Raw genomic sequence first — 109,598 nt, forward strand, 5'->3', positions numbered from 1 at the left:
GAAGCTTACAAAAGAGGTCGAAGAAAGGTCACTTCCCTCAAAAGCACGAGGACGTGGGAAAACACACACACACACAAACCCGTGCGAGTATGGTACAAAAGGAGTTTTACAGACCAGGAAACTGACACCCTGGAAGGGGAAATGACCACCCAGCAGGTTCACAGTGGAGCCAGGACGCTTACCCAGCATGCCTTTCTACCACCCTGGCTCATTTTCCCCGGAGCCCACGCTGCACCCTCTGCACTCCCTGCACTCCTGCCGACACCTTCACCAGCAGCACCTGCCTCCCAGCAAAGCTCACCGGGGGCCAGCCATCGCAGGACGTATTTGTTGAATGAATGAATGTAGCCAGCCCGGCACCTGCCCACCGGCTGGTACTAAGAACCAATGGCTCAAATAACCTCGAAAATGAATCCCTGTGAGTGGGATTAGCTCATTTTTCCCACAGAGTCAGGAGCCTCTGGGCCTTTCTTCTTCTGGACCCCTTGCTTTACCTCATAACAACCATATAATGAATCCCCGTTCTACCTCCTGTGTAATTATGTAACTGTGAGTTCACTTGAGCTGCACTTGACTAGTGGAAAGTTACGTAGATATTTAATTCTGTATTTGTAAACACCGATGTGTCAGATTTTATATGTTGGGGCCAATCCGTTTATTTTTAGGTCCTCAAAGATTTCCCGCCATCTATGAGAATGTTCATTGGCCTTGGACTGTATCCTAATGTCTCATAGACCATAGGTGAGCTCAAAATATAAAGCAGGGCTTTCGTGCCTGGGGACAGGGGACAGGCTGGGAGACACAGTCCTCTGGTTGCTTTCAAGGGACCAGTTTAACTTTTTTTTTTTTTTTTTTTTTTGGTGAAAACTTTATTGCGATCCATATACTACACACTTCACCCACTTAAAGTATACAATCCAGGGGTGCCTGGATGGCTCAGTCGGTTAAGCATCCAACCGTCTCAGGTCATGATCTCATGGTTCGTGAGTTCGAGCCCCGCATTAGGTTCTGTGTTGACAGCTCAGAGCCTGGAGGCTGCTTCTGATTCTGTGTCTTTCTCTCTCTCTCTCTCTCTGCCCTTCCCCTGCACACACTCTGTCTCTCTCTCAAACATTAAAAAGATTAAAAAAAAATAAAGTGTGCCATCCAGCGGGCTCTGGTATATTCATAGTTGGGCAGCCATCCCCGCATCAGTTTCAGTATTTTAATCACCCCCAAAAGAATCTAGTGCCTTTGATCAATCATGCTCCCCTTGCCCCCCAAACCCTCTCCCAATTCCAGACAACCACTGATCTACTTTCTGTCTCTATACATTTGCCTGTTCTGGACATTACCTACCAGTAGAATCGTACAACCTGGGGTCTCGTGTCTGGCTTCTTTCGAGGTGCATCCGTGTTGTGGTATGTATCGGTACCTCATTCCTCTTGATCGCCAAGTAATACTGCATTGTGTGGACATATATCGCATTTTATTTACCCATCCAACAGACGATGGACATGTGGGCTGTTTCCACTTTGGCGCTGTTGTGCAGAATGCTCTGTGAAGGTTCGTGCACAGGTTTGTGTGGAGGCATGCCTTTATTTCTCCCGGCTGTGTAGCTACCAGTAGAATTTCTGGATCATCTGGTAAGTCTACGTTTAACATTTTGAGCAACTGGCGGGCCGTTTTTGAAAGCAATGACCCCATCTTACATTTCTCCAAGCAATGTATGAGGCGTCTAATTTCTTCACTTCCTTGCCAGCCCTTGTTATTGCCTGTCGTTTCGATCACAGCCTTCCTATTAAGTTTCAAATGGGATCACATCGTAGGTTTGATTTGCATTTCCTTGATGGCTAATGACGTTGAGCGTGTCTTCGTGCACTTACGGGCCACTTATGTATCTTCTTTGGAGAAATGTCTATTCAGATTCTCTGTCAAATTTTGAATCGAGTTATAGCAAACCCTCGGTTTGCGAGCATAACTTGTTCCGGAAGCATGCTTGCATTCCAAAGCACTTGTATATCAAAGCAAATTTCCCTGGAAGAAATAAGGGACACTCAGATGATTCATTCCACAACCCAAAAATATTCATATAAAAATGATTACGATACTGTAATATAAAACAAAATAACAAAGAAAATACAAAATGTAAAGAAAAATAAACAAATTAACCCGTACTTACCTTTGAAAACCTTCCTGGCTGGTGTGCGGGAGACAAGAGAGAGGAGGGTTATTGTGTAGGACGACTGTCACTATCACTAATGGAACCACTGCTGTCTGTTGGCTCAACGGAATCTTCTGCACGGGGGCCATCGTAGACACTCGCACGGATGTTGACCACAGTCATATACTGTATGTAACGTAACTGGCAATAAGGCAGCAGAGGAAAGGGTTTCTATCCGCAGGCAGCCTGACCTCGGATGAAGCAAAGCATTCCTAAGCTTACTCTTGTATGGGAAAGCAAAGGACTGTCCCTAGATGCTTTGAAGTGACAAAAAATACAGTAGTGCCTGTTGTGGGCACCTTCCAACGTTCTGAAAAATCACTGATTTCTGCCAAGCACTGAGGCGTTAAGACCAAGCATCTGAGCATGAGAGACAATCACCCAGAATCCCGCGGGGAGGGAGGGAGAGGGAGAGAAGAACCATTGGCTCAGTTGTGATCATGTGACTTTTGGCATCAGGTACTACTTGTATTGCAAGACATCGATTGTTTAATCAAGTTAAAATTTATTAGAAATGTTGGCCCATCTGGAAGAACACTCGTAGAACGAGTTACTCGCAGACCAAGGTTTTTACTGTTTGCCTTTTTATTATTGAGTTGTAACAGCTCCTTACATATTCTAGATACAAGACCTTATCAGATGTATGATTTGCAAATCTTTCCTCCCATCTGGTGAGCTATTGTATTAGTTTGCTAGGGCTGCTGTGACAAAATGCCACATTCTGGGTGGCTTAAACAACAGAAGTTTCTTTCTCACAGCTCTGGATGCTAGAGGTCCAAGATCAAGGTGTTTGCAGATTTGGTTTCTCCCAAGGTTTCTCTCCTTGGCTTGTAGATAGCCATCCGTTCCCTGTCTATGTCTTCACAAGGTCTCCCCTCTGTGTGTGCATCCCGGATGTCCTTTTCTCCATTTATAAGGACACTAGTCATACTGGATTCAGGCCCTATCCTAAGGGCTTCAGTTTGACTTAATCACCTCTTTAAAGGCTTGTTTCCAAATACAGTTAATTCTGAGGTACTGGGGGTTGGGACTTAGACATGTGAATTTTGCGGGGACACAATTCAGCCCATAACAGTTACTTTCTCTTCACTTTCTTGATGGTGTCCCAAATTAAAAAAAATTTTTTATGTTTTTATTTATGTTTGAGAGAGAGAGAGAGAGAGAGAGAGAGAGAGAGACAGAGCGTGAGCAGGGGAGGGGCAGAGAGAGAGAGGGAAACACAGAATCTGAAGCAGACTCCAGGCTCTGAGCTTTCAGCACAGAGCCCGACGTGGGGCTCGAACTCATGAGTTGTGAGATCGTGACCTGAGCCGAGCTGGACGCTCAACGAACTGAGCCACCCAGGTAGGTACCCTGATGATGTCCCAACTTTTGAAGCACAAACTTTTTTTTTGATAGGACCTGACTTCTCTGTTTTTTTTCTTTGTTGCTTGTGCTTTAGGTGCCACATCTAAGAAGCCATTACTTAATCGATGGTCACAGTTTATGCCTACATTTTCTTTTTTTTTTTTTTTAATTTTTTTTTTCAACGTTTTTTATTTATTTTTGGGACAGAGAGAGACAGAGCATGAACGGGGGAGGGGCAGAGAGAGAGGGAGACACAGAATCGGAAACAGGCTCCAGGCTCCGAGCCATCAGCCCAGAGCCCGACGCGGGGCTCGAAGTCACGGACCGCGAGATCGTGACCTGGCTGAAGTCGGACGCTTAACCGACTACGCCACCCAGGCGCCCCAATGCCTACATTTTCTGATGAGTGTTTTGCACCTTTAGCTCTTACGTGTCAGTCTGGTCTGTTTTGAGTTAATTTCTGTACACGGTGTGGGGTAGGGGTCCAGCCTCATTCTTCTGCACAAGGAAATCCATTTGTCCCAGCGTGACATCCAGTTGTGCACGAAAAGATTTGTTGAAAAGATTATCGGTTCCTCATTAAATTGCGTTGTCACTCTTGTTGAAAATTAATTGGTCGTAGGTGGAAGGGTTTATATTTGGACTCTCAGTTTTATCCCATTGTCTGCATATCTATCCTCATACCCATACTTCACTGCCTCGATTACTGTAGCTGTGTTTTGAAATCAGGAAGTGTGAGTCCTCTACCTTATTCCAAGTGCACCGGAACTTTTGGCATCAGATACGGTGAAAGGTGTGAATGAACAATACAACATGGGGATTTGGGCCCATCCTCAGGGCTTCATGTCAGGAACATAGGCTCCAAGTTCAATACCTGCCTTAGATGGATTCCCGCCCTCTGAGCCCACAGCTCTTTGCGATAAATCAACGGAAACATTCTGTGGAGAACAATGATCCCCTTGGGTTATTTTAAACATCGCTTTATGTCTTCTCCCCCACCTGCTCTGCTCTCTAATTGCTCCTACTGAAACAGTGTCATTCACCACTGGATTATTAATGAACTAAGAGGGAGCCGGGGTGGGGGGGGGGTTGGGGGGGTTGGGGTGGTGAATGAGGGAGGGGGCTTTCAGAGGACTTGAGGGGCCCCAGGGCCTGGAACAAGCCCAGCCCTGAGTTTTTCACCTTCCCCAAGGAAGGTTACTGAGTTGCCTTAGCAAACAGGAAATCCCTAAACTCGGGTTCTACCGGCCACCGCAAAAGGACATTGCTAGTGTGATGGCCAAGAGGAATTCTTCCTTCAAACTGGATTGCTGGGGCGTGAAAAACTGTGCATCACCCAAAAACTCCCCAAACTGAAACCTTGTCTGCACCATCACTGACTGGCCCTGGGCTGCCTGGGGCTCTAAGCTGAGGCGGAGAAAGCTCAGGAAACAAGGCCCTTTGTGGACAAGAGAATTCTATTGTTCTAAAGCCAGTGTTCAGGGAGTGTGGATTCCAGAGAATGTTTTGGTATGGGTTTTTTCCCTTTGTTAACTTTCTCTTCTCTTCCTGGGGGGTGGGGTGGGGGAGTAGGGCCCTCTCAACAGCGACGCAAAAATAGTTAGATCCTGTAAAAAAAAAAAAAAAAAAAAAAAAGATGGTGTTCAGAGTGCTGAGGCCTTCAGCGCCGGAAAGAGGCTCGAATTCGATGATCGAAACCACCTCGGTGTGTTTTGCTTTTCGTTTTTTCATTTTTACCACTAGATCTCCAGAGGTGAGCCCCTTTCTGGATGCTGCACACCTCAGACAGTGACAGACGTCAGCGAAGGTGCGACCACTTCCTTCCTCCTTCCTTAGCCTCCTTTCTTTACAGAAAGAGGAAATGATGACAGTCCATGTCGCAGGCCACAACCCCCAAGCTCCCACCGATCTCTCCTCACCCCCCACCCCCGCCCCGTCTGGGGAACCTGCCCCCACAAACCTGTCCCCAGGGCAAGGCCTAGTTGGGCTTCTTGAGGTCCCGGAAAGGCTTCAGACTCAGGCTGCGCAGGCCTTCGAGGTAGGAGACCTGGGTTTCTGGCACTGGTACTGATTCTGTATGACCTCGGGCAGGTTACTGCTCCCCTCTGGGCTTCATGATGCCCTTCCACGAAATGGGAGCAGGAATGCAGTCCTGGGCTTCCCCCTTTCCGCGTTTGGTGATGGTGAGGAGAGGGCGTGGAAAGGGGGGAAGACTGTAAGGACGACTGTTCCGAAGCCTGGCAACGTCCATGGCCCTCGATTTCCGCTGCTCAGTGGAGGGGCCCGCACCCCCAGGGTGCCGGGACCCTTCTGCGAGCTCCCAGGACGGCGGGAGGAGCGGGGTGAGCGTGCCCACCCACTTCCCGGGAGCTCAGGCCCCGCCTAGGGGGAGGAGCCTAGGGGCGGCGCGGAGGCTGGCGGCCGGGCTCAGCCAGCTTCTGTCGCCGCACCGGCAGCTGCGGCTCGGGGACCGACTGACAGAGCCAGGGCCGGAGCCGCTCGGGGCCGGGCTAGGGAGAGCGGGTGAGTTCCCCGGCGACGCCGCCCCTCCCTGGCTGGAGCCGGCGGGGATGAGGATCGCGGCGGGGTGGTGGTCCCAGCCGCGGAAGGTCTGGTTGGGGGTGTGTGGGGCGCGTGGGCCAAGGGCCGGCGGCTGGAGGTAATTGGGGGAGGGGGCGCTGGAACGGCGGGTGCGGGGAGCGCAGGCCGGGGCGTCGGGCTGGGGTGGGGGCGTTCTCCGGGTCTGGCGCGCCTACGACGAGGCTGGGGTAGGGGGCGCATCGGCAGGCTGTTGGCCGGGGCCACCGGGGCCCGCTCTTGGGGCAGCCTGTGGGATTTCGGCTGCTTCTGCCGGGGGTCGCAGTGCCGCGAAGCGGGAGCCACAACCAGCATCAAACGGCCGGGGCGCCCAGCCTCGGGGCCCGCCGTGGGGGCGCCGCCCCCTCGCGTGGCGGCGCCAGATCCCCGCAGGGAGCGCTTCTGCCCGGGCGGGAAAGGTCCCCAGGGCGGGCGCCCCCGCGTGCGGACCCGCCCCGCCGCTGGCTCCAGTGACAGCGCCCGCCGGCCCCGGGAGACCCCGCGCGCTTCTTCCCCGCGGGAGGTGCTCCCGGCCTCTCCAAAGGGCCGCCGTGCGCGGGCTGCCGGGTCCCCGCGCCAGGAGCGCGCCTCTCCTCCCGAGTCCCGCGCCCCGACTCCGGCCCGAGGAGCGCCCCCGAGAGCCTGGGATGGGCAGAACCCGTGCAACCCGCCCCAAAGAGGTCGCGCGGAGGGGTCTGCCCAAGGTCACCCGGAGCGCCCAGGCTGAGCTGCCCAGACCGCCCGAGTGGAACGCAGGGAGGGGGAGGCGCCCGCTGCCAGCCTCCTTTCCCTGATGCAGACTCCCTCCCTCCCTCCTCCTCCCCCAGTCTGGAGCCGGCTCCTCCGGAGCCACTGCTGATGCAGCTCCCAGCCCCGAGCGGATGATTGAGCCGAGGCGAGCTTTGAATCCGGTGTTCCCGGGAGGGCCGCGCTCAAAGCCTGGGACCCGGGACTCCCGGGCACTCGGGAGCGGGGAGAGAGGTGGCTGCATAAGCGCTTCTCAGAACCGAAAGCCGAGCTGCTTGCGCGCCCATGTGATTGGATTCCACATAATGGGCCCCTGTTCTCGCTGTCAGAAGCGCTCACCAGCTCCCCGCGGTCGCGGGCACCAGGTGCCGCCTCTGAATCGCCCTCTGTGGAGGACCCAGGGCCCCGAGGTACCAGGCTCCCTTTCCCGCAGGGCTGTCTCTGGAAGGGGCCTGTCATTAGCCGCCTGAGCCCACGGGGTACTTTCCTGAGTGCCCTGCCATTTCCTGCGGCTGGTGAACCAGCGAGGGGAAAAACCCTCCATCTGGGAGGCTTCCCCCTAGGTTGGTAATAAAGCTTCTTAGCTCAGCCAGTGACTGGCGCTGGGCTGGAAGGCAAGGCACTTGGCCTCCAGGAGCCTCAGTTGCCTCTAAAACAATGGGGCTAATACTCAGGCCGTGGGCAGGGGTGGCGAGGGGACCCACGTGAAGTGCTTGGTGCAGTGGAGGGGGACGGGAGGAATGCTCTTAGGTAAATACTGGCGCCCTTCCTAGTGGTTTTGAGTGGGGTGTGTCTCCTTTAGGCAGGAGCAGCCCGTGGAGTCCTGGAGGGTGGTTCTGCGGGGGTCGGGGGAGTTTCCACATCTTCCCCCAGCTTGGTCACAAAGCTCCAGCCTGCAGGCGGCTGTGGGCCCTGGTGAGCGAGTCCTTTCAGCTCGCCGCCTGCTCACAGAGCCATCCCACACAGATTTCCCCGGCCCCTTCTCTCCCCCCTGCCAGCAAGATGCTGGAGACAAGATGTCACCCAGGCCACTCTGGACGTTCGACTTTGAACCCTCTGGTCAACTGGAGCATACCCAACAGTGTCGCCCACCCTGAAACCTTCCTGACCCGTTTCCTGGTCCCAGCCTCTGCAGTGGCTCCTTCAGGAAGACCAGTTGACCCTCCCTGTCCCTCTGTCAACCTCCTCCCACTGGGACATTCACCTGCACATTCTCTGGTTAGCGTGCGGAGGCTCCTTGCTTCCTGGAAGGACACGCGGGCAAGGCCAACGTATGCTCAGACTTCATTCCGGTCACTGGTGCTGGAGAGAAGGTTAAATCCTAATCTAGCTGCTAAAGTCTGTTTGGGAGCCTGAGGGACAGGGGGAAGGGGATGCTGACTCAGGAAGGTGGGATTTTCCCCAGGGCCAGAACCTTTCCGCCGAGCCCATTTGGACTGTTGGAAACTAGGGCCTCAGTTTCTTTTCAAAACCAGCCCCATCCCCAGAGGGACCTTTCTCTGGCCAACAGAGGTTGCAGCTAGCCTGGTTTTGCAGATGGCGGAAGGCACCTTCCTGGATTCCTGTGCCGTACTTGGACCCTCAAGAACCCCACCCAACCTTGCTGCCTTCCCCCAACTAGCTGCCCCAGCCTGTACCCTGCCTGCACCTCGGACTTGAACCATTTGGCGTACAGTGGGTCCCACAGGGCATTCTGCCAGCAGAGATCAGGACAAACCTTCTTTAGCCCGAGCACATCTTAGAGGCTGGGCTCAGGGAGGGCTTGGACCAGCCTGCCTCCTGCAGAAAGCTACAAAGTTTGCAGACCACGAGCACCAGGCAGGTTTAGTTCAAATGATAGCTCGATACTTAAAAGCTGTGTGATGACAGGTAAATTACTGCTCTCTCTGAGTCCTGGTTTTCTCATCTGTAACATGGGAGCAAATAGCACTGCCTACTTCCTGGGGTTGTGAGGATTCTGTGAGATGATAATGCACAGAAAGTGTTTAGTGCAGCACCTGGTGTGGGCAGGAATGCAGGAAATGATTATCGTCACCATCACCACCATTTCCTCCTCTGCCTTGGGCTGTCAAAGGTCCCACCGCCTCCAGTCTGGGGGAGTCAGACCACTTCTGCCTCTAGCTCTCAGGACAGGGAAAGCCTCTTGGCTGGGGAGGCCTGACTCCTGGGAACTGGAGTCCAGCCTGGGCCTGTCCCCAGGAAGTCTGTGAGTTAGCCTCTCACATCTGGCTGCCATTTTCCAGGATTTGTGGGTTCATTCGATAGATGTTTACTCCATTGTAGACCTTGTGCTTAGCGAGGGATTTCAAGATGAATCAAGCAGCAATCAGGGCTCCCCTCTGCGGGGGAGAGGCAGGCCTGGAAACAGATATCAAGGACACCGTGGGATAACAGCTTCACTGGTGAGAAGGGGAGGGGAGAGCCGAGCGGCGAGTGGACAGGTGGCCGGGGCTAACCAACCCAGGTTTCCCTCCTGAAGCTGCCACCTTGCTGCTGGCTGGTGATGGGCAGATGCCTGGGTAAGAAACTCAGCGCAGGGCCTTTTAGATATTAATCAGAGCTTTGCACATGTTAGTTGCTATTATTACTAGTCTGTGATGACCGATGACAGGTGGGCAAGCTGCTGTGGGAGCGCGTCGCGGGCCTTCAGAGACAGTTTTCCAGGTGGCGGGTACTAGAGGGGCGGGCAGGCTGAGCAGAGGGAGCGGCTTGCGCAACAGCACAGGGGCTTGAAAGCGCTTGGTGTCTCTGAGAGCAGTGGGCAGAGGCCGCGGCTGGAGTGCCATCACCATAGGGCGTGACGGACGCTGGGGCGGCAGGCGAGGCCAGGGAGGTGGGCAGAGGCCATCCTTCCGAAGGGTCCCAAATGATTAAACACTCGCTGACCCGAAGCAGGCACCCTGCGGCCTGTGGAGGGCTGTCCGGTTGCACACCCAAGAAAGTCTAGGATTAACTTCTGCACGGGAGGGAGGGCTGGCCCCGGGCTCATCTGCCAGTATGTTGGCTGTCCCTTCCTCTTCCTTCTACTAGGAAAGCACGGAGATCCCCTCCTTCTTCCCGAGATGCTTCTCCTACTTCATCTGTTTCTCTCTTCCTGGGACTCAGTAGCTCATTTGAAGGAAGGGGATGTACGTGGAGGAAGTGCCGTGATCTGGCTCCTTATTGATTATAACATCGTACCAGGTGCCGGTACACTTTCTGGAGGCTGGTCACTGTCCAAGGTCTTTGCTTGCATTGCCATGGAATGCTCATACCGACTGACTTGAAGTGGATGCATTTATCCCTGTTGTACAGAAGGGGACACTGAGGCACCAAGGGTGAGGCGATTCGCTAAGGGGCCTGGAGCTCCTAAGTGGCGGGAACTCATGTCGGGGGTCTCCAAAGCTTCCACGTGCTGTCCCGTACCACTTCACTCATGCTCCTTGTAAATCGCTAAATGTTTCACTCATGCAGAACGTCTGGTTTCTTCCACTGTGCACCCTTGGATGCTGGGCAGTAGGCACCTTGGAGATGGGTCACGGTGGGGAGTTCTCTGGCTGCCTGGACACTGCTCCATTCTCTCCCTGCCCTGATTTTTGGGGAGGCCCCGTGGGCAGGCATTTGGCAAAGGGGAGGAGGTGTTCTTGGATGTCTCGGAATTCAGGGCCGCATCCCTTGGCCCGTAGGGTCCCACAAATGTGCCTTGAGGCAGGCAGTTTGTAACCTCATTGATGTGGCAGGTGGTGGTTGAGTTCTACCGGGACCCCCTAGGAAGGAATGAGTCTTTTAGGACGGCCGGTCAGTGCATCGCGCGCGCGCGTGTGTCACGTGACCTTACCTGTTTTCAGAAGGCAAAGGCTCAAATTACCTTTTCCATAGGAGGCGGAGTTTAGGGCTGGGGTTCAAATCCAGGTTCTGCCTTCCACTGGCTTTGGGGCCTTGGGCAATTTCTTCGCTTCCTTGAGCCTCAATTTCTCCACCTGGAAATACAGATCATATATACTATATACATAATATGTATAATTCAGAGTTGTAATAAAGACTTGTAATCATACAGAGAAAACCTGGCTTCCACGTCGTAGGTGACATCGATATAATATCCACAACATTGACCTCTGTGGTACTTATCGTAGTTGTGATCATATGGTTATTTGTGGTCATTACTTTTTGAGTCTGTCTTACTCGCTAGACCAGTGGTTCTCAGCTGGTAACAGTTCGGCCCCCAGGAGTCCTTTGGGAATGTCTGGAGACATTTTTGGCTGTCACAACTGGGGAGGTGTGGGGTGGGGGGGGGTGCTACTGGCATCTAGCGGGTACAGGCCAGGGATGCTGCTGAATTTCTTGCATCACACAGGACAGCCTTTCATAGCAAAGAGTTACCCAAATGTCAATAGTGCCGAGGCTGAGGAAAGTTGCACTGGGCTATGAGCCTCATAAGGTCAGTGACTGTGTCTAATTCATTCAGCTCTGTGTCCCCGGTTGCCCAGCATGGAGCCCCGGTACATGGGAGACAATCAATATGCATTAAAAGGATGAATGAGGACTTGGAAGGCCTTGTGTCCCCTGGAGTCCCAGAGGTTTGGCTTGTAGGACATTTTGAATGGGCAGGAGAGATTTAGATGAAACTGAATGATAAATGGCCAGTTGGTGATGCAGGCCAAGGAAATTCAGACCAAGCTATTTTCCTTCGCCAGCAGGTGCTGGGGGGCCCAACTGATCTGAACCATTGCTGCAGTCACCAGTGCATTTTGGTCACGTGCCTGTAGGACTCACCTTTATCTGGACGAGCCGGCCGGGGCAGGCGAACTAGGTGCCGACAAGGAACGCCCTGTCAGCGGGGCCCTTGGGATTTGCCAAGCTGGGCCACAGCTGCTGTTGCCTTCCTGTTTTTCCCTTTCTGGTGGAATGAAGGAAACCCACTGAATGGCTATTTTTCCACTGACATTTACAGCAATGTGATTGGCTTTGGATTAATGAGGTCAAGCTCCAGTGTGAAATCTGCCTGATAACTTGAAGCTGGGCCAACAGGAAGACACGGCTTGTTTTCTTTGGGCTATTTGATGTCTTTGGATGGCTTTGGCCAGGGAAGCAGGGGTCACAACTCCGTACAAAAGAAGGGAATGTTTTTACGCCCCAGAATTCTAGAGGCTGGAGTTGTTGTCTCTTTTTCAATTCATTGGGAAGGCTTATTTTAAATTTTTAAAAATGTTTTTATTTATTTTTGAGACAGAGAGAGACAGAGCATGAGCAGGGGAGGGGCAGAGAGAGAGGGAGACACAGAATCCGAAGCAGGCTCCAGGCTCTGAGCTGTCAGCACAGAGCCTGATGCCGGGCCCGAACTCACGGACCATGAGATCATGACCCAAGCTGAAGTCGGATGCTTAACCGACTGAGCCACCCAGGCGCCCCGGGAAGGCTTATTTTATTTTTTTTTCAACGTTGTTTTCTTTTTTTTTTTTTTTATTTATTTTTGGGACAGAGAGAGACAGAGCATGAACGGGGGAGGGGCAGAGAGAGAGGGAGACACAGAATCGGAAACAGGCTCCAGGCTCCGAGCCATCAGCCCAGAGCCTGACGCGGGGCTCGAACTCACGGACCGCGAGATCGTGACCTGGCTGAAGTCGGACGCTTAACCGACTGCGCCACCCAGGCGCCCCGGAAGGCTTATTTTAATGCCGACTTAGAAATAAGTAACTCATTTAAGCAGAGGTTCACTGTGAGCCCTAGGCTGGCTGCCGAGCATGGATCTGGGCTATGCAAAGCTGTTTTTCTGGGGCTGTCTGGGAGTCCAAAGGAAAAGATCGGCCCCAGAGGGTGCTTGGACAGGTTAGAGGTGCGCACGAGTTAGAACTTATTCTGATGGGGGACGCCTTCTTGGACAATGTGCCTCAAACTTGCTCATGAGTCATCTGGGGGTTCCTGTAAAACGCACAACCTAATTTAGTAGGTCTGGGTCCTGAGTGTCTGCATTTCTAACAGGTTCCCAAGGGGGAGCCATTCTGCTGGTTTGTGAGCTGTACTTTGAGTGGCAAGGGTCTGGGGAAGCCCACGTCTCCAGGGGAAGGGTGTCTGGTGTCACTCACGCAAACACAACAGCACTCAGCTCTTCACTCCTGTTGGCCCAGCCATCTGCTCTGCCGGCTGGCTTGCAGGGGCACATGTTTCTTGCTCCCCCTCTCCGTGTGTCCAGACCTGGGACCAAACATGAAAACGAGGCCGCTTGCTCCCAAGGGCAGGAACAGGTGGGGACGTCTGGTGCTTCCAGAGATGTGTGTCCAGGGACATGCCGTTCCCACGTCACTGATCACCTGGGGCTTGTTGAACATACAGATCCTCAGGCCCTGCTTAGCCCAACCCGCCTGTATCAGAACTGGCCAGGCCCTGGGAATCTGTGTTTGTAAAAAGTGGGCCAGGAGCTTCTGATCCACAGCCAGGCTGGCAGAGGGGAAGCCGGGAGGAAAGAATGGCTACGTGTGGAAGTGAATCGCTCAGCAGGCGTGATATGTGAGGTTGTGGACTTGTGCACTGCCCGATGGCACAGGGAGGGGGCAGAAACCTCGTCTGCCCCACTTGCTAAGCTCTGCACCCTGCAGGGTTGCATCTGCCTGGAAGGAAGGACACCTTTTTCTTAATCGTAATAATAATCGTCAACATCTGGTACGTATCACGAGGCAAGCACTGTTTATTTAACCCCTTTAGTCTCATCCTCGCAAACTGTAGAGGGGGCATTACGGCGACCTTGATTTTACTGCTGAGGAAAGCGAGGCACAGAGAGGTCCAATGACTTACGTCAGGTCACATGGCCATTAAGTGCGGGAGTCAGGATTTGAATACAGGACGTCTGGCTTCAGTGTGCTGGCACTTAAATCATTATGTTCTCTGGCTTTTCTCTGGGCAAAAACGCCGTTGCGCTTCGGGGCTGTCCCGACTCTGAGGAAGTTCCTTTTTCTATTTCTTTCCCAGATAGGGGAAAGGCTAGCAGTGGCCTTGGCCGTCCCTGGAGTCAGACCTGGGTTTGATCCCCGCCTCTAGCACTTACTGTAATCTTGAGCAAATTACTTGCTTAACTCCGCTGAGCCTCAATTCCCCGCGTGTAAAATAGGGACAATAATAGAATAGGCTGGCATGATTAACCATTTTGCTCCATGCAGAGGATGTACTCAATAGTATCAGCAATTTTGATTACATCAGCATCCGTCACGTCTGCCCTGGGAGCATCCCTTCAGAACAGAGGGGATAGGTGTGCAGAGTCCTGGGTCATTTACGTCCCTGGGGCCTGAGCTCACCCAGATTACTTATTTACGTCTATTACTTACTTAGGCATCCCTAGCCTTTACTTCTTGGCACTGGTCAGAGGCCCCATGTACATTCCAGCTTGGTGAGTTCTCAGAATTTCTTGGCTCCCAGACTGATTCAGAGTCTCAATCAGAACTGGCTTTATTTTCTGTCATCCAAGAGCAACTAAAGGCACCCATTCCCATATTTATTTCCTTCAGGGCTCTTGGCCCTTCTCGGTGTCTGTCCCTGTCTCCAGGTTCCTTTCTGGAACTCTGTAGACATCATTGGCGCCCCATGAACTGGACAGAGAGCCAATGTTGCTTTATAGACATTGCCTATTGCCTTACAAAGAAATAGGGAAGATTTTCTCCAAAATTTCATTAGTTATCTTCTTTTTTTTTTTTTTTAATGTTTTTATTTATTTTTGAGACAGAGGGAGACAGAGCATGAGCAGGGGAGGGGCAGAGAGAGAGGAAGACACAGAATCTGAAGCAGGCTCCAGGCTCCGAGCTGTCAGCACAGAGCCCGACGCGGGGCTCGAACTCACAGACCGCGAGATCATGACCTGAGCCAAAGTCGGACGCTTAACCGACTGAGCCACCCAGGCGCCCCAGTTATCTTCTTTTTTTTTTTTTTAATTTTTTTTTTTAACGTTTTTATTTTATTTTTGAGACAGAGAGAGACAGAGCATGAACGAGGGAGGGGCAGAGAGAGAGGGAGACACAGAATCGGAAAGCAGGCTCCAGGCTCCCAGCCATCAGCCCAGAGCCCGACGTGGGGCTCGAACTCACGGACCGTGAGATCGTGACCTGAGCTGAAGTCGGAGGCTTAACCAACTGAGCCACCCAGGCGCCCCCCCAGTTATCTTCTTTTACATATAAAACCAAGCTTTTGTTTTCTTATTGCGGCATTTTATCCTGTTTAGTTATAAAAAGAATACAAAATCATTGTTAACATCTGAATAGTACAGAAATATGGAAAACAGAAAGTGAAATGTCCCCAACCATCATCTCCAGCCACTCATTTCTTTTCCCCAGAAGAAATCCCTGGATGTTTTTGAAACTTTCCATAAATGTCTTATATACATACATACAAACCCCTATTCATTTATGTGTCTGTCCTTTTTTCTTAACACACCTCTGCAGCATGCTTCTGAAACTCCCCCTTTCAGCTCATTTATCTTAGCACATGTCAACATACCTCTGTCTCTAGGGCTATGTGGTACTCCAGGAACAAGCATTTATCGTAATGGATTTTCTAGTTCCTTGTGACAGTGAAGGTTGTTTCCAGTTTTTCTCCTACTAGAGCTGTGAAGTCACAGCATCCTTGCCGGTGCAGCATATCTCTTTGTACCCTGGCGCGATGTGATCCCTGTGGAAATTTCCCCGCAGTTTGAACTATGATGGGCATCATCAAACTCTCCTCCCAAGAGGCCAGACCACTTTCTATCCCCTCAGCAGTGTGTGCAGATGCCTCTTCCCCACCCTCTTCCCGCAACTATGGTTTTGCCAGTCCAATAGGAATAAACTGGAAAGAATGTTTCAGGGGCCACGTTAATTCTGGTTTTATAACCTTTTAGACTCTGCCTACATAAGCGTTGTTAAATATTCAAGAACTACATTTTACCTGGCCTTAAGCTTGGGATTAGAGATCTAAAATTAAACGAAGCCAGTTTCTGCCCTCAGGTTGATCCCTGTCTTCTGGAGGAAGCAGACACGTGGAAAGATAAAAACCAAGCAGTGTGGTCCAAGCGTGCCAGAGGAATGCGTAAACGAAGCTAACTTTTGCTCGATAAACTCTATCTGCATGAACATCACAGATGAACTTGTAAAATACAGAATACACCCTGTCCTGAGGGAAAAAGGGGTACTTGAAATCCTCAGAAGAAAACGACTTGATTAGAAGCAGAAAAATCCTGCAGCTTACCCCTAGTGGGGGCAGCAGAAGAGGCAGGCAGCTAGGAACGTGGGGAGATAGGAAATTTTCAGAGAGTCGTTTTGGTGGTTTCCGGGTTTGCTCATGGAAACCCATCAGTCCGAAGGAGGTGGTGCAGAATCCCCACTGAGTCTGTAGCACTCATTACCGATCACTCACGCCCGGGCAAACGTGCACATTAGTCCAGAAAGAGTGAGAGCAAAGGAGCAGAAAGCTGGATCCGAATACCCACGACCCTGGCCCTCGCAGAGGCTGGCCGTGGGTGGCAGGAATGGGCGGTTTCCCCAGGGGTTAGGAGGAGACGAACTCCGGACGGTACCCACCGTGGGGCAGATGCACAGAAAGGGTATTCAGTGAATGGGAGGACATCAGAGATGCCTCTGTTTTGTAAGCGGGCCTCCTACTTGAAAAGAACAGAACCATTTAGAAAGGGGTATGATCACCTAGTCTGCCCATCTGTGGGGAGCCAGGCCATAGCTGTACATTTGCTTGGGGCCATGGTCCCAATGTCTCTTCATTCACTTGGGATGATTTAAGTATGACACAAGGTGGGGAGCAGTTGAGAATATCTGAAACCACGCTGTGGGGATGAACATAAGCATCACTTTACAGCAAATCACCTAAGCGGGGGCACACAGAGCCCATGAAGCTAGGGGCAATCTTATCCCACCCTTCTGTGGCAGGGGCCCCGGGAGGGGTGTCCTGAGTCGACTCCTCAGTGTTTCCCCATTCCCCCCATCAGCCAGATCTATTTTGTCTGGTTTGAGTCTCCAGCGCTGGTTCCAAACCAGGATAACTCCTTGTGACGCATGGATGGAATAATCTCTGAATTTTCAGTCTCTCGGTCTCCTGATTTCCTGTCCACTGTCGTCCCAATGGAACACCTACTGCCTGCTGGGGTGGCTGTGTGGTGGGACATAAAGGGGAATGATATGTATCCCTTGTCTTTGGAGGGCATCTCGTCCAAGGGAAGAGGCAGATCTGAAACTAACAATTACTACAGAGGGTTGAGCGCCACAGGGGAGATGTGGTCACGTGCCTTGGAACTGGAGAGGAGGAGAATGAAACCCATTTGGCACAGGGCAGATAAAGAACAATCCAGAGGGAAGAAAAGGAGCATTGAGACAATACTGTGTAAAGGAGACAAAGCGGGTGTTGAGCTTGGTGCCTGGAAAGCACTTCAGGGATGATGGATATGATCCCAGTGCTTGTAGCCGCTCTCAGAGAATGGGGAGTCTGCCAGGTGGAGGGACAGAAGGGTGATGCCACCCTGTGGAACAGAATGAAGGAAGGTGAGGAGGGGGGTGTGGTGTAGTGAAAATTGTGCGGGCCGTGGAGCGGAGAAACCCGAGTCTGTGTTCAGATCCTAGTTCTGCCCCTTTCGAAGTGTGGCTCGGGGCATTCAAGAGTAGCCTCCATTTCCCAATTTGTCCATTGGGGACAATCATGTCTGTCTTTCAAGGCTGGCTGTGTGGATTGCAGTGAATCCGTGTGTGGCAGAGTCTCGAGACAGCAGAGTCTCGGCCCCTGGGGGCTACCATTGCTGAGGTGTGAGGCCGGTCGGTCTGGTTCTGTGTAGCTGGAAAATTAAGCGTTAGCAGGTTGGAGCTGGGGAGGGAGGTTGGGCTGGCCAGAGATAAAGCTAAAATGCCCAGGCCAGACACCAGATGGGCTGTGAGACTGAGGCGTCTACCCATGACTCTGGAGGCCATGGGGAGCCATGAAATGCTTCCTTACAAGGGAAGCGCTGTGGCATCAGACTTAGTTTCAGAATGACCACTCTGCCAGTGGTGTCTGTGGTGGGCCGGAGGTAAGGGAACCACTTTGGGAGATGCTGCCTTCCCCGATCCTGTCTCGGCAACCCACAGCTCACATTAGCCTGGTGAAAGTTCTGGTGAGTTCTACAGTCAGGCGCTTCCTGGAGAGACAGTCTAGAGTAGCGGTTCAGAGCATGGGCTTTGGTGTCAAGGCCAATGTGGATGTGGATCCTAGCCCTGTTGCTTTCCTGGCTGTGTAAACTTGGCAATCTCTTAACCCCCCTGAGCTGTGCTCAACCCTTCTATAAAAGGAGGGCTCACAGTACCTTCCTCATTGGCTTGTTGTGATGATTACTTTTTTTTTTAAGTAGGCTCCATGCCCAGCGTGGGGCTTGAACTCACTACCCTGATATCAAGACCTGAGCTGAGACCAAGAGCCGGAAGCTCAACCGACGGAACCACCTGGGCACCCCTTGTTGTGCTAATTGAACGAGACAGTGGGGTCGAAGCAAGAGAGCTAGCTCTAGGAGTTCACTAAGTGCCCAATAAAAGCTGATCATCAGAATTTTTAAAATCACATCTTTGACCATGAAACCCCATTCCCCACGTGACACCTATTAACCATCTCTGGAGCTGCTGGTGTTACGACAGAAAACATCTTGCTTTAGACTTTTCTGGAGAAGCAGCAGCACTGTTTGCTCCGAGAAGTAGTAAGGAGGGTTGCCAAGTTCTAACACAGTGGTTCTTGGATGTACATTAGCCCAACTGGGGAGCTTTTCGAAATGTCAATGCCTGGCTGCACCCGAGACCAATTAAACCAGAATCTCTCGAGGTGGGCCCCACACACATCAGTTTTGTTTTTTTTTTTTTTTAGTTTTAATGATTTATTAAGGTAAAACAAATATAGGAAAGTACACAACCCTGAAGTGAATGAATCGTTCACTGGCTGCAGATGCCCAGATCCTGCTCAAAAACCAGAATCTTACCAGTATTCCTGCAGCCCCTTTTAGGTCCCTTTCCAGAAGCTCCTCCACCCCAAAACCACTATGCCGATCAATTGCCTGCTGCTGAATTTCACCTAAATGGAATCGTATAGCATGCACCGTTGTGTGTGTTTGGCTTATTTTGGTTAACGCCGTGAGAATCTTCCGTACTGACGGGTGTAATTGCGGAGGTTACACTAGGTGTAAGTCCTAGTGTGACTGAGCCATTCTTCTTTAGACTACCGAGGGTGGGCATTTTGGATAGTTTACATACCTTAGGACAATCACAAGCCGCGCTATTGACATTCTTCTACGTGCCTTTTGGGGAACGTATGTAGAAATTTCTGTTTGGGTATACTTCTAGGAATGAAACTGCTGGATTAAAACTGCCGAGCGGTTTTTAAAAGTGGTGGTACCAATTTATATTCCCAGTGTATAAGAAGTCTTGCCAAGAGCTGCTATTTTCTGTCTTAAAAATTTTTTTGGCCGTGCTCGTGGATGTATAGTAGTCTTGCTCTGCGGTCTTAGTGTAAGTTCCTAGCATCTCCAGGTGATTCCAATGTGGAGCCGAGTTTGAGAACTTCTTTCTTCACAGGTTTGGAAAAAGCAGGGAGCGCCTGGGAGGCTCAGTTGGTTACACGTCTGACTCTTGGTTTCAGCTCAGGTGATCATGATCTCACGGTTCGTGAGTTTGGGCCCCACATTGGGCTCCACAATGACAGTGCAGAGCCTGCTTGGGATCCTTTCCCTCCCTCTCTCTCTCTCTCTCTGCCCTTTGCCCGCTCACATGCTCTCTCTCTGTCTCTCTGTCTCTCAAAATAAACAGAGAAAAAGGAAAACACCTCTTAATACGACAGGATGAAGAAGGGCCTCCCCGTCGACTCCCTCTGATGTCTGTACGCAGAGTTTTTTACAGACCCACTGAGTGTAATCAGCCACTGGACCATGCTTTTGCTGTGGAAGGAGACTGCGGAGGTCTGACAGCCTGCCCCTCATTCCTGTGTGTGCTTTTTGTCGGGCACATGGTGCCGTCAGGAATGATCTGGAAGCTGGAAAGAGGCCACAGTGGGACTTTACTCTCTTTTCCTACTTGAAGACCTGAAAGAGAAGGAAAGGAGCTGAGAAGGGGCTAGTGGTCTCAACAGATGTTGTCAGATGACCGATCTGGTCTCTGGGACCAGGGTTTAAGATTCTGTGTTGTGTTTTTGCCCCTCAAAGCTTGCCCAATACCTGGCACTTGGAAGGTACTCAAAAAAGGGTCACTGAACTCAGTATGAGAGAGAACTTCGTGACTGTCCTTAGTGGAAAGCACGAGGCAGGATGCCGAGGAAGGCGTTGGTGGGGGTTTAGCTGATCTCATGAAGAGTTTGGGTCTTCTTCTTTGCTGTGTCGATAGTTTCTGTTTGCTCATTTGTGTTCTTTTACACCCTCGAGCAAAGTTACAGGTAGCTGCTTTAAATCCTTATCTGTTGACTTCCAACATCTGGGGCATCTTGGGGTAGATCTCTGTTGATTGCCTTTCCTCTTGACTTTGGGCCACGTTTTCCTGTTTGTTTTTAATTTTTTTTTTTCTAGTAATTTTGGATGACATTCTGAACCATTGTGAGCGAGACTTGAAGAGACCGTTGATTTTATTATGTTTCCCAGAACGGTAATGATTTCCTTCGTTTGTTTTATCAGGCAGTTAACTTGACCAAACTCAAACTCTGAACTCAGTTTCCCCTGTGTGGACAACAGCTGGAATCTTTTGTTCTGTTCCTTTGGTCTTAGCTGAGCTGCTTGGAACCTCCCCCCATACATGCGTCATTCAGAGAAACTTGGGTGGAATTTATACTCAGAATTCGGGGCTACTGTCCTGTGGCTATTTTCTGAGACCTGTCTCCTCACTTTCCAGGTGTAGTCACTTGAATTCTGCCCTCTAATTGCTCAGACAATAAGAGCAAAGGTCTCCATCCACGTTGTAGCCACCATGAACGTTAACTGGGTTCTGTCCTTGGGGAAAACCCTATAAAAACACGGAAGTCACCATTTCCTTCTTACAGGTGTTGATTCCCCTCTATTTTCTGTATGCTTGTAATTGAACAAACCGAGTGCCTTCTGATAGATGTGTGTGTGTGTGTGTGTGTGTGTGTGTGTGTGTGTGCGCGTGCGTGTGTGGTTTATAATAATTATATGTGAGAGGCTACTCTGCCATTACCTAAAGCAGAACCTTTCTGATCAATAGTTTGGTTCATTCAGGGACTCTCAGAGCCCCCTTATTTTACTGCCTAGCACATAGTAGATGGCAATAAATACTTATTGATTTATTGAGTAAATGCATGAGGTCTTAAGTTAAAAAACAAAAAATGAAAGTGAATCAGGGGAGAAAAACTGCCAGAAGAAAATCCTGAAACCAGCTCCCCCCGGGTGACACCAGGTATAAGATAGGGAGGGTTTTCGGTAATTTGCTGGGGGAAATGTTGAGTGCAGGGTTGTGATTAGGGCCCCAGACATCTGAGGATAGACCGAAGTGGCTCACGAAGTGAACCTGTGTTTTCATTGCGAGGAGACAAATTCAGCTGTGACAGTAACATCACTTTCAGGGCATCGCGTCTGTGGCTTACTGAGAACTGACCGTGTTCGGTGGAAATACAGCTGGTCAGAGGGGAAGCAGAGGTCTGCCTGGAGTGCTGCACGCTCCAGAGGAGCCAAGGGGAGAGAATCAGAAGGGAGGCTGGCTGGCGATCAAAGAGTGGAGGAAGGAAAGTAATGAAAGGCAGTCCAATGCGGCTTGTTCCTCGCCGCGTGCTGACCTGGGAGGTCACAGACCCAGGACAGAGGGACTTCAAAGGCTACCTAATGCACAGAAGTGTCATTTAGCGAAACCCCGGGCATCTGGAAACTTCCTGGCTAACTCTACTGAATTTCATCTGGTGGAGAGGAGAGGAGAGGGGAGGAGAGGGGAGGAGAGGAGACAGGACAGTTGCTGGTGGGAATTTGGCTCAGGAGCTGTTGGGGGAAGTAAAAATGAGAAAGTGCTCACCAAGAAAGGGAAGGCTGGGCCCACAGGGGTTTAGGAAGGCAGGTTTTTTTTTTTTTTTTTTTTTTTTTTTAATTTTTTTATTTTTGGGACAGAGAGAGGCAGAGCATGAACGGGAGAGGGGCAGAGAGAGAGGGAGACACAGAATCGGAAACAGGCTCCAGGCTCCGAGCCATCAGCCCAGAGCCTGACGCGGGGCTCGAACTCACGGACCGCGAGATCGTGACCTGGCTGAAGTCGGACGCTCAACCGACTGCGCCACCCAGGCGCCCCGTGGAAGGCAGGTTTTATGAAACTTAGGGTGAGTTTACAGTTGACCCTCGAACAGCACAGGTTTGAACTGCATGGGTCTACATATCCGTGGATTTTTTTTCGATACAGTACAGTCCCAGAAGTGTATTTTCTCTTATGAATTTCTTTCTTTTTTTTTTTAACCTTTATTCATTTTTGAGAGAGAGAGAAAGAGAGAGAGAGAGAGAGAGAGAGAGAGCATGAGCAGGGGAGGGGCAGAGAGAGAGGGAGACACAGAATCTGAAGCAGGCTCCAGGCTCTGAGCTGTCAGCACAGAGCCCGACGTGGGGCTTGAACTCACAAACCGAGGGACCATGACCTGAGCCAAAGTCGGATGCCTAACCAACTGAGCCATTCAGGTGCCCCTCTTATGAGTTTCTTAATAACATTTTCTTCTCTCTAGCTTACTTTATTGCAAGGATACGGAATATAGTACATATAACATACAAAGATGCGTTAATCCATTGTTTTTGTTATATTATGTTAGCAGTAAGGCTTCTGGTCAACAGTGGGCTATTATTTTTTCTTTTCAAGCAGGGAAGATATTAAAATTACCTAACCATCATGGCACAGGCATAGACCAGTCAGAAGAGAGGCTAGCCACCAACCACCAGAATATCAGCCCTCCTTCCAAGTTCCTTACCTCTGAGTCTCAGTCTTCCGGTCTTTGAAATGGGAACAATACCTCCACTGCAGGGTTGGTGCAATGGTTCCGAGGGCCATTACATGGAGAGAGCCTGATACGTGGGAAGTGCACCGTGGACAGACGCTGTCCTTGTCACTTTGCACTGTTTATCCCTGGGTTAATTTCTTCTACACATCTTATAGCTTCTCTGATGCAATGCCTTAGTTTCATTAAGTCATTACATTTTACTTTCTACTGACTTCACTAAGTATTTGTTTTAGTACAAATTCAGCTGTTCGTTTTCTTAGTCGAAGTGTCCTCCTGCCTCCCTGATCACCAACACTGTGGATTCTCTGAAATTTTGCATTTCATGAGGAAGGTCTTTTAAAGTTTATTTATTTATTTTTGAGAGGGGGGGGGGAGAAGGGAGAGAGAGAGAGAGTGCGTGGGTGGGACAGAGAGAGAGGGAGACACAGAATCCCAAGCAGGCCTCATATTGTCAGTGCAGAGCTCGATGCAGGGCTCGAACTTTCGAACTGTGAGATCATGGCCTGAACTGAAATCAAGAGTCAGAAGCTTAACCAAGTGAGCCACCCAGGGGCCCCATGAGGAAGGACTTTTAAAGCAGTTCAGGTTCTTGTAGGGTTTTCCCTAGTTCCTTCCTCCTCTTCTTCCTCTCCTTCTCCTCCTCTTCTTCTTCTCCCTTTATGTACCTAGACTTTGGAATTAAGCAGACCTGGGTTCACATCCCAGCTCGACCACTTATTGGTTGCATGGTCAAGGTGTCCACTCTCTGCCTTGACCTTCCCTCCTCTTTCTTCCTTCCTCCATTGTGGGACTTTCTCTCTCTCTCTCTTTTTTTTTTTTTTTTTTTGCTGTCCTCACTTCCTTGGAATCTTCTCTAAACCTCAGTGAACAAACAATATGAAAAACTCCTTAAAATTTCCATCTCTGCTACTTCCAATTGGCCAAGAACACCCCCCTGGCCCAAAGGGGAGGAGAGAGCTTGTTAGTTTCTGAAGTGGAAAGAGAGGTCTTGTTAGGAAGCAGACCACAGTCCCCTTCTTCCTTTATGTTGGCAGTGGTGTTGGACCCGCGATGTTTGGAATGGATGAGAAAGTGATCCCGGGCTTGTAGTAGTGACTCTGCCCCTCCCCCTTCAAGAATGGACCCCATCCGGTCACCAGAATGTGTATCTCCTACTCTCCAAGGGCAGAGCCGAGAGAGGTGGCGGTCAGCTCGCAAGCTGCCCTCCTTTGCTTGAGCTGGCTCAGCATACACTTCCTAGAATCCAGATCCAGTCAATTTAAGGGGTTGGTTCTTCATTCTACCCCCTTGAAGTTATTAGAGAATAGGGTGAATTATTAGAGATATTCCTACTAGAACCTATACTGCGATTTGAAGGGCCCTTCCACTCAATCTGATAACTCTCTAGATGTTTGTGTTTAAGGATTTTGAACAACGGGGCAAAGGCAAGTGTTGAAATCCAAGGTTAGGCAAGCATGCTCTGAGATGTGTGCTCAGTAAGCATGCAAGCCACTCCTCACTGCTTTATCCGTGGCAGACATTACTAATCGATCCCACCACTCATTCCTCCTGTTGTCACACATGGCCCCATAAACCCTGCCTTCACAGCGCTCCAAGTCGCCATCACTAACCTGAGAGTTGGTGCAACAGAGAAAAGCTTAGCCTGGGCTGTCAAAAAAGAAAGCTTTACCGGGCAGAAAGAGGCAGGCAGAGAAGACAGAGGCCACTCTAGGCTTAACCAGTGTGAATGGCCATCCCCTGTTCAATAAATGTGTAACCCAGGAGGGCATTTTGTGGCCACAGGTGGCCTCCTTTGGAAAAGGATCCTTCCAGCTGCAAAGGGAGCTTTTTTCTCTCCCTGCAAAGAGAGGGGGTGGACCACACTCCCTGAAGCCTGGAGAAGCAGTATGTGTAATTTGACTCCTGTTTCCCCGTGCTTAGCTCTTACATAAGCTTCTTTAGAAGCCTGGCTGTTTGGTGCAGCACTGTCACTGTGACTGACTAATGTTCGTAGACATCATGTCAGCTTTGTGTGTGCCCCATCCTTGGCACCTTCCCTCTGGCCCCTGCAGCCTCCCCCACACTTGACATTCTTATCCAAAAGTACGTGGGCCTCTCTGTGGGTTCAGGTTCGCGGGGAGAAACTCAGCATGAAAGACTGATGTGTGCATGGGTTTTCCTTCACCTGTTCGAGCTGTGGTTTCCTTTGAAGCTTTCTTGGAGCTGAGCCTGTGTAAGCTGCCTCACCATCACGGGCAGGATGAATCCAAAACATCGTCAATCAGTGTCTACTTGGACTAGTCCTTACAGACTATCTAGCCTGGTGGTTACCAAGTTCTGGGCTGCAAATGTGCATGATGGAATACTTGCTCCTAACACAGATGATCTGCCTGCCGGGCCAGGATGGGGGCTCCCTGGGATCGTCCCACCCTACCAGCCCACATGGGTGGTGGGACCTTCTCTCTCAGCAGCCTCGTGAGTGGCCTTGGAGTCCCCGATGGTGGGGACCCCAGCATTGTGCCATGGCTGGGCTTAGTTCAGTTGTCAATGTGAGACGATTTTTCCTCATGCCAGGCTGATCCTGCTTCTTCATTTTGCTCGTCCATGATCCCAACCCTGTCCTCTAGAGACCTGGAAAATAGCTCATGGCTTTTGTTAAGGCCTGGTCTTTTCCTGCCAATATGGCCCAGCCAGTTCAGTTAGAGGTCCACTGGGCTATTATTATCCCCGGTGCTGGGTAAGACTCTTTTCCCAAGAAAGTTCAAGTTGTGCAAGTTACTTGATCCCTCCTTGTTCTTGCTGAACTTGTGGGCTTTTGAATCCTGCCACCCTCCCTCGCCCTGGTTCCCCTCAAAGTCTTGCCAAATCGGGTCATGGTAAACGGGCTTCAAGAGACAGTGACAAGTCAGGGCCGAGCCCACGGCCGTCACTCAGAGGTCCGAATGAAGGAGCCCAGCTGGGAGAGGCAGACTTGAGGAGCAGGCCGTTGGGGACCCAAGTCCCCAGATTTAAAACCAGAATGTTTGTCTAGGATGACTGTGCTTGAAGTCTAGAAGGTACCTCCCAGCAGGGATAGGAGAGTGAGTCCATCACATCCCATGAGGATGGGGTTGAGGGTGACCAGGCTCATTTCTAACTCAGGTAGTTGGAGCACCAAGGGTGCCAGAAGTCTCTTTGCTCACGAGTAAGGCATTTTTATACCGGGGCAGGGGAGCGGGGTGGGGGTGGGGTGGGGGGGTGGGGTGGCGATGCTGTTATTCAAAGATGCGTGTTGCGGAAGGGTGGGGGCGTGCATCCTTTAGGAGAGAAAGTGGGTCCCAAGTGAGATCCAAGGAGGAGGGCAAGCCAGTGCTGTTTGTTTTGTTTCCCCCTTTCCCTCGTGCTCGACAGCACAGGAAGCGCGAGGAGAAAGCACGCACGGTCTTCCTCTAGGATCCTGCCAATATTGTGTGGAGGAGAATAGCCGAAGAACAAGGGAAAAAAAAAAAATCTTCACATTTTAACGGCGTGAACTTTGAGACACCGTCTGACTCATGTTTTGAAGGCTCTTCAATTTGAATTCACCTGCCTCCGTGTTGTTTTTCTCAAGTGCTACTAGGCTCGGGTCCAAAGAGGGGTCAGCCAGGTTCTCCCCTGGGATTGAGGAGTCCCAAGGCCCGGGCCCCCTGCTCCCATCTTGGGGTGGGGGGCGGGGGGTGGGGCTGCTGATAGAACCTGACAGAACGTGGCTTTGGCCCTCCTCCTCTTCCTCGAGGCTGGCCTTCGGCGTGGGGCCCCAAGTTTAGGCCGCTGTATCGGGCAATGTGCCCCAGCAAGAGGCCACTCATCTTGCTTCAGACAACAGTGCCTTCTGGAAGTCCAGAAGCCCCTAAGTTAAAGGACCCTCGTTTCCCTCTTCCTACTCCCAAGTATTGGTTCCTTCCAAAGGCTGGTTTCCGGCTGCAACTGGGGTTCATGTTTCCACTTCAGGGGCAAGAGGGAAACAGAGCTCCTGACTGGGGCAGTTTAGGTCACGTGCCTACCCCCAGCCAATCACACATGGCTGGGCTTTGGCCCTCGCTGACAGGTTCTGGCCAATCAGGGCCCAGCACAGAGTAACCCTGGGGAAACTACGAGGACCCCCAGCAAGCACACTGTGTCTTTCAAGGGACCCATGCCTTTCTTCCTTTTCTGGTTTCCCCAGAGACCCATCATTCCCCAAACGACACTCCTGTAACGGCCGTCTTATTTTCAAGGAGGAAGGGGTTCTGTAGGGTGTCCTCCCCTTTTCCCCTCGAGGCTCAGCTTTCTGGAGTGCAGCCCCTGCTCCCACAGGTGTATACCGACTCAGTTTCCCCCTCAGCAGACAGCAAGGGTTAGTAGAGGCACCAAGAGAAATCAAGTTCAGATTTTGTCAGACAGAAACCAGAGGCGGAATCGAGGCTCACCCCGGATGCCTGTCCTGCCCCGCTGAGGTCCAGCGGCTTGGCCTCAGACTTCCGGCTGCCCACCAGCAGCCTCTTTTGTTTCATCCACCCAGACCTCATAGAATTAAGTACCTGCCCTATTTCCCCCTGCTTCTCATTTCTCTCCTTATATCACACATGCTTCCTGGGTGATCTCACCCCAACCTGGCCTCTGCAGACCGCTTCCACACCTGCCTCGCCAGCCTGGCCACGCCGCTGACCACGCCACTGACTTTCGGCCACATGTGCCCAGCTCTCTGCAGGATGGCCCTTGTGGACGTTCCCACAAAACACCGGGCTTCATATATCTCCGTGGGGCTGGTGTTCCTACAAATGAGGGCCTCCTTGGGGATCCCCTTTAAGTGCTGATGATGCCGTTGGTCTCCCAGGTCCTGACGGTTTGGGCTGCGTCCCCATCACCATCCAGGGCTTCCTCTGAGAGTGCGGACAGGCGCGCCCAGGTCTCGGAGGGGCCCGGTCCACAGCCCAGAGGAGCCGGGACTTCTGTGGGCTGCCCCAGCACCCAGGCAAGGGCCCTGCCTTGGGGGCCGCCCAGCTGCTGTGTTAGCAGCACGATGGCAATTCTTTAATTAGACCAAGCAGGGTTTTCTCGGACGGGGGTGGGAGGAGGTGTGTGGGTCTATTGGGGGAAACTGGGTCACCTGAAAACCAGCAGTCAAGAGGGAGCTGTCCTGGAGCTCCAGCTCCAGGGAACCTAGAGGGGTGAGGCAGGAGGGGCTGGCAGGGAGAGCAAAGTCAGAGGAAAATGTGCTCTGGCCCCTTTTATTGGCCCTTGGGAGGCACTGTCCTCACCTTGCTGCAGGGGGCTGGGCAGTTGCCCTTAATTCTGTCCTCCCGAGCGCACTGCCCTAGCCAGGGAGGACACTGCAGTGACTGCCTTCTGTCTGCCTGGGGCCTGATGCCATCTATCCAGTGGCTAAGGACTGTGCCTGTCTTTGGCCCTGCTGTACCCCTAGCCATCAGCACAGTCCTGGCATGGGATAGATACCGATACCCAGGAAATATTTGTCAGATGAAATCATGAGTGCCCATGAGTGCTTCCCTTATAAAATTGTCATTGGCCATCAATAGCCCGCTGGATATCCCAAACGCCAATCACTTACAATTTTTGCCAGCATTGAGTGCCATCATTATTTCATATTTTTGGCAGCCACCTTGCTAGTTTTCCACGGAAGTGGATTCATTTCAAAAGGAAATCTTACTTATTTTTTTTATCACCACCATAAATAAACAGTAACTGCGAAAACAAATCCACAGAAAACAAAACGATGTTTTCGCCTTCTATCCCCAACGCTGTGAGCCTGAGGCCCGCCTTCTCTTTGTTTACAAGGGAGATTGACAGGGTTATAATGATGTTTAAGGTCTATGAGCACCCTAGGAGACACGGACACTGTCTCCTGGAGAAAATCTGATGGATTAGAAAAGAGGCGAAGAAGAGAAGTTGCTCTTTCTCTGAGTTCCCGTGATGTTAAATCTTGTCCCATACTTTTGAAAATTTTCTTGGAGTGGATTCTCTTTCCACACTTAGGGAAACACTTGGCTAAGAAGATGGCTGGGAGTCCTTAGAAAAGGATTAAGTGCTTTAATTAACAGGATAAGTGATTGGTATGCTTCTTATCTTTAGTCTTGGCAGGCTTTTGGTACCTCTCACTTAGTGGGTGATCAGTAAACACTCAATATTGCAAAAAGGAGTAAGTGTGTACAGAATGTGAGGGCCAAAAGCAATCTTGTGGAATACTCGGGCCGATCTGACCAAAGGGGAAACGGCGTTCTCCAGTGAGTGATGGAGAATCTGCCGCCTCCTGAGACCACAAGCCCCTCGCTGAATTGTTTGTTGGGCTGCTCTGAGGACAGGTGCACAGCACTGCGCCCCTGCACCCTGTCCTGTTCTTCCCTGGGGAGATACGTAGAGTCTCTTTTCTTTCTGGGTATTTGGAGACTGCTGTCTCATTCTGCCTAAGACGGGGCTTGCGAACTCAGATGACCACAGGAGCCGGCAAAGTGATGCCAATTAGTGAAGGAGGTCAGGTGGGGTAATGGGTGGGAGGGTTGTGTCCCTACCTGCATGGGACAGTCCTCCTCCGCATCTGCGGGTTGTTGCCGCGTGAGCCCCGTGTGGCCGGTGCTGAGATGGTCTAAGGAAACCTGAAGATCTGATTTTGGATGTTAAAGGTTCAAGTTGTAAACATTAGCAATACATTACAGCGTGATAAAACATGGTGTGGTCCAACACCCAAGCAGCGGCCAGCCAAATGCGATGTGGACCAGGGGGCTTCCCAGTGAAGTCTGGCCTCTCGCCACAAATTGCCCTCCCCCCCCGCCCCGCCCCGCCCCTTCTTCTTTTTGGGCTGAGCAGCCCATTCTCCTCAAGCCATGACTGTGGGTGTTGGTCCCTAGAATTCCCTCCATGGTGGTCAGCCCCTCTGCATGCCTTTAAACACCACCCAGCTTCCTCTCTGCCTGTGTCTGTCCTTTTCATCTGGCAAACTACTCTTCCTCATCATTCCTTTTTTTAAAAATTTTAATGTTTATTTATTCTTGAGAGAGAGAGAGAGAATGTGTGTGAAAGGGAGAGGGGCAGAGAGAGAGAGACACACAGAGTCCGAAGCAAGCTCCAGGCTCCAAGCTGGTGGCACACAGACCGACGCGGGGCTCAAACTCATGAACCCCAAGATCACGACCTGAGCCAAAGTCGGATGCTTAACCGACTGAGCCACCCAGGTGCCCCTCCTCCTTCTCCTCCTTCTCCTCCTTCTTAATGGTTGTCCCCTGCTCTGGAGAGCCTTCCTCATAACCCCAGGCGGACTGGCTCTTCCATTTTCTAGCTGGGATGTGACGCTAGGTAAATTACTTAATCTCTCTGTGCCTCAATTTCCCTCTCTGTGAAACGGGGATGATGATAGTACCTACCTCATTAGATTGCCAGGCGGATTAAAAGATTTTGTAGATACACTGGTAGACAGACAGACAGACTGGGGTTTCCTAGAAGGTAGAGCTAGTCCGTGTTCCATCTCTGAAGCAGGGCTTGTCACAGAGCAGGTATGCGTTCAGCGTTTGATCACTTGAGGAAGTGGGGAGAAGTGACTATGTGGTCCGCCAGCTCTGGCCATCATGATGCGATGATGTGGTTGTGAATACAGCGCTTCCGAACGCCCCACTTTTGAAAAAGGCAACCAAAATATCTATCTAAATGGCTAAAATACGACACAGCGACAGCACCAAATGCTGGTGGAGGAACCGGAATGCTCGTACATTGCTGGCGGGAATGAACGATGGTACCGTCACTCTGGGAAACAGTTTGACAGTTTTGTTTTGCTTTCACATAGAACTAATCACGTCATTACCGCATGGGCCAGCAGTTGTACTCTTGGGCATTCGCTCCAAAGAAGTGCAAACTTGTATTCGCACAAAGCTTGCACATGAATGTGATAGCCCCAAGCTGGAAAGAGCCCAGACATTCTTCGGTGAGTAAAGGGTTAACACACCGTGGTACATCCGCACAGTGGAACCCTACTCATTTTCGAAGTGACAGAATTCTGGAGATGGGGACCAGGTTAGTGACTGCCAAGGGCAAGGACGGGAGTGCTTTGAGAGAAGGGAGGTTAGGGATCCTCGGGTGATGGAGCTGTTCGTACCTCGACCGTGGTGGTGGACACACAAACCTACATGTCGGATGACGTTGTGTAAAACTAAACACACACACACAAACGAGTTCATGTAAAACCAGGGATTTTTAAAAAAAATTTTTTTTTTAACCTTTATTTATTTTTGAGACAGAGGGAGACAGAGCATGAACAGGAAAGGGTCAGAGAGAGGGAGACACAGAATCTGAAACAGGCTCCGGGCTCTGAGCTGTCAGCACAGAGCCCGACGCGGGGCTCCAACCCACGGACCGCGAGATCATGACCTGAGCCGAAGTCGGACGCTTAACCGACTGAGCCACCCAGGTGCCCCCAGGGATTTTTTTAAGTTTATTTATTTATTTTGAGAGAGACAGAAAGAGCACAAACGGGGGAGGGGCAGAGAGAGTGGGAGAGAGAGAATCCCAAGCAGGCTCTGTGCTGTCAGCGTGCAGAACCTGACCCGGGGCTTGAACTCATGAAACCGTGAGCTCATGACCTGAGCAGATATCAAGAGTAGGATGGTTAACCGACTGAGGCACCCAGGCGCCCCAAACCTACTCTGAATGGATTGCCAGGTTGTGTCAATGTCAGGGTCCCTGGTTGTGATCTTGTCCTACAGTTTGGCAGGATGCTATCATAGGGATAAACTAGGTAAACGTTGCATATTATTTGCCACAACTGCATGTGCACCTACAACATCTCAAAATAAAAATTTTAATAAATTACTTTAAAAAGCATTGCATGGGCGCCGCCTGGGGGGCTCAGCCGTTAAGCATCTGACTTCCGCTCAGGTCGCGATCTCGCAGTTGGTGAGTTCGAGCCCCACATCAGGTGAGCACGAGTCCCGCGTGGGGTGGGCTCGCGCCTCCCTTCTGGTGAGCTCCAGCCCCGGTTCAGGTAAAAACACAAGCCCTAGGTGAGCCCCACTTCTCTCTCTCCACCCCCCACCCCCGCTCCCCTCCCCTCATTCACTTGCATCTCTCTCTCTCTCTCTCTCTCTCTCAATAAAGAAATAAAGAAATAAAGCATTGCATGGTATTCAAAGCAAAACGAAACAAAAAGCAACCAAAGGCTGTAGGCCTGCTGTTTGTTTGTGTTTTTTGTTTTGTTTTGTTTTGTTTTTTTGCCAAGTCTTACCTTCAGCTTCTGTTTACATTTGAATCAAGTTTACTCGGACCCTTAGGGCTTTTGCCCTCCAGCCTGGCCAAGCCAGCCCCTTCCCCATTTGCTTGTCTGCCCTCCAGACTGGGAGCTGGGAGGGACGGGAAGAACAGCCTGGCCCAACCTGAGCTCCCAAGGGTCCAGGCTAAGGCTGAAGCCTGGTCTTTAGCGTCTGGAGGATGGACAGTCTGGGAGCAGAGCAGGGAACCCAGAAGACCAGTGATCACTTCCTGAAGCCCAAGGCTATCCTGACTCCTTGGGACCAGCAGGCATTAAGGCATTATGCAAATGCAGACCTGCGCCAGTCTCCAGTCTAATTACCCAACAGCCCACAATTATCCACCAGCCTTGCTGTGACTTCCCGGATGGGCTGCATTTACATGTCCCTGATCTTCCTCCAAGCTGTTTCTGCTGTTAGTTGTATAACGCTTTTTGGTCAGCTCTCTTTATTCCTATCAGTTCTGGGAGGTGGCTACAACATTATAAAGGCGGGAAAACAGGCTTAAAGAGGTGCGAGTGATTGTGCCAAGACCCTTTCCCTGTGTGTGAGAACCCATAGGGTCTGTGCTGAATGAGGGACAGGGACCCGCTGGAATGAGATTGAAATTTTGTCGACTTCGTGGTGTTCAGGAATCTAGGAGATCAAGAGGTGTGATTTGTTTATTTATTCTTTAAAAAATTTTTTCTTTAACGCTTATTTATTATTGAGAGACAGAGAGACAGAGCACGAGCAGGGGAGGGGCAGAGAGAGGAGGAGACACAGACTCCGAAGCAGGCTCCCAGCTGTCAGCGCAGAGCCCTACGCGGGGCTCGAACTCACAAACCGCAAGATCATGACCTGAGCCGAAGTCGGATGCTCAACCGACTGAGCCACCCAGGCGCCCCTATTGTTTATTTATTCTGAGAGAGAGAAAGAGAGAGAGAGAGAGAGCACAAGTGGGAGAAGGGCAGAGAGTGAGGGAGAGAGAGAATCTCAAGCAGGCTCCTAGCTGTTAGCATGGAGCCCAATGTGGGGCTCAAACTCACAAACTGTGAAATCGTGACCTGAGCTGAAACCAGGAGTCGAGGCATAACCGACTGGGCCACCTAGGCGACCCACAAAAGGCATGATTTAAAAGAAAAATTTAAGGTCATCCAAAGAAGAAAACTTGAACTAAGATGTTCTAGACTCCGGTAGGTAGGCAATTATCAAACTTGCCCAAAGGGGTCTTAGGACCCCTTTATGCTCTTAAAATTAAGGATCTCCAAGAGATTTTGTTTTTGTGGATTATATCTGTCAGTATTTACCATATTATAAATTAATACCGAGATATGTAAAATATGGTATTAATTCCTTTAAAAATGACCAAAACCCTTTATGTGTTATAGCAGTATAACAAGCTCCTTATATGTTGTAACACTATAACAACCTTCTGTGAAATAACAATGCAACCCCCAAAAAGCAGTAATTATGCGGCGCGACGGAGTAATCACGCAGCTAAGGCTGCAAGGGTCACCATATTGCCAATAGATAGGTGTATCAAATCAACGCTTTGCGCCCTAGACTTCCGCAACGTTATAGGCCAGTTATATCTCAATTTAAAAAAAGGAGTAAAATAGAAAAAGCAAGTGCTCTCAACACGGGGCGAGCGACACCCTCTGATCGGAGTTTTGAGCCTGACCGGCGTGTCCATCTGTGTCTCTCTCCCCGCACAGGCCCCACCATGAGGCCCCAGTCCCGCAGGAGCCCCAGCGCTCCGCTGGCACCCGGCGCACCGCGCTAGCGCCCCGCCGGGGAGTGGGGAGGCGCCAAGGCCATGGCCAGCCACGTGGACCTGTTGACGGAGCTGCAGCTGTTGGAGAAGGTGCCCACGCTGGAGCGGCTGCGCGCCGCCCAGAAGCGCCGGGCCCAGCAGCTGAAGAAGTGGGCGCAGTACGAGCAGGACTTGCAGCACCGCAAGCGCAAGCACGAGCGGAAGCGCAGCACGGGCGGCCGGCGGAAGAAGGTGTCCTTCGAGGCCAGCGTGGCCCTGCTGGAGGCCTCCCTGAGGAACGACGCCGAGGAAGGTAGGCCGCTCCGCCCTCGGCCCCGGGCGCCCCCCGGGGCTGGCCTCCAGGGGCTGCGCGGCGGAGGGGTGCCGGCGGGGTCTGGCCCCCTCCCAGGTTTGGGCAGCCCCGCAGGTGCTAGCAAGGGCGCTTACTTCGCGGGGCCTGAATTATCGGAGGCTTTTTTTTTTTTTCTAGCCTTTGGCTGATGAATTCCATGCTGATTTCCCTTCCCTCCGTGAATGTTTAGGACCCACCCCCCCTTGCGCATTTCTATTCCAAGTGTGGTGAACAAATTGGATCTGGTCTTGCCCCTCCAAGAGCGCCATACTAGAGGATCTTGCATTTAAGGCCCTGTTGGGCGCCCCGCCACCGCCCAGGGCGCTTCGTGTGCGGTTGAGTTTTGTCTGGCCCTGGCTGCAGAGCCGGGCGGGTGTAGAGGTTAATAGCACAGGCCGGAAGTTAGACTGCCCTCACTTCTGAAGCTGGCTTTGTCTTTTAGACCCGGGGTGACTCTGGCAAGTAGGCGGCTCACTTCGGTTCTCTGTACCTTAGTTTGCCCCTCTGTAAAGTGGGGATAAATGCTAGTATCCGCTGCAAGGCCTTGCTGTGAGCATGAAATGAGGGAATACCCCCGAGTTCTTGGGCATGGATAGTCTCTCATTCTGTGTGAGGAGTTATTAGTATGTTTTATTTTATTATGTTATGACTATAGTTTATTTCATTATATTTATATAATGAATATATGTATATATATAATGTTTGTCTAATATACTATTTATATGTGTAATTATGTTTATACATAGGGTGTTCATAAAGTCTGGAAACGGACAAATATATACAATGTTGTCTAGGACATTTTCACTCTATAAAGCGAACAAATAAATGAGCACGAACACACATAGAACAAACAAATGAACACAAACACATATAGATACACTCATAGAATCTGTTTCCAGATTTTATGGATACCCTGTACTTGTTACATTTTACTTAATTATGGTATTACCTGTCCTCCATCCAGATATCACGATACCCTAAAGACACATGTAATGGGCACCCATGTTACAGATAGGGAAACTGAGACCCAGAGAGGTTCAGAGCCTTGACCGAGGTGGCAAAGCTGGGACCAGAAAGCTCAGGATGCCAGCTGTTGTCGCTGGTCTCATGGCCTCGTGGGTTTGTTTCCTGTTATATGAATGACTGGAGGATCCATGATTTGACCAAAGCTCTCTTCTCTGAACGTGCCCGGTCCTTGTGCAGCTGAGGTTTGCGTATGTGTCCTGTGCCCCCTCCAGTCCCCTCCTTCTGTACAGGAGTCCTTTCTGGCTGTCCCTGGAGAGGCCTAGCCATGCTTCCTGGGTCCCTCCGGCCTCCTGCCTCTGCACACCCTTAGACACGTGGTGCTAAAATAGTTGTTGAAAGAGGGACGGCACTTTCTGCACTAGAGGGTGTTGGGTTTTTCGCACATTGCTCCTCAGGTTCTAGCACCTTCTGAGAAGCACAGTTCTACTGCCCCGGCTATGGTGTTCTGGGAACTGAGCAGAAGCATTCCCGGAACCACTCAGCTGGAAACCTCTCAGCTGAGAGCCTGGGGTGAGCAGCCTGGGGGGGGGGGGGGAGGTGGGGAGAGAGAGAGAGAGAGAGAGGGAGAGGCTTGAAATGTCAGGCTCAGGGGACCGGCCCTGCGAGGCTCCTTCCCACACGAGATTTGCTGGGTGACGCAGCAGACCCATCCCACTCAGTGGGCGACACATCAATGATGTCTGATTTTTGTCGTGGGTGGCGGTTCATCATCTCTTCTTTTGCCGCTCGTCTTTTCCTCCCTCTTTCCCTGACAAAGCCCCACTCCCCTCCCTGAAGGGGCTCTGTGAGCTGGCTGACAGCTCAGAACAGGGGCGCCTGCCCGGCCCCAGCGTGGGCCCCACACCCTCATAGGCGCCCACGTGCCGCTGAGAAGGAGCCCTGGGCTCGGGGCCAGGACCTCGAGCCCCCTTGGCCTTGCATGTGATCTTGAGCGGCTAGTTTCACCTCTCTGGGCCAGTTTCTGGGTCTGTAAAATGGAGTTTTGAACCTTGTCCTCAAGGGGGGGTGTGGCAAGAATTAGACAAGATGCTGAATGTGACAGCTGTCGGAAAAGTGACGCTGAACGCAGCCCCAGGGTGGTGGGCATTTTAACCCGCTTTTCCCCTCTGTGTGTGTGTGTGTGTGTGTGTGTGTGTGTTAACACACTTTTTAAAGAACCCAAATATCCATAAACACATTCTTCTTCTAAAACTCAACACAGAGGCATACACAGGGTCCCTCCCTCCACCCCTTCTTTCTTTCTGTTACTTTGATGTGCTTCCTTCCAGGCGTTTTTCTTATTTACCTGTGTGTTTGTAGACTTGGAGAACTCGAGAGGCTAGTTGGGGTTTTTTTGTTTGTTTTTTTTAATGTTCCTATATTTTTGAGAGAAAGAGACAGAGCGTGAGTGGGGGAGGGGCAGGGAAAGAGGGAGACACAGAATCCAAAACAGGCTCCAGGCTCCAAGCCGTCAGCCCAGAGCCCGACGCGGGGCTTGAACTCATGAACCGTGTGATCGTGACCTGAGCTGAAGTCAGACGCATTACCAACTGAGCCACCCAGGCACCCCTGTTTTTGTTTTGTTTTTACCCAAGTGATGATACACTGGATATGTTACTCTGCAATTTGTTTTTCCACCCACGTTTTTCCAACGTGTCTTGGAGGTGTTTTCATGACGGTACCCTGGGATAATAGATCTGTATTATTCTTTTTAACTGCTGTGTAGTATTCCGTGGTTTGGATTCACCAGAATTAAAAAAAAGTTTTTTTTTTAATGTTTATTTTTGAGAGAGAGAGAGAGAGTGGGGTTAGGGGCAGAGTGAGAGGGAGACACAGAATCCAAAGCAGGCTCCAGGCTCCGAGCCGTCAGCCCAGAGCCCAATGCGGGGCTCGAACTCCCGACCCGCGAGATCATGACTTGAGCCGAAGTCAGATGCTCAACCAACTGAGCCACTCAGGCGCCCCATCAGCAGAATTTTTGAACTGGTTCCTCATTGATAGGCATGGAGGCTTCCTCAGTAGTTTTGCTTTGGCCCAAGTGAACGTTCTGTGCACACAGGCAGCTGTGTCTCGAGGACGGATGTGGGAAAATGGAAGAGCTGGAGGCAAGGACATGTGTATTCAATTTGAATGAGCAAAGTGCTGGCCCCTGGGGCCAGCCGAGCGAGGGTGGATGGCCAGCGTACTGGGCGCTGTGGTGGGCCGTGGGGTGGGGTGAGCGGTCCCCCCGGGGTCCTCAGGTGGCTGGGTTTGGGCAGGGGCGTGAAGCTTCCATCAGGCAGCCGGCAGTCTGGCCGGGCTACGCTCAGCTCCCTGGCAGCATGACAGAGCCCGCTGCTCCCAGCTGGCTGCGATGGTTTCTATGTGCCGGTGGAGCTGGTGTTGGGGAGGCTGCAGGGGCGTCAGCTCGCGGCGGGATGGGAATGGGGGTGGCAGCTCCCCCGCTCCCTTCAGCTCACAGCAGTGGCTGAGTCAACCTTCTCCACCTGCCAGGGCAATGTGAGTCGACCCAGAGAAAGGCAGCGTTGGGGAGGGACTCTCTGTATTTCCTTCTCTGGCTCTGCATTGCCTTCAGGCTAACGTCCGGGCACCAGGGACCCTCCTTGGCCTTGGACCTGCCTGAATCCCACCCTCAGGCGCCCTCTGCCCAGCATCGCCCCATCCTCCAGCCATCTCCCATTCTTCCCATACGCCCTGCGTTCTCTTACCTCCCCGCCTTTGTATATGCAGACCCCTCTGTCTGGAACACTCTTTCCCCTGACTCCTGTAACCCTAGGGGTTGGGTCTTGAGTCTTGGGGAGCTGTCTGTGAGCCTTCTCTGCACCCCACTGCACTGCCAGTGAGAGCAGTAACTGAACAGACAAGCTGGCGTTTACTGAGAGGCTGTGCAGTGTCGTGGCCAGGAGCAGGCACTCCAGAGCCATTTCTCCAGGATTCAGATCCCACCTCTGCTGTGTCCCAGCTGTGCAACCGTGGGAAGGTTACTAAACTTCTTGGGGCCTCAGTTTCCCCGTCTGTGAAAATGAAGATGATATAATACACCTGCCTCAGAAAATTGTCCTGGCGCTGGGGAGCCGGGGTGGCTCAGTTGGTTAAGCGTCCGACTTCGGCTCAGGCCATGATCTTACGGTTCGTGGATTTGAGCCCCGCGTCGGGCTCTGTGCTGGCCGCTCAGAGCCTGGAGCCTGCTTCGGATTCTGTGTCTCCCTCTCTCTTTGCCTCTCTCCTGCTTGCCCTCTGTCTCTCAAAAATAAATAAAAACGTTAAAAAAAAAGAAAGAAAAAGTTGTCCTGGGGTTAAATCGACTTTACAGATGTTGGAGTGGCATGCTAAGGAGTAGATGAGTGCTATAAATTGTTGCAATTCTGCATTATGCGTGGTCTCCACTTACATAATCCGTTTCTAGTATATACACCGATTGTCATCATTACTATTATTTATCGAGTGCTTTACTTTGTATCAGACGTCATCTCAGTTCATCCTCACAACAACCCTCTGAGGTAGAGAGTCAAATCCCATTTTTTAAAAACAGCTCTATTGAGTTTTAATTTACATATCACAGAATGTGCCCATTTTAAGGGTGAGATTCGATGATTTTCAGGACATTTACAGAGTTGTGCGCCCATCGCCACAACCCGAGTTTTGAACATTCCGTCACCCCAAAAAGACACTTTGTGCCCACTTGTAGTCACTCCTGTCCCCAGCCCTAGGCAACCACTAGTCTGTTTTCTGCCTCTGTATCTTTGCCTTTTCTGGAATGTTCCACGTACATGGACTCAGCTAATATGTGATCTTTTGCGATTGGCTTGTTTCATTTAGAGTAATGTTTTCAGGGTGCGTTCAGGTTGTGGCATGTATCAGGACTTTCTTCCTTTTATCGCCTTTTAGTATTCCATCGTATGGATATGCCGCATTTTGTTTCTCCGTTCACCGGTTGAGGAACATTTGGATTGCTTCCACCTTGAGTTATGATGAATAATGCTGCTAAGAACAGTTGTGTGCAAGTCTTTGTGTGGATGTATGTTTTTATTTCTCTTGGGTGGTTACCTGGGAATGGAATTGCTGGGTCACATGGCAAATTTCTTTTTTTTTTTTTTTTTTAATTTTTTTTTTTTTAACGTTTATTTATTTTTGAGACAGAGAGAGACAGAGCATGAACGGGGGAGGGGCAGAGAGAGAGGGAGATACAGAATCGGAAGTAGGCTCCAGGCTCTGAGCCGTCAGCCCAGAGCCCGACGCGGGGCTCGAACTCGCGGACCACGAGATCGTGACCTGAGCTGAAGTCGGACGCTTAACCGACTGAGCCACCCAGGCGCCCCCACATGGCAAATTTCTGTTTAGGAAACCGCTAACCTGTTTTCCAAAATGGCTGTACCATTTTGCATTCTCCAACTTCAGTTTGGCTATGTCACTTGCCAAAGATCTCTTAAGTTTTTAGTGTCAGACCTGGAACTTGAACCCAGATCTGGTATCTCCGAAGTCCGTGCTTTTTAGCATCTCCTGCTTTGGATTTTCCTGAGAAAACGAGAGAGCCACTCACCTGTGGTTCTGATCTGTCTCTCCTGGGGCCTTAAGGCCCTGCTGCTTCTGCTGGCCTCTTGGGCCCCTTGGATCGGAGGGGTCCCTGGATAAGCTCTTCATCCCTAGCTGTCACCTTTTCCATGGCCACATGAGCGAGCCTCTGTTGAAACCACCGAACATTTGTTAAGTTGTCAGGGCTTCTGTTCTCTCAGAATGTGCAGGATTTTCTTTATGGAAACTCTGTTCACATTCCCAAAAAAAGTTTGAGTGGTTCTTCTATAGCCTAATTTTAACTCTTCAACTGTTATTCATTCTCACGGTAAAGGTTTTCAAACTTTTTTTTTTTTTTTCAAGCAGTGGAAACTTTTATGTGAAATTATGCAGAAACTCAATGTGTAACATGCGCGAAAGAGCCAGTCTGGCTGAGGTTGTTGGGGGGGGCAGGTGTTGTGGCTACTGGACCCTCAACCATCATCTGCCCTTCGGACCTCTCCCCGGCACGCAGGTGCACCGACAGACATCTGGGCTCCGCATGTTGTGCTTAAACGGTCGACTCATCCAAAGGAAATACAGGTCTGACTTTCACTTTTGATGATTTTCAAAAGGGAAGTTTCTCTTCTCTTAATTTTAAAAATCAGTCATCCTTGTAGGAAATTATTAAAGTACAGAAAAAAAAACCCCATTAAGGCAGTAAAATCAAGATACCCAAAACAGCAACAACTATCAGTAACATTTTGGTATTTTCCTGTTACTCAGGGTCCTGATAGGAAAGAAATGGTGCCCTGACATGAGGTAGTTTGAGAAAAGTTTAATAAAGGGGCAATGGCCAAAAAGCTTAGGGCAATAGTTCTCAACCTTTTTGGTCTCAGGGCCCCTTTATATTATTAAAAACTGAGAACTCTTAAGAGCTTTTGTTTACCTGGGTTCTGTATTGATATTTACCACTAGAAATGAAAGCTGAGTAATTAAAATAAACGTGTGCTCATTAAACCATAAACACCAAGTTATCTGTTGTTATCTAGACACTAGTTATCTAGTTATCTATTGCTACATAGTACAGGAGCTCAAAATTTAGCAGCTTAAAACAATAAACACTTACTGTCTCACACAATTTCTGTGGATCAAGAATCTGGGGCCAACCGAGCTTGGATGGTTCTAGCTTAGGGCCTCTCATAAGGTTGCAGACACCCCAAGGCCTAATGGAGCTGGAATAGCTGTGTCCAAGATGGCACACTCGCATGGCTCTTGGCAGGAGGCCTCCGATTCTTGCCATATAGCCCTCTTCACAGGGCTGCTTGAGTGTCTTCGGAACATGGCGGCTGGCCTTCTTCAGAGTGAGTGATCCAAGAGAGCAAGGGGGAAACCACAATGCCTTTTATGATCTAGACTTTTAAGTCACATATCATCCCTTCTGCCATATTGTGTTCATTAGAGATGAGTCACTAAATCGTTCAAAGGTAGGGGGATTAGGCTTCACCTCTTGAAGGGAGGAGAAATGGTGGGCATGTTCCAAAACTACCACACATGTTAACATAAATGTTTTTGTGAAAAATACTGATATTTCTCAAAACAAAAAACATAGAGTAGCCTTGTTTTATACTTTTGCAAATCTTTGTAAGGTCTGGCTTAAAAGAAGGTGGCTGGATTTTGTTTTTAATCTGCTTTTGCTTCTCTCTGTTGTGATATATTATTTTGGTTAAAGTAAATGGACAAAATCTTACTTCACACAGATATGTTGGAAAATAGAGGAAATATTTTAATTGCCTTTTCAGATAATTGTGGATGTTCTTTAATACTCAACTAAACTCAACAGGTGGTAGTTTTTTCTTATTTTATTTTATTTTATTTTTTATTTTTTATTTTATTTTTATTTGAGAGAAGGATAGAGAGCAAGCAGGAGAGGGACAGAGAGGGAGACAGAATCCCAAGCAGGCTCTGCACTGCCAGCACAGAGCCCGATGTGGGGCTCGAACTCACGAATTGTGAGATCATGACCTGAGCTGAGGTCGAGTCAGATGCATAACTGACTGAGCCACCCAGGCGTCCCAACAGGTGATCGTTTCTTGATGATTAATCTCAATGTGGAATCTGAAACCATAGGAAGTTTTAGCTTTTCTTAACTTTGTTATGTTAAAATCCATTGGTGGCTTTGCGTTTTGAATGGCTCTTTTATCCATACCTATTTTTTTTTTTAATGTAATGTATTATCTGTTAGAAAATATTAGCTCATTTCTTGGGGGATATTACACCAAAAGTACAAGCAACAAAAGGAAAAATTAGGCAGGTGGGCCTATATCAAACCCAACTTATCCACAGCAAAAGAAACAGTCAACAAAAGAAGAAGCAAATTACGGAATGGGAGAAAGTGTTTGCAAACTATGTATTAGATAGGGGGTTAATATCCAACATATATAAGGAACTCCTACAACTCAATAGCAGAAGGCCCAAATGATCCAATTAAAAATGGACAGAGGACCTGAATAGACATTTTCCCAAAGAAGACATGTAGACGGCCAACAGACACATAAGATGCTCAACATCACTCCTCATTAGGCAGATGAAGATCAAAGCCACAATGAGGTATCACTTCATTTAAGACACAGAAGAACTGTAATGACTTTGTGCCCATAGTAATAGCAAGGTAGATGGAGCAAAGAACCAAACCAAGAGAAAGCCCTGGGACACCTCAGATGCTATGTGCTGAGCCAAGAAGAGAAGGAAGGGGACCAGTAGTCATCTGCCAGGTGGAAGAAAGACAACTAGGGTGGTGTGGCATCTCAGAAGCCTAGGGAGGGAGGCGTTTTTATTTTATTTTATTTTATTTTATTTTATTTTATTTTATTTTATTTTTATTTTTATTTTTTTTTGAGGGAGGCATTTTTAGAAGGTCTGTCGGTTGACTCAGATGTTGCTTAGAGGTCGACAATTTTTTATTGTCTTAATACGGTCTTTGCAAAGGAGATTTTTAATGACGCCCTCAATCTCCCTCGTCTGAATGTACCAAAATGTACGTAACCACTCCCTATGATTGGATTTTCAGGTTGTTTCCAATTTTTGCTACTCTAAATGATGCCATAGTGATTATCATTGTTTATCATTGTATGAAAGTATCTGGTCACGACTTTGGTTATTTACTTTGGGTAGATTCGAGGTTCATAGATTTGCGATATAAACATCTGCAAGGCTTTGGTATAAATTGCTTATTTGGTTAGTTTGCACCTCCCTCAGCCTGTGTCCAGCCTTGCCTCCCCTCTGCCTTGCTCATCGACACTGCTGGATGAACAGAAAGGTTACAGATTCAATATAGGGAAAATAGTCCTGTTGTCTTAATTCATATATAACTAAGAAGTTTAATGTTTATTTTTAGAGTGAGAGAGAGAGAGCACGAGCAGGGGAGGGGCAGAGAGAGAGACACACACACACACACAGAATCTGAAACAGGCTCCAGACTTTGAGCTATCGGCACAGAGTCTGATGTGGGGCTCGAACTCACGAACCCTGAGATCATGACCTGAGCCCAAGTCAGATGGTTAACCGACTGAGCCACCCAGGTGCCCCGAGAAGTTTAAGGTTGAATACCTATTCATAGGCTTACTGGGCATTCATTTTTTTATTTCTCCGAGTTGTCTATTTTTTTGTGTCTCCATTTGTTCTACTAGCTTGTTTCTTTTTCTTAATTGATTTCAACGACGGGGTAATGTTTGTGGGTGACAGAGGAAAGAAAGGGAGGAGAGACAGCATGAAAATGGTGGGGAGGATGTCAACCCTGTGCTGTCATGTATGATGCACACACTTTCTCAGAGAGAGAGAGAGTGTGTGTGTGTGTGTGTGTTTGCTTTAACATTTTGTGTATAGATCGTTTTTATGTAGTTAAATCTAATGATATTGGCTTCTTTTCTTCATTATTTTGTTCTTTGCTTTTATCCCTTTAAAGCAGGGGTGACAAGACTATGGCTTGAATGCCACCGTCTGTTTTTGTAAATAAAATGTTATTGGAACACGGCCACACCCAGGCATTTACATATTGTCTATGGCTGCTTTCACACGACAATGACAGTGTTAGGTGATGGCAACAGAGACCACGGGACCTGTAAAGATGAAAATATGCCCTTTACAGAAAAACGTTTGCTGACTCTTGCTGTAAAGCGTTTCTTCATCCAGTGTTGTATATTAACCTACATGCTCTTCTAGATTTTCGTGGCCTTTTGTAAATAAATGAAACACTTAATTCTTTTGGGACTCGTTACAGCATAAAGTAGTAGATGAAAATCTGTCTATATCCATTGTGTTTCCAAGGCATTATCAATTGTCCGGCTTCCTTCCCTTGCCGGGGAGTATGTGATGCCACGCTTGTACTCTGAGCCTCGTCGGTGAAGAAGGGTGACTTTCCAAGCTGTTTATTGTGTTCCAGCAATCTGATTCTGTGCCAGTTACACAACGTTTTGATCCTAGCTTTCTAGCGTGGCTTCATATACGAGAGAACAGGTCCTTCCTCAGATTGCTCCTTTTTTTTGCAAAATGTTCTCGGTTATTTTCAGTCGTACACGTCACGTTTAAGAACTTTCGGTCAAGCTTTCCCACCAGAGCTCAAAAATAGATTCCTCCAACATTGATTAATATTGTAGATCGGTAGAGAGTTCCGGTTTCCCGAGATGCAGAGAATTCTGGAGATCGATGGCGGCGATGGTTGTACGACATTGTGAATATATTTAATACCACGGGACTGGACACTTGAAAATGATGAAGCTGGTAGATTTTGTGTGTATTTTACCACAATTAAACAAATGAAAAACATTAAAAAGCAACCCCCCCCCCCCAATTTAGCCAGGGACTGGAGGGAGGGGAGAAGGGGGAAGTCATTGTCTAACGGGTCCAGAGCTTCGGTTGGGGAGATGGAAAAAGTCATAGGGATGGATGGTGGTTTCGGGTGCACGGTAATGTGAATGTGATTAATGTCACTGAACCATACACTAAAAAGTGGCTGATATGGTGAGTTGTATCTTCTGTATATTTTACCACAATTGAAAAAAATTCATTTGGGCCAAACTGATTCCCTTGTCATGAGTTTTGTCTAAGCAGGCCAATGGCACCTGTCTCTACTGGGCAAGTATTCTTTTTTTTTTTTTTTTTTTAATGTTTTTTTTTCATGTTTATTTTTGACAGAGGAAAACAGAGCATGACTGGGAGAGGGGCAGAGAGGGAGACACAGAATCGGAAGCAGGCTCCAGGTTCTGAGCTGTCAGCACAGAGCCCGACGCGGGGCTTGAACTCAAGAGCCGTGAGGTCGTGATCTGAGCTAAAGCCAGACGCTTAACCGAATGAGCTGCCCAGGCGCCCCTGGGCAAGTATTCTTTTATGCCCTTTAGGAAAGCTACAGATATTTTTTTTTTTCCTGTTACCATATAAGTCCTGTTTATTTCCTGAAAGGATGGCTTTAAGTTTTTATGTATTAATTTTGTGGAAAGCCGTTTTACGTCTTATTTTTTTCAGTCGGTGCTTTTAGGGCTTTCGTGTAGAAAATAACCTTATTTGCAGATGATAAGGTTATCTGTTCATTCTGGTGTTTCACTGAGGCTGTCATGCCTATAACCTCTGCTCCCACCTCTTCTCTCTAGGCTAACAACCCCCTGGTCCTTTTATGGATTTTTATAAGATGTGACTTTGAGATTTGTGAACATGCTCTCCTTTGTCTATAGCTTTCCCAAGTCTGATCTGGCTCACCCTCAGGTGAATGGAACTGTCAGTTTCCTCATTCTGGTTGAATGTGTCTATTCGTATGGCCCAAATTTCCATTGGCTTTTTGGCCAGCTGTCAACTCATATGGTGTTTATAAGAAACTAAAACCCTCAAGTGGGTGTCCCATTAGTGAAGTTACATCTTCCCCATCCTGTTGTTATGCAAGTGCTTTTATTTTTGTCTTTAAAAAATGTTTATTTCATTTATTTTGAGACAGAGAGCATAAGCGGGGGGAGAGGCGTAGAGAGAGAGGAGAGGGAGAGAGAATCCCAAGCAGCCTCCACACCTCAGCACAGAGCCCAAGGAGGGACTCCGTCCCATGAACTGCAAGATCATGGTCTGAGCCGAAATCAAGGGCCACTTAACCAACTGAGCTAACACTGAGTGCTTTTTTAAAAAAACTATCTGTCGAAGTATATTTTTCGTACAGAAAATGACAAAATTGGTTCCATTTTCATAAGTTGTGTGTGCCTATGTAACTCGTCCTCACTCTGAGCAATGGGACGTCGCTGGCACTCTAGAAGCCTTGTAGGACACACAGGTGATTTTCAACACTGAAGTCGAGACTCTAAATTTATCCTGTTGAATTTTGAGCCCATTATCCCACCTGCTCAAAAATTTGGACTTTGAATGATATAGTAAGACTTCTGTGCTACCAGTGACAGGAAATCCAACTCAAACTAATTTAAGCCTATGTGGCTACAGGGGGCCACCAAAAAGTGTCTCTGAATAATAGATCACTGTCAGCAGCTCAAAGTGTGTATTTTGTCCTTACGGTAACCTCCTTAGGAATAATTTCTCTTTCCAACAGTCTCCCAGGTTCACCAAGTCCCAGAATTGAATCTCATTGGCCAAGATGCCTACCTCGGAGCCAATCCCAGGGGCTAGAGCGCGGATACAATGCTGTGATTGGTCTGATCTAAGTCACGTGCCCACCCCTGAAGTCAGCTCCTCCCAAAACACATGGCCTGACACTTGGAGATACATTATACCTGCCCCAGGGAAAATTGGGATGCTGTTGCCAGCAGGAGGGAGGATGGATGATGGGCAGGCCATAATTAAATATGTCCACCTTAGATGAAATATTCACCGGCACTTTCTATTCCGTGCCATTCACAAACACAATGAAATCAGCATTTGCCTTCTACCCCAGAGTTAGTTGTTCAGTAGAACTTTTTCTGATGATGAAAATGCGCTGTTACGGTAGCTGCTGGTCACATGTGGCTCTTGAGCACTTAAAATGTGACTAGGAGCCTGAGGAACGGAAGTTTTAATTTTATTTAATTTAAAATCATTTTAGGAGTCCCCTGTGGCTAGGCTACAGGTTACTGTATCAGACAACACAGTCCTGGACCCCATCTAAATCCTTGATAAGAATGTTAAGCAGGCTACAGCCAAAGAGAGCCTGGGACGCAACCAAAGACCCTGCTCCTTATTCATGTATCTGAGCCAATCATTACCCATCAGGGATAGTTGTTTATCTGAAATGAATTTAACTATACTGTTTTGTAGTTGGTATGTGGGAACAATAGCAGGAGTCTCTACTGTAAAAAAAAAAAAGAGAGAGAGAGAGACTTCTTGTCCTATATAAACTTGGAAGAAATTTTCCTCGGAGGATTGAATTATAACAAAACATGCAATGGATCAGGGTAGAATTTCACGCACAGACATTCATGGAACACAGTCTGGACATCTCCAGACTGGCAACAGTGGTTCAGTAGTGAATAGGAGGCTGGGTCAGGCCATAATGGAGCTCAGAGTCTAGCAAAGTCAGTATTTGAAGAGTGGATTGTGTTAGAGAGCCTTGTGAAGAACAGATGCCTAGATAGAGGAGGCTAGGAGATCACCGATGAGCAAGGCCATCTAAATACTGTCCAGGGGTCGGGACAATGTGACCACCAACTTTTGAAGGTCACCGCCCCTGGGGAAGGCATTGTGATTATGAAAAAGGAGACTTCAACCCGTCTGGACACAATGCCGTTAAACGTGATGATCATGTTCTTCCTTGCGGCCCTCTGATTATAACTTGGCTTCGCAGCCAGGTCTGCCTACAGGCGCAGAATGAGTTGACCATGCTTCAGTGAATTTCTGGAGTGCAAGACAATTCCTATCCTCAAGGGAGACTGTATTGTGGTTTTATTCAGCGGCCTCCTCTACTCAGATGCTAGGAGGCCACTCTTGGGCGAAGAAACCACTTGTGGTAGGCTGGTACACGTGGTCAGTCACCAAGATGAGGCCAGCCCTGGGGCGCTCAGCCAACTGGCACTCTCCTGGAACCTCCTCAGACCCCAAACACTGTGACACCCGATGAGTATTTCCCCTGGATATTGATAAGGAGCTACGTGAGAGGCCGTCCGCTGCTCGCTGGAGACTAGACGCACCCTCTCTTTAACATTTCTCAGTCCAAACTGACCCTGTTGAGAAGACAGAGGAGATATTTGGGGCATGGTTTATTCTTGTCTGGCTTCTCGGAACCACTGTTGCCTTCACGATGGAGTGAGAAAACGGTCAGTATTTCTGCCAGAGGAACTCAGGGGCTCTTTAAATGAGCAAATCCTAAGCCTTTCTACAACTTTCACCAGAGCCAAAGTCATTCAGTAACCATGTGGAGGAAGGCTGGGGTTTAGCAAATAGAAGAAGGTTCTAGAATCTGCTCCAAGTATTGCATCGTCCTAGTACATCCGTCCCGTGTTTGTGCCAGCAAGCAGAGCTGATCCCACCGCCCCGTCCTCTGCCCGTCGCGTTTGGTGGAGACAGTTGTGTCCAGGGCAGAGGTGAAATCTAAATGAAGAGGTAGGAAGGTTGCTACCTCGGGGAGAGGGAGGTGCTACCTTCATCACTTACACGCGGAAAGCTACGTGAAGCCCAATCTTGATGGAGGAGCCAGTGTTCCCGGTCCTTCAAGAGAAACCCGAGGACACAGGCTTTTTGGCTTAAGGATCCCCATTTCCCGGGGATCACAGAGGTAGTCGTGGCAGCTCTCCAGGTGAGTCATCAGCAAGAACTCTGCCGTCTCGGCTGCCTGTTGTTACGTAACAAACCACCCTGAAACACTCAGTGGCTTGAAACAACTTCTCAACGATCCTTTGGATTGACTGGGCATTTCTGCCGCTCTTACCTGGGCTCCGTATGAGGTTGCAACTGTTGGCTGGGTCGGCCAGTGTCTGGGCGCAGCTGGGATGGCTGGGATTCTCTCTCCCTGCGGTCTTTATGCCGGGCTTCCCGCAGGACTCCAAGAAGGCAAGCTCCAGTGCACAAGCATGTGTCTGGCCTTTGCCTGCATCATGTTTGCTGATGTCTCATTGGCCAAAGTAAGTCACATGGCCAAGCTCAGAGTCCATGTGGGAGGAGTCTGTACATGTGCATGGGTACTGAAAGGCGTGATTCATTGGGGCTGTGATTGTTACAATCGACCACACACTCTAGACTTTGCTTTGCTCTACACCAGAATCCCAGCAACCCCGTGTGATAACCCTGGGCATATTGTTTTGGTCAAATGCTGTGATTGGTTGTTGATATATTGCAATGTCCGGGATGTACCAGGTGAACCAAACACTGTTCCATCTTGGACCCTGGGTTGAGGATGCCAAGTATGTGATATGCATTGACTCTAAAACCATGTGGCAGTCAGGATTCAGCACTGGGGAATGGTTCTCGTGTTTATTTAATTTTATTGCTTATTAACTACATAGCCATGACAATGATTTATGTGATTTCATAATATTATGCTGAACCCTCAGTAATTGGGGTTAAAGTCTGGATCAATGTTGAAACAGAAGCAGGAACAGAAAAATAATCATCAGCCAGATGGAACGAATTATTAGTTCACAAACGCAGCGTGACCGAGAGATAGAATCTTTAAAAACATGGATGGCATATGGAAAATGAATCGGAGGGGGCTTTCGGTGGAAAGGTGGGGAAGCCTTGCAGAGATGGTAATAGGCCTTGGGAGTTATCACGGAGTCAGACAAAACTAAGTTTTAATCTCTATTTTGTGGCCTCGGGTGAATGCCTTGATCTCTTTGCGCTTGGATTCCTCATCTGTGAAGTAGAGACAATAGTGACTGTAGAGAGAATCTGTGAAGGAGAGAGAATAGTAGAGAATAGAGATGCAGTCTGGACAGCACATACAGCCACTTAGCTATTGCTGTCATCTGCCGTTAGCCTTGGTTATCATGGGCCAGAGGCAAGGTTAACATCTCTTCTGTTTTCTTTCGGATCCTTCTTCCGCTCACCCCTACTGCCATAACGACTCCGTTGCCCCTGTCTGCACTTACTCAGTGCCAGCCTCCCATTAGTCATTCATATAAGAGTATTCCGATTGTAGTCATTTACACTTTAGTGTGAAAATTAAGCCATTTTACAGCAATTCTTGTCCCAAGCCAGTGGGAAATGAAAGGTTTGGGCCACCCCACATGATGTAACACTTAAAGGATGCTTGCATCAGGGGGTCCTTTCAGACTCCCTAGAGTGGAAGGGGCTGCCCCCTGGAGAGCTTCTGTCAGACTGTTGACTGAGACTGTAGAGCCCAAGGTGCCTGGAATCTCCTGGTTTCTGTGTGTCACCTCGTAAGGCGGCCGCAGATACCTGTGTTGCTCAGCCTGAGCCATTTGAATGTTCAAAACCCGGCTGTAATTATAAAAGCTCTTTGGAGGGACCCTAATTAGCTTCTATAAACGGCTTTCTCTGACCTTTTGAAGTTAATACGATCCCTTCCCTTGTCATTAGGAAAAAAAATACCCTAGATTATTTCGCAAAACTTCTCCCAAGTTCCTTGGCCCCTAACGTTTTGTCAAAGAGACATGGCGGCCAACCTTCCTGTGGATGGGCAAGGTTTCTACACAGTCATTCCTTCCGGCTCATGACTTTCTTCTTCCTTTGCTGCCCACGGATGCTGAAAATAACTTGTTTTCTGGCAAGTTTGGGATGAGATTCCTTATGATTTAATCAGATCCATAATGAAGCTCTCCGGGCTTTTAGGAGAGAGCATCTCAACCTGCAGGGAGGGTATGGGCAGGGCTCTGGTGAGGTGGGGGGAGCCTCTGGGCTTGCCGTCACATCTGGAACCAGGAGATCTGCTACAGGGCCGTGCTACCCAAGCTGCCAGGGCCCCTCCCCCCCTCGCTGGGACTCCTGGCTCTGCCTGGCAGTGTTCCATGCCCTGCACCATGTGGGCTTTGCCTTCCCACTCCCAATAGCCCAGACCAAAGGCCTCACAGATAATAAGCAGGAAACATTCTGTCTCTAAACATCAGCTGCTTGGTCCAGGAAGACATAATTTCCTGCAGAGAGGGGTATATATAGACCAGGACAGATTTGTCCTGACTAAAGCCAAGATTCCCTTGATTGTTCCAAACTGATGTTAACTCTAGATCATGCAAAGATGAGAGCGAAGCTGGGGAATCTGGCAGGGCAGCTGGGCGCCGAGTGATCCTCTGAGTGGCTGACGCGGAGTTGGATAGCGAAGGAACAGCTAAAGTAATGGGAAAGTAGCTGGAGAGAGGGAGTAGCTGGAGGGAGAGGGAGAGGGGGAGTAGCTGGGCCGTCAAGGGCTGGTTGGAGAATGGAAAAGTAACTGGCTAATGATCGTAAGACACAAGGTGGGAGTTCCTGCCGTGGGACCGTAAAGAGTCCCCGACCTGGAGCAGGGACCACGCTGCCCTGCGTGCTCCAGGCACCTCCATTCTGGCGCTTTCTTAGGTCTTGCCGGTGAGAAACGAACTCTGTCTGAGGGTATGTCGGTTGGCTCCAATCCAGTATGCTAGTGGGGCAAAGCTCTCCGGGATTCAGGCTGGTGTTGTGGCAGTGGGGTGTGGGTGCAGTGTGGAAGAAAGTACGTTTCTTCCCTTCGGGGAGGGGCTCTCTCTTCTCTCAGCCCCTCAGAGGATGGGTGAAAAACCGCCTGCCAGAGGCCTCAGCAGAGCCCACGTCCGAACCCCCACTGCCCCGCTGTCACCTTCGTCATTCTCTCCGCCAGTTGTCATTGGCCACTTGAGTGTCGGGCACTGTGGCATGTCTTCGCATGCGTTATCTCGTTTCATCCTTTTGACAACTCCGTAAGATAAGTATGACTGGTAGCCCCATTTTACAGGGGGATAAACTGAGGCTTAGTAAGGTCTAGTTGCTTGCCCAGCTAAGCAGCAGAGCAAAGCATTGTCTGTGCTCTGAGTCTTATGCCACAGTCACGGATTACACCCATAAGGAGCATAGTCCCTCTTCAAAAGCCCAGTTCTCCCCATTCACGTTAAAAAAAAAAAATTTAATGTTTCTTTATTATTATTATCATTATTTTATATTTGAGAGAAAGAGACAGGGTGCGAGCAGGGAAGGGGCAGAGAGAGAGGGAGACACAGAATCTGAAGCAGGCTCCGGGCTCTGACCTGGAGCCCAAGGTGGGGCTCGAACCCACGAACCGCGAGATGACAACCTGCGCTCAAGTCAGACGCTTAACCAAATGAGCCACCCAGGCGCCTCTCTCCCCATTCACTCCTTAAGAGGACTTAGCAAGGTCTGGTCCAGAAGTGAGGGCTCAGGTAGAGTGTCCTACTTGAGTGAGGAGCCTGAGAGAGAAGGCAAGCGCCCGGGGCCCCCACCTGTGGGTGGATGCAGCTGCCTGTTAGCCGTGTTCCAAAGCCATTCCCAACGAGGTCTGTTGGATAAAGTCACAATTTAGAAGCTGACTTCCCCAGGGTGTACCCACCACTGGCAATCGGATCTCATTTGCACTTAGACATTTATAGTCCATGGTGAATTTCCATCATCTGCACAGGCTGAGGCATCGGAGTAGAAAGCTCCTGGGCTTGGGAAGTTTCTCCTTCCGTCCTCTTGGGACGCATGTCTTGGGACAGATGCCATGTCAAGGGTCGTGCCCAGCTGACGTTTTCAAAAACATTTTCTGACACCAGGTGCTTGCAAAACATAATGTGGAAATAACTTCAGGCTTCGGGAAATTGTTTTAATTCAAAAAAAAAAAAATTTACATTTGGGTCCCGAAGAGCCTGACTGTATCTCATGAAAGCAGTGCAGTCTCGTTGTCATATGTGACGTGATGCCTTATTTAATAAGCTGCCGGTTCCGAGATAAGCCGTTCGCTCCCGAGGCTCTTGGTTGGCAAAACTGTTTTTCGCTAAGAGAAGCTTAAGGTTAAGCTCTAATTAATGGAGGGGGTTGGATTTTATACAGATAGATCGGTAAGTAGGTTTGAGGACATGTCAAATACACCATTTTTGTCTCTGCAGCTGAAAATATATTCATAAAGCCCACACAACGCTGTAGATTTCTTAAAACTCCATTTTTGGCAAATGTATTCTGGTCTCGGTGTGCTCTGGCTAATAAACAGCCTGTGACTCATGACACTCAATGACTGGTGATTGCATTGACCTGGGTGTCTCTCAGGGCATAGCTCTTGGGAGCCAAAATCCCCCGAGTCTCTCCTGGGCGGCCATGGCCTGGGGACCTCAGCCAGGCACTAGGATTCTGTCTTAGTCAGCTTGGGCTGTCCGAGCAAAATACCATAGACCAGGTGGCTTAGACAATAAACATGTATTTTCTCGTATTTCTGGAGGCCGAGAGTCCAAGATCAAGGTGGCAGCGGAATCAGTTTCTGGTGAGAATCATCTTCCTGGTTTTTAGATGGACGCCTTCTTACTGTGTCCTTATATGGCAGAGAGAGAGAGAGAGAGAGAGAGAGAGAGAGAGAGAGAGAGAGGAAGCCCTCCAGTGTCTCTTATGAAGCCACTAATCTCATCACAAAGGCCCCATCCTCATGACCTCATCTAAACCTAATTCCCTCCTAAAGGCACCATCTCCAAATGCCATTGCCATTGGAGGTTAGGGCTTCAGCGTATAAATTTGAGGGGGACACAGTTCAGTCCATAGCAGGCACTTTGTGTTGTCAGGCCAGAGGGCCAACTTCTTTGATATCGCGGGGGGTTCCTTGCGATCGGGAGAAGCTGGTAGGGAGTCGCCAAGGAGGACACAAAGGCAGCCTGAAGTTAGGAGGTTATTCCCAAGGGGTGGTTGTGCTGAAGCGAAGTCCACTGTTGATTGGCAGAGCTCGGGGGTCCCAGGTCCTGGCAGACTCAGAGTGTATCATTTTTGGAGGAGAATCCTGGTCTAAGAGAACTTTCAGGTAGAGAGGAAAAGAAAGGGAGGCAGAGGGAACGATCAAACCTGATTTGCTGGGTAAATGGATGGACCTACCAGCTGGCACCCTGTTTGGACAATACAATTTGAGCACGGGGCTACGATTCAGGTCTGCAAAACCATGCAGGGGGCAATGAGCTTATTAACCAAATCCCTGAAGTTACTCAGAAAGGTGTAAGGAAGTAGGGATGGGGAGGGGAGCTATATTACCAGAGAGAGGTCCTGATTCTCTGTTGCCATATAAAAAAACACTCCAAAACTTAGTGGTTTATTTTATTTATTTATTTTTGTATCTATTTTATTTCTGAGAGAGAGACAGAGACAGACGGACGAGGGGCAGAGAGAGAGGGAGACAGAATCCGAAGCAGGCTCCAGGCTCCGAGCTGTCAGCACAGAGCCTGACGCGGGGCTCGAACTCACGGATCTTGAGAGATGATGACCTGAGCCGAAGTCAGACGCTTAACCGACTGAACCACCCTGGTGCCCCCACAGCTTAGTGGTTTGAAACAACCACCATTTTATCATGATCTTCCATGGCTCAGGAATTCAGATCGAGCACAGCAGGGAAATTTCGTCTCCTCTCAGACCTTAGCTAGGGTGACTTACGTAGTGGGGGTGGGGCCTCTTGGAGGTGGCTGGGCACCTCTCTGTCTCCGTGTAGTCCGAGGGCTTCTCCACATGGCCTGTCCAACATGGCGGCCTTGGTATAGTCAGACTTCTTATGTGGTAGCTCAGGGCTCTCGGAGCACATGTTCTGGGATCCAGGAAGTCAGAGCTGCCTACATCCTGAGGCCTGGAACCGTTACAAAGCCCACCCAGATTTAAGGAGAAGGGGTGAAGACCCCGCCTCCTGAAGGCAGGAGTTTGATGCACACAATTTGTGGCCATCTTTTTAATCTGCAACAAGGTGCTAATTGCTGTGACATTTTGAAGTTTATGTCTTCCTCACGTAACCATCCAGCATGGGTGTTCATGGGTTACCTAGGGCTGGAGTTGCCTAGCGAACGGGGAATGACTTCTGATGGGCATAGGGTTCCTTTTTGGGTTCTGGAATGTTCTAAAATGGATTGTGGTGATGGTTGTCCCACTCTGAAAGGCCCTCTTAGGTAACTCTCCTCCATGCCGTGACCCTGTGCCAGGATCCTTCTATCCTTAAGCTCTGCCCTCCAGGTCTGCACCATCCAGTAGAGACATAATGCAAGCCACATATGTCATTTTATTTTTTTGTTATTTTTTAAATATGAAATTGTCAAGTTGGTTTCCATACAACACCCAGTGCTCATCCCAACAGGTGCCCTCCTCAATGCCCATCACCCACTTTCCCCTCCCTCCCACCCCCCATCAACCCTCAGTTTATTCTCAGTTTTTAAGAGTCTCTCTTTTTTTTTTTAATTTTTTTTTAAACGTTTATTTATTTTTGAGACAGAGAGAGACAGAGCATGAACAGGGGAGGGGCAGAGAGAGAGGGAGACACAGAATCTGAAACAGGCTCCAGGCTCCGAGCTGTCAGCACAGAGCCCCATGTGGGGCTCGAACCCATGGACCGTGAGATCATGACCTGAGCTGAAGTCGGACGCTTATCCGACTGAGCCACCCAGGCGCCCCAAGTTTTTAAGAGTCTCTTATGGTTTGCCTCCCTCCCTAACTTTTTTTTCCCCTTCCCCTCCCCCATGGTCTTCTGTTAAGTTTCGCAGGATCCACATAAGAGTGAAAACTGTGTCATTTTAAATGTCATAGTAGCCACATTCAAAAAGGTGAAAATAAACAGGTGAAATTAATTTTAGCAAATTATGAATAGACTGAATAGTATATTTTCTTTAACCCAGTATATCCAAAATAGTATTTCAACATGCAGTCAGTATAAAAACTTATTAATGAGATATCTTACCTCTGGGTTTTTTTTTTCACTTTTTAATGTTTTTATTTATTTTTGATAGAGAAAGAGTGTGCATGTGTGCACGCACGCAAGTAGGGGAGGGGCAGAGACAGAGGGAGACACAGGATCTGAAGCAGGCTCCAGGCTCAGAGCTGTCAGCCCAGAGCCCAAGGCGGAGCTTGAACTTGTGAACCGTGAGATCATCACCTGAGCCCAAGTCGGTCGCTTCACCAACTCAGCCACCCCGGCACCCCCATTCGGGTTCGTTTTTATAGAAGTCTTTGAAATCTGGTGAATGTGTTGACACTATATGTCAATTCAGATTGGACACATTTCAAGTGTTCGTGACCGTATGTGGCTTGTGGCACCATCTTGGGCTGTAGACCCCCAGGTCCTGTCCATTCAGGCCAGGAATGGCGAACGTGTGGGGATGGCAAGGGAGGGTTCTGCAGGGTTCCACCGACGCCGTTGGTGCCCACATTCCATTGACCAGGACCCAGAGTGTGGTCCTGCCTTTACAAGGGAAATGGGGGCAGATACTCTAGCCATATGCTCAGGAAGAGAAGGAACAGAGTTTGGGGAACACACAGCAGATTCTGCCCTAGCAGCCGACAGTTTTTGGAGCACCTACTGTGTGCTCGTGGGCCTGGTCAGCATGCTTTGCTTAGGTTTGGAGCAGTGGGAGGAAGCTTTGCTTTATATACTGTTTGCCCTTGACTCAGTTCGTACAGCTTAAAGGGGCATCCAACTTACTGGCACCTGCTATGTGCCAGGCATTTCGAGTGCTTCATAAATATTCAAATATTCATTGAGTCCTCCTGACAGCCTTATGAGAGGTTCTGTTAATTACCCTGTTTCTGGGTAGTGGGGACATATGCACAGAGAGATAAAGTAACTTGCCCAAAGTCACACAGCTAGTTAGTGGCGGACCTGGGAACCGAACTCAGGCCTTCTGGCTTATGCCCCGGTCTCCACACTAAGCTGCCCCCCTCTGCAGCAATCAGAGGTCATGGGACAGAGGGGGTCATATGACTTCCTCAGCCCGTAAGGACCTCCTACACCCGTCATGGGAGATCTTCTGGGACCCGGGCGGGCTGTGGCCCCGGAGCCGTGTCAGGGTTGCTGCTGCTTTTGTGGTTTCTCTGTGGGAAGGTTGCACTGACGGCTCTGTGGGGAGACAGAGGAGAGGATTATCACACAGCAGCACCTGGTCAGAGCGCCCCGTTCCCCGGCTTGGTTCCCTGTGGCAGTCTCCTGGCCTTCTCTGTCAGTCCTCGTTTTCATACTCACCCTGCACCGACAGCCTCTTCGCATCTCCCCAGTTGTCCACGGGGAGCCAGCCCTACCCTCAGTTTGCAAATCCCTCAGCAAAATGGGAGGCTTGGCCAGACAGCAGCCTCTGCCCCCAGGGCCTCCCTCCGCTGGCAGTTCCAGGGTTCCTTCAGCCAAGTTCCTCTGACTTACGAAGCCCTCCACGTCCTCCTGGGGCCTGACTCCTCTCTGTCTCCTCTGGACACATCCGTGAGGCTCACCCTCGCTGCATCCCCATTGGTCAGGCCCCTGAGTCTTGGGGTATCCATAGGTCACAGGCAGCCAGCTCTGGCAGCGTGATGGTGTTGGGCACTGACCCCAGGGAGCTCATAGGCCAGTGTGATTGGATCACATCCGAATCTAAGGCTCAGTGAAGCCCCAGCACCTTGGCGGGCCACCACGGGTGCACTGTGACATTTCCCCCTGAGTCAGGAAGCAGATTAGCAAATGGTGGAGAGCAAGGACTTGGCAGTCGGCCAGGCCTGGGGTCTAGTCCTGACTCTGCCGTGGCCTTGGGCAAGTCACTCCATCCCTCCGAGCCTCAGTTTTACCATCTGTAAAATGGGGACACCAACAGGATGCTGCAAGGTTTCAATAAAGAAATGTGTCACCCGCATGGGCATACTTCCTGGCACATAGCAAGCCCCTGATAAACAAAATCTTTCATTTTTGTTAGGATATCCCCAGCATATAACTGGGTCACGGCTGATGACTTCCGTTGAAGGCCTTGTCTGAGTTCTGCCCCTCAGCCTGGGCCTTTCGGCTGGTAATCTTTAACCCCCAAGATGCCCCTTTGCCTTTGTTTGGACTTTGTTTGGACTTTGTTTGGGCTGGTTCCTTCTGTTCTCATTGTGAACTCAGCGAGTTCTGCTAGGCCTTGCCCATGAGCAGGCCATGCAGCCCCAGAGACCTTGACCCTGAACCAGCCATGATGCCTGGCCATGTCTCCCCTCTCCCCACCCCGCCACCAAGTATGACTTCAAGTTCACTCTGGTCCTCTGAGCCCCGCATTGTGGAGTAGCCCGGGGACCCGCCTCTCCAGGGAGGAGTGCGGTGCCCATTAGGGTGGACAAGGCAGTGGGAGGTTAAGACCTTGGTCAGTGACCCGGACGTAGGCACCAGGGTGGGGGGTGTGTGGGGCCTAGATGCACCAGCAGAGGTGCAGGTAAGAAGTCAGTGCTTCTGAATGACTCTGAGGGACTAGCAGTCTCTGACCCAGTTTGGGAGTCACCGGCCCCTCTCAGAGCTGGAACTGCAGAAATCGATTTGCAGACGGGCATACACTACTTAATTAGCGTGGCCTCCTTCTGGCTGGGAAAACACCGTTAAGTGGGCTGGGTTGGCCTGAAATCATGCCAGTGGCCCCAGCCCCAGTCCCATCGGCCTCTCTGTCCCTTGGGCTCTGTCCTCTTAGCCAGGCTGGATTCAGAATGGCCCGAGTTTCCGGTTTGGAGCTGAGACAAATACTACTCTTGTCCAGGCCCGGGAAGCACCTGGCTCCCACATGGCAAGGTGAAGTTGGCCCTGGGGCCTGGGGTGTGCAGGGACCAGAAGGAGGAGAAGTAGGGGCTTCCCCCAGCGCTCTCTGCCTCCCTGCACCTTTCTGCCCGTGTGCTGCCCTGCCCCAGCTCTGACTGCTTCCTGCGTGGCACCGGCTCCTTTCTTTGCGTCACCTGTGTGCCCGTAGCGTGGGCTCGACGTCACAGCTGAGGGGACAGGCTCAGAGAAGTTGTCACTTGCCCAGAATTTGCACAGCCAGGAAGTAGCAAGGCAGGATTTGACCCAGCTCTGCCAGGATCCCGTGTCTGTATCCTGGCTTCTGTGCAAACTTGGTCAGCCCCTTGCCGAGCCTGTCTCTGATTTGAGGACAGCTTTCAGCACCTGTGTTTCAGAAGCCTGTGAGGTTCGATCCCTGCCTCTGGTTTTGGAGGGAGAGTCGTCACACATGCTGTGGAACAGAGGAGCCCCCACGCCCTAGGTGTTGGGTCTTCTGCGGGCTGAGTGTGTCTGTAGCCGGAAGAGGGGGGGGGCGCCTGTGAGTTCTACCTTGGGCTTGCTCGGTGAACTTCAGCCGTGAACTTGATCTCGGAGCCTCTTTGCCTTGTCTGCGAAATGGGAGTAACAGCAGGATGTATCTCACGGTTGTCCTGAGGGTGAAATAGGGCAACATACAACGAGGGCACCTAGTGAGTATCCCACCCGAACTCCTGTTGTGGGCAGCCCCTCGGACCCGGCACAAAGGAGGCTGCTTGCTTTCCCCTCACACTGTGGACGTCTGGGGTGTGAGGCAAAGGAAGTCCTTTCCCACAGTGAGGGCACAGCTGGGCGTGCTGGGGCAGCCCGGGGTGGGGGGCAGGCCTCCCTGGCCCAGACACAGCTCTCCGTGCCTATGTCAGGAATCGGGGTACACCTGGGGAGTTAAAGTGCTCCGCGGTCTGGAAACTACTGGCTTTTCAAAATTTGAAAATGCGGATGGAACTAGCAAAATAAGTCAGTGAAAGGAAGACAAGTATCGTCTGATTCCACTCCTATGTGAACTTTAAGAAGCAAAACAGCTGAACAGGGAAGGAAAGGAAAAATAAGATAAAGACAGAGAGGGAGGCAAACCAAAAGAGCCTCTTAAATACAGAGAACAAACTGATGGAGGGGAGGTGGGGGGAGGGGATGGGTTATATGGGTGATGGGCATTCAGGAGGACACTTGTTGGGATGCACACCGGGTGTTACACGTAAGAGATGAATCACTGGGTTCTGCTCCTGAAATCAATACTACACCATATGTTAACTACTGTGAATTTAGATAAAATAAATAAAAATTTGAAGTGCCATTCACATAACATAAAATTAACTGTTTCTGAGTGTATAAGTCACTGGTATTTAGTACATTCATAGTGTTGTGCAACCATCACCCCTACCTTCTTCCAGAACCTTTTCATCATCTCCAGAGGAACCCTTGTTCCCATTAGCAGTCACTCGCCAGCGCCCTCTCCTCAACCCCTGGTAAACACCAACCTGCCTTCTTTTTTTTTTTTTTCTTTTTTCTTTTTTCTTTTTAACGTTTATTTATTTTTGAGACAGAGAGAGACAGAGCATGAAGGGGGGAGGGGCAGAGAGAGAAGGAGACACAGAATCGGAAGCAGGCTCCAGGCTCTGAGCCATCAGCCCAGAGCCCGACGCGGGGCTCGAACTCACGGACTGCGAGATCGTGACCTGAGCCGAAGTCGGACGCTTAACCGACTGTGCCACCCAGGCGCCCCTAACCTGCCTTCTTAATCTAAGGATTTACCTACTCCGGACATTCCATGTAAATGGAGTCATACAATATGTGACTTTGATGTCTGACTTCATTCGCTTAGAATAATCTTTTCAAGGTGTATCCATGTTGCAGCATGTATCAGCATTTCTTTCCTTTTTATGGTTGGATAACAGCCCTATGAATGGATGTGCCACATTTTGTCTATCTGTTCACTGGTTGATGGAGAATGGCATTTTTTGAAATGGCTTTTTTCTAAAAGATAAAAAATAAAAAAAAACCTGCTGGGTTGTTTTTAAAGTTTATTTATTTATTTTGAGAGACAGAGAGAGTGAGCAGGAGAGGAGCAGAGAGAGCGAGGGAGAGAGAATCCCAAGCAAACTCCGTGCCGTCAGCACAAAGCCCGACACAAGGCTCCAACCCGCAATCTGTGAGATCATGACCTGAGCCGAAATCAAGAGTTGGACCAACTGAACCACCCAGGCTGCCCTAAAACTGCTGTTTTTAAAAGGGGCTTGAGGAGAGGGCAAGTCTGAGCCCAGAGGGACACACACACACACACACACACACTGCAGTCCAACGGAAGCCCCCCACCCCCCGCGATGATGGGCAAAGGGCACTGCAGACGTGGTGCCTCCGGCCTCGTCAGTGCATTACTGCTCAAATATTCAACCTGGTGCTGATGGGAGTGATGGAGGGGCGGTGGTTCCAGGGGTGGGGATGGTTAAAGGTCTACCAGGTACCCAGCCTGTGAGTCACCAGAGTGCATGGGGCAGCCCTAGGGCTTTGGAGCGAGACCGTCTGGGCTCAAATCTGTGCTCTGCTGCTTGTTGGGTAATCTTGGGTGATTTGCATCACTCAACCTCTCTGTGCCTCAGTTTCTCTTTTGGCCAAATAGAAATACTATCACCTTCTCAAAAGGGTGGCACCAAGGACTAGATGGAGCCTTGCTTTATTCAGCACAGTGTCCAGCATAGCGGAAGGTTCCAAAGTATGTTAGCTATCAGCTGTCCTTATTCTTTGACTATATGAGTTGGGATTTGCAGGCTTGTGGCAGGTGCCGAGCCCCTGACTGGGCCTGGTCCCTGCTCGGCATCCTCATGGCGTGGTTCCATCTATTTGAGGGGTCGTCTTGTTACCATGCATCCCTGTGACCGACCCCCACCAAGGCAAGGGCTGGGTCTGGTTTGGCTCAGCCCAGTATATATGCCTGGGAAATCTGTATGAAGGCTGCATACCCACATTGCTTCTGCCTTCTGCGTCAGGAGTTCAAGTCCCTGCCCCCGTAAGCAAAACTTATGCCTTTTTATTGTGAGACAATTTTAGATTCATTTTAGATAAAAAAAAAAAAATAATAGATCCCCTTTACTCTTTGCCCAGTTTACTCCAACGGTAACATCTTATAAAACTATAATATAGTATCTCAACTAGGAAATTGACATTGATACAATCCATCAACGCTACTCAGTTTGTTTGTTTGTTTTTTTTGGCCAATTTTCATGTGTGTGTGTGTGTGTGTGTGTGTGTGTGTGTGTGTGTGTGTGCGTTTAGCTCTGCAGTTGTCTAAATCACAGATGGAGATTTGTGTGACGAACACCACAGTCAAGATACAGAATTTAAAAATATTTATGACATACATATTGAAATAATAATATTTTGGATGTAGTGGGTTAAATAAAATGTATTATTACAATTAAAATAATACTACGATTAAAATATAGTATTAAGATTAAAATATATTATTATTAAGGGGCACCTGGGTGACTCAGTTGGGTAAGCATCCAGCTCTTGACTTCAGCTCAGGTGGTGATCTCGAGGTTTGTGAGATCGAGCCCTGTACTGGGTTCTGTGCTGACAGTGCAGAGCCTGCTTGGGATTCTCTCTCTCCTATCCCTCTTCCCTCTCCCCTCGAATTAAATAAGTAAATTTAAAAAACATTAAAAATATATATTATTAAGACCTATTTTTTTAAATATGAAATTTATTGTCAAATTGAAAACCTATCTGCTTTTTAATGTTGCCACCAGAAAAAAAAAATATGTGGCCCACATTGTATGTCTGTTGGACAGTGCCGGTCTTGAATATCACCATCCCTCCAGAAAGTTCCCTTGTGCACCTTCCTAGCCTGTCCTCTACCCGCCTCCTGGCAAGTACTGTTCTGATGGCTTTTTTTTTTTTTTAACCACTACAGGTTAGATGTTTTGTTTGTTTGTCTGTTTGGGGTGAAATCCACATCACATAAAATTAACCATTTTCAAGTATACAAGCCAGTGATATTCCGTACATTCACAGTGTTGTGCAACCACCACTTCCATCTAGTCCCAAAACATTTTCACGCCCCCAAAAGGAAATTCTGTACCCGGTAAACAGTCACTTCCCATGCTGCCCTCCGTCCAGCCCCTGGCAACCACCGATCTGTTTCTGTTTCTCTGGCCGTACCTTATAAATGGAGTCCTGTGATATGTAACCTTTCGACTGTGGCTTCTTTCACTTAGCATGATGTTTTCAAGGTTCACCCAGACTGTAGCATGAATTAGTACTTCATTCCCTTTTATGACTAAAGATATGTACGCACTTGGATTGTTTTCCTCGTGAGCTGTTTTGTGCCTGTTGTGAATGATGCTGCTACGAACATGAGTGTGCGTGCGTTTGAGTGCCTCTTTCCGGCGATTTGGAGGCACGTACCTAGGAGCGGAATTGCTGGGTCGTGCGGTAATTCTGTTTCAGTGTTTAGGGAGCTGTCAGATTGTTTTCCAAAGCAGCTTGCACCGTATTGCATTTCCCACCAGCAGTACAGGCGCATTCCAGGTTCTCCACATCCTCGCCAACCCTTATTTTGTCTGCTTTTTGATTATGGCCACCCTAGTGGGTGTGAAGAGTACCGTTAGTTATGCTTGTTCTAGAAGTCATTCAAAAGCAGTAACAGCGTCGACTCCTGTGGGGGGGGCTTCTTCCAGCCTACCCATGAAGATATTTGAGGTGTGTGGTTGAATGCCTGAAACACTGTGTCATGGCCCATGGAGGACTTTAAAGGGGAAGAGAAGACTCTTTTAAGGCATAGGTGACAGCTCACTCCCCCCTCCCCCGAGATCACCTGCTATGCCTTGGTCGGGACAAGAGGATGGTGGGTAGTGAGGAAGGCCAGTTGGGGAAGTTCTCTCCGAGGACTTCGGGACACCTGAAGGATGAGAAGGAGCCAGCTGTGTAGAAAGTCAGAAGAGGGTGGGCTAGAGGAGAGCGTTCTAGCAGAAACGGTGACTTAAACAAAGGCCCTGAGGCAGGGAAAGGGGGTTCAGCGCTAAGTTGGGAAGGGTGTAGAACCGGTGGGAGCATGAGGGATGTTACTGCTGGTAATGGGCCATGGGGTGGGGGCCACAACCTTGCATTAGCTGCGAGTGGGTCCCAGGGCACGAAGGGCCACACCCCCATGCCAGCCTTCTTGCTGCCTTCCCAGCCCCAAGGGGCAGCTCATCTGAGATATTGTGGCTCATCCCAGTGTCTTGCAGCCTCTCGAACTGGAGGGTGGGGTGGTGGCGATGGGGAAGGGCGCCGTCAGGGGCACCAAGTCCGAGATTCCAGGACGCAGGCCTGGAATCCCCACAGGGACTCTTGCGCGGTTCCCAAAGCAGGCTTGTAAGCTTGAGTCTTGCCGACACACCCACAACCCTCGTCCTTTCAAGTTCATGGGGGACAAGGTTGCGGGGCAGTGCATGGCTCAGCCCGGTGCTCTCCCCTCCCTGGGGAGCTGGTCACTAAAGAGCTCTGGCCAGCCTTCTGGAGCTTCGAGAACAATTTGTCCTGCACACAGAGCCCTGGCCCCAGGACCCGAGTGTACCTGAGCCCCATCTACAAGAGGAAAACTGACCCCAGCTCTTCATTACGTAAGGACATCTTTGGAATTTGGCTCCCTTTGAAATGAAATGGGAAAACAACACTCAAACAAGCAGGTGTGGGAGTTCAATAGGAGGGAAACTCCCTTAGGGTCATCTCTGGGTCGGTCTGCTTCTGAGTGTTGGTTTATTCATTTAGCAAATGGTGCCGGCACCTACTTTGTGCCAGGTCTCATGGTGGCAGTGTAAGAACAGATGGCCAATAAATGCTCGTGGGGAGAAGGAGGGGAGGGGCAAAGAGAGAGAAAGCCAGCAAGGGAGGGATGGAGGGAAGGAGGAAGGAAGGAAGGAGGGACGGAGGGAAAGAGAAAGGAAGGAGGGAGGGAAGGAGGGGGGAGAGGAAGGAAGGAGGGAGGGACGGAGGGAAAGAGAAAGGAAGGAGGGAGGGAGGGGGAGAGGAAGGAAGGAAGGAGGGAGGGAGGGAGGGAGGGTAGGAGGAAAGGAAGGCAGGAGGGAAGGGAAGGAAGGAAAGAAAGGAAGGGGTAAGGAAGGAAGGGTAGGAAGGGAGGGAGGGAAGGAGGAAGCATAGATGGACAGAAATACCCTTGCAGAGCTCACACCTGTGCCCATAGTCATGTGACTAAGTACAGTCTAGCTCAGTGTTGGTCAACAGAAGAATCATGTGAGCCACATACTTAATTTTAAATTTTGTAGTAGCCACACTCAAGTGGAAAAGAAACGGGCGAAATGAGCTTGTATAATGTGTTTTCTTTCACTCAATATATCCTTTCAACATGCAATCAGTACAAAACGTTACTGAGACATTTTCTGTATCTTTTTTTGGTATAAATCTTCAAAGCCCGGTGCCTTTTACACTTACAGTGTATCTCAGTCTGGGTGACGCACGTACGAAGTGCTCCACCAGAGAAAGGAAGGAGGCTCACGTACGTGAGCCAACGGGCTCACGGCACCTTATGGGCCACGGTGTAGGGGGACAGGTGCCGCAGACGAGGTGCACACTGCCCACTGTGGTGGGCACGTGAATCAAGGTCAAGGAAGACTCAGCCGAGGTGGTACGTTCAGTCTTGCATTCGTTCACTCATTTAGTCTTCGTCTGGTGATCGCCGAATGTCTCCTACAGTGGTGTGAGGCTGGGCAGGGATTTAGCTGGTGGGAAAAAGGGAAGAATATTCCAGACCGAGGGGAGGGCAGACTGCGAGCTGGGAGAGAATGGAGCTCTTGTCTGTCTTGTTCACTGCTGGACGCCCACACCTGCACAGAGTTGGTGCCTGGTGAGTATTTGCGGAGGGGACACGGGGGTGGAGGAGTAGGGTGTTTCTAGAGCCCGGGAGACACAGGAAGGAATGATGACAGAGGAGGCTGGAACATCCGCATCACCGGGAGGGCTTGTCAAACTGTAGATCACTGGGCCCTCCCCTGAGGTTCCTGATTCGGTAAGTCTGAGGGAGAACCACAGGATTTATGTTTCCAATGAATTCCCCAGTCTTGCTCTTGCTGCTGGTACACACTGTGAGGACCTTGGGGCCAGTCCACCAACAGTGTGAAGGCAATGGGGAGCCATAGGAGGTTTTTGAGCAGGAGAGGAGCACCTTCAGGTCTGCGATTTGGGAGACGGTGGGTGGCCGCTGGGGGCAGGGGATGGCAGTGTCCTCCCCACTTGTCTCTAGCCAGATCAGCGGCACCTTAGCTCAAGAAGGTGCCTCAGGACCCATTCCATTCTCACACAGTACGGGAGCCTGGGTTGGGCCCCTACAACAAGAAAGAGACCCAGGCGATGCCTGACTTGTTTTCGGCACTGAGGGCGGTGGGGAACCGAAGCCCTTAATCAGCTGCAGGATTCAGCACAGACTTTCCCTGGTCAACAGAGATCTGACTGTGTGGGAGGGCGGGGGTCAGGTTGGGGCGCTGGGGGCCTGGGCTGGTAGCTGGATGGTTCTGGCTCAGGGTTTCTCTGGAAGTTGTGGTTGGTACGTCACCCGGGCTCCCGTCATCTGAGGGTGTGAGTGGGGCTGGAGGTTCTCATTCACTGTGGCCGTGGCTCTCTCACACGGCTGGTGGCAGAAGGTCTCCGTTCCTCATGACATGGTCTTTCCACAAGGCTGCGTACGTGTCGTCCCGACATGGCAGCTGCTTGCCTGCAAGTGAGTGATCGGAGGAGCAAGACCGGGCCCACCGTGCCTTTTGTGACCCAGCCTCGGAAGCCATACTCCGTCCCTTGGTGCCACACGCTGGTCAGCTCTGGTCAGTGGGAGGCCTGGGAGGAAGGGAGGCGTAAGCAGCGTTTGGAGACGGGCTGCCACACCCAGGCTGCCCTTTGCCTCTATCCCAGGGTCATCCCACAAGATTGCCAAAGATGCTTTATGCCTGGAGCCACCATTAGGTGACTTAGAGCGTGAGCACTGGGTTCCACATTCCTGTGGGTGGCTTGTGTGTGTGTGTGTGTGGGGGGGGGGAGGGCCAACTAAATCATGTTGTCATTGCTGTTATTACTGTCATCCTCATCAATACCTTATAATCTCCCTCAGATAACCTGATGAGGTTATAACTCCTCTTTTACAGATGGGGGAAACTGAGGCTCAGATAGAGGAGAAGACATGCCTGGGATCAGGTCACTGGCTGAAGGGGTCTGAATTCTTAGCCACTACCCCTGTGTTTGCATGCCAGGTGCCATGCTTGGGTGGCTTGCCTGTCCCCCCGATGGTGCATTCTGGTGTCCCCTCTCCAGGGTGCGAATGACTGTAGCAAAGGTCAGACTGGCCCTTTCATGCCTCTCAGCCTGGCGCCGGACGTGCTGGCAGAACAGGAAACAGGAAGGTTCCGGACTGCAGATCCCCTGGCTCTGGAGACCTGGGGTCCAGCTTAGCTCTAAGACCTGTGTTGAAATTGTTATTGCAGAGCAAGCATGGAGTTCAAGTGTGGGGCTACTGGAGTCTCTTACCACCTGAGTGGTTTGATTAGCAAGTTGATTAGATGCACTGTGACTCAGTATCCCTAGCTGTAAAATAGGAGTGATCAGAGAGGCTGCCTCCTTCCAGCCCGGGGCTGTGGTGGGGATCCGGTGAGCTAATTCCTGCTCTGTGCCAGGCACACAAGGCAGTGCCCGGCACATGTGTGTTCTTGCTATCGCTGGCTTGTTAGATGCTGATGTGTTTGCTCTCTGTTCCCGCATCTGGCTGAGTCCTGGGGACAGGACCGTTGGGGACAGTCCATTCTCGTCTGCTGCTGGGAGCATCAGCAAATGATCCCCAGGTCCCAGGGCTGAGGACATTCCCAAGTTCTGTATTTAACTCTGCTCCAGCAGCAGGCCGGCCCTCCCCAAGCCAGGCCTTGCTAAGAGCAGTGGGTTCCAGAAGCTCTGGAAAACCTGCAGACTTGCTCCCCTCCTGGCCCAGCCTGCTCCTCTCTGATAAAAGAGCGGGTTTTGGGGCGCCTGGGTGGCGCAGTCGGTTAAGCGTCCGACTTCAGCCAGGTCACCATCTTGCGGTCCGTGGGTTCGAGCCCCGCGTCGGGCTCTGGGCTGATGGCTCAGAGCCTGGAGCCTGTTTCCGATTCTGTGTCTCCCTCTCTCTCTGCCCCTCCCCCGTTCATGCTCTGTCTCTCTCTGTCCCAAAAATAAATTAAAAACGTTGGAAAAAAAAAAATTAAAAAAAAAAAAGAGCAGGTTTTTCCATGTCCTGTAGCAGAAACGCGTCTGTCTCCCCCTGCCCAGCCAGGCTCTCTCGTTTCTACACGTTTCACAGGTGGTCCTGCAGCAGCCAGGGGGCGTGGGTGGGGGGACAAAGGACAGGGGCCTTGGGCGGTGGGCCTGGGTGGCAGGCAGCTATCCTGTTAGGAGACGCCTCTGTTCCGCTGTGGCAAGGGTGCTGAGTCCGTACCAGAAATGACAAAACCGAACGCCAGCACACGAAACCCCCCAGCCGTCAAACAGGAAGCAGGGCCCGGATAAAAATACCCTCCTTCCTGCAGCTGCAGCCTCCACCACACTGGTTTCAGAAGGTCACGCTCTTAACAGGAAACTCGGCTGCGCTGCGTGGCTGAGTTGGGGCTCCGGGGGCTGAGCTGGTGGGGAGAGAGGCGACAGCAGGCTCTCGGGGCTTTGTGCCCCCGTGTTTCTCAGCAGGTGCAGACATTGAGCCCGATCTGCCCATGGCCCGCCTGGCCACGATGCAACGGCCTACCTTCGATGTGTGTTGATTTCTTCCTCTCCTACCTGGCACCACGAGGCTTTTATTGTGGGGGGGAAATGACTGCGGTTTTCAACATGCTTTGCGAGCTAAAAAGCCCTGCACCAGGGATCAGCAAACTTTTTCTGTAAAGGGCCAGATAAGAAACACCATCGGCCGCGTGGGCCACCCAGTCTCTGTTCTGACAGAGGAAGCAGCCAAAGGCAATACATAAACAAACGAGCCTGTGTTCCAGTTAAACTTCGTTTACGGGCACTGATTTTTGGCTTTCATGTAATTTTCCTGTGTCATAAAATATGATGCTTCTTTGATTTTATTCCCCCAACTGCCAAAAATATGTGTATATATAGAACCATTCTTAAGTTGTAAGCAGTTCAAAATTGCACGATGTTAGCCATTGGACCATAGTTTGCCGACCCCTGCACAATGCAAACAAAGGGGTTATTATTATTATTGTTTCTATTTAACATCCTACCCAACACAGGAATTTCAGCTTCAGCATTTGCTTCAAGGGGTCAGCCAGCGTGAGACCTCATTTCTGCCCTAGAAATTTCGCAGAAATGTAGTTCTTACCGCTTGGCTCTCATGGTGTGTGGAATGTATCATTTTGTGTTTTAGTGAAATTGGAACATTCTGGTTACTGGGGCGCCTGGGTGGCTCACTTGGTTGAGTCTGACTTTGGCTCAGGTCATGGTCTCATGGTTTGTGGGTTTGAGCCTCGCATCGGGCTCTGGGCTGACAGCTCGGAGCCTGGAGCCTGCTTTGGATTCTGTGTCCCCCTCTCTCTCCGCTCCTCCCCACTCATGCTCTGTCTCAAACAAATTTTTTTTTGAAAAGAAAATTCTGGTTATGAAAGTAGTGCATATGTATTTTTAAATGCTTGGAAAATTCTGGCCACCATAAAATAAAAGTCACTGATAACCACCGTTCGTATCTTAATTGTTTTTCCAATAAGCAGCGTGTGCCTGTGTGGAAGGCATTTTTCCTTTCTAATTGAGATTGCATTGAATGTACAGTTTTGATCTCTCATTTTCCATTCTACGCTATATACCAAGCAATTTCCCACATCCTTAAAAATTCCTCAAAGATACGAGCTGCAGAATATTCCATCATATGAATGTTCCATAATTTACCTAATCAGTCTCTAATTGTTTAGATGTTGGGTCGTTTCCGGTAATTCTTTATTATAAACAATGTATATAAACAGTGCTGCTGTGAACGTCCTTGTCCATAAATCTTTTTCCGCCACCCCTCCTCTTATCTTTAGCATGTGTATGTGCTGGAGATTCCTCGCAAAAAAACACATAGTTTTGACTTATATATGGAGGATTTTTGTTTTGCTGGATTTTGCTTGGTGTATTATGCGATTCACAGGCTTTCTTTTTTTTTTTTTTAATTTTTTTTTTCAACGTTTTTAATTTATTTTTGGGACAGAGAGAGACAGAGCATGAACGGGGGAGGGGCAGAGAGAGAGGGAGACACAGAATCGGAAACAGGCTCCAGGCTCTGAGCCATCAGCCCAGAGCCTGACGCGGGGCTCGAACTCACGGACCGCGAGATCGTGACCTGGCTGAAGTCGGACGCTTAACCGACTGCGCCACCCAGGCGCCCCTCACAGGCTTTCTTAACTGATAATTGCTTCGTTCTCCCCACCGCACCGCTGACCCAGGCAGCCACTAATCTGCTTTCTGTTTATGATTTCATTTTGAAATATCTTTTTAAAAAACCACCCTAAGGGGCGCCTGGGTGGCTCTGTCAGTCAAGCGACCGACTCTTGGTTTTATGGACCAACTCAGGTCCATGATCTCACGGCTCGTGAGTTCAAGTCCCACATCCAGCTGTGCACTGACACCGCAGAGCCTGCTTGGGATTTTCTCTCTCGCTGTCTCTCCGCCCCCTCCCCTGCTCTCTCTCTGTCTCTCTCTCTCTCAAAAAAAAATAAATAAATAAATAAACTGAAAAAAAATTGTTTAAATCCATTCTGCACCATAGTAATGTTGCCACCCCCACTTTCTTTGTTTTCGCATTTGGTGGTTTATTTTTGAGCATTCCTTTATTTTTACGCTCTCTGTTATTTTGTTGGGATGTATCTCTTGTAAGCAACACACAGATGAATGGTTTTTTTTTTTTTTTCTCTTTTTGACAACCAAATCTTCACTGCTTTATAGGGGAGGGTAGATGATTTCATTTATTGTAGTAGATAGTTGGTTTTTGGTTGTCTTGCCTCAGGCCTTGTGACATTTATGTTTCTATGTTCTTTCATTCTGTGACTTTAATGAATACTATGTTTTCTTTTACCTTTCCCGTTGGTATAGAAGACAAAATCCCGGTTTTACTTTCTCCGGTGGTTCCCTTTACAATTTCAAAAGTCTTGTTTACTTTTCTCAGCTAGACGGGTGGAAGCCCAGAGTGGGATTTGCTGGTGTTCTGTGTGACACAGCACTGAGAGACAGAAGCAACATGCATCGTCTTTAGGAGAAAATTGAGAGCCAGGCAGACAGACTGGGGGGGTGGGAAGGATGTGGTGATGGGACAGGAGAGTGGAACCAGGGAAAACAGACAGAAGGTTCAAAGTGGACGGGTGGGAGCTGGAGGAATATCCCCCTTCATAGGCAACTTGTTTCCTCGTACTAAATATTGATAGGAATGGGTTTTATTCTTAGTTATACATGGGTGAGTCTCTCCTGTCACTAGTTATGCCTGAAACACCAGCTGTACCTGGAATCAACCACACTAATATGGGTTCTCGACACTTATTAGCTAAGTGAGTTTGAGCAAATCATGGGCGTTCCCTGTTGAATGAGCTGATTATAGCACCTAAATCATAGGATTGTTGTCGTGGTTAACTGGGATGGGACACGTAGCATCTGGGCATTCTTCTGGGTATTCTTCTGGGTATTCTTCACGCTTGGAAAATATTCAGTAAACACTACATATTATTATGACGGCTGTGAAGCCATTTTCGTTTTCATGTATATGCAGCTCCTGCGTGTAGAGCTGGGAATATTTTTATCTGTTACTTGCATGGAGATATGAAATAATAATTTTTTTAAAAAAATTTTTAACGTTTATTTATTTTTGAGACAGGGAGAGACAGAGCATGAACGGGGGAGGGTCAGAGAGAGAGGGAGACACAGAATCAGAACCAGGCTCCAGGCTCTGAGCTGTCAGCACAGAGCCCGACGCGGGGCTCGAACGCACGGACAGTGAGATCATGACCTGAGCCAAAGTCAGACGCTTAACGGACTGAGCCACCCAGGCGCCCCTGAAATAATTACTTTAAAAAATGAGGAGCAATAAGTAGACAGAGAAGAGAGGTGATAGAGCGATGGGGTTGGGGCAGCAACAGGAGGAAGTCCGGAAGAGGAGTGCAGGGAGTTTGGGGAGAGAGGGCAGTTGGGGAAAAAAAAAACAACAAACAGGTACCTTGGAGAGTTCCCAGGAGGCCAAGGCTCTGGAGGGCAAGGGAGATCAGGTTCCCAGATCCCCAGAGAAGCTGCAGGGAGAGGTACCGGGAAAATTGTGGAAGCAGAATTAGTGAAGAACAGGGACCTGGCACAGTTGGGGTCCAGTATGTTCATGAATGGAATGGGGGAAGTTCCAGGGTCTTGTTTCCGGACTGGCGGCACGCTCACTTTGAGTCTGAGGTGTTGATAGGCACAGGTGCACCTGGGTGGCTCAGTCGGTTAAGCGTCCAACTCTTGATTTCAGCTCAGGTCATGATCTCACGGCTTTGTGAGTTCGAGCCCTACATTGGGCTCTGCGCTTTAAGCTGTGGAGCCTGCTTAGGATTCTGTCCCCATCTTTCTCTCTGCCCCATCCCCACTTGCTCTCTCTCTCTCTCTCTCAAAATAAATAAAAAATAAATAAACATTGAAAAGAAAACAGTAAATAGGCACAGCCTTTGTAGCTTTGCTGGAGAAACCTTACAGACCCACGTCTTCTCTGATGAGATGAGTTAAATTCAGTTCTTTCTCCCTTTGAGGAAATCTAGTAAAATATCCGCTGCTACATTAAGAAGTTATTCTTCTCCCACCCCCACGTTTCAGAAAGACTCTGCATTTGTCACGAGCATTGACTGTAGCTTATTTTGTATCAAGGTTTCCCTGGTCTCCTTCTGTTTATTTATTTATTTAGACTGAATTTTCCGAGAACAGTTGTAGGCGCACAGCAAAAATGAGGGTAGGTACAGAGATTTTCCACATACCCCTTGGAACTACACATGCATAGTCTCCTCCATCATCAACAACCTGCACCAGTGTGCTACTCTGGTTACCATTGATGAGCCTACATTGACCTATCATTAGCCTACAAAGACCCCGGTTTACATTAGGGTTCACTCTTGGTGTTGTGCATTCTGTGGGTTTGGACAAATGTATAATGTATAATGATGTGTATCCATCATTATGGTAGCATACAGAGTGTTTTCAGTGTCCTAAAAATCCCCTGTGTTTTGCCTATTCATCCCTCCCCCCTCCCCAACTCCTAGCAACCACTGATTTTTTTTTTTTACTGTCTCCATAGTTCTGTCTTTTCTAGAACATCATATAGTTGGAATCATACAATATGCAGCCTTTTCACATTGGCTTCTTTTACTTAGCGATATGCATTTAAGGTTCTCCCATGTCTTGTCATGACTGGACAGCTCATTTCTTTTTAGCACTGGATAAATATTCCATTGTCTGGATGTACCATGGTTTGCCCGCTTACCTGCTGAAGGACTTCTGGGTTACTTCCAAGTGTTGGTGATTATGACTAAAGCAGTTATAAATTTTTGTGTGCAGGCTTTTGTGGATATAGTTTTCAACTTCTTAGAGTAGGTACTAGGGAGTGTGACTACTGGATTATGCGGTAAGAGTATGTTTAGTTTTGTAAGAAACCGTCAAAAGTTGCTGTACCAATTTGCATTCCCACCAGCAATGGATGAACGTTGACTATATTCATGTGGGTCTATTTCTGGGCCCTCTGTTCTGTTCCATTGATCTGTTTGTCTCTTCTTCCACCAATACCACACTTTCTTGATTACGGTAGCTTTAGGGGTAAGTCTTGAGGTCAGCTGGTGCCAGTACACCAACTTTGTTCTTCTTCTTCAATATAGTGTCGGGGCTTTTGTCTTTTTCTATAAATCTTCGAATCGATGTGTCAGTATTAATAAAATCACTGACTGAGATTTTGGTTGGGATTGCATTGAATCTATAGATCAAGTTGGAAAGAACTAACATTTTGACAATATCGAATCTTCCTGTCCGTGAACATAGAATATTTCTCCATTTATTTTTCTTTGATTTCATTCATTCGAGTTTTGTAGTTTTGCTCATATGGATCATATACATATTTTTCTTAGATTTTCCTGGTATCTTTAGTTTCATTTTCTTAGGAGAGTTTTTTTATTTGTTAATTCTCTCAACAACTACTTGTTGAGCTCTTACTCTAGGTGCTGGATATTCCAGATAAGAAGACAGACAGGATTTGCCTGCACAGAGTTGGCATTCTAAAGGGTCTGCAATCCCTTTTCCTGCGCACATCTAATACTAGATATAAGTTACACATGTGCAGAGGCTTCTGGGTAGCTGATGCGAGTCCCTGTCAACAACTTCTGTCCAGCATGACCATGTGTCTTGGGCATGGAGGTTCTAGAAAAGAAAATATTATAGCTACATGCCTGACATGCCCTTGGCCATCTTGCCTTCCTAGTTTTGAGGGTATCGGAGATGCTAAGAGAGAAACCAGCTTCTTTGTATAAGTCAAGGAATGAAGATTCTCTCTGAGATTAAAATGTCCATGGCCTGGCCTGGGAGCATTTTTGTCCAGAGCACGAAGTATAGACCAGCCCAGGAGAGGATGCTCTGGCCAGTTCTGAGGCTTGGGTAGAGACCGAGCAGGCTCTCTTTACCACCGCAGTCATCAGATATTGACTGGGATCCCAAACCATCTCATGGTAGCCAAAAAGTTTACGGTTCCTACTCTCCTACCCCCTCCAGCCCTTTCACTAGACCTCCTGGTCTAGTAAAAACACAGACAAATGCATGCACAAATACATCATAGTGTTAAGTGTTTGGGGGAGGGAACAGGAAGCGCATGAGAAGGGTGCCTCCCCCAGCCTCAGTGTCAGCTTCACAGAGGAAGTGACATTTAAGCTGAGACATTTAACCTGAAACCCGGTTAAGAATTAACCATGAAGCGAAGGCTGAGAAAGTCAGGCAGAGGGATAGCCCATGAGAACGGCACGAGAGTCAAGAGAGGGTGGTACGTGGTGGTCCTGGAAGGGTCCGGGTGGTTAGGAGGGAAGATGCCAGCAGAGGTGGGCAGAGGCCAGATCATGCAGGGCCCTGGAGGGATCAAGTGGCCAGTGGCCTCCTTCTTTCTTTCCCGTTTTAAGTAAGAACCAAACATCTATTGTTTACCAGGTACTGTCCTAGGCATCGTGGGTACAGTAATGGATGAGACAGATACTGTCCTCACCTCGTGGAACCCCCAGGCTGGCAGGGGAACGAGCTCTCAGCAGGGTGCTCAAGGCCACCTTAGAGCCCCTTCCTCTTTTTTTTTTTTAATGTTTATTTATTTTTGAGAGAGAGAGAGAGAGAGAGAGAACACAAGCAGGGGAGGGCAGAGAGAGAGAGGGAGACACAGAATCCGAAACAGGCTCCGGGCTCTGAGCCGTCAGCAGAGAGCCCGACGTGGGGCTCGAACTCACGAACCATGAGATCATGACCTGAGCTGAAGTCGGGCGCTTAACCGACTGAGCCACCCAGGCGCCCCCTCTCCCTATTTTTTTTAAATTGAAATATCACTCACATACCACAAAATTTACCTGTTTAAAGTGTGCAAAGGATGCCTGGGTGGCTCGGTCGGCTAAATGTCTGACTCTTGATTTTGGCTCGGGTCATGATCTGTGGTTCGTGAGATCGAGCCCCGCGTCGGGCTCTGTGGTGATAACTTGGGATTCTGTCTCTCTCCCTCTCTCTCTTCCCCTCCCCTGCTCATGCTCCCCCCCCCCCGCCCAATTCAAAATAAATAAATAAACATTAAAGTGTGCAATCTGTGGTCTTTAGTATATTCATAAGGTTGCGCAACCATTACCACTGTCTAATTCCAGAAAATCATTATCACCCCAAATGAAACCCTGTACCATTAGCCGGTCACATCCCAGGGCCCCTTGCCCTCAGCCCGTGGCAGCCACTGATCTACTTTCTATCGTTATGGGTTTGCCTACTCTGAAAATTTCATACAAATGGAATCATACAACACGTGACCTTTTGCGTCTGGCTTCCTTCCCTTGGTGTGATGTTCTCAGGATTCATCCATGCTGTGGCATGTGTCAGCATTTCGTTCTTTTTCATAGCCGCATAATATTCCACTATGAACAAACCCCATTTTACCTATTTCTTTATCCATTGCTGGACATCTGCGTGTTTTCACTTTCGGGCAATTATAAATACTGCTCCTAATAAACGTTTGTGGGCAAGTTTTTGTGGGGAAGCTTGTGTTTATTCCTCCTGGGTCTATACCCAGGATTGGAATCACCGGATCACTTGGTGACTCTGTATTTACTTTCTGAGCCACTGCCAGACTTCTCCTCGGCGGCCGCCCCATTTCACATTCCCACCAGCAACATACAAGGGTTCCGGAGTCCCTTCCTCCTTGCCAACCCTGTTATCGTCTGCCCTTTTTTCTTCCCAGATGGATCCTGGAGAGAGGCTCCCTGGGGAAGAACAAGGCCTGGCTCCTGGGGCCTGCACTTGGGGATGTGGCTTTGAGGGAAGCCCGGGTCTGCCTTGCCCACCCTCCACCGCGGCTGAGTCACCGTCCGGCATCTTGGGGTGAACCGGCCCCTGCAGAAGCCACCATTAGACTCGACTGAATCTCTCCCCCCAGCCTTGGGGCGGCTGGGCTTCCCTGGAAGCAGCTATCTCTGGCTGTTTCTGCTCCAGGGAGGGGGGGGGCAGTGGTGGGTGGAGAGGTTGCTGTCGAGTGATTTTGGAGGCGTGGCGCATCGAGGGCCCAGGACAACCTTTCTGAGAGCGCTGGTCCTCCTGGCAGTGTCTGAGCAGCAGGCTGGGCGCCCGGCCACTCCGACAGCACCCTGGGAAGGGGGGGAGCGGGAGGGCAGGTGGAGGAGCTGGTTGGACCAGGCTGTACGTGCTGGACCCGGGAGACTCTGTGGAGGGGGAGCAGCCCGGTGGGTTGGCGTCGCAGCTGGCCGTGTGCCTCCTGCGTGCCTGGCATCGGGTGGTTGGGGGGGGGGGTCTGCTTAGAACGGAGGTGCAGCAGGGAGATGGACAGAGGATGCATTGGAGCTCAGGCTTCTGTGTCTACCCCAGAGCTGCCACTCGTCTGTCACGGGACCTCAGGCTAAGTGTTAACCTCTGTGCCACCGCGTCCCCGTCTGCAGGCTGCACTAAGAGGGTCGCTGTGATGACTATCAGGGATCACTGTCTTCATTAACCAGCACTGAACACTGAATGATCGGCGATAGTCCCGGCCCTTCTGGCTTTTCATCCTGTCTGTGGCTCTCTGCTGCATTCGCCCTGCTCCTCTCTCTGCCGTCCACGTTCCTGCCCGGGCCCTCGTGTGGCCACAATTTTAGCCACACGTGAAGTGTTCAGCTTTTGGAGGCAGCCAGCCGAGGTCAGAAGTCCGAGCTCTGCCGTTCCCAGACACGTGCCCTTGGACAAGTCCTTTCCCTGGCTCGAGACTGAGCCTCAGTTTTCCCATCTGTGAATTGGGGGCAATAATAGCAGGTGGTGATACTAGCCGGCCGTTAATCCTCATACTGGATCAGGAGGACTAACGGATTAAAAGACAAAGTGCTTAACGCCGTGCCCGGCACGGTTAGGGCTGGCTGCACAAAGAGTAACGGAAGGTGTCAGGCAGAGGGCGTGAGGTCTGGGACCCTGGGCAGGAGGGGACTGATGCGTGTCCGTGCCCGGCCTGGGAGTGGCCTGAAGGACTCCAGCTGCATTGCCAGTGGAGGCTCAGGGAGGGATATTTGCTGCTTCATTTCTGTACAAAACCCGTATTGTGGCTTTTCAGTTCCTGAGTCACACGCCCTGTGGTGTGTGCAGGGCTGTACGCATGTCCCCAGGGTTCCCTGGTCCCAGGGGCAAGCAGCTCTCTGGGCCCTCCCCTCCCTCCCTCCCCCTGAGCAATCTTCCCTTCCTCCCTCGCTTCCTTCCTTCGTCCATTCACATAATAGACTTGCTTTTTAAAATTTTTATTTTTAAATAAAAATTGAATATATGTAAGATATACAACAGGATGTTGATCTAGAGAGAGAAATGATTAATAGAGCAAAGCTAATTCACATACCCATCTCCCTATATAGTTACCTTTTTTTTTTTTTTTAGATATTGGCCAAAGGGCACAAAGTTTTAGTTCGTTATATGGGATCTAATGCACAGCATGGCGACTATAGTGAATGCTTTATTGGGGCGCCTGGGTGGCTCAGTTGGTTGAGTGTCCGACTCTTGATTTCAGCTCAGGTCATGATCTCACGGTTCCTGAGATCGAGCCCTGCGTCGGGCTCTGTGCTGACAGCATGGAGCCTGCTTGGGATTCTCTCTGTCTCCCCCTCTCTCTCCACCCCCCCTCTCTCTCCACCCCCCGCCTGCTCTCTCTCTCTCTCTCTCAAAATAAATAAATAAACATTTAAAAAATAATAATCAAAAACTAGAAATTTGCTGAGGGAGCAGATTTCTGGTGCTTTTGCTACAATAATTTCTGGAGCCTCTGCTAGGATCCGGGCTCCCTCGCGGAGCCCAAAAAACTAAAGAAAGAGTTATACAATCATTGTAGACTAATCAGCCTGTATTCACAAATCGGGATAGGCACTGGTGTGGAGCTGAAATGCAGAAATGCAAGGTACTATGGGAGTGGGTAACTCAGGCAACTTGCCCGAGACTGGGGTGATCAGGGAAGGCCTCTCAGAGGAGGTGACATTTCAGCTGGGATCTGAGGTTTGAAGAAGAGTTCGCTGGCCCAAGAGTGAGAAGAAGGAGGGCTCCAGCCACAGGAACCTGCACGTGTAAAAGCCTGGAGGAGCTCTGTTTTTGTTTTCTTTCATTTTGATTTGGTAAATGAAAGAAGCCAGCGGCCACTGAATCGGTCACTGAGGGATTCGGGGAGGGCCAGAGACTGCATCACGCGGTGCCTCGGAGGCAGTGGAAGGATGTGGCCTCGTTGCTGGGTGCTGGGTGGAAAAGGAGGTGAGACGGGGCGGGGAGGGGGGAGGAGGGCCGGTGAGTGGGTGCCCCACAGACATGACTGTGCAAGTCACATGGCCGGGCGGCAGCTGCTCAGCCCCAGAGCGCCCCCCGCAAGTGTGGATTGCCCAAGGTCCGCCTGGGGGGGCAGACACCTCTGTCCTTCGGTCCAGGGCCGGGAGCAGGTGTCACACAGACCAGCTCGAGGTCAGGCCGTCTGCTCTGTGGGGTAGAGTGGGTCAGGTGGCAGAAAACCCACCAGCTCATCAGCAGTGATTTCTCCCCGCAAAGGCAGCCGCCACCAGCTTCCTGCCGAGATGGGTCCCTTCACCCTCACTCGCTACAGCTGGAGATGGAGGGGAGCAGACGGCCCTGCTTGGCCCAGATTCCAGCCAGATTGCCAGGGAGGTGTGGGCGGAGCGACAGGGTGGATGCCAGGAGCAGGAATACAGGAGAGGAGGGTGGGAGCCACCTCCTTGCCATCTCAGGGGGACCTTGCTTGCATGGGGGGTGGTGGGGACCACCTCATTGCGGTCCTTGAGCCAGCAGAGGCTTGGAGCTCCCTCGAGAGAGATGCTTCTGTCTTTTACAGCCAGGCCAGGAGCTTGTGAGAAATGCGAGATGTTGACGGTTTCATCCCCAGCGCCCGGCGCCTGGCGGGACCAGGCGGGAGCTTAGTGGTTGTTTTTTATTTGTGTTTTAAAAATAAGGGGCGCCTGGGGGCGCCTGGGTGGCGCAGTCGGTTAAGCGTCTGACTTCAGCCAGGTCACGATCTCGCGGTCCGTGAGTTCGAGCCCTGCGTCAGGCTCTGGGCCGATGGCTCGGAGCCTGGAGCCTGTTTCCGATTCTGCGTCTCCCTCTCTCTCTGCCCCTCCCCCGTTCATGCTCTGTCTCTCTCTGTCCCAAAAATAAATAAAAAATGTTGAAAAAAAAAATTAAAAAAAAAAAAAAAAATAAGGGGCGCCTGGGTGGCTCAGTCGGTTGAGCGTCCGACTTGGGTTCAGGTCATGATCTCACGTCCCGTGAGTTCGAGCCCCGCGTTGGGCTCTGTGCTGACAGCTGGGAGCCTGGAGCCTGCTTCCGATTCTGTGTCTCCTTCTCTCTCTGCACCTCCCCTGCTCACCCTCTGTCTCTCTCTCTCTCAAAAATAAATAAACATTAAAAAAATTAAAAAAAAAATGGTGGTAGTAGCTTTCGGGAGATGAGCCTGGAGGGGTAGGGAGACAGGACTGCTGGGTACAGCTGAGCAAGCTGCACACTGCACAACTCCAGAGGAAGCCATTCCCATAGACCGTGATGAGAGGAATGCAGCCTGGGAATTGTGCAAGGTGGTAGCCCTGTAGGAGGGACCCCACCACGCAGGACCTTGAAGCCCAGCAAACATTTTCTATAAAGGGCCAGAGAGTAAATATTTTAGACTGTGTGGTCCATACAGTCTCTGCTCTGTGACTCAACTGTGCTGTTTCAGGGTGAAAGCAGTCATTGGCGATATGTAGATAAATGAAATGTTTCTTGTTCCAATAAACAACCTAATCTACAGAAACAGGCTGCCTGCCAGATTTGGCCCGTGTGCCATAGTTTGCCCACCCCGGTGAAGGCCACGAAAGGATTTTGAACTTCATTCTAAGAGCCGTGGGGAGCCATGAGAGGGTTTAAACAGGAAGTGAGAGGTGCACGTTCGCAGTTAACACGGTTCTGAAAGACCTGACTGTGCCCCCAGGACCTGCAGTGTTTCTTCCGTCCTGTGTGTGGATCACTCTGTTAGTGCTGGTTCCCACTGGCCTCAGGGGCAGAGTGGAGCAGCCCTGTGGTCAACAGTCAGGGCCTCGGAGTCGGAGGACCTGCTTTCCTCTGCTTGGTCTCCTGTGACTATGACCCTTTGTCTCTTCTTCTCCACGAGGGGAATCGTTACAGACAGGAGCCCCATGAAGGAAGGGGGTTCTGCACGGACCTGGGGGCACAGGAAGAGCTCAGTAAGGAGGCACTGTGGATGGATGTAAGAATCCTTTTTCTTGCTGAACCGGAGGCAGGAAAGCCTGGTTGCGCCCTGGGCGTGTGCCGTGGGCTCTTTGCTCCAGTGAGCTGTGCCCAGAGCCAGGCTCCCAGCTGGAGCAGAGCACACTTCCAAGGACACCGTGGCTCATACGTGCGAAGGGCTCCGTGGAGATGGGGGTGATGGGTGATGCTTCGTGCCTCTTGGGCTGAAAATAACTGCCCGCCATGGGAGTGATTCCTCATCTTGGGTTCCCAATAATTCCTGCACACGGACGCTGCTTTTGGCAGCTGGTGTTTAATTTCTGTCTCCAAGAGTGTCTTCTGGACAGGGAGCCTGGTCCCCCCCACCCCCACCCCGGCGCTCCCTGCGGGATTTGATGGCTTGCCTCGTATAAGCAGAACCTTCCCAGAATCCGTCCTGTACAGGGGCACAATGGCCACTTCTACTCTCCCAAAGGCCACCAGCCAGCCCCACGGGCTCTCCACTGGCCCATGGATCGGCAGGCTGGGCCTCGGCGATCAGTGATCTTGCCATAACTCTTACCTGCCCCGAGGCTGTGGGGGTCACCACTGCAGGGTGGTCTGATTTGCTCAGAGCCGGAGAGGCTGTGTCCTTGGGCTGAGCTAGGGGGCTGCCGATTAGGCCACGGTCCAGGAAGAGTGGCTGAGGACTTACCGTGTGCCAGGCCTCAGGGAAGGAGCAGTAGGTGCCAGGTCACCGTCCTGCCCTTTTGGGGCTTAGTGTCCTATGGCAGACAGACCCAAAGCCCCTAATGACCCAGATAGTTATGTAATTTCAGTTGTGAAAGGCTATAAACTAGATTCAGAGGAGCTGTGGGTGTATGTTAACAGGGGAGTGCCTCGTCTGGGGAGTTTGAGCTGAGACCTGAAGGTTGAGGAGTGAGGCAGATGTGTGTGTGTGTGTGTGTGTGTGTGTGTGTGTGTGTGTGCATGCGTGTTAGGGGCAGATGTATGAATGAAGCTGGATGGATGGATAGCGGATGGGTGGATGAATGAAGGGACGCATGGATGGATGAGTGAGTCTTCCAGGCAGTGGGAACAGGCTATGCAAAAGCTCAGAGACCAGAGGATGCAAGGTGACCCTGTAACTGATGAAAGACCATTGTGGAAGGTGTTTGGAGTTTAAGGAATGGGACTGGAGAGGTAGGTAGGTAGGAGCACCGTGTACCGCTGAGCAAGTTGCGCACTGCTCCAGGGGGTGCCGGTCTTATAGATGGCGGTATGAACGGTGCCCCCTGGACTGTGCAAGATGGAGGCCTGCAGGAGGGATCCCATCATGCGAACACCGTATGTCTTAGGAGGGGTTTTGGACTTTGTTCCCAGAGCACCGGGGAGCTACGGAAGGCTTTTAACAGTTGGCGATGGGGCTCATTTCCATTTATAGCGCCCCAAAGTGGCGCTGTCCAATGGAACTTTCTGTGAGGATGGAAACGTTCTATTTCGGCACTTTCTAATACGGTAGCCACGTGTGGCTTTTGAGCACTTGAAATGTGGCCAGAGTGACCAAGGACGTGACTTTTGAATCCTTATGAGTGTAAGTTTAAAAGGCTGTAATAGCCAGATGCGGCTGCTGGCTCCATAGTGGACAGGCAGCTCCAGAGACTGAGACCATATCCGCACCGCCCGCCCCCCCCCCCCCAGACTCCTGCCCTGCTGGAGACGTCGCCGCTTGCCAGAAGGCTGGGCAGAGGCCTCAGGCTCCCCCCTCGTGTGGACCTCAGTTCACCCTCGGGCCAGGGAGGCCACGGGCCTGTGGTTCTAGGAACTGGGCCTGGTGAGGGTAGAGCTGAGGGGCCGCGTCCATCCCTGCTGTGCCTGAGACCTTGTCTCTTCCCCTGCTCCCACCCCCCGAGGGTGCTGAGCCGGTATCCGTCCTGCAGAAGCAGCGGCCGTCTCCCTGCCCTTCTTGCCCCACAGCGGCCCCTCATCCGTATGGTGGAGAGCCGTTCACACTTGCCTCCTGTGCCCAGGACGTTCGCATCAGGACCTGGGCGCGGTGGGTCTTACCCGGGCCCCCCGCACACCTGCTCACTCCTCTGCCCTCCGTTGCAGTGCGCTACTTCCTGAAGAACAAGGTCAGCCCTGATCTGTGCAATGAGGACGGACTCACAGCCCTGCACCAGGTAAGGCCAGGTCCTTGGACCTGGGGTCCCTGGATCCCTGCGCCCCAGCTGAACGGTCACACCATCTCCCGGCCTTTTCCTGCCCACAACCCCCAGGGCGGAGGGGAGGAAGGGCAGCCTCAGCTGCCTCGTCTGAAAGGCTCTTGTCTACTTGGGAGATGCGCGGGTCTGTCACCGACACGCCCACGGAGCCCCTGGGCACGCGTGCGTGCGGCACACGCACAGCCTCCCGGCACAGGGAGCCTTTGTCACCGCGTCCTCTCTGCCCAGCGAAGGGCTCGACAAACAAAGCAAGTTTGTTCTGAGCTCGAGGTTTACGAAGCATGTTTGTTCGCACCCACCGAGGCCTCCGTCCACCCTGGTGGGAAGGGTGATTGACAGGGAGGCCACGTGAGCCGCCTAGCGTCGCACAGCCGTGGTCCGTGGCCATGAAGCAGGTGCCCTCGTGGCCCACATCCTTTCCGGGGCGGCGCGATGGGCCAGCCCCCGCTTGGCCCGAGAGGGGCTGTTCTCGCTGTCATCACTCAGCTGGATGCTGCCAGAGCCTCCTGGCTGGGCCCCGGCATTCAGTTGCCCTGCCGTGTTTCGTTCTTCCCGCGGTGGCCTCAGGGACGCTCGGGCCAAAACTCTGATGTTACTCAAAGCACTCTTGGTGTCCTCCCACGTGGTGCCTCGAGGCCTGGCCCCTGACCAGTGCTCCGTGCTCCCTGCCTCTCCGGGCTCCAGCCGCATGGCTTTTCTGTTCCTTCCACACACTGGCTCCTCCCACCACGTTTCCCATGGCGTGTGGGGGTGTGCCCTGAGCTGTGCTATCGTATAGTGTCCTTTTCTTCTGAGCACCTGCTCCGGTAGCCATTTTAGCCATTCGATGCTGGCCTCCCTCTATCCAGACAGAGCCCACGTCTCCTGCCCATTGGTACGTCCCACCATCTTTCCCCGTGCTGGTATACAGTCAGTGCTCCATATGTGCGTGCTGACCTGAACACACGGAAGTCTCCCGGTGCCCTGGCCCAAGTTTCTGAGCAGGTGGACTTGCACGCGGCCTGGCAGGTGGGAGCCCAGGCTGCCTGAACCCGAAGCTCTCTCCCCGAGAGCGTCTCCATGAGCTCGCGAGGGCAGGAAGGGATGGACGGAGACTGGCCGCTGCCCCACCCGTGAGCCCCAGGGGCAAGCCCCACCCCCAGCCACCAGCCCAGTGGCTTCCTATCTGTCCTTTTGGCTTCTCTTCCGCTCCGCAGGGCTTCATTCACCCACTAATTCTAGCTGTGTGATCTTGGGCAAGTTACGTAAGCTCTCTGTGCCTCACTTTCCTCATCTGTAAAATAGTAAGTGCCCACCTCACTGGGCCGTTGCGAGGATTAAACGAATACGCATGACAGCCCTTCAAGCGTCTCCTGACGCTGCATAAATATTAGAAGGCATTATCGTTATTGAAATTTGTCACCTCGTTCGCTTCTGTGCAGAGCCACTTATGTGAAGTGTAGTTGATCCTCTCAACAGCCCTTTGAAATATTATGGTTCCCATTTTATAGCCCAGGAAACCGAGGCTCAGGGCCGGCACTGTCTAGTAGAATTTTCTAGGGTGATGGGATGTCCTGTGCATCTGCACTGTGCAGGACTCTAGCCTCGCGGGGCTATGCGGCACTCGGAATATTGCTCTGAGGATTGAATGAAGTCGTCTGTGGCCAAAAGTTAGCGAGGTGGCCCTAGCGGCACCTCAGAAAGCACTAGCCAGGGTTATTTGATAACGTGACAGGCTGTTATTGCCACTGCCCGGCTGTCATTACTGTGTCACTGCGGCTGCATCCAACACAGGCTGGAAGCGCCTTCGCACGCCTGGTAAAGGCGTGTGGCTCTCCTCCCCTTGGCAACAGGGAGCCTTCGGGGCTTGTAAACTGGGACTCATGGATTGACGAGGAGCTCTGTGGGTTGAGGGTGTGGGAAGGGGGGCGACGGGTTGGCAGGGAGAGATGATGAAGCCGCATCAGGGCAGTGGGGCTGGGGGCAGTGATTTAGAAGGCGGCATCCACACCCCATGAGAGATTGGATGTGGGCAGTGAGGGGGCGGGAGGAGTCGTCCAACCGCAGGTGCCATTTCCCACCTTGGGGAATGTAGGGGAAGAGGCCTGCCCACCCCACCACCTACCGCCCCAGCGTGCACCCCAAACCCAGCCCTTCCTCTGGCCGAGCCTCGGAGGTGCAGGCTGGTCCAGTCCCTGGGCATCCCTCTCGTAAGGCTGCAATTCTGGGTGCACAGTCCCCTCCCCTTTCAACTTGAGCTCCTCCGCTACCCCGTCCTCACGTTTTCTGTAGCCCTAAGGGTGGGTCCTCTGGCCCGGCTGTCCCCTGACACCAGGGGCTGACCTGCTCCTGCTGTGGACAGGAACTCCCCAGACCCAGCTCGCAGTGACAGGGGCCCCTTGTCGGTCCCCACTGCCTCCCTCCAGTGCCTTTGGCTCCCTCTGCTGGCCGTGCTGTGCCACTGCATGGTTCTCTCCACCACCTGAGGCACACCCCTCTGGGGTCACCCCTCTGCCCCACTTGTCTGGAGAGATGCCCTCAGACCCAGCCAACTCTAGACAGGCTGGAAAGAGATCTCTGGCATTATCTGCACAAACGGTTGCTCTCTTCCCACATGTCCTTCTGGCACTGAACCCTGGCTCTGCCGGGGATGGGGTGGGGGGCCATGGTACCACCCTATCCCCAGCCCCATCGCCACGTAGGGCCATGGGCTCCCAAAAGTGCCCCTGATCCTTCTGCTGGCATCCGGTCACTTCTCCCCATGTCCACAGATAGTCCTGTCGGCCCAGCCACCATCGTCTCTTAACTGGATGATTTTGCCATAGCTTCTCCCTGTCCCTCTCCTCCTCAAAAAGTGCTCACATGCAGTCTGTTCTCCACATGCACCCAGAGGAAGGATTTTTTTTTTTAAAACAAGTCTGATTATGTTGCTCCTCTGAGTATAACTCTGCCACCTCTCCCATTGCACGGGGACCAAGCCCTTCCCTGGATGGGGTAGCACTGAGCACAGACACCTGCTTTGTCCCCTGCTGGCTTCTCCATCCCGGTCTATAGAGTGACTCCCTGTCTTCTTCCTCCTCTATCCTCGCCTCTGTCCTCTCAGGGCCCTGGCTTGAGGCCCCCCTGTCCCCTTGGAATCGTTCACTCTCTGTCCCTGGAGTTTGGGGGCTCTGGTGGCTGTCAGAGGTGTTTGTCTCCCTGGGGGGCTATGGGTTCCTGAGCCTTCCCTGTCCCCAGGGCTGACCTAAATGTGGACGGGCCAGAGCATAAACCTGGCTGTGTCCTTTCAGGGACTCTGTCAGGGTCCCCAGAGCCCTGATGTGGAGGAGGGTTCTTTGCGGGGGGCGGGGGAGGCTTGGTTACTTGGGGCTTAAAAAAGAACAAGATTTTGAAGCCTCATTCAAAATTTTGTTTCGTTTCCACCACTCACAAAGTATTTTCTCTCTGCCCCTTGGATTTTTAATATTTCACTTATATTTTTACCTTGAATGTTATTAACTTTCTCGTGGGGAAACCGAGGCTCAGAGAGGCTATGTGGCTTGCCCAACGTCACACAGTGTGTGAGTAATGCAACTTGATTCAAATGCAGACAGTTTGGGCTGCACTGTCCTTCTTGTGGCCTCTCGAGGGGAACCCCGCAAGGGCCGGGGCCCCGCTGAAGCTGACCCTGTGTCCCCGCTCACCCCCCGCAGTGCTGCATCGACAACTTTGAGGAAATCGTCAAGCTGCTCCTTTCCCATGGTGCCAACGTGAATGCCAAGGACAACGAGCTGTGGACGCCCCTGCATGCCGCGGCCACCTGCGGTCACATCAACCTGGTGAAAATCCTCGTTCAGTAGTACGTGACCCTCTCTTCCTCAGGGACAGCCTCCCCTCTGCCTTTGGTGGTTTTCTATTTGTTTTGTTTCTGCCTTCCACCCCTTCCCACCCCCCTCCCTGCTCTGTCTCTCCTTTTCCTCCTGCGGTGCCATTTTCTCTGTCTCTTGTGGTACCTCGTGTGTCTCTCTTTGTCCCCATGCCCTCCCTTCACCTCTGTCTCTGTTTCTCTCTCTCTTCCTCTGGCCCCCAGTTCCCTTCCTCCCTCCACCTCTGTGTTCCTTTCCCACTCTTGTCTCTCTCTCTCTCTCTCTCTCTTTTTAATATAATTTATTGTCAGATGGGTTTCCATACAACACCCAGTGCTCATCCCAACAAGTGCCCTCCTCCCTGCCCATCACCCACTTTCCCCTCTCCCCCACCTGCTCTTGTCTCTTTTCAATCTGTCTCTCCCTGCGGTTTCCCCCCAAAATATTAGCACACGACATAAAAACTCACCTTTCTTGCATTGCAGGAATAATCCCGATCAGTCATGGTGTGAATCCTTTTAATATGCTGCTGAGTGGGGGTTGCTAGTATTTTGTTGAGGATTTTTGCATCCGTGTTCACAAGGGATATGGGTCTGTAGTTTCCATCTCCTGGAGGGTCTTGGTCTGGCTTTGTATCAGGGTAGCATTCTCTTTTTTTAATTCTCTTTTTTTTCTGTCTCTGTGGGTCCATGAGTTTACATTAATCTCCTCTACTCTCTTTGGGTTTCGTTGCCATTTTTGGTATCTTTTGCTATTAAAAAAAAAAAAAAAAAGCATACTTGCTTCCTTGGCCCTGTCTCTCAAATGTTATTTACATGCTTTTCTTCAGGACAGAACCTGCTTTGAGGGGCACCACGTGGCAGTGTTTTTCCTAGGACTATGGCCATTTCTCTATATGCTGTTTTGAGGGTCCTTTCCTGCCCTGGAAGGCTTTCCAGTCCGCTCAGGTTCTGTAGACACACAGAAAAGACAACGTTCAATTTTAAATTATCGCACATCTGACTGAGCCGCGGGGAACATCAAGTGGCCACAGCCTGATCAGTGATGGTGCCCAGAGGAAAAGGGAGTGCCAGCCGAGTACAGTGGGTCCCCAGTGCTGATCTGTACCAGAATCACGGGGGGCGTGGGTTCAGAATACATAATCCAAAGCCGCACCCCCAGAGACTGTGTTTCAGGAGGTCTGGAGCGGAGCCCAGGAAGCTGCAATGTATTTCGGTGATTCCCCGGGTAATTCTGCAGGGCATCTCAAGATCGCGTGTGGGAACCACTGGGCCAAAAACCAGATTCTGCCAGAGAGCCCCAGGGCTCTGTCCTGCCCCTGTCCTGTCAGCCTTTCGGGCCAGGACTTGGGAGAAGGTCGGGGGGAGCCGGTGGACAAGGACTGAAATAGAGCCGGGGTTTGAACCTTGACCTTCCCGCATGCTTGCTGGGTGACCTTGCACAAGTGACTGCACTTGTGTGAGTGTTTGTTTCCCCTTGAGTGAGATGGGTCCGCAATAACAACTCAAAAGGACTAGCACGAAGAGTCACTCAGACGATGTGTGTATAGGGCTTAGATCAAGCCTGGCTCTAAGCAGATGTGTGATAATTTATGCCGTTAGTGTTATTTGTACTATCGTCACCAAGGAAGACTTTGACATCTGTCCTCAAGCGCCTGTCTGCTGGCCCAACAGAGCAGCAAGCTGGGGGTGGTCTGCTTGGGACGGCTTTCCTGGGAGCTCCCGTCAGAGGCCCCCGGGGATCCTGAAGCTGCCTTCCTGGCTGGGGTGCCCCAGCGAGGCGGAGGGGTAGTGGGCGCTGGGGTGCCCAGTGGGGTTGCGGGGGAGAGGCTGGGGGCGGCGGGGGCGAGGCAGCCAGACCAACCCTAGCCACCCCTCCCCGGCCCTCACGCTCACTCTTTTTCTGCAGTGGGGCCGACTTGCTCGCCGTCAACTCGGATGGAAACATGCCCTACGACCTCTGTGAGGATGAGCCCACCCTGGATGTCATCGAGACGTGCATGGCGTACCAGGGTAAGCGCGGGGTACCACGCGTCACGTGGGCACAGGTGAACGCGTTAGCTGGCTGCAGGCCCGCCTCATGCTCCGCGCTCAGGAAGTAGGACGGGTCCTCATCGTGGTTGTTATCTGGGTGACTAACAGGACGAGGCCACAAAAGGCCCCTGGAAAACGTGCTGTGCGGGAGGGAGGCACTGTTCTCATCACGTCACCCACACGCGCGGGCGGCCTCAGCTGGCCTCGTCTCCTCTTCATCAGCTGTGACAATTCAATTCAATAAACATTCACAATAAAGATATATTCCCCTTTGGAAACATAATCGAGAGTCAAGAACATTCGCGGGTGCCCGCTCTGTGCCAGGCACCACGCTGGCTGCCAGGGGCCGGGATAAACAAGATGTGGGCTGTTCTCAGCTCACAAATGAGCCGCAGAGAGGAAACAAATGTGGCAATCAGAGACCTGCCCGCCCCCACCACCCCGCACGCATATTTCTGAAGGCCTCCTTGGAAAGAAGTCTCCAATCCAGACCCTTGACTGCAGTCTGAGGTCCGGCCGGGACCCTGCCGCTGAGTCTCCTTCCGGGTTGGGGCAGTAGCCACCGATGTGGTCGCTGGCCCGGGCTCTCCCTATTCCTCTGCTGCAGGGGTCCTTCACTTTTGTACCAGTCTGGTGAATCCAGGGGCACCTCTTCAGGAATAGTGCTTTTAAATGCGGTTCTCAAATTCCCAGCATCATAGCGGAGATCAGTCATGTTAAAACATGGCTACCAAAACATTTTTAAATGTGTTACGTAGAAACTTCGTTAATTCACGAAACAGTAAGAAAATACCTGCAGTTTTCTGTTGGTGACGGTCACGGGCACCTGCTAATTCTGTGGATTTTCCCCACGTCCCCGGTGGAAGGAAATAACTGTATTTCATTTCATGGTTGGTGATAATAAACGTGTAATTTTTTTCCCCTCCTTTCGAGTTTATAGACCTCCCCTCAGTTCTGCGCAAGAATGTTTGATTTGATGGACATTTCTGTAGAACGCGTCACTTTCGCCTTTTTAAACACCATGAAGTAACTGTCAGTAACGCTTAGACTTTTAGTCGGAGATTCAGGCTATATCGAATGTTTGTCCGGGTCCTTCCACTCCAGTTTATTCAACTTGCCATTCAGAAGTTACATGTTCGCTAATTCATTCATGCCCGTAACAGAAATTCATTAAGCATTGAGCCCTCGTGCTACAGACACAGCCATGGGAGAGAGGAAGGGAACTAACAGAGAGACCCTGGTCAGACAGGTGGTCGAGGCGGGGGGAGGGGGGGGGGGGCGTCAGCAAGGGAGGTGATCCCGGCCAGACCTGCAGGATAAGACAGGGCCAGCCGACTGAGCGGTTGCAGGCAGGCAGGTGGATGGTAGGGATTTCTGGTGTAGAGAGATGGAATATGTAGCAGTAACCAATCGTATTTAAGTGCCTCCTGGGCTCCAGGCAGGCATGGCCCTTGATCTTTGGGCCAGTGCACGGTGTGCGTGTTCACTGGGCCTGGGAGACAATGACCCATGGGCATGTCTGTCTCCTCCCTTGCCTGGCAGACCTCGGGGAGCAGGAGCCATGCCTCGCCCTTCTGCCCCGCCACCCCTCCCCGCTCCGGGCCTAGGCCCGGAGTGCTGACTCAGTGCCTCCCCCCTCCCCATGCAGGCATCACCCAAGAGAAAATCAACGAGATGCGGGCAGCCCCTGAGCAGCAGATGATTGCGGACATCCACTGTATGATCGCAGCGGGCCAGGATCTTGACTGGATAGATGCCCAGGGTGCCACACTGGTGAGCAGATGGGCCAGGCGGGTTTGGGCTGGGGCGGGGGGGGGGGGGGGGGGCGTCAGCACCAGAACCAAGACCAGCTGTGGCCGAAGTGGGCCAGCACCTGGTGGAGGTAAAGCCTTGAACCTCCTCCAGACGGCTTTGGGGCCAGAGTTGGCTCTGGAATATGGAGCGTCAGCAGAGCGGGGGGCTCACCCCCTTTGAGAATCTGGCCACTTTCAGCTGGGGCTGGGAGTCAGGAGCCCTGCTGTCCGCCCGTTCTGTGTCCAAGTTCCTCCTCTACTTCGAGCTCCAGGTGTCCATCCTGAGCTCATGATTTCCCCCTCCTCCAGGGGTGGCTGGTGCCATCATTCATCCATCCAGTCGACACAGACCTCCGTGCCACATGCTTTACTAGACTTTGGAGAGCTAGAACAGTGAACCTTCTCTCTCAGATCTGCGTGATTGGCTCCATTCATCCTTTTGGCGCGAGTGTCAGCGATTAGAAACCTTGACCTCTCTCCATAGGCTTTCATAGGACGATGCAGCCTAGTACTGGGGAGGGCCTGCTTCTGAGGCTCTAAACTGAAAACAAGAGCAGGGCCTTGGAAGCCCGGATGCTCCCCCCCCCCCCCCCCCCCCCCCCCGCCCTTGCAACCCTTGCTGATGGCTGGGTCCTGGCCTGGGCTTGGGGTCCGTGCTGGTCGCAAGCACTCAGGAGTCTCAGAATCTTGAGCTGACCAGCTGGGGTTCACCAGCAAGACCCCTCAGTGCCCCTCAGGCCTGACCCGGTGGCCCAGGTGTGGTTACTGGGCTTCCCCCACCCGGTTCCTGAGCCCCACCCTCTGCCTTATGCCTTTTCCTGTTCACTGGGTCCCTGCTCAGCCCAGCGCTAAAAGGTAGAGTTAGGTAGTGAGACCGAGCACGGCAGTATTGAAATCAAAGCTAAGCTGTCCCAGGGCATGGCCCACCCTGGCTGGAGCTCCTTTGGGTGTGTGGCTGGACCCTTTAGACACACGGGTCTTCTCTTGGGCTGAGGGCTGGCCTCAGGGTGGCCCAGACCACATGGGCCAGGCCCCTACTGGGTCTCAGGTCGTCCCAGTAAAGCGGGGATACGAATAGCACCTTCCTCACCAGGTTGTTGGGAGGAATAAGTGAGATTCTGCATGTAGGTGCTTAGCACAGAGTCTATAAACTCTCAGCGGATGTTAGTGATTAACATCTTTTTAAGTTTATTTACGTGTGTGTGTGTGCGCGCGCGCGCACGCGCGCACGTGTGTGTCTGTGACAGAGAGAGAGAGAGTGAACGAGCTCAGGGGACAGGGGGAGAGAGGGAGAGAGAATCCAAAGCAGGCCCACGCTGTCAGCGTGGAGCCTGATGTGGGGCTCGAACCCGCGAACTGTGAGATCATGACCTGAGCTGAGAGCAAGAGTCAGACACCTAACCAGCCGAGCCGCCCAGGCGCCCCAGTGTTATGGTTATTCTAGCAATATCACTCTCCCGGTCGTGCCATTTTCTTCCCAGCCAAGTATGAGGCCCCACAGTTTGTCATGTCTGGCTGGCCTGCTCGGTGTCCTTCTCCACAACTGGCAAACCACGCGTTTGTAAATCAGACGATTGTTCTAGTTTTCATATATGCCTGTACCAGATCACACCCCGGGTTTATTCTGAAAATTAAAAAAATAAAGGAAAACCTCTATTTGCCGAAACCTCATAGCAACCTTACCCCGGGATGGGGCAGCGTCTGACCATCAGGGCTGTGTTCTGAAGGGCCACTTCCTGGGGTCATGCCTTCTCTGTCCCACTGACCAGAGCTCTGTGGCTGCAGACCTCAGCCCCGCCAGAGCTCTGGCGTCCTTGGGATCTCAGCTCTATCTCCCACCTTGGCTGGGCAGTTGGTTTCTCTTTGCCTCATCTCCTTACTCCTTCCTTTCTTCCCAGGGTGCACCTTACCATCACTCACGGCCCTCCAAGACAATCACTTACTGTTTGTCATGCGCTAAGCACTTTATATATTTTCTGGAGGTCAAGCAGATGGGATATTTGTGGTCTGCAAGGCGGCATCCATCCCCAGAGGCCTTGAATGGTGCTGGGTAGAAGAGTTGTGGCCTCCACATGAAGCTTTCCCTCGTTGGATGTGTTGGTTACCTATCGTTGTGTGACAAGTGACCCCAACACTTAGCATCTTAGAACAACAGTAAATATTTGTTATCTCACATGGTTTCTGTGGGTAGGGAATTGGGAACAGCTTAGCTGGGTAGCTCTGGTGGGGGCCTCTCACGAGGTTGCGGCCATCTGAAGGCTTGACTGGGGCTGGAAGATCCACTTCCAAGATGGCGCACTCACATGGCTAAGAAGTTAGTGCTGGCCGTTGGCCGGAGGCCTCAGTTTTTCACCTCCTTACAACCTCTCCTTGTGGCTGCTTAAGGGTCTGTGCTACACGATGGCTGATTCCTAGAGTGCTTGATCCAAGAGAGCCTAAGGTAGAACCAGCAATGCCTCGTATGACCTCACCTCAAATCACACACCACCACCTCACAATGTCTTCTTGTTTGTTAGAAGCGGGTCGCTTGTTCTGGCCCGCATTCAAGGGGAGAGGAATGAGACTCCATCTCTTAAGGGAGGTATGTCAAAGAATTTGTAGACATTTTAAAACCACCGTGTTGGGCCTCCGAAAGCCCTTCCTCAGAGCTCAGCATGTGGTAGGGGCTCAGTAAGTGCTGTTGCCTTAACCACGGGGGCTCTCAGACCCACCACAGGATGGAGAGTGGCCTTAAGAATGCTTTGTAATGTGGCTGGATTTCCGACTCATTCTCTTCCATTCACTGCTCCCCGGAATGAGCTGGGATTTGGGAAGAAGCGGGACTGGTGCCCGTAGGGAATGCTCACTTTCCTTCTCTCCTTCAGCTGCACATAGCTGGAGCCAACGGGTACCTGCGGGCAGCCGAGCTCCTCCTGGACCATGGAGTGCGTGTGGACGTGAAGGACTGGGACGGCTGGGAGCCCCTGCACGCGGCCGCCTTCTGGGGACAGGTAACTCTCCGCCGTCGGGCTGGGAGGGAGGGCACGCAGGACCAGCCCGCCGTCCTTTGGGCTGGCAGAGGGTTCACAAGACCCACCGAAGGGGTTGACCACAGCTAGTTTGTGGGATAGGAACGGACCTTGAGAGTTTGCAAAACCATTTGACAGGTTGTGTCCTAAGAAGAGGATGATCACATTTGCCACATTAGAAAATTCCTCACATTTTTGGTTTGAGGAGTTTCTCCTTTTGTTTCCCAGATACAAAACTCTGATCACAGCTGTTGCCGTCCCTCCTTGGATTCCTGACAGCTCTAGATTTACAGCTGACTCCTTCTTCTTCTGTCCCTTGGCATGGCCCAGGCATGCTGGAGGAGGTGTCACGCCCATTGTGTGGACAGGATTCCTGGCTCCAGGGTGCAGAGCCTTCCCCGGGAACCCGCTCTGCCCCATCATTCTTTATGTCACATCCTGAGAAACATTGGGCGCTCTTACTACCTCCCGGGCTTTTTTTTTTTTTTTTTTTTTTTTTTAAATTTTTTTTTTTCAACGTTTTTTATTTATTTCTGGGACAGAGAGAGACAGAGCATGAACGGGGGAGGGGCAGAGAGAGAAGGAGACACAGAATCGGAAACAGGCTCCAGGCTCCGAGCCATCAGCCCAGAGCCCGATGCGGGGCTCGAACCCCCGGAGCGCGAGATCGCGACCTGGCGGAAGTCGGCCGCTCCACCGACGGCGCCACCCAGGCGCCCCCCTCCCAGGCTTTTTGGGCCGAAGGGGAACGTGGGCTTCTTCCTGTTGCAGATGCAGATGGCAGAGCTATTGGTGTCCCATGGGGCCAGTCTCAGTGCTAGGACATCCATGGATGAGATGCCAATAGGTGAGTCCGGCACAAAAACTAAGATACACGTGGGTACTCATTGATTATTCGATGGATAGTGGAATAACTGGACAAATATATAGGTGGCTAGACGGTGGATTCGTGTGTGGATGGATAGGATGAATGAATAAATTAATGAAGGGTAGTTTAATGTGCAGATGCACAGCTGGATAGGTGGATAGATACGTGTATGGGTAAGTGGATGAATGTATGGATGGAAGGTTGGAAAGATGGATGGGTGGATGGATGGATGGATGGATGTGAGGATGGGTGGATGGACAGCTGGATGGCCGGCTGGATGAATGGATGGATGGATGGATGGATGGATGGATGGATGGATGGATGTGAGGACGGGTGGATGGACAGCTGGATGGCTGGCTGGATGAATGGATGGATGGATGGATGGATGGATGGATGGATGGATGGATGTGAGGATGGGTGGATGGACAGCTGGATGGCTGGCTGGATGAATGGATGGATGAATGGATGGATGGATGGATGGATGGATGGATGGATGTGAGGATGGGTGGATGGACAGCTGGATGGCTGGCTGGATGAATGGATGGATGGATGGATGGATGGATGGATGGATGTGAGGATGGGTGGATGGACAGCTGGATGGCTGGCTGGATGAATGGATGGATGGATGGATGGATGGATGGATGGATGGATGTGAGGATGGGTGGATGGACAGCTGGATGGCTGGCTGGATGAATGGATGGATGGATGGATGGATGGATGGATGGATGGATGGATGGCTAGATGGCTGGCTGGCTGGCTGGCCGGATGGATGGATGGACAGCTGGATGGCTGGATGGTTGGATAGATGGATGAATAAATGGATGGGAGGGTAGGGGATGAATCTGTGGATGGATGGCTGGGTCAGTGAACATCTGTGGATGGATGGCTGGGTCAGATGAATGAAATGATCAGGTGGATTGAATGGGTAGGTATATATGATTTGATGTACATGTAATTTGGGGCTTGGACTACAGAGAGTACTTGCTTGTTTCTCTTGATGTGTCTTATATCGCTGGAGAGTTGATGACTCCTGTTGGAAACTACCAAAGGGGGATGGCTCTTCCCACAGCTGGGAACCTTAGGAGCTGTGACTGTACAGATCCTGGGGTTCCTGTTCTTATCCTCTAAGGATTGGGGTGTAGCCCAGGAAGTAAGGCTGGCATTGTTTTCTTTCCTCCCTGGATGATGCCCCAAAAGATGCTGGGAGTTCTCAGGGTGTTGGGATGGCAGCTGCCGTGGCCTGGAGGGCCCTCAGGGGCCACTGGCCCCTGCACTGCTCCTCACAGCAGTCTCCTTTGCCCCTTCAGACCTGTGTGAGGAGGAGGAGTTCAAAGTCCTGCTGCTGGAGCTAAAACACAAGCATGACGTGATCATGAAGTCACAGCTGAGACACAAATCGTCCTTGAGCCGGAGGACCTCCAGCGCCGGGAGCCGTGGGTGAGCCAGGGCCGGCCAGCCTTGGCCCCTGGGGATGCTCCTGCCCGTGGCACCTGGGCACAGCCCTCTAGCACCTCCTCTCTCCCCTCAGGAAGGTGGTGCGGCGAGCCAGCCTGTCGGACAGGACCAACCTGTACCGGAAGGAGTATGAGGGAGAGGCTATACTGTGGCAGCAGCGGAGTGCGGCCGAGGATCAGCGGACCTCCGCCTACAACGGGGACATCAGGGAGACCAGGACAGACCAAGAGAATAAGGACCCAGTGAGTGGCTTCATGCCCCTGCCGCGGTGTCAGCCCTGACTTGGGAGGTGGCCAGGACCCCAGCCCGGTCTTGCCTCTTCTTCTCGGGGCCTTCCAAGGGAGGGTGGCCGGGCAGTGCCCTTCAACCAGCCGGACCCCATCTGATGCTGGTGGCTCCTGTGGTTAATGAGGCGATCCTGGGGGTTGTGAGAGTCAGAGCCAGGAGCTTCGACACACAGTAGAGTCTCATAACAGACAGGAGGTAACTGCCATGCGCCTGCTTGTGCTCCCGCAAACCTAGTTCTGGGCTTCCCAGAAGGGAGGTTCAGTGCAGCAGCCATCCTGGGAGCTAAAGGCACTAAAACTTTTTGGCCGTGGCGGGGAATAACAAGATGCTGACCATTGTGTTTACAGAACACGTCGGTTGGAAGACATTTTTTGAAAAACTGAGGAGGGTAGTGGGAGGACCTCCAAGAAGCCTGCTCGAGGAGTAGCCAGGGGTCTGGGCATTAAACTTTCTTTCTTTTTTTTAGTATCTATCTATCTATCTATCTATCTATCTATCTATCTATCTATGTATCTATCTATGTATTTATTTAGAGAGTGAGCAGGGGAGGAGCAGAGAGAGAGGGAGACAGAGGATCTGAAGTGGCCTCTATGCTGACAGCAGAGATCCCAATGCGGGGCTCAAACTCACGGACCGTGAGATCATGACCTAAGCCAAAGCTGGACGCCTAACTGACTGAGCCACCCAGGTGCCCCATGGGCATTCAACTTTCTTAAGGGAATGATGCTGTGTTGGTTTCCTAGGATTGCTGTATGTATCACATTACCGTCAACTTGGTGGCTCAGAGCAGTAGAGATTTATTCTCTCATGGTTCCGGAGGCCAGAAGTCTACTATCAAAGTGTCCACGGGGTTGGTTTCTTCTGGGGGTTCTGAAAGGGTATCTTTCCACGCCTCTCTCCTAGCTTCCGGTGGCTCGGGCATTCCATGACTCCAGTCTCTGCTTCTGTCTTCACATGGCCTTCTTCCTTGTGTGTGTCTGTGTTTCTGTTTTCTCTTCGTAGAAAGACGGCAGTTGTTGGATTAGGGCCCAGCCTAACTCAGTGTGACTTCACCTTATTTTAATGTATTACATCTGCAAAGACCTTACCTCCAACTAAGGTCACATTCGGAGGTGTGGGTTGGCCGTGACTTTTGGGAGGACACTACTGGACTCAGGTTTCATGACTGGCTGCTGTCTCGCTTCGTGGGGCCAGCAAGTTTGGGGCCAGCGCAGAATTGCTGGGGACAAAAAAGGGAGGGGCAGACCATCCCAGCAGTGGTCTGCCTTTTTTGGTTCTTCTGCCGACCATGAGCAGCTGAACACATCTCTAGAGAGTGCGGCTTTGGTGGGATGCGAAATGATTAGCTGCCCAGAGTGCCCACCTGTCGCAGTGGGACCCTGCTTCGCAGCTGGAGCAGAGAGGTCATGTGCAGCCTTGTCTCACCCGCAGGGGAAGGTGCCCACTGAAGGGAATCCAGTGGAGCCTTGGCTGGGGACAGAGAGGGCACCTCGGAGGCTTTGTTCTGCCTGGTCCCTAAGCTTGGGGGTTGGGGAGAAAACAGCTCTAGACTGAAATCAAATCACATTTCGGATGTCTTCCACTACACATTATTTACTTTTCCTTCGTGAGTTGGATTTACGTACGGTAAAGTACACAAATCTTTTTTTTTTTTTTAATTTTTTTTTAACATTTATTTATTTTTGAGACAGAGAGAGACAGAGCATGAATGGGGGAGGGTCAGAGAGAGAAGGAGACACAGGATCCGAAGCAGGCTCCAGGCTCTGAGCTGTCAGCACAGAGCCCGACGCGGGGGCTCGAACTCACGGACCGCGAGATCATGACCTGAGCTGAAGTCGGACACTCAACTGACTGAGCCACCCAGATGCCCCAGTACACAAATCTTAAATGGATTTTTCAATGGACTTTTATAAATGCGTACCCTCAGGCGAACGCATAGAACATTTCGATCACCCCCAGGAAGTTCCCATGTTCTCTCTTCCAGTGGTCCTTCCTCCCCACCTCCCCAAAGAGAGACACTACTTAACTTGGAACGGTAGAGGTTAGTTTTGTGTCCACATCTGCATACGAATGGATCCAGGTAGTAGGTGGTCTTTTGTGTCTGACTTCATTCTTGACTGTGAGACTCGTCCACGTACAGGCACGTAGCAGCAGAGTTCGTTCGTTTTCATTGCTCTGGAAAGTTCTGTCGTTTAGCTAGGCTACGACGCACGTGTCCATTCTCCTGCTGGTGGAGGAGCAGGTTGTTCCTGCTTTGGGTTGTTTCAAGTTTGGGGCTATTTTGAATAAAGCTGCTCAAAACATTCTCATCCATGTGTTTTGGTGGGCATCAGCACTATTTTCTATAGGCTCTATACCCAGAAATGCAGGATGAGTCATGGGGAGGCTACGCGAGATACCGCCAAGCACTTTGCCAGAGTGATAATACCCATCTACTCTCCCAACAGTGCTCAGGAAACGTGAGAGCTTCTTGCCAATCCTTGGTGTACTCATTCCTTTCCATCCGAGCCATCCTGGTGGGGATACTGTGGTAGCTCGCATTTTATTTTATTTTATTATATTTTATTATATTTTATTTCATTTCATTTTATTATTTTCTATTTTAGTTATTTCATTTCATTTCATTTTTAAATGTTTATTTTGAGAGAGAGAGAGAGAGAGTTGGAGACAGAGACAGAGAGAGACAGAGAGTGGGGGAGGGACAGAGGGAGACAGAGAGAGAATCCCAAACAGTCTTCACTCTGTCAGTGCAGAGCCTGATGTGGGGCTTGAACTCACGAACCAGGGGATCATGACCTGGGCCGAAATCAAGGGTTGGATGCTTGACCGACTGAGCCACCCAGGCGTCCCTTGCATTTTAAACTGGTATTTGCCTGATGGTGGTTGGTGGTGAACACATTTTCATGTGCTTATTGGCCGTCTGGTTATCTTTTTTTGTGCCACGTCTGTTCTTCTGCCCCTTTTTGTTGGGCTGCTTATCTTTTCCTTATTGATGGGTGGGAGAGAGACCGAGATTCTTAAATCCTCAGGGAAGCAGCTCCTCCTTCACACCTACTGTGTTTGTTCAGATCTCCCAGGCCAGGGACTCTGCCACAAGTGCTCAGTTGGCGTGGAGCCGTGTAAATCATTAGCCCTGCAGGGAATTAGGGTGGGAGGGGGTGGCCCGAGTCTGTTGATAATTTCTACGGCTTCCTCGTCAGACTGCAGTTTATTTAGGGGTTTGTTGAAGGCAAAAGAATGGGCCATTTTGCCTCTGGGGCTGGGGTTTCAGGCCTGGGGAGAGATAGCAGCTTGAATTTTTGTACTTGTTTTCTTTACTTCCAGAATGGTCCTGGAAAGAGACCATTCAGAAGATGGCTGTCTTCCCGCCAGTTGCCCAGCCATCCAGCGTCAAGGACAGCTGTCAGGGTCCAGGGCCCCAGATATCAGTCCCAGCCCCCGGGGTAAACCAAGGAGATCACAGGGCACAGCTACAAAGCCCACAGCTCCTTCCTTTTTCTTACCTCCCCCTTTCAAGGCTGTAGGTACTGACAGGGCTGCGATGGTCTCTAAGACAGACATTCTCCAAGTGTGGTCCCTGGACCAGCAGCAGCGGCATCACCTGGGAACTTGTTGGAAATACAGATTCCCAGGGGCGCCTGGGTGGCTCAGTCAGTTAAGCATCTGACTTCGGCTCAGGTCACCATCTTGCAGTCTGTGAACTCGAGCCCCACGTCGGGCTCTGTGCTGACAGCTCAGAGCCTGGAGCCTGCTTCACATTCTGTGTCTCCCTCCCTCTCTGCACCTCCTCAGCTCGTGTTCTGTTTGTATCTCTCTCAAAAAATAAATAAACATTAAAAAAAAAATTTAGAAATGCAAATTCTCTGGCCTCGCCCCAGAGGTACTGAATCATAAACACTGGGCTCTGGGTTTAACTAGCAATCTGTGTTTTCACCAGGCCTCCAGGGGATTCTGGGGCACACAAGAGTTTGAGGACCATGCATCTGGGGGGGAGTATTTGCTCAGCTTGACCCGCAAGTCCGGTTTCTGCCAAGACTCTATCCGGTTAACCCCCAGGGCTGGCTTTGGCACACGCTTTTGGCAGAGCTGAATCCCTGGAACTCAGGAGTGATGGGACAATCCCATCTCTTAACCAGTAGCTCACAAACTTAACTGTACGAGAAAATCACCTGGGGTGGTGTTTTTGGGTTTGTTTTCAAAAAATTCTGATGTCTAGGTTGCAACCCAGACAAATGAAATCTGAATCTTTGGGCCTGGTGTCCAGGCATTGTACGGATGTATTTAGAATTTTTTTTAATGTTTATTTATTATTGAGAGACCCAGAGAGGGACAGAGCATGAGCATGGGAGGGGCAGAGACAGGAGAAGACACAGAATCTGAAGCAGGCTCCAGGCTCTGAGCTGTCAGCACAGAACCCGACGTGGGGCTCGACCTCACAAACTGCGAGATCCTGAACTGAGCTGAAGTCGGACGCTCAACTGACTGAGCCACCCAGGCGCCCCTGTACTGGTGTATTTAAAAAGAAACTCATAGACTTGATTTTTTGGAGCAGTTGTAGTTTACAGGAAACATATGTAGAAAGTACATAAAGTTTCCACACACACCCCTCATCATGTCCCCCGATATCCACTGGTATTAACATCTTATATTAGCGTAGTAGGTACATTATCATTGATGAGCCAATATGGATATATGATGATTAGCTGAAGTCTATTGTTTATGTTAGAGTTTACTCTGGATGTTGTACATTCTGTGGATTTTGACAAATGTGTAATGTCACATATCCATCGTTAAACTTTTATACAGAATACTTTCACTGCCCTAAAAATCCCTGGTGTACCTGTTCATCCCTCCCCAACCCCCTGGCGACCACTGATCTTTTTACCATCTCCGTGGTCTTGCCTTTTCCAGAATGTCATAAAGTTGGAATCACACTATGTAGCCTTTTCAGGTTGGCATGGATATGTGTTTTTAACTCCCCAGGTGATGGCCATTGTGCATCCGTGTTTTAGATCCCTGCTACTCAAAGCGTCAGTCTGGAATTTTCTTAGAAAAATGCTGAAATTCAAGTCCCAACCCAGATCTGGTGACTCAGCATGTGCATTTTAACAAGAGCCCCAGGTGACTCATATGCACATGAAGTTAGAGAAGCACTTACTTAGACAATGAAGAATGGTCTTTTTCCAGGACCATTCCGGAAGCAAAGAAAATAGATACAAAAATTCAAGCTGCAAAAAAAAAAAAAAAAAAAAAAAGCCTCAAATGTGGCTTCAATCTGCCTGTGTAGCTCAGAAGGAGCCGTTAAAAACGAAAAGAATATGCACACATACATGGAAGCTGACTATAGAAAGGGCCCCTCCCCTTACCATGATTTAGCCCAATTGTATATTTCTTGGAGATCTTTCCAAGAAATGGAAATTCTTGGAATCACAAGTCAGCGCATGAAGATTGCCTTCATTCTTGCCATAATTTCCCCACTGCCTAATGGTGACTTCCAGGCTTTTCTCCCCTAAGGGAGCATACATCTGTGAAATGAAGTCCTAGAAATGGGCTTGCTGGTGTAGAGTATGCATTCTTCCTTAAAAACCAATTTTTTTTGGTGGGGTGTGTGTGTGTGGGGGGGGGGGCGGTGATGTGATATTATCCCCCAAAGAGGTGTGGTGGCAGTTTATATACCTGCCAGTTTTCCCACACTCTTGCCGACCCTGAGGCATAACAGAGTTTTAAAATATTTGTTGGGGTGCCTGGGTGGCTCAGTCGGTTGAGCATCCGACTTCAGCTCAGGTCACGATCTCGCGGTCTGTGAGTTTGAGCCCCGCGTCGGGCTCTGGGTTGATGGCTTGGAGCCTGGAGCCTGCTTCCGATTCTGTGTCTCCCTCTCTCTCTGCCCCTCCCCCATTCATGCTCTGTCTCTCTCTGTCTCAAAAATAAACGTTAAAAAAAATTAAAAAAATATTTGTTAATGTGATAGGTAAAAATATTCTGTTGCTTTTATTCTTATGTCATTAGCTGTTAGTGAGACTGAATATTGTCTCCTGTGTTTATATGCTATGAATATTATTATTGTTGGGAGCTTCACATTAGCGTCCTTTGTTGTTGTTTTTCTGTTGGGTAATTGGCCTTATATATATATTTTTTTCAATTTTTAAAGTTTTTAAAAGTTTTTATTTATTTTGAGAGAGAGATAGACAGCAAGTGGGGAGGGTCATTGAGAGAGAGAGAGAGAGAGAGAGAGAGAGAGAGAGAGAAGGCAGAATCCCAAGCAGGCTCTGCCCTGACAGCAGATGCAAGGCTTGAACTCACAAACTATGAGATCATGACCTGAGCCGGAATCAAGAGTCGGACGCCTAACCAGCAGAGCCACCCAGGTGCCCTTGGGTAGTTGGGCTTTTTAAAATGGACTTTTAAGAGCTCTTATTTATTTGGGAAATCAGTCCCTTTTCTGTCATATGCGTTGCAAATATTTTTATGTGCCTTTTGACTTTATTTATGGTGAGTTTTGCTCTGCTTTTTTTGTCACCAAATATAGCCACCTTTTAGTTTCTAGTTTATAGGCTAGCAGCTTCTTTCAAAGCTCTCGTTATCCAGGGGTTTCTGGGTTAGAATTTCTGCTGTTTGGAGTGGATATTTGCTGGGAGTACAGAAGGAAGATGACAAGTGACCAAAACTCAGCTAGAAATGGCTTACACAAAACAAGAATTTATTGGCTCATGTCACCGCAAAGCCTGGGGCCGACTGGACACTGGGGCTCAAGGTGCACCCCTTCAGTCTCCCTTTATGTCAGCGGCACTGTCGAGTGGACCCTTTGACATGCCGTCTCCCCCAGGCCCCCAGCTTCCATCACTGTGGCCACCCTCGAGTTCTGCATAAACAGTACTTCTGTTTCCCAGTTGTTCTGGCACAGATCCCAGGGATGAGTTTTGTGCAACCAGTTTCAGCCAAGAACCAATCCCTGCAGTGAATCTGCCGACTGGACGTGCCTGGGGTCATGGTCCAGTCCTCACGGCAAGGATGGGGATTGGCCAGCTCTGTCAAAACGCATAGATCAGCGAGTCCCCTGAAGCAGAACGGAGGTCCTGTGAGCTCGGTTGGGAACATGGAGCGAGGACAGGTCCAGGCAATAAGGCCCTCAGCAGAGGTGCAAGCAGGGACTGGGTTTGGATCCTCTGCCCGGCTGGTAATGTTGTCCTTCTCCCCCTCAGAACCCCCGGCTGGAGAAGCCCGTGCTGCTCTCCGAGTTTTCTACCAAGATCCCACGAAGTGAAATGGACGGGCCTGTTGAGAATGGCCTCCGGGCTCCAGTCAGCACCTACCAGTATGCACTGTCCAACGGGGATGTCTGGAAAGTGCACGAGGTGCCTGACTACAACATGGCCTATGGCAGCCCCGGCGTGGCCGATGCCACCTCGCCCTGGAGTGGCTACAAGGAACAGAGTCCCCAGACGCTTCTGGAGCTGAAGCGGCAGCGGGCTGCGGCCAAGCTGCTCAGCCACCCCTTCCTGAGCACTCACCTGGGCAGCAGCATGGGCAGGACGGGCGAGAGCAGCAGCGAAGGCAAGGCCCCCTTGATCGGAGGCAGAACTTCACCCTACAGCAGCAATGGAACCTCGGTATATTACACGGTCACCAGCGGAGATCCCCCGCTCTTGAAGTTCAAGGCCCCCATGGAGGAGATGGAGGAGAAGGTCCATGGCTGCTGCCGCATCTCCTAGTCTCTGTGTGACGGAGGAGAGAGATGCTTCGGGGAGGGGTCTCTGGAATCCACCCACCCGGCAGCCCTGGCTGGGGAGACATCAGAGGGCAGCTTGCGGGGAGGTGGGCTTTGCTTTCCAGAGCTGAGCCCACCTCTCACCCAGCGGCCCATAGCATCACCACTTCCCACGGCTCTGCTTCCTGCTGCATTGTCTGCCGTCAGAAACAAGGCCCCATCGTGGCTTCCTGACTCACCCCGCTGTCAGATTTTGGGGGGGGGGGCGCTGGGATTCCATTCCAGTTCTGTTGTCGGTTAAGGCTTCTCTGGACCGGGACTCGCATATCCCATATCGGTGCGCACGTGCACGCGCACACACACACACACACACACACACACGCTCAACCCTGTGTAGGAATGACACAGCTGGGCTCATGGGAAGCAGGTGGGACTGAGAATTTGTGGGTTCTTCCCAAGAGGATTGAGGCTAAGACTCCGTTTCATCACCACTGCCAGCGTGGCTTTAGTAGGGGAGGGGGGCTGCGACGCTGAGACCCACGGTCCTGCCCAGGGTCACGCGGGGGGGGGGGGGGCCACCATCCACATCTAGCAGGAGAGGAGGTCCACTCTTTGTTCAGAGGAAGCTCTGAACCCACGTGGGGTCAATGAGACGGGCAATGGCCTTCTCCCCACAGCCTTGCCCATGCCGGAGGCCAGCTGTATGACCACCCAGAGGCCGAGGTAGAAAACCAGGCTAATGCCTGGGATATTCCATGCCTGGAATAATCCAAATCCTATTTTACTTTTGGATGGAAGTGTCAAAAATTGGAGGTGAGGGGGAATGAGGTTAGTGTTTCCGAAAGTGCGTTGGATAAAAGGATTCTTTTAGGCTGTAAAACTACAGGTGGGAGAGAACTGAATTTGCTTTCTTGCTTTCTTTCGTGGATAGCATCATGATCACTGGGTTTTACTGACTGGTCGGTTGCAAGGGCTTTCCAGGGCGAGGAGTGAGTTTGTGTTGTTAATTTCTACAACCCTCTCTGGTGACCTGAGAGAGCCCAGTGCCCTGGCCAATCTTTGTGAATATCCAGGTGATTTCGGTCCAGCCTCTGTCAGCCAGACTCCCTCAGGCTGAGTGAGCCATCGGAGTGAACCGTGAGAAACTGCTGGGAGCCCCCACCCCTCCCGGGGTAAATGCCCAGGACCCCCAGCCCAGATTTGCCTTTTCTGAAATGCTCGTTGAGACAAGTTTTCCAGTTGGCCCTTGTGAGGTCCTGCTTGGCCCAGGGTCTCCCAGCCTGCTCTCGCGGGAGTGGTGACACCCCAGGGCTGCAAATCCAAGGCGCCCATGGCCAACACCCTGCATTGCATTCAGGACAGCGGTGATGGGGCTAGAGAGGGGCCTCACTGCAGCCCAACAGTCTCAAAGCCCTGATCTCCCTGATGCTGGGGAGGGAAAACCAAGCTGCCCACCGTCTCTCGACTGCATTTTCTCAAAAGCCCCTTTGAAATTGCTGCCCACGAGTTGGGTACTATTCACAGGCTCAGCTGAAACCTACTGGTGTACTTCATAAGCTGCAGGTTTGTTCCCTGCTCTGTGCGCCTTTCATTTATCCTACAACTACCTCCTTAGAGCTCTGAAGGGGCTCCTTAGGTCCAAATTCTGGGATTTGGGGGACAAATCTGGGTTCCCTTTAAACTTCTTTCTGAGCCTGTGAGAAATTCTCCCTGAGCGGCCCCTGGGCCAGGGAGCCGGGGCTGGAGGAGCCCCCCGTGCCACAATTCCAGTAAGGGGGTCTGCTGTTTATCAGCCCCAGTCCCCACTGTGGCCTCCATGGCCCCACAGCCCAGAGAGGGAGCTGGATCCCAGGGGCCTGGCTGATGCTTTTCCAGGAGCAGGGCAGCTGGACCAGAGAGCAGAGGGCTCAGTGGAGTCACTGTGCACCTGGTGGCTCCTGGGAGCAGGGAGGGTCACAGCAGCAGGCCAGCCCCACCCCATGTCCAGGACAGATCCAGTGGAGGGTGGAGGGGCAGCTCAGGAGACTGCAGGCAGGGATGTGTGATGCCTCCCGCGCCCCTGGCCTCTGCGGCAGTCTCTCCGTCACGTCAGCCCATGGCTGGAGCGGGGCAAGAATGATCAGAACACACATACCTTTGACTTTAAAGCAGTGTTCAGATTAGACTGACCCTGAACTCCTTTTGAGCCAACTTAAGCTGTAAGCAGAAGGGTGCCAAGGGAAGCCATACCCTCCCAGGAGAGGGCTGTGCAGGTTTTCCGATCTGCTGGCTCAGGGGCCAGAGACTGAAGGCATTCGTTGCCCACTCCGAGCCCTTCTGGCCGCTCCCTCTTTCCCCTCACTTCCTGCCTCCTGGGCCACGCATCTCCCAGCTGGAAAGAAGGCCGGGAATCCCAGCGGATTCCCCGACAGCAGCCAAGCACAGACTCATGGGCATTTTAGCTCTTGTTTTCAGTCCGGGTAAGCCGTTCCTTGTTAGGGCTTCGAGTACCTGGGAACTCAACCTATGGGTCTCCGTGGTGTTGAGGGACAAGGCGGGGTCAGGGTCATTCATGTATTCGCTCATGTCGTTTATTGACTAGCTGAGACATACCAGGCACTAGGTTAGGCTCTGGGGGTAAAGGAGGAGCAAGACAAGGCGAGGAGACTTCGTTTTACAGTTTTTATCCCTTGACGACCAGCATCTGATACCTTGAGGTCTCAGGAGCCCCTCTGAAGTTCACCTGAGACAGAGGGACAGCATCCTGGTGTAGCTTCACCTTGGTTTCTAGCTCTGGAATCTCTAGAGTGGGAAACCCATCAGCAGCGAAACTGCCGTCCTGGCCATCCCCGGATAACATTTGCCACTAAATGCAGATGCTGGCTCTTGAGTTCCATGGAGACAGCATTCCAAGTCTGTCTGGGACTTTCAGGGAGAGCTGCCTTCAGGCCAGCATCTTTGGGGCATCGTAGACTGGCAGATTTGAGGTCAGTATGTGGAAGGACAAAGAGTCTGGAATTTGCTGCTGCTTGCACCTCGGGTTCTGAAACTCACTGTCTCTTGCTCATTTTTGCTCCTTTGTTATGGAGTCCCCCTGCCCCACCAATGGATAATGGGAGGTGAGGAACTTCTCCTTTAACACTGAAGCCTTTCCTCATGCATCTGCCTCCTCCTGGCAGGTGTGGATCAAGGAGCGGGGAGAACGCTGGCAAGGTATACCAGATGCTCAGCTCACTCCTGAGCCCCAGGTCTGGTGGTAGTTCCTGGCTGATTACGGGAGGCTACTCACAAATCACGTGCCACGTGGCTCACTGTGAGCTCTGGCCTTTGCTCCCACCCTGCGCCCCCGGACCACTGACAACTGTGGCTGTCACCAGATAGTTCCTGGCCAGGAGCTCAGGGAAGTGGAGTAAACCTTAGACCCAGGTTCAGGATGTAATTCACCAAATATGCAGCTGCGATTGAACTGCTCCACAGTGTTGGATCAGGGTCAGTGGGCTTAGGAAAGCAAACAAGGGGGTATCCCTGTTCTACAGCGCCATGGTTTGCTGGCTCTGTAATAACGAGACCGTTTTTGGCAATTGGTACCAGATACCTTTTGGTGTTGAGCTCTCTCTCCCACTTGCCTTCCCAGAGTAGGTTTTACTGGGGCACTTTCCAGAAGGGCAGTTTTTACAAGATGCTCAGAGGGACTGCATTTAACTCTTGCTATTGTAGCCTGGGGACAGCCTCCGCCATCCCAGTGCATGTAAGAGCGAAGGGTCATGCGGTCAGTGGTTGACTCTCCAGAAGTGACCCCCTTTGCCAGAAGCTGTAGACCTCTCCTTGATAGGAGTCTCTTGTTGGCCAGTTGGCCAGAGGGCCTGCTTCCCATGAACATTGCAAGTGCCACAGTGCGGGGCCTGGCTCTGTGCACCGAGGAAAAGTCTGCAGACACCCAGCCCTCCGCAATAATTCACCAGACCAGAAGCCACTGATGTACAGAGAACACTGAAGAAAAATGTATTTTATGTGAAAAAACGTTAAAACTCTGTATACTGTATCAGCAGCTTTGTGTAAAAAAATGGCAATCAAGAGAGTCTAATATATTTAAAACTTTTTTTAAAAAAAATCCTCGCGGATCTTTGATATTGTATTGAAGTAACTTCCAGGTAGCTCCTCGCCGCGTGGCAGTGGTGGGCCTCGATCCAAGACCGTGGCTTGACCACACCCCAAAGGGGCGTGACCCTGGGGTTGCTTCCAGCTGCCAAGGCCTGTGACAGAATTCACTGTTGAGAGTTTTTAATTAAGATTATTAAAATTCCTTTTAATAACACCTGCTAGTGTGGCTGTGGTCATTGCGGCGAGCTCACTTGAATTATGCTGAGTTGAATTCACAAAGAGATGATCTCTGGGGTGGAGGGCAGGGGAGGGCTCCTGGTCCCCGTCCCCACGACAGAAGGCTCTCCTGGAAGGCCCCTAAAGCAGAGGGAGCTCTGAGGGCTCAGACTCGGAGTAGATGTCTTTCTAGATTGGGGGATGGTGAAATCCAATGCATCGGGGGATGGTGAAACCCAAAGAAGGGTGGTTGGGAACGACCTTTACTTTGTCAAATGTTCCCTTTGGAATAACATGGAACCCTGTAATAACTCATAAGTATATGAGGTTTTTTTCCCCCCTACTTTGAAAGGTTTATCTGGTAGCATGTATAAATAACGGGGCTGTCCTTCTAGTTTTGGAGTGCACCGGCCCACCTGCCTTACCGTTTTTCACCCCTCCACCCTGGTCCTCCTACTGGTAAAATACTCTATACTACTTTACATTACTACAACACGACAGCAGGGGAGACCCTGGTTATTCTCACTTTTTATTTCCAGCAATAGGGGCATTGACAAGCTATGTGGCTGCACAGCCCCAGACTGTGGTCCTTGTCTTTGTCATAAGCGGAAGTTTGTTGGTGTCTTGAAAGAGGGTAGAGAACCGTGCTCTCTTGGATCCTCCTGGATCACATTTACGAAGAAGCACTTTACAGTTGTATATTTACTTTCTCATTCACACAAAGAAAACGTGGCCTGAGAGCTGACTATTGGATTTAGTGCTGTGGAGCTCCTCATGACCTTGACAAGAGGTTTTGGTCGCGCAGGGGAGGCACAGCCCCTTCGACTAGTTCAAGAAAGAATGGGAGGAAAACTGGAGACAGCAAGTAGAGACAACTGGTTTCAGGTTTTATGCTATAAAAATAAGCAGAGAAATGGAGAGGAAACTCTAGAGGAAGGTCAAGAGAAGGTTGATTTAAGATGAAAAATACTCCTGGGGTGCCTGGGTGGCTCCGTCGGTTAAGCGGCCGACTTCGGCCCAGGTCACGATCTCGCGGGCCCTGGGTTCGAGCCCCGCGTCGGGCTCTGTGCTGACGGCTCGGAGCCTGGAGCCTGTTTCGGATTCTGTGTCTCCCTCTCTCTGACCCTCCCCCATTCATGCTTTGTCTCTCTCTGTCTCAAAAATAAAATAAAACGTTAAAAAAAATTAAAAAAAAGATGAAAAATACTCCAATATCAGTATGCTGAGAGGAATGAAGCAGTAAAAGAAGGGAAACTGATGATCCAGGAAAGAGCATTGCTGTAGGGATACAGGTTACTAGCAGAGGGGCTGAGAGCTAATGCCCCAATGGAAGGATTGGTGTTAGGCTCAGGGACAGTTCATTGGTAGTAACAGAAGGCCCAGTAAGTGGGCGGAGATGTAGACGGGTAGGTAGATGTGGTGGCAGCATGTGGAAGAAGTTCTCTCTGGTTGCTTCTATTTTCTCAGTGAAATACGAAGCAAACGCTAAGAGTAAGAACGAAAGGAAAAGGTAGGGTGACTGAGGGAAATGTAGGCTAGCAGTCAATCTTCAGGATCCACTTGAGACTGTGAATTTAAGGCACCGACAGCTTGGTTGCGTAGTCTTTCCCCCAGGACCGTAGGGCTGCCCAGGTGCGGGGGAAAGTAGGTGAAGAGTGGGGTTTAACCAGGGTTGGGATTTTGCCAGGGCAATAACTTGATGGGCCGAGAAAAGGAAAAGCTACCTGAAGGTGTAATCAAAGCCAGTATTTTTTGAACGGGTTTACGAATGATTTAAATGCAGGGGATTACGGAGACAGGACTGGTCAGTCACGCCCAAGCCCGGAGTGAGAGCCCGGGAGCAGCGCGGCCAGCAGGAGGCGCGCTAGGATGGAGGGGGCCGGACTCTCAGGCTTCAGTTCGGGATCCGCTACCTGCGCCGCGGCCGGGTCACTGGGGCTCGTTACTCCCTCTCTCTA

The 109,598-nt window shown here is 50.8% G+C and overlaps 1 protein-coding gene and 1 long non-coding RNA gene across 4 annotated transcripts; one reads left to right on the forward strand and one right to left on the reverse strand.

Moving 5' to 3' along the window:
• Window positions 1–5,567: 5,567 nt before the first annotated feature.
• On the forward strand, window positions 5,568–104,246 carry PPP1R16B (protein phosphatase 1 regulatory subunit 16B). 3 transcript variants are annotated; one of them, XM_058685592.1, is made up of 11 exons: window positions 5,568–5,588; window positions 33,714–34,064; window positions 82,255–82,325; window positions 86,039–86,184; window positions 88,100–88,203; window positions 89,873–89,997; window positions 92,882–93,007; window positions 93,797–93,872; window positions 95,201–95,330; window positions 95,422–95,590; window positions 102,839–104,246. In XM_058685592.1, exons 2-11 carry the CDS (start codon window positions 33,815–33,817, stop codon window positions 103,346–103,348), a joined length of 1,707 nt encoding a protein of 568 aa, XP_058541575.1. In that variant the 5' UTR covers window positions 5,568–5,588; window positions 33,714–33,814; the 3' UTR covers window positions 103,349–104,246. The 3 variants fall into 3 exon arrangements, with proteins under 3 accessions (XP_058541575.1, XP_058541574.1, XP_058541576.1); XM_058685593.1 differs by lacking the exon at window positions 5,568–5,588 and adding an exon at window positions 5,960–6,073; XM_058685591.1 differs by lacking the exons at window positions 5,568–5,588; window positions 33,714–34,064 and adding an exon at window positions 5,785–6,073.
• On the reverse strand, window positions 39,934–41,673 carry LOC131485756 (uncharacterized). Its single transcript, XR_009248993.1, has 2 exons — window positions 40,729–41,673; window positions 39,934–40,272 (listed from the first exon to the last, which is right to left on the reverse strand). It is a non-coding gene; the product is annotated as an uncharacterized LOC131485756 (long non-coding RNA).
• Window positions 104,247–109,598: the final 5,352 nt, after the last annotated feature.

Source organism: Neofelis nebulosa, chromosome 9, assembly GCF_028018385.1.
Source record: "Neofelis nebulosa isolate mNeoNeb1 chromosome 9, mNeoNeb1.pri, whole genome shotgun sequence".
Lineage (NCBI taxonomy): Eukaryota > Metazoa > Chordata > Mammalia > Carnivora > Felidae > Neofelis > Neofelis nebulosa.

Bases quoted from the DNA above. Each gene is read 5' to 3' on its own strand.
- PPP1R16B (XM_058685591.1), top strand. From the start codon at position 5,800: ATGGCCCTCGATTTCCGCTGCTCAGTGGAGGGGCCCGCACCCCCAGGG. The intron at 88,204-89,872 runs GTAAGCGCGGGG...CTCCCCATGCAG, and splicing joins GACGTGCATGGCGTACCAGG to GCATCACCCAAGAGAAAATC. The intron at 93,008-93,796 runs GTAACTCTCCGC...TTCCTGTTGCAG, and splicing joins CGGCCGCCTTCTGGGGACAG to ATGCAGATGGCAGAGCTATT.